Here is a 140,722-nt window from a genome sequence, read left to right as displayed (position 1 = left end):
GCGTCATCATTTTTTTTTTTTTTTTGTGTTTAAGTGGATTTTCTAGCAGATAAGAATGTAATTATTGCTATTTAGTAAATTTTTATGCCTTCAAGTTTGCGCGTTGATTCTTAATTTTAAATTTAAAAAAAATCAAGAATCAAGGCGCAAAATTATTAAAACTTCTATAGGGTAGCAATTAAAAATTGTTCCCTCGAATTTGGAGTTAAATGTTCGTAGTTATAGACTTCGTTGTTTTGGATTAAAAAAATATTTTAGAAACTAAATTGGAGACTAATCTTGGAATAAAACGATTGGTTAAATAGAAGCTCTATCGGATGTATGGTGTAAATCACTTCTCGGTATTGGAATCCATTCATTATATGGATTATGATAAATATATGTTTTCAAAATGAAGTAGTAGTGGCGTAAAGTTTGGTCCAATAGAGTAGCTGGTTGCCTGTTGAATAAGATTGCATTGATTTTTTTAAAATATGGGTCATGGTTTTTTAAGATGTTCAATAGAAGATTCTGATTACCAAATAATACTATAATTAAAGTTCGCACCTATGAAGCGGTGGAAGTTTGTCCTGATATCTTATGCAAGTAATTTTTCATAGATGCTCAAATATGAATGTGACCCGGTTAAATATTTTATATTTGTTCAAGTGGCAAATTAATGATCTATGTTTGAGATAACTAAACTTTTGTTGGAGTGACGGAAAGGTTCGAGACCTTTAAGCAACGGTGAAAGCATGTATTCCCGGAAAACTCTTGGCCATCAAGGTCTCTCTGAGCTGCTTTTCATTTCATGCGATTTTTTCCCCGCCTTACCGCTGCTTTGCGGTAAAATTTGCTTTTTGTGGGGAAGATTTTATATCAGCATCGTACGCATATCTCTGGAGAGGAAATCCCATCGATTGAGGTTCTGCAGATTTTTCCAGTTCCGTATAACAATGTGTTTTTAAGCATTTAAAAATTCGTTGTTACCGAGCCAGGGTTCATAGAATTGATTTTGACAACAACTCTTTGAGTCTTTCGAGGCTACGAGATATTTCAGGAATAAAATACCAAGCCATGGGGAATAGGCAAACACTTTTCAAAGCAGAATTTTACTACCGTATACCTTAGTATTTGATTTTTCGTTACTATTTCATCCTTTGAGTGGAATTTGCAGTCCCCTGTAGAGTGTCTCCGACGCCATTGCTAATTGTCACCGGTGGAGTGTACTTCAGTAATATTCATTCGAAGATAAAGCAATGTGGAAATTCTTATCGGCACATATCCTCTGGGTCAGATAACAGAATTGGTGCATAATGTCGTAATATTTAACAACACAGTCAATCATTTAAAGAAGCACAGCCATGTTTTACGTAACAATCTTTTAACAGCTTCGGTATTTTCCGTTTAAAAAGGAATTTATGGGAACAAAACTTAGAAAAAAGTACATAAAAGCTAACACTAAAGCCGCTCCTCAGACTATTACACTAGGTTTGCGGTTTGATTCCCGTCTGAGAGGATTTTTTTCCTATGGCTATTAATGTGAAGTTATCTCAGGGGATTGAGTATCTCCATTGAAAAAATGAGCTTAGTGTGTTTCATTGTCATCATCATTATAAGTCAACAAACATAAGATTGGTTTGATACTGCTCTCCATTCCGCTCTCATATCCGTCAGTCTTTTCATTGCGACGTATTTCTTCTCTTTTACATCCTTTATAACCTTTCCTATAATAGGGTGGTTTCCTATTATTTTTTTATTGCCTAAATCGAAAGATTATTACTCCTGGAGTACGTATTTCACGCATTTAGATTTTTAAATGACGATATCTATTTTTCGCGGTTAAATGAAAAGTGAAAAATTTCAAGCGCGCGAAAACGCGACGGATAAGTATGAATGCCGGGAAATCTCTCCGTGTGCCGTATTTCTCGTTCCCGCTGCCGCCCTGTGAGGTGACCTTGAGGGAGGCTTGAGCGCTGATACGACGCAGGCTGCTAGCGGGTAGCTGAGTACCCTGCTGGCTGGTAGCGCTTGGCTTAAATAAGGATTATTAATACCTTATCAAACGAAGAAAACTTTCCGACCTTAGCCAGTTTTAATAAGTGATTATTAATACATGTTTCCCTGAGCTCTGCGCCTCATGCATGCATTGGTAATCTCAGACGATGTATAACTCCTATCTTCTCGTATAGAAACTAGGTCCCTGTGACGTCACGTGGAGTGGCATCGCATGGGCGCCAATCTGGCCGTTTTCAAATGAGGATAAAAATGGACCATTGCCATTCGTCTAAACCGGTATTTCTAAAACGAAATAATTTGTATATTATGAATACACTAATGGTGGGTAACGAATCGCAATCAATGCCTTTCGTTTTCTTTGATGAAGGAAACTACCCTATTTCACTCATTCGGGGCCGTCCCTTGCCCTTCTTCCCTTTTACCTGTCCTTCTACGATAGTCTTCATCAGGCCGTCATGCCTCACAATGTGGCCAATTACATTGTGCCATCTTATCATTAACATTTTTAGAAGAGTTCTCTCTTTTCCCATTTTTCTCAGCGCTTCCTCCTTTCCTATAGGCTGGTTCATTTTATCTTCATCATTCTTAGGTAGCATCACATTTGAACGCTTCCACTATTGACTTCTCTGCTGTTTTCAATTTTCAAGCCTCGCTGTCATAGAGAAACTTGCTTCGCATGCAGCATCTGATGAATTGTTTCCTTACTTCTACGCCTGTTTTCTCAGCTGTAAGAATATTCTTCTTCTTGTAGATAGCCTGAGTTACTCTGCTGATTATTTCTTTCCTGTTTCGTCTATTGTTGGTTATTCGACTTCCTAGGGAAAAAAAAACTCTTTCACCTCTTCAAGCTTTTGTTTTTCTTGTTTAATATTTGCCTCAGTTCCCTCTTTTTTGCTGCATACTAGTATCTTAAACTTACCCATAGCCATAGTATCGGTGATTCATTGTGGAAGGGAAAATTCAAACAGTTGGGTTGAAAATATTTGTAGGGTTGATCGTGTCGGTTTAGTGGGAAAAGGCAATGGGTTTCACGGATCTGACCAAAAGGTCACTTGCTCGTCCATATATTTCGGAGGGAGAGGTTTATCACTGTGTATGGACCCATTAAATACTTGATACCGGTTTTTTTTCGCCTCGACCAGCTGGGCGGATATCACAGCGCGGATTGTTCTTAAATGGTCGAAAGATGTTCGCAAACGACGAAAGGTTAATTATTAGTACCAACAATCTCTCGTATCGAAGGATGGAAAAGCAATTTATTTACGCATGAGAGATTTTTTACGGCTTTCATTATCATATTCCAGAGGCGAATGTGATTTATATCTGTTCCGCGAGGGCGTTTCACGCTTGGTTCTTAAGTACTTGGAAGTCTGATATCATGTCAGCTATAACGTGGAGCACTTTCTAACTGAAACCTTTTGGTGACAAAGAAAATGACCCGAAATCGTTCTTCTTTGCTTTTTGAGCACTTTGCTGCTCGTGGACTGAATAGACTCACGACAAGCATTATCTTAACAGGCATTCCTTTTTTATCGACATGATCTCGAGTGATTTAACTAGTTTTGAAGTGCTTCATTCTAACCTCCTAGTGGGAGAAAAATCTCATTCTTTTCATGAAATTTTTTTGAATTGGCTATTTATTCACGAAGGTGAAAATCTATCACAAATTTCAGGTCATGATTTCTCACTAGTAAACTTCCTCTTTCATGCGATTCTGACGACATTTGCACAGTATAATTTCATGAATGAAAAATTCAGCTGCCGTTTCATGACGATTTCAGCGTTTTTACAGAGGTACATTTAAAAGTCTTAAGAGATTATTTGAATTGGTTACGTGCAAAGGATAGCCCAAGAGCATGAATTCAATTACAATCTCAGCTGCTACCACTTGCCTCCCCGGAGGCAGCGGGTTTGAAAAAATGGCCCAGTAGGTACGCTACGAATGCAATTGAGTGGTCAACCGACTGGCGACGGGAGTAGGTACGGTTGTTCATCATGTTAAGGCGGTAAGGATTGTAGTGTTTTGCTGCTTAGCTTGTAGACGCTGTTGTCCTGAGTATTACCAATGAGCGAGGTCATTTTCCGTTTGGGATCGTCGATCCGAGGGACAATTTCTGAGCAATATGCATCCCCAGAGTCCTTTGAAAATGTGCGTCTCAAAAACTATAAATTCGTTCGCCACTGATAAAATTTGCATTAATAATTGAATACAGCGACCCTTACAACATTATTATTGTTATATTATTCTACCGATTAAGGTAGGTTTCCGTGGAGCATCTACTTAAGAAGCAATCTGGGAGCCTCCCTTGCCTTCAAGCACTTCCCTCTTCAATTCACTGTCGGGCCCACTCCCTTCCATTATATCTATTCTCTTCCTTCTCCTACCTCTTTATCCTCTAACACCGTTCTGTACAACTACTTCCCGCAAACTACTCCTTCCATCTACACTTTCTGTCTCCTCCGTGGCTCATCTAAAAGCTGCCTCTCCTCACCCACCATGTCCGCCACTTCGTCGTTTTACTCCTCCTCTCCGTCCACTTCACCTTCTCCATTCTTCACCACACCCCACATCTCGAATGCCTCCAGTCTTCTATCGATTTACCAAAGATACTAGCGTCATGTGATAAATGTGCGATAACCCTTATTATAATAAATTTAAAAAAAACATACACCAGTGGTGAAATCTGTGGTCCTACTCGATTTCACCGGATTTCACACGATTCAGCGGATGCCAAAACCACCGAGAAAGGAATTTTTTTCCATAAACGCAAAACATGCGGCCATAGGAGGTTTTTCTCTTACTTCACGCCATTTTCGATCACTCTGCAGCGCGACGAAAAGAATATGAATTGCAATTAGAACGAAACTACCTTGTTGTGAATCTTAACATGACCTTCAATTATAAGTGGGGATGGGTTCGGAGGAGTCCCCAAAACCTTCCTGTGAACTTGCATAAATTGATGGAATGCTTCAATAACGGTTAAAAACAGTCATTTTAATATCGTGAGATAATGTTAGATGGGCATTTTACTAGTGTATTTTGGCAGTCATTGGAACTTTTATTCATTTACCGGAGATATAACTTAATTTTCTAAGGAGGAAAGCGTACATAACAGCAATTGCTAACTATTACTACTTTTAGAGGTTTTCGCGATAAATGCCGAAAATATCGTATATAATGAAATAGCGGGAAATGTGCCTTCCACGTACCCGCAACTCGCAACATTTCTTCCAAAGGAATTGATCTGGGCGCCGAATCTGTTCTCGAGAAAGCGGCTTCTTCGAGGAACATTTTCCGTGAACAGCCGCCGGGGAGAGGGACAATTGCGTTTAACTAGAACTCATCAGTTGCATGAAAAATCATGAAAATCACTCCATGAATATTTTAAGCCATGCAATTAAGGATACGGTTAGCAAATAGAATTAGATAAGTTCCAAGTATCGGGTAAATCTTGTGATAAATGTATCTCGCTACATATTATCAAGGATGTCGAAATATTTAGTAGTTAGTGCGAGCTAATTCTCAAGGACCAGCATTTTTTAATGGAGCCGTAAATAATATTGCCTCAATATTTCAACCTCTCAAAATGTCTTATCCTCATTCAATCTTAAGACTGAAAATGTTTCTCAAATATATACTTGGAATGCTCGTGGGACTTGTGTATCGTAAAATTTTATTTAATATTCATGCTTTTAGCAACGGAAAATTTCACCTCCTGGGAACCGATATTCCGTTCAAATTCGAAATCGTACTTCAGGGGAGTATTTAATAAATTTATGCGTGAATTACGCTCTATTAGAATCTATGAAATCAAGTACTAATCATTTCCAAGTTTCTTATTATTCAGTATTTCACATTTACTCTTCTGCTGGGTCATAAATTCATTAATCCATCCTCATCTAAGGATTTAAAATGAGTGATAAACTACCATTCCCTCAGCTCAAGTGACTTCATTCCTTCCCGTTAATTTAGTTCCGTTTTATAAATTGAGCATTACTTTCCATAATTTAGCACGTGTCAAATAAAAATCAGAGAAATAACCCTTCCCCAATAAAAAACTTAGAAATATCTTTGGGATCAATTGTGATTATACCGACCAGTTTTTCAGTCGAATCATCGTATTTAAATTTCCTTGAAATTACATATTGCAAGCTCCTACCACTCTACCAACGTTGAGCTTTGATCTTCACTCCAAATTATGAGCGGGAGTAAATTTTCTTAGGAAAACAAACGTTGTTTCAGAAAGATGAGTTGCTTTCGGATTCCATGAGTGAAAATAAACAATGAGATCCATAAATACATCATTGACACAGACTATAGTTTCCTATAGTATAGATCTTGAAGATAAGGATCTGGGGGAGATGGCTATGTTGAGGTATGCTGTCTCCTGTTGGGAACAGTATCAAAAAAGTAATTAGAGGCGGTGAGGTGGATCTTGAATGGAAGCCTGGCTCAGGAGACGACTCTGATTTTGAATTTTCGTATTCTCCTTTCCTCGACGTCAATTACTTAGGTTACTTCCTAGAATTCTTATTTCCATTGTATCATTGTGTCATTGTGATGTCTTTCCTTAGTTCTAATGCTCAGTTGAGAATCAACGGACTCTTTATAGAAACTTTTCATTCAATCTTCATTTCGACCTCTGTTAGTCAGCGTTTATTTACCAGCTGATAAATTCTATTTGTGACTCATAAGGAATCCTGCAGAGTGCGCTATTTTCGTGAAGATATCTACTAAAGACTAAATACTTTTAGATTTACTGGAACAATTTTGCAATTTTGTATTTGTAAAACAAAGTACAATTCTGTTGGTTGATGGAATCGATATCGAGAATCGACTCTTCAGTAATCGGTGTCGTTATTAAAAAATCGACACGTTTTTTTTGTCAATTCATCTCTAAACAATATTTAAAGATTTTTGTTTCCTTCTTTTTGCTTTTGACTGACATCCGCGAAAGCCTTCCTCTATCATGAAGAAATTTGTTTCTAACGAAGTTACTTTCATTAGAAATGTAAATGTCTATCATTTCCATAATGAAAGACCTGCTTTACCGTAATTGCCTTTCTCGCTTTTCCCATCTGAATACCCCCTTCCACCTTCCTCGTTTCTGCCTCCTATTTTCTGTGATTGTTTTCGTTTCCGTATCCCTTTTCTTTTATTTGGATGGAGGAGTACTCGTGTAAACAACTGAACATTATTCAATGCCATTACGCATAATTTAATGCACATTATTGAGTTGGAATATGGCGAAAGTTTTGACTTTTCTTCTATAATGCTGCTTAAGTATCCGCCCATAAAGGGATATTAAAATGCACGGATATCATTCAGCAAAATTATAAGAATTAAGGATTAATTCAGGCAGGTTTAAATTAATCTTCCATTGCTACAAAATATTAGATCAACTGTAAAATTATCAGCAAGGTGTACAAAATGTCAGTTAAGTATTTGAATAGACCAAATATTAAATGTTAATGATTTCACGGAAAATTCAGACTATAAAAATAGTTCTTAAAGCAATATACATGTATTGGTATGAAGAGTACATGATGTAGCGAATCTAATTGTGCAAACAAAATTATCAAAACGAAATCCATGTTCATGATGTTGTACGTGGAATTCTTTTATCCCCCAGTATTCACAAAAAGTCTTTGTCATTAATGCTGCCTCATCTAAGTCGAACATCGATCGCAGAGACTTCAGAACTGCTATAATTGAAATCTAGCTTGTCACCTTGAGAAAGTTCAAACTCATGATTTTGAATAGCTCTCCTAAGGAACCGGGAATCCCCACGCAAATTCGCGGCTGTGACCTCCGCCGAAGGTTGTCGTTGTCCAGGTTGATGTTCGGTAGATTTTGGGATCGTACAAAGAGAGGAAATGCCAAACTCTTTCCTCGTTCAAGAATGGGAAGGGCCGAAAGTATCCTAAACAGATGACATCATCACCTGGAAGAAAATTCGGTTTGTATATACATGTATATTCGTAATTTTTCCCATTTTAAATTAATACATATTTTCCAATATTCAATATCTGTCAATTCCTTCATATGCAATTATGTGTTGTCCCCTTATCTTTGAAAATTTAGGAGAGCTAATTTTAAGAAATTTTGAAATTTGAATTTGAAAACTTCCCTCGACTCGGGAAGAATAAATCCAAGTTTATACGGTTAGAACACATTATCATTACTTCAGATTATTAAATTAGAATTTGTGAACACGATTTGCAATTTTTTCATGTTTTTAATGGCACTAACGTGCCCAGTAAGAATATTTTTCTGCCACACCTACATTATGTTATATTCCTTTCGATATTTGATGACCGTGTAAAGTTCATAGTCTCCAAAATCATTATTAGAAATGAATTATGGTGGTCAATTACACATATATGGCTGGAAATTCACAAGCTCGTCCTTGAAATTAGTCCACAAAATTGAAAAAATGATATTCTTCTGCAACTGGCCCAATTATTGACCACCAATGGTGGTGTTTCATCTGAGGCTCAATAATGCATGTGCGCTTTTATTTATGTTTTTAGCGAATTTGGGGTATCCTTCCCAATTCTTTAGTGGCACGTACTTCTCGTTATTTAAATGCCTGGGCCCACGTGTCCGTGGCCGAAATCTTTAATGAATATTGTAATATTTTTAAATAATCCATTAACTATTTGAAACACCCTCCTTGTTCTCGATAAAGTGTGGACAGCTAATCCGTGCCACACACCCATAACGTACATAATTGTTCCAACTCTAGATTCTGCAACCTTTCACATAATCATCCCGTCAAGGCCTTCGTGTTTTGTACTCTATCCAATTTCCGATAAAGTTTCCGTACAAGTTTTTTTGAAAATATATCAAGGTATTGAATTTTAATATGGAGATAAAGTCTAACGTTATTTATGTTAAGAAATTTTGTTGGCAATATTCTTCATCAAGCTGGCCAATCTCACAATTGTCAGTTTCAACTCAGGTGCCTTCTCAAGGATCATACTGTATTTGCAAAACACTGTGCCCAGGAAAACCACAAAATCCACTGGGAAGAAACTACCCAACTCGGTAGGACTAGAGGTTATTAGGACCGTATCACTAAAGAAGCCGTAGAGATTCGTCTTCACCCAAGCAACATCAATAGAGATCGAGGACTGCAGCTAAGTAGCGCCTGGAACCCGGTAATAAATAGGACTAAAAAGGAGGAAAAGTCACGGACCAATCAGAGACCACCTAGGTGAATGAGGAGGTTATAAGTATCGAAACGCAGCGACATCGGCATCATCAGCCCTGAGGATGTTGAGAAAGTCTCCAAACGCAACATCGGTCTACAACATGCAGACCCTGACCCGGTTGGAAACCCGAGAAGCTCACATCCATACCGTATTCTCTTTTCGCTTGGAAAATCTTTTCCAATAACATCTTATTCTATTGCAAATCACTATTCCTCGAAACCTAATTATAAGCATTTTCACTTAAAATTCCAATAAATAGGTGTCTGGTCTTATGCTGCGTCTGTCACTATTTCTAACCTTCAATAGCTGTCGCCCATTTACAAGGTAAATATGGTCTTGTGGCGATTTCAACGATACCCTGATATCTCCCAACTTCCAATAAGAATAATTAGATTTTCTTGACAAAAATAAGATACATCTACGTATTTATGGGGAAAATAAAAAATTTGATTCAGTAGAAAGAAATATTTTGAAATTAACGCATGCTCGCGCAGTGTTATTACTCTATGTGTTTGCAGTATCTTCTCTTCATCAAGCATGACTGTGGGTTGGTTAAGCCAGAGCGATTCTCCGTCAGAAAATTAGGAGATCGTTGGGCCATTGTTGAGAAAAAACTCATGGCTAATAAGGTTTTAAATAGATACTTTATTTTTCTTATGTTCGTCATTGATTACTAGCTCAACACGCTTAATGGCGGTTACAGCCGGAAAGTATTTTCAGTGATCAGTGGGCTTTCATTTGAAAAAAGTGGCGGATCTAGGATAGGGACAATGTGGGCGTCGGGGGTAATCTCCTAGCAGTAGTGGAGATCCGAAAAAAATACCATTTTACCTAGAGTAAATTGGATACCCGAGCGTGGGGGCTTTATCCCCCCTAAGCCCCTCTGTGGATCCGCCACCAGCATCACTGAATACGATGTACTCAAAATTTTGGATCCAAGCTGTTATAATAATCCAGCTTTGCTCTTTCTGCGGAATATCTCCTCAGATGAATTAGTGATCAATGGATTAATTTCTGGAACTAAGATGCAAAATAATTCTGTTTAGCAGAGCTGGGAACGACGTGCTTCATTTGAATATCATTACCGTGATCATGACTATGAAATTACTGTAGAGATCACTTCTCTGACGACACACAACGAACCTATTTTTTCCTTGATCAACCTTTTCACCGGGGCTTTCAATTTATCGCAACTAAGATTAAATTCTCTTTTCATCTTCATTGGACGAGGCGTGGTTCAGGGAAGTCGAAAACTTCTCCCTCCAGTTATGTGATGCAACGCGCTGCAGAAGTTATGTGATTTTGTTTCGTCACCATTAACGTCTTTGGAAGGATTTCGAGACCTAAAATGTTTTGTCGATTTTTATCACTGCTGTTTTATTTTTTGATTTTCTTTACTTGAGTCACTCGAGTATTATTGCAACAGGCTATGATATTCATTCCAGAAAATTTCCTACCGTCTGGCCGACCTTTCTCAATACTAAAATTCGCACCTGTGAACTATTTTGAGTTTTGGACTAGTTGAACCAAGTTTTTTTGTAATGATGTGTTGTTTATACATCTAATACTATAGTAAATACTCTTGATGATTTTTTCCGTTATGAGGAGAGGAATATCTTTGCGAAATTTCCTCCACCGTTCGTGCCAAGCTGATTGTCGCAGTCAAAAAATCCATACAACAATTAGTCGAGGACTTTCCATTTTCAGATTTGCCATTTTTTAAATTTTTTATGATATTCTAATAATTATTTGTGAGGCATAACCTTTCCATTCTCAAGGAAAACTAGTATTTGCGATCGCAAGGTTTAAATACTTTTCTATCTCATTCGTAGTTCGCATTTGCCGAATTTAATCTAATGTGCCGTCCACACCACTTCATCTGAATGGTTCCGTTTCATGAAGTAGGTAGGCATTTTACTCCATTTTTATCAACCGTGGCGACTAACACTCTCACTCTCTGTTTCAACCCGTGCTGGTTTTGATAAGTAAGGGTGAAGCACATCTCATTGTTAGCCGCTGAACTGGACAACGAGTGACATTCATTGCCGTAGCATCCGGTAATTTGGGCCCGCGTGTAATTAGTGCAGATGCTCATTTTGGACGAATCTCCGGGAGGAGAACCTGTTTGAGGAATTACGCTGACTTTTCTTCCGTTAAATTGAACAGGAATAGGCCTCACGTTAGTGGTGTTTTTCAAGCAATCCCAGAAATATATATATTTTTCAAACACTACAAACCGATTACCATTGCCACTGAACTAATCCGGGGCACCTATTCTTTTTTATCCTCTCTGTTACCGCGACTTACTTCACCCTTGCCGAACTTGATTAATTGGCTTAACGCAGCATCTCCGGTTATACCACTGTTTTCTTTTTTTGTAAAATATATACCCTGATGTCGTTAACATGATTCCAAGGTGCATCGCTATATCCTCGTCGAAGAATCGAAACTTTTTTCTGTACTCTTCCAAGACCATATCGGTTTTCAAAAATGTCCGCGACGCGGTGATGAGTGCATTGCGACCCACTTTTTTCCAATATTTTGCCTTGCAATATTTTTTAATTTCGAGAAATAGCATTGAGATTTTATGAATATGATAGATCACATCACCATGTACATAAATTTTGGTTGAAATCGATAATTATACCCAATTTCCTCGTGAAACTCGGATCAATTTGTCTGTCAGCGACGTGAGTGGCGCCTGTTGTAAACTCATTTTAAATTCGCGCTGGTTGACCCACATTTGGAGATCGACTTGAGGATCCTCTATTCTAATATTCGTGACAAAATCGCTGCGCGGGCGTAAGTAAATTTTCTTTCCGGCCACTGGGCCACGGGAACGTCGACTGTTAGCACACGGTGGCGTTCCCCGTCGCATGTTCTTCTGAATCCCGTCTACCATCTCATGTTAGGTTCAGCCTTTAAGTTATAAAAGTGCCTTGAATTAATATTTCAACGTGAGAGATCTCTTCTTTAATGCCAGTAGATCATCTATAAGACAACTTGAGTTTTGCCGATATGTATTTTCATATAGCGACGCGTTCTGCGGAGAACGCCATAGATTACTTATTATGCTCAATAAATTTGAGAGGACTTTTCATCAGCTCACTTGTGTCGAAAAAGAATTCGGAGGAGCTAGTTGTAAAGATCTGTCGTAATATGTAGGTATATACGTTTTTATGCGCGGATAGAAGAGGTTGCTTCTTTTTTAGGACAAAGAATACACTGTTTCCCAGGTAACAGAAATGCACCTTGCTTCGGATGGAGGAAGGGAGGGACCAATTTCTTCTTCTGCAACTTCCCGCGAAGTTTCCAAATCAGCTGTTTGCACCTTTGGGGTTTCTTTAGGTGACTCATTTCGAGGATGAGCCACCTGGGCAAGTCGAGTTCGAGTCGGCATATATTTATGTAGCGTAGATCATTCTCAACGAGATAGGGAGAGATAAATTGGTTGAGAAGCGAATGACCTTTGGGTATGTCATGGCCATGAATCAAAAGAGGATCCTCAAGTCGGTCTCATGTGTTATCACCCACAGCGTATTTAAATGGGTTTACAAAAGTCGCAACTCGCGTCGCTGACGGACAAATTGATCCGAGTGTCACGGGGAAATAAAGTATTATAGGGATGTCAAACGAAATTTATGTACATGATATGATCTATAAAATTCATAACTTTTCAATTCATAATCAAAAATGTATAACTATTCCTCGCAATTACTAACATTATAAGGCAAAATATTTGTAAAAAGTGGATAGCAATGCCCCAATCAACGCGCCGCGGACATTTTTGAAAGCCGATTAAAATACGACCGAAGAGGAACAGAAATCAGCCCTGTATAGGATGGAATAGGGTATCCCAGTCCCCTTGGCTTTGACAGCCTAAGATGATGACAGTCGAAACTTAGTATTTTTGGTTCAATTGTACTCTTATTTCAGTGATTCTCTTATGAAATCCGTTGCCAATGCCGTCCTCTTTTGACAAATAACAAAGCTAAGGTTTCTCTCCCGTACAACAGGCTCAAAATCATGGGGTTAACATGTATCTGAGGTCATACTTCATTCAGTCCAAATTCTATCAGGTTAGTCAAAAAAATCAGTGAAGGCTTCCTGAGACAATTGCGAACTTAGAAAATGGCTGTAATCTACCCACGGGGCAGTAAAAATCTTCACTTTGAGTGATGAATCGGAATTATGATCTTTCTGTCTCGCGGTATTTTTATCACTGCCTCAAATTGATTCCAAATGTTATCGAACTATTTGTATACGACTGAAGGAACTACAAAATTATTTGTGCATAATAAAACCACAATATTATTGCACCTTACTGGATGCTTTTCCTGAATGTATTAAACTAATTTGGGTATCATGTTGACTAACGATTATAAAGTTTTGTTTATAACTTAATGCCGTTTCCTTTTACTGGGTTTAACCAGTACTTTAATTTTCACAAAAAATCAATGTAAAATGTTTCATTTCTCCGACATCATTCACAAATAAATGACACTATCTTTATAATATTTTATTACAATTACTATAACATTTCTCAGCAATAAAGTCAGTAGTGAACAAATTGTAGCTTTATTGCAATCACATTTACAATGCAGTCGAGAGAAATTACAGGCATACCTTTTAATAGCATTTTCTATGCACCGCAAGGCACGAAATAGAAAAAGAATGCAAATATAATTAAGCAATGGGTAATATGTGGGCAATGTCTTCTGATAAGAAAGTTGGTAAATGCAAATGCATACACAAAATCCGACCTAATCCGAGCTATTCCTAGCGTTCGGTAAGACGCAGTATAAAATCCGTACTGCCTGTCCCAAATCTAAACTACAGCAGGAAAAAATACATGATATTTTTTCAAATTGTTTACATACCACAATCATAATCTATTTTGATTATGAAAGTAGCATGTATACAATAATATGGAATGGAATAAAGATCGCAGCAGCATATCATATATTCAAATGTATATTTATAGGCCACACATATTCATATTCAAACTACAGATACACCAACAGTTTTAGCCAGCGATAAGTCATTTTCGCATATCATCAAATAGCCCTTACAATCTGAAATTCAGAAGAAGAATTATTCCATCACACTCCCAATAAGAGTGTGGTTAAGAATTTCTTTAGTATTTGGTGCAACTACATGACTTATCCCTGTTACACCCCCTCCCCGCGATGAGGGAACAGTTTGGATTTGAGGGGGGCATGCTTTACACCACTTTCTACATTACTTACAAAAGTAATAAATATAAAAAAACTACAAAATACACATAAAATATGCAATGTTACAAGAAAATTATACCATTCAAGCACTACTACTACCAAAACCATTCACTCATTAAATCACATTCATACAGCCGTACCTGACTAAATACGTCAATATTTACGCCTGAATCGGTCTTACAGATGTTCTCACAATCCAACCAAATCTGCTTAAAACAATCTACCAAAAGAGCTACCTCACGGCTCAATGCATATTGCATATACCATTCCGAGGAAGACTCTCAGAAGATATTGATTGATTAAATATCTTGAAATTTAAAACATTTTTAAAATGCAAGAGTGGAGAATTCCAAATTATTCAACGCTGAACTAATCGGAAATCCTTCAATGTATTTCCATTATTTTTTTAAAAGAATATAATTGGGAATTAATGAATTTTGCCAGAAAACCTTAAAGTGGGCTGAGTGACGTTGTCATTTAACATTTTTTATGATTTACTTGGCTTTATAGACGTTACTGAAAATTTAGTCTCCAAATATTTTGTATTCTGAATATTATAAAGATACGATTATATGAATTGGAAAATAATAATGAAAGCAGAAAAACCAACAAGATGACATTATCAAAACAGAAACAAAAACAGAAATATGGAATTCATATTGAGGACATCACACCTAGGATCTATTTTAATAGGGTAGGGTATTTTAATAGGGTAGGGTCTATTTTAATATAATTCCACGGGTGCCAAGCAATTGTGGCGCCAAAGCGCAGAGTCCAATGTTCAGTGCTTATCTAACAAGGAGAGTTGAGGATTAATTTACTCCATAAAATTATTGCAGAAGTAATAATATATCGTAAAGTGGATACCCATAACAGTGGCGATGATACGGGGGGGGGGGGGGTGGGTGGGTTTACGGGTTACAACCCCCAGTAGCGGATACAGAAAAAACTCAAGGGGGGGCGCAAAATGAATCTTGAGCAACTTTTACTTCCGTCGTAATAACAAATACTTAATTCACATGCAAAGTTTAACAAAGTTTTCTTTAAACTGGTAATACGCATATACAAGACAATGCCATAATATAGTATTAAAAAGTTATTAATGTGGTTCTGCAATGTTAGGCAATGTGGACGGGCCCGTAAGGGGGGACGCGCGCCTCCTATGCCCCCCATATGTTTTCGTCACTACAACCCCCCTTGAGACTTTAAAGCTTTTACTCGATCCAATTTATATGCTTTATTTTTATAAATACTCGTACAAAAGTTCTGTTTTTGAGTCCTAAAAATCACGTTTTCAGCATCAAAAATCCTAAACTTTTTGGGGGAGGACCCTCGGTCCCCCAAAGGCCTGGGTCGATTTTCATACACCCCGGAAGGGCCCCGAAATCACTTGTATAACTCCCTCCCCCATTTCAAAACCCTGCCTACGCCACTGACCCATGCCGCAGCTCCTCGGGTTATTCACTAATGGACTCGTCCAGTCGTCCGTCGCTCCGTCACCTACCAACGCATTCGTAACAGTACTCTGAATTTTTATTTACTTATTTTTAATTGGTTTTCAAGCTCTAAAAACATTACATTCAATGTATGAGCCAGTGGCGTAACTATGGGGGGGATGAGGGGGATAGATCCCACCCCAAAGCCTCAGAGAAATAAAAAAACATTTAAAACTATTGTCTAGTTTTGTCATATAATAACTGCATCTGTTCAAAGTTAAATTTTAAATGCCAAAATGATGTAAAATGTACTTCCAGGCATGTAATTTTTCAAAACATTTCCCGGACCCCCCGTTGCTCGGAGGGGAGGCGGGGTCGTCGCCCAGGCCCTCCCATCCCCCTCCCAAAGCATATTCCTATTGATATGGGCAAGAACGCTATTAGTTCACGTTGATATTTAAGTCTCAACCATTATTTTTTAAGTACTTGTTTTTTTTTAAATGCATCCAGAGAGAATCCCTACTACCTCTAAGGATATTTTTAGGGGGAGGGGGCGCAATGTTACTCGCGTACACTAGACACATGTCTAGAACCTGTCGTCGACCCCAACGCGGCGCTCAGCCTCTAAAAAAATATGATCCAATCGATCCTTCCCTGATCATGGTTATAAATAAAATTTCATTTTATCCTGTTTTGCTTTGGTGTATACTCTACATAATTCTTTTATATGCTCTTACATCACAGAGCTAGTGAGTGTATGTTGGCCTCGGTGGTCGCGGGTCCTTTGCCTGCCACTCAAAAGGTCGCGAGTTCGGATCCCGCCAGGCCCGTGTTCGACCCCTTCATAGAGCGGTGGACGGCCATGGCCAGAGGGCGCCAGCACTATGCAGGGATAGACCCACCCCGGTATACCCGGGGGGTATGGAATATAATTTTAAAAATTTGAAATTTTAATCGCTAACTAAGCATTATAAACGATTTTATAGCTACAAATCTACTTTTTCTGCATAGAAATATTGACTTTTTTTTACTCATTTATGCTTTGGAAAACAAAAAAATGTATTTTAATGAAATCATTAAATAAATAAATAAATTACTGTCCTATACTTTGCGGAGGCCAGCCAAGAGCGCTGCTTCACACTACAAGCACCTCCGCTCCTATTCCTAAGCATTGCTTTTTCGAAGCTGTTAATCGCACATGACGCTGGGCTCAATATACTTTTTCCAGAGTTGCTGTAAACGATAGAAACACGACAGAACATTTTTTTTATTTTCTTCGTATGAAATCCATCTTCCCTGAGCGGTTTCTCCCTCATTTCGATTTGCAATGAATAATTTTTTTCATTAAAAACCAACTCTCTTTCATACTGTTGGTTTGGATGATTATCAAAATATGCCGCTAAATCTCTTCCGCATGTTTTTTTAAAGTAATATATTGCAGATTCTTGAGATTCTTCTACTGTAGGGTAACATCCTCGAACAGAAATACCTGTGAGGAATGAAGGACCTAGGTTAAACGGGCCTTCCTCTTGAATTTGTGAATTTTCCACCTCTGTGAATCCTTGAAATTTATCAGAACTGGAATCGGAAACCTGACGTTGACGTTGATTACTATCTATCGTTTTGGAGCAATCAAGATTTGACGATTGTGATAGTGAAGACACGCTAACAAAAATATGAACGACCAGAGACAAAGATGAAATATTACGCTTCCAAAATAATTCCCACCGATTTTTAATATTCAATTTATTTCATAACTAAATCAAAGAAAGTGTCGAAATTAGGCGCCATGTCAAATATAGGTGTACACCATGGGTGCACATATCCTATTGTTTTTTCAAAGGTTAATATGAACAATCACGACACTTATCTTTATCATGGAGGATATGAAACTTGCATGAGAGGAACAGTAACAGCATAGAATGACTCAAAATAAAATACTACACAAGTTACAACTGTTCCGGCGGCCCAGCACGGGCCTGCGGTACCGCCAGTGTAAGTTTCCCCTCTCAAGGCCGTAGATGTTCGTGAACGTTTATTTGAAAACTAAAAAACACTGATGTATAAGGCCAATAATGCTATTTTCGGTAGTAAAGGAATAAATAAAAAACAACATCTAGGAGCAATGTATGTGCAACGGCTTTTTCACCTCTCCTAGTCAGTCAGTAATCCTCCGATGAATTTTTCGGCTGAGTTTGCTTTCCATAAATCGCGAGTCATAGCAATACTTTGAGTGCTAAAATTTTATTTTTCAATTATGGGTCCAATATTTATTTCTTGCATAATGATCCTCTTATAAGCTACTTCCTGTTCATGTAAGCCTCCTTTGCTAACGCAACATTCTTCCTGAAATCCTTACTTCAGCATCCGTTTTCCTCTAATGTGCTGCCCAATTAGTTTGATCAAGCTTTTCCCACCTTATACTTTCAGTGCCGGCTAAAGGTAAATATCTGACTCGGGCAACTTCTATTGTGTCGCCTCCCTACGGTTTCAAAATGGCAATTAATTATCCTTTTAAAAATATTTAATTGAAAAGAATTTCGTCTCACCATATACTTGTTGATGTCTGTTTGTATGAATGATTTTTGTGGATCAGAACGGAACATGTATGTATGCATGAACCAAATTAGAACAGGTTCTATATTCCGTTCATGCGTTCGCACAAGTTGGGTGGTGACAGGGTGCATTTTCGTGTTCATTCTCGCGTTCATTATAGCTTGTAGTACGTGTTGATGTATTAGTGTAACCAGGCGGTGAATTGCTGGAACGCATGAACAAATAGACTCATCTAATTTCGTTCGTGCATTCGCGCAATTGTACGCCATCAAGGGAAAAAATGCTGTTCTATCCTGCGCAATTACGTGTCTCGAACAAACCTGGATTTGAGCCGGGGGTTGGCAAGGCCGGCCGTACGCACTCACAAACAAATTTGAAAGCGATGGTCGTTTTTCCTCAGAGAGTAAAACCGGGTATGAGCGTTTTCCTCTGAAACCGAGTGGATTGAGTATGTACAGAATGATGAATCAATCGAGAAAAAGAGGTGATGATTTGCAGCAAAATGACGACTGAAAAAATGAAACGAAAAATGACATACACCTCATTCAACGCAAGGACGAAACTTGCGCGGGTTGCGCACGCGGATTGCTCAAGTGAGATTTTGTTTTGTTTTGCGAGCGATGTTCAAGTATTGTTACTGGAGTTACTGGGTAAATAATCATGTAGAGACCGATAAATCATTTTTCTTATTAAGTTAAATTCCAAATGAACGCTGTTATCCATTCAAAATCATCATAAGTGAGCACCATTGAGGTGCTATATATTGTCATAGCCGAAGCAATAAATACCGGAAAGTAGTGGTTGTTGACATCATCCTTGTCAGTTAGATTAACGATGGCACTACGCTTGAGATGGTGTTTACAGAAGGTATTAATGCCATTTTTTACAATTGTCTTTATATCTTTATTTTTTCCAATTAATTGGACCGTGCTGTAGTTCTCATGTGGCTGCCGCAAGAAACCCTTAGTTAATGAGTTCCGTGTATTTCAAGCTGGCGGAATTGGGAGAAAATGTACAAATGATGTTTAGTTAATTGGTAATGGACCATAATCAAGCTGAGCTTCATTAATGAACCTTCCAAATTTCATTTTCAATCAGTTCGACAACTGTAGTCATCTTTGACTGCATACTTTTTGTCATTGAACTTATTGTTGACTCTGGCTCCTTTTATTCAGATGAATAACTTTCAACAAATTACTTAACAATCTAACTGAGGCTGGTGTTTAATGAGTATGCTCATGTATATACGAAATATAAAGCTCATTTAACTGATGGCTGACATCAAATCATGAATTAATGCTAAATTTAGCATTTAAATATTATATTTGTCAGTTGTAAGCTGAATGTAAACATTCAATGTTTAAACACTTAGCATGGTACATCGTAGGGATCCAATAAAGAATATGCCATAAAAACTCTTCCAATATACCCTCTTTCACATTGTAAATAGTTGTGAAAATTTCGTATGTTTCAGGGCTTGAATTGGTCCTACGGTTGTAGGTTGTTCCTGTTTTATGTAGTTATATTCACTCAATGAGCGCTTTTGATTGATGCCTATCTGTATAGTATGTTACATATAATCATATGTCAGTATTACTTCGATTATTCGTGTTATTTATATTACTTGTAGTCAGTATTAATTCGATTATTCAATTTTATTTTTTATCTCTGTCTTTAGTGTGAAGTGGTTTTGGTTTTTACTTTTAATGAACTGAATATTTTGGAGTTACTATGGCGCTTAGCCAATCATTTGAGTCAAAATTTTTATATCATTCATTGTGTCATGTTCGGGAACCTTCTAGAGAAAGTGACCATTTCGTTAGAACATGTTAGTTTTGCTGTCCCCCAAGTCCACGAAGTGCCTTTGGCTAATTGTTATGTGCTTTATTTTTTGTAGCCTGCAAGTTTTGTGAAAGTGCAGAAGAGGTACCGAGGAGGAGAGTAAGTTTGCATGTAAATATTTCTTCGCTAATAATTGTTTACTATTTTTTCCCGATCATTATGTTACATTTTTATTTTTAGCACAGCAAAGGTCCTCAAGGACAAGTATCACTATCTACACAAGAGTAAGATTCCCACTTTGCACTTCCAACACGCTTTGGCTCGTCTGCCCATACCTGAGCTGAAAGATACTGCCAAGCGTTATTTGAGGGCTTTGAAACCAATTATGTGCCCAAAAGAATATGAATGCACTGAAGAATGCGTGACACAATTTGTAAGCTCAGCAGGGGATGGGAACCAACTTCAGCGCTTACTAATAGAGCATGATGCTGAGCATCCATATAGCAATTACTATTGCCAATTTTGGATTGATATGTACCTGTCTGCCAGAGATCCATTACCTGTCAACATTAATCCGGCATTACTTATTGAAAGTGATTCTTCTCCTGGTTTGAATTGCCAAGATGTTAGAGCTTGTAATTTACTTATTTCTGCAATCAGGTAATTACGAGTTAATGACTATCAAGGTAGAATGTTGGATTCTGCAGAGAGTTCTCCTCACGGCTAATAGAGTGCTAAAAACTGAGTGTGTCCCCTTAATGCATCTGGCAGCTGGGCAGGTGCAAAGCCTTGGCAGGAAGGACATGATTTTTTTTTAATGTCTCAGCAGTAGCATTCATGTATTAGTTTGGTAATACCCTGTGCCACAGTTGAAATTTAGAGGAAAGCGAGAAATTCCTTGAAATTTCTCACTCTCCCCAAAATTTCGAGGTGGAGTAATCATGCAACTGAGCAAACAACCAATTAGCTTGCTAGCTGTTTGGGCTTCTGGGACTAATGGTTACAAAAGAGGCACTTGAAATAAGGATGGAAGTGATTAATATCATCTGTGACTCAGGCAGTGGGGATGGATATATGGGGGGAGGTAAGGGGGCTATAGCCCTCCCTTAGGGTATCCAATTTACACTGGATAGAATGGTAATTTTTTCCAACCCCCACTACTGCTGGAATTTTTAGTCCCACTTAGCCCCCCCTTGTCCCTATCCTGGATCCGCCACTGGACACAGGGTATCGCTTTAGAAGCATACAGGGGTGATTGCTGAAAAAAATAAAAAAATCAAGGACTTTCTCCCAAAACTTCTCACCAGCCCAGTCACCAGATATATAAAGGGAATCCTCGAAAGGGGAAAGAGGGCCATTAAAGATTTTTCAGCTCTTATACTGCTCTGAGGGCGACTTTCAATTAGGGAGTTGAAGTGTCAGTCACCATTTTCTACCGTGCCCAATACCATTTTCATCATTACCTTCAAGGTTCATGAAAAGTTTTCAAGATCACCATTTGAGGCCTCATGTTCTGCACAGTGATCCAAAAATGATTGACAGTTTTATGTTTAGAACTGTGACTGGTCTTTTTTCTGCAGAGAAGAGCGTCAAGGGAGCCACACTTTTCAAGGTTAGTACATATTTTCTCCACACTTCAGTTGATAGTATGAAAATGATGTGAACTATATTTCACATATCAGAATGATAACCTGAAAATGTTATGGTTTAATTTTAACATAGCTCTAAATATTTTTAGTCACACAATTGTCTCACAGAAATTTGTGCTTATTTAGTTTCCCAAATAACTTTAGATTAGCTTTATTTCTTGCCTATTCTTACTGTATGCTTTTAGTCTTAAAAACTAAGCCCAAGAGGAATACCATCTGCTAGCTTTCATGGAACCCCTGACTAAGTGAAAACAGAGAGATGAAATGAAAATTTTTGTTGGTGTTTATTTACTGCCTCTCCTTCACTGTAATCCCTGTTTTATATTTAGTATGTTTGAAATCTTCTTATCTCCTGCCATTTAATACATAGCATCTATGGTTGTGATTTATGGTTGAAACAATGTGAGGGCAAGGAATAATTTATATTCAATACATATGTATCATATTCCTTGTTCTAACCCGTAAATTTTTTTATCAAACTTGACTTATGTACCCCCCTAAGTAGTCCCTATCTGTTGATCTGAATGTGGGACTATGTGCCTTTGAGATATTTTATTTTATTAGATTCCAGCATGTCTCAAAATAAACTTTAATGATGGAGCAACTACAAATCCATGGGATGTTAATGTGGTGATTTCACCTTGCCTTCCATTTTGAGGCTATGATGCTCATTTTCATACTCTGAAGAAATTCTTGGTTTTAAGGTTTATGGATATTTAGTGATACGTGAAAATCGCATATGCGATAAATGCAATATTGATGCGATGCACATAAATAAATGCGACATAGGTGCGATGACAGGACTTTTTTGATATTTAAACAGCAAATTTGCCTTTTCGATGGCAAAAATTGTAAATTAAGTGCTAAGCAATGTTGAAATTCTTCGCTGAAACTTACCACTTATTGGCTGGTACTTCTTGGGCACGGGAAAGCTACACCACCACCAGCAGCCCATTTTCAATCACTTCTCCCGCAAACTTGTAAAAGTTATGAAATCGGCAAATTCAACAACCTATGCGACACTTGCCGGAAGACGGAAACACTTCCATTTCTTCCTGGGAATGGTATTTTTTTAAACTATGACCTTGACTACGGAAAATAATAGATGCTATGAAATGCTGTAAGCTGTAATTGAAAGTTCTATAAAATTAAAATGAAAGTGCTACTTTCACGGATCTCTAATGATAATGCAAAGACAGTTGCGTATGTATGCTTATGTTGACTTCACCTAGTTGTCTGCTACCCTAAACTCTCTTCTAAAAGTTTCAGCATGTTAATATAAGTATACATAATAATTATAAGGTTTTCCTTACTTTTTTAGGCATTTCCAGTTGATATGACTCAGTATCGTAGTTTATTTAACTTTTCAAGAACTCCACATACTGGCAAAGATCGCTTATATCAAAATGAAAAGGCTAGACATGTTGTGGTTTTGAGAAATGGGATTCCATACATGTTTGATGTTTTGGATAGTTCTGGTAAGTATTCATTATGTAGTAAATTCATTATGTTAGATCAAATGGTTAGTGTGTGTACCTTCCTAATTTGTGATTTGTTACTTTTTAATTTGTAATTACCTGAAATTCATTTTTGAAATCAAAGTGACCACAACTACTGTGTTGCTTACGTATTTATTAGTTTAATATTAGAAAATGACCTTTGCTATTAGGAAACTCTTTTTGGAAGTATTTTCATTCAACATGCATACAATATGTACTGTTATGTCTACGAGGACAAATATTCCAGAATTCCATCTCTTTTTTTTTAATTTCATATTCTCGAGGTTAAAGGTATTCAGGTTGTGCAATGTAAAGCTCTTTGATGGAACCAATTTTTTTAGAAATTGAAGCTGTTTGTTTGTTCCATTGTTTTTCCCTGTTCATGTGAATAACTTCGTGCTTGTGCCTATATTTGTCCCTACTGATGATGTTCCATATGAGAACCACAGTTATCAATTGAATAAATTATGAGGAGTCAAGAAATCCTCGCTTGTCCAATGTTCAAACCTGCAGGTTCCATGATAAAATATGTAGTATCAAAAACGAATCTGATTATAGCATGCAAACAAAACCCCATTCCTATTCTATCTCATGTAACTTGCTTGAATTTGAAGTTGAATTGATCTATTTACTTACACAATTTGTAGTTGAGTATCTGGAACACAATGCAGTCATATTAGAGAGAAATCATCTCAATCCTTCTGGTTTTTTTTTCGTACAAGCTGTCTGATTTTGAGTGAGTTAACCTCTGGATAGGTTATTTGCTGGAAAGTGCTGGTCGACTTTCATCCAATCTAAATTTGTGAGTCTTTCTATTTTAGGATCCTAAAGTCAATTTTTGAAAAGCCAAAGTAACTTTCTTGTGTACTCGTTATCTATTTTTTGGTTAAAGTTTTTAATATAATTCTGTAGTTCTTACAAGGGATAGACGGATCCAGGATTTTGTTTGGATGCGGAATCGGATCGAATCCTTGATTTTCAGAGCTGGATCTTTGGATATTTGTGGATCCAAATGCATTTTCAAATTCATGTTATATAACGAAGTAATTATTCAAGTTTCATCTGTGTACATGTCATTAAAAGTAATGCTTTTTAGATTTACATTCACATTTTTATATTTTTTATGGATAAAAATCATTTTTATAAGCTTTCAAATTATTTTTTTAAAACAATAAAATCTTTACAAGCTTAGGATCTAAACCGTTACGCTTCTTGTGTATGGAAATGAAAATAGGTTTCAATCCTCGGATAAACCATTGACTGAATTTTAATATTTCTCACATAAGTTTTCCCCAAATTTTGTCACATTCTCATTGCATACCGGCTTGTGTTTCACCCGCAAATGCTTCAGTTGCGGTGAGGTGGATTTTACACTTCTTCGCTATAGGTAGTTTCGCATCCCAGTGCACGCACATGGTTCTCTTTGTGTCATTAAAAATGTTTCTACACAATGATAGACATTTTTATTGGTGGATCATTTAATTAAATTGCAACTGTGCAATCTGCAACACAATTAACAATGCTTAGAACAACATTAGGGTCATGTGCGACAAGTTGCGAGAGCAGAACAAGGCGGCCGCTCAGGGAGAGGAAGGGGTGGGTAGCAGAAGTGTGTAAAGGGTAGGTGGAAGGGAAGGAGAGCCATCCCCGAGGAGAGGAAGGAGAGTCTTTCAAGCAATGAGGCTACAGATTAGGGAGTCAACGACAAACATGTCAGATCTTGCTATTTTGTGACGCTGTTGCCTTCTATGCAAAGCCGAGGGACCTATGTGATACATACAGTTGGCATTTCTAGGCCATATCTTCTTGTTTGGTGATGGTACTGATGCCACGCCTGTTTATTTGAAAATTGTGCTGTTTGGACAATGTTGAATATTGGAATAGTCTTGTTTTAACTTAAAAAAATACTTTGTTTTAATCAATTTGAGCTTAAAAAACCTAAATATGTTAGAAATGAGACGCATTTGGTCTCATTCTCGTGCTCGTCATCCAATTTCCAAAAATTATTAAGACATTTTTTGGTCCAGTAAGATCACTCACCAAGACTTTGTTCTCCAGAAAGGTAGAATTGAAGCAGGTAAGAAGAAAAAGGCCAGTGGGTGAGATGTGGTAGGGATGAAACACGCTTCCATTGTTCTTGAGTAAGTTGATATTTTCCTTCAAAGGTAATGATTTATGGATTGGATATGGATATTGATCCGTGAAATTCACGGATCTCTATTTATGGACTGTGTGGTCTCAGAAAGGAAAAAAAATATCAGAGGCATGTGGTGATGGAGGGCTGAGGGTGTTTTTTTTTAAATCTGCGATGTAGTCACTTTTGACGTGGCTGTTAGGTGGTTGTTATCCTTTGGCATTGAGATTCTCCCGATGGTTCAATCTCTTTGTAAGAGTCAAACTATATGCCTGTCGTATTTTGCCGTAAAAATTTCTACGGCTGAAATTCTGTTGCATAACCCCTATGAGAGCTTTAAAACAAAATGGTTCATGAGTAGGATAAGCATGGCAGTGCAAAGGTGGGATCGGAACTCTTTCTACTCCCTCAAATGGGACGCTGCATTTGCTGAAGCATAAATTTAAAATTTTAATCCGATAAAATTGATAAAATCCAATGGCTTCAGCGAATTTGGACTTTAAGTATCTGATGAAGGGCATTATCGGTGGATTATAGGTATCCGATTGGACCATCCCAAGTTCTTACCTTTTACTTCTTTTCCAAAGGCCACATTTCCTGCCGATCCTTAGGTTTTTTTCTTTTTCTCTTTGATCTGCAATTTTAAACGTTTTTATTATCCTTTTCCAATATCTTTGGAACGGGCTCTGTATGTGCCCTTGTTATAGTTTGATCAGCATAGCAGCAGACAGGTAGGTTGACTTTAGGGAGCAGAAGATAATAATAATAATAATAATAATAATAATAATAATAATATCGTTTATTTTCGTAGGCACTGGGGCCCATGAGAAAATATTAGTACAGCTTTCTACATTTCACATTGAGATAGATAAATAAAAGACAAAAAGTAAATAAATAAATATATATATATATACAGTCAAATGTGAACAGTGCTTATCGCCTAGTGCATGAAAAAAAACAATACAATATTTTCGACAAAAAATATCGCACTTAGATATAACACACTACATAATTACAATTTTTAAGGTGACAAACAAAAGATGGTGAGAGAGAGAGAGAAAAAAACTAGAAAACAAGGTAGCAATGTACAACCTTGGTATATCATAGGCCGAGGCTTTCTCTATAAAATTGAGTGAAGGAGAGCCATTAGGCTATATTGGAAATGTGAAAGACTGTATTTAGTAAATATGGTTAATCAAAATTTTTGAAAAATTAGCATTAATCAAGGCACCTTAGACTCTATGTCAGATTACAATTTCTATGGCAGGTATGAAGTTTTAACATTGTACATATGTAGTTGTAGTATAAGCCTTCCCTGAAGAATAAACATTAATATTTTATTGTATTAGTTTTGATCCAGGCCTTCAATTAATGCCTTCCAAGTAATAGTTTTCTGTTGAATTTCTCAGGTAATATACTTCTACCAGGGGATATATTCAACTGCATCAGGTACATTCTTTCTTTGGAAGAAGATCCTTGTATTCCCGAAATAGCAGCCTTAACTACATTAAATCGGAACTGCTGGGCTAGTATTAGAAAAAGGATTCGAGAAATATCAAAGGCAAATGCAGAGTCACTACAAGCAATAGATGCATCACTTTTTGTTTTGTGCTTAGACGATTGCTGTGAACGAGATCCACCAAGTCTTCTTCATTGTATACTTTGTGGAAATGGTGGTAACAGGTAAAGTTTATGAGAGTGAAGTGAAGCATGCACCTCCTGAATATAAAAGCATAACCCTGCTGATTTTTTTCCTTGAATGATAAAGTCCCATAAGGTATTCATGTATATCAGTCAACAGATTTGAAGTATTTTTTGATGAATAGCAGTCAAACATCCACCCTGAATTGCGTGAATTTTTTAAATACTATAAGAAAACCAACAAACTGTAACATATTTTATAGGAAAATATTCAGATAATTGTTTGTTTGTCAATCTTTTGCTTAGACAAGAATGCAGCATAAAATTTCACCTGGTGTCATGAAATATATTTCTTGTCCCATTGATACATTCTTTAAAATATATTTTCTCTCAAAGGGTGCCTTTTGAGTATCCTTACCTCGATTTTGGGAGAGGAAGTATGAGGGAGTACCCAAAATTAAGCGAACACAATTTTTAAAATATTCAAAATTTAATTTTTTATCTTATAGATGTTAGTCACCTTTGAATTACTCTCCATTTACACTGATGCATTGATTAAAACGTTTTTCCCACCACGCGAATACCTTTGGTTTCCGATGCCTTCCAGCAGCGCCTTTGATTTTCTTTTCAACTCCGTAATACGACCAAAACATTTCCCTTCCATCACCATTTTCATCCGATTGAACAAAAGGAACTCAAAAGGTGTGAGATTTGGTGAGTAGGGTGGGTGAGGAAGCAGTATCATGCAATTTTTTACCAAAAACTAATGTCGCAGCAATTTGCGACACATGCCGCTTTTGATCAGGAGGCAACAAGGGTGGGATGAATTTCACCACCATTCGTCTCAATTTCTAATCTTCCGCTGAAATTTGCTGTAATGAACTCCACAAATGATTAGATTGTTCAGCAAGTCCATCAATAATACGCCTCTAATTCTCGTACACAAGGGTAAGAGTTTTTTCCACATTTTGATCAGTTGGTGACCTGGAAGGCCAGTCCAGGCATTGAATGCCTTCGATCGACATGTTGCCACATTTAAATTGCAAATACCACTGGTGCACTGAGTTATTTTTAAAGCGTGTTCTTTATAAGCTGTAGAAAACATAATAACCATATCCAACTCAATTTTACCAAGCAGAGAGCAAAATTTCAATGCTACACGATGTTCTTGAATATCATCCATTTCAAAATTCAAAGAGGTCAAAAAAAACTCTTAGAATGTAAACTGTCACAGGGGCTTGGCAAAACTATCTATATCCACGCTGTTTCACATACTGACTCAGAAATGATGAAATAACTCCCATCTTGTGGGAGAAGCCCAAAATATAAGAGCGACGGGTTTATTTTGGGTTCCCCCCTCGTAGATGTTTGCATATAGATACTTTTTGGCAAGCATTTGAGGAGTGCAATTCAGGCATCTTCCAGTACCCTGGGGAGTGTGATGGACCAGTAGGTATGTAGAGTTTTTGAATGCTGATTAAGAGTCCTGCTTTCAAATCCTAGGTGTAACCTTTGGGCTTAGACAAAGCCAAAATCCTCTATTGGCTTAGGGGAAGGAATTGCTCTTTGCATTGCCTTGAATCTATCACTTGCCAATACCTTAGTTTGGGTTGAGCTTTTGATAATCACCCAATAAGTATGCACCTTTACATACATAGTGAAACCTACTTGTAACTGAGTTATAGGGCTGACCATTAATTTTGTTGCAACTGAGCATTATTAAATATGGGCCAGTTTTACTCTTATGCTAACATAATTGCACCTCTCCTAAAGAAAGATTAGAGCTTTACATCCAAATGCATTCATGCATGTTCGTACTTGACATAAGAAATTTTGCAACTCAACCAACAAATGATACTTAAAACAGTTTTAGATTTGAAAAATTTTCTTCGGATGAATGGATGAAGAAAATTTTTTATGCTATTTTCCCATACAAGAATTGACGATGTTGACTCAACGCTCTCTGACAATCCCCTTTTTTCCCTCAATTGTTGAGTTTCTTTAGGACTCAATCCATCAGCCATCATCTTTCATTTCCTCAGCTTGTATCTCAAAATACTTCTTCATTTGGGAGAACCTTATGCTCCTCCTTGCTCATACACGCAAAAATATCGCATAATTTCAAATGTTTTTAAAAAAGTGTTTGAGTTTTATAGTTCAATAAAACCCTACTTTCGGCCTATTCTCATTTTCCGTAAGTTTTAGTACTTCCTGTGGTACCGCTAAATCTATTTAGTCACACACACAATGGAAGAGAAGCACGTCACCATAGCTCGCACACCTTATAACCACTCGAGAGGCCTCTTCATAGACCATAGGCTCCTTACCTGCGTTCTCGGATCTAAAAATATTTCATCACTTCTCTAAAAGTTGGTAATATCAATTTGTTTGATGCCGACGAGGCACCAAATAAGGGACAAGTCGTCTCACTATGCATCCTTTTTTACCTTCTACAATCTTCCGATTTATATTAACAAAGATGAACGCCCTCTTAGCAGGGCGGGATGAATTTTGCTTTATTCGAGGTGTGGGAGGGGGAGAAGCGAACAGGGAGGGGACGGGATCAGCCTGCTACTTTTGTATCCTCGATGCTGCGTGGGCATTGGAATATTTTCTTTGCGGGTTTGGACTCAAATTAGGTACAGTGGAACCTCGTTAAAGCGAGTACGGGCTATCACGACACCCCCGTTGTTACGAGAGATAGCCGATGCACCGTCAATTGACCCTATAATAAGCGTGTTAAAAAATTCTTTTTACGAGACCCTTTCGGTGTTGGCTCTCGCCATAGCGAGGGTTTCACCGCCGGAAGACTTTCATGAAGACTCCTTTACCTCTGTAATTGCTAGCGATCTGTTAGAAATGAAGTTAATGGTGTGCTCAGTCTCAAATTTATGTGGTAAACTGTCTTTTGATAAATATAATGGTGAAGAAACAATGCTTTGCATAATTTTTATTCAGTGCGCCGTTTATAAATTGTTTGAATAGTTAGTCGTTATTTGAGTTAGGATATTTAGTGATGCAAAAAAACATCGCCTTTTGTCTGAATTTATGCTTACGTTTATCGGATAGATGTTTATCTGTCGCCGCACCACTCCTGTTCCTGTATATCTGTTTGCAACAGGTATATTGGCTATTATTTACTCCACCTCCGGTAAAGCGACAATTCGCTATAGCGAGTGTTTATTAGTGCACCTTGGGGTGTCGTTATATTGAGGTTTCACTGTATTTTGTGGCTAAATGGTGGCAGATACGTCAAAATGCACGAAATGGTTGTCATAATAGGCCAGTAACTTGGCAAAATCTATGAGGAATGACCATAAAATATTATATTTTTCGAATTTTGACCTTCCCCCCCCTAAATTGCATTTGAGCAAGGGTCAGGGGTTCACATAGAGGTCTCAAAATTTTCAGGCCTTATTTTTGATCAGTCCCACAACTGTTTTTCATTGGGCCAGATGGATTTGAAGAAAATCGATTTTTCCGATCGGCCCTAATGAGCAGCCTTACATCTATGGTCGTGAATGCATACACTCCAAGGCAGAAGTCATTCCAAGCTATATGAAACATATAGCTGTGATACTGTTTCCTTGCCTTTTCTTTTTAAGGCATAGGTTTTCTCTAACCTTCCCTCATAGCTTAACCCCTCCTTCAACAACTGGGCAGGGAATTAACTCAAACCAATAATTTGGTACATCCTGATCTGAAGCTGTCGGAAAAATTTGCAAAATAATAATAAAGTGAATGCTAGTCCGTGACTTTTAAAGTGAAAAGATTCTTATTGACCTGTTGGGAATTTAAATGGATAATTTTATGCCTCATAGGACCAGTTGCTAGATGTAAAATTTCATTCTGGATCACATCTCTGCCTACTCGATAATGAGAGCCCATGCCAAAATCCAGGTCAAATCATATAAAATTAGCTTTATTAACCAAGAAGTTTGATTTTTTATTCCTGTAAAAATGGAAAATATCATGTTACTTTGAGACAATTAAAACAATTAGATGAGTAAAAGTTATATTAAGATGATTATAACATTTAAACTCAACTTTTTAGTGATTGCATATGCTTGCATGTTTTTTTTTTTGACTGGGACGTGGGTATTATTTTGCTAAATTCACTGTAAAGTTTCTCTTACTTGTTATTAATGTTTTTCTTTAAAGGTGGTTTGATAAATCATTCAATTTGATTGTCAACAAGAGTGGAGAGGCAGGTATAAATTTTGAACCATCCTGTGGAGATGGGCTTGCTTTAATACGATTTATAAATGAAATTTACCACGACTCCACCAAAAATCCACAATGTTTCCCAGACAGTGAAGCTACTGGAGATGCTGTAGCCAGAGTGAAAAGGCTTGGTATGTCTGATATATTTACACTATGACTTACCTTTTTTTTTAATATTTGTTTGTGTAAAAAGGCAGTTTTATACATATATGTTTCACTCTATCATCCTGGGAATAGTGAGCTAAAGTGTGCATTCAATTATATATGTACTTCCTTATTGCTTGATAATATTGATTTTTGGTGTTTTTTCTTTGACTGAATAAAATCATGATAAGTTTCATGTGTAGGGATAAGAAGCAAAAAAAGCATCCAGTAATCACATGGAATTGGTGTTGTGGGTAAAGGTAACCAAATGTTTTGGTCCCTTGTGTGGTGTCTAACATATTATTTACTTGATTCTAAACAAATTTTTGCCTAAGGGTTTTCATGAAAATTGTTTGTGCTGGTACAATTTCTTTTTATGATAAAATAATATACCCTAGTGTACCACTCACTATAATTGGCAATGTGTTTTACATACTTCTGTTTTGTAAATTTCTATTTCAGAATTATTTTTTATTTTTCCAGTTGCCTACAGTTACTTTCCACTAAAATCTTATTTTACTTCAACCAAATATCTTCAGAAAAAGTAAAGTATAATTCCAAATTTTTATCAATGAAGAAAATAGGATAGAAAATAGTAGATTTATAAACACATCAATGACATAAAAAGTCACAATTAAAGTAGAGGACCTATGGGTCAAATTGAAAATTTCATACTTAATATAATCCATAATAAGATACATAATAAAAAGTTGGCAAACCAGAGAAATATGTGTAAATAGCGAGAGCCTCCTCTTAAAATATTACAAGTGCCTTGACTGTGTTTATTACAAGTTTTGCACGTGAGCTTACATCAAGTGCGTTAGGCCTGCAAGGAGAATAAAGAAATGAATCATAAAATAAAGTAAAGGTGTAAACGCAGTGAAAAAAGAAATGTTGGCTTATACATATAAAGCTTGAATTATTATGCTGGCTGATTGAAAAGTCTTAACTATAAATATAATTGGAAAGCAATACCATGTGGCATAATAACTATTTTGGACAGTTAGACTGCAATGGTGATGACTGCCAGAATTGATAATGCCTTTTATTTATGTGCTGGATCTCTTTATATTGCCTTGTTACTTGGACAAATGGGTTAAGCTTGAAAACTTAGTCTGATTTGCGGGTAACCAGTGCAAATTTGTACATTGCTGCTGACTTAGTGAAACAACCTTTGTAGCACACAGTTGATATCACCTCAAACATACCGTTCTCTGATCGACTTGGGTTACCATTTGATATAATCACGTGATTTGTATTCCTGAGTGTAGGGCAGGTAGAGTGCTTTTGAGCATGAACCCTCTGGTCACCTTTAGTTGCTTCTTCTCTTTCTCTCTCTTGGTCACCAACTAAGATAGGTAGTAATAAATAGTATGACCTCTTTTTTTTAAATTTCTTTGAAAATACTATTCTCAGATATCTTCTCTTTTATGCATTTACCAAATGTAATTTAATTTTCATGCAAATGTTTTCTTTCAATCTTCTAGATTTTTGTTTGTCTACTGATATAATTGAAACGATCAGAGAAACTAAGTGTGAGTATGAACGCTGTATACAAGATGTTCAAGTAAACACGCTATCTCACCAAGAGCTTGGGAAGAAGTATTGTGAGAGCAATAAATTAAGTGCTGATGCTATAGCGCAACTAGCCTTGCAGGTTAGAGGAATCCTTTCTATTATTCGTTGGATTATTGTTTTCATCCACGTTGAGAATGCAAGTACAGTGGAAGCCCGGTATAGCGAGTACAGCATAATGCGAGAATCTCCTTATACATATCAAGTGATAGTCCACATACTGCCAAACGGCCCATGTTTTACTTGTAAAATAAATCGGATATATGTAGTAAGTCCAAAAAGTTCCTTCTACAATATATATGCTCAGTGTTACAATAGATTTCTCTTGAGGACAATGAACCACTGAACAAACATTAACTACAGTTGGAGCTCGTTTTAGTGAGTAGGGCATGTATTGAGGATGAGTGATTGGCAGTCTACTGTCCAAAGTTCAGTGGCTAACTTATAATTTTTAATTTAATTTATAATTTGACAACTATATCCGATTGAGTCCCCTTCAATTGCATACTCGTCTTGCAAAAGTTGAATCTGCATTAAGTGTCCAAAATAAATCTGCATTACATTTTGAAGACTTAAATGAAGTCGTAAACACCGGTTCCAATTTCTCCATGTTTCCGGTGCAACCGCGTCGGTTTGTTGGTGATGACCAACAAACCGACGCGGTTGCACCGGAAACATGGAGAAATTGGAACCTGAACACCGCAGAAATCTACGTAGTAACATCGTAAACACCGGTGTTTTGAACGGTCCTCATTCCGTTCCTCCAGATAAGACCGGCAGCCATAGTCCATCACAATTTCCGATCATTCCAAATTCTGCTACCGCGGAGTGTGGTGCTGAATTTAAGGCACCTACTCTCTCTTCTAAATTGAAGTCTGACGCCTCCACTACCAAAACTTCGACTGGGAACTCAAATCCACCGATTTCCGAGGATGATGGGTTCACCGAGGTCGTGAACAAAAAGAAGAAAAGGCGTTATATTGCTGTATTGGCTGATATGTCTACCTGCCCAATTAAAGCGATGAAGATTTATTCGTACCTGCATCTCTGGTGTTTGGACCCGGAGACAACTAAGGAGCAAGTTCTCAACTATCTTGAGAAGAAAGTGAAAGACTTAAGTGTTTTTACTTTGAAGGCGAGAGGTAACTATGCGTCCTTTAAAATAAAGGTATTATCTGACTTTGTGAATGTGGTGACTGATCCTAATATTTGGCCCATGAAAGCAAAAAAGGTATTTGAGGTTCATTTTGTCAGCCAAACATCTATGCATCACGGACACAATACTCATTACCTTTCCTATTGCTGTGTACAACTCAACTGAATGACTTCCCAGCGTGTGGGCACAGAGTCTATGAAAGATCCATAACATTAAAGCAAATGTAGCTTTTTGCTGGGAAAAGACTTCAGTCTGCGCACTGAGCTGCCTGTCATCGATCGGGAGCAGTGTCAATAGCTCGCTGAAGCCATACTTGGAACTATAAATAAATTGCTTCTGAATTTCGTGGATGGCAAGATTGTACTGTGTGCTTACGGAACTATATCTGGCTACGACTGCCTCTCCTGCAACTTAGTGCAGTATGATAGTTTGGCACAGAATCTGAGATATGTTTTCTGCCGTCACACAGTGATTTGATGCTCTCACCAATCCCGGATGATCCCAAATCCATGATCGTGTGGCTACACATAGAAAGACAAGCAGCCACGGATGTCTGGTTTTGTGAAAATAAGGCCAATAATTGTTTTATTATATTTTATTAGCAAAATTATGTACAAATATGCAAGTTAAGGCAAATGTATACCTTATCTCACTGTGAAATAGCACCGACATGCCATAAAATCTGTAAGGAAAGGTGAGTATGGGAATTGAGGGTCTTCATCTTCACCTTGGCATATAGTGAGTGCACTATATAGTGAGCAATTTTCCAGGTATTTTGGGCACTCGTAAACCAAGCTTCCACTGTATAGCCTTCAATCATCATTTCTCTATTTACTTAGTAGTATGAAATGTTGGAGCATGGAGAAATGAAAAGTATTTAGTTAATGTTTTTATTAGGTAAAAAGAGTGCAATTTATCAACATAATGTAAAAATTTGCCATAATGAGATATAATCCTTCTCACTTGGAAATACATAATAGTATTGTTGGTGCCATTATGAGAAATTAGCTTTTATATTTGTTTATATTTTTTGTATTCATAACCACCTAATGATCTTTATGTAATATTATTTACTGCTGGAAAGTATTCCTCAAGTTTGCTGTAGTTCATTTTTTTTAAATATTCTGATGGGAGCTAAAGCTCAAATATATGTACTTACAGCTGGCGTACTACAAAATGAGTGGAGTTTGTGTTGCATCATATGAGTCATGCAGTACTGCATTATTCAAGCATGGAAGAGTTGAAGGTATCCGACCAGCAACAATGGAAACTCAGGTTAGATGAAACTTATCTTGGAGAAAAGTACATTTTAGATATTTGAAAAGAGTAATATGTTGGTATCTTGTCAGTTGAAGCGTATTTTTCAATGAAATGTTATGATCTGTTGAATCACTTGCATCACTAAAGGTTACAATCAATGATTACAACCACAAGTCCACACATTGGTTGGTGTTGCTCTTCTTTCTAACTACCGTATAAGCGTGTGTAAGAGCCGCACACGTGAAAGAAACACCCCCAAATTTTGAGCATCAAAGCTAAAGAAAAAAAATTTTGAGACATTTTTTTTATTCTATTGCACGGTGTTGCAGACGTAGTATGCCTGGACTTTTGACAGTTATCAATATTTCCTCTTTCAATTCTAAAAATTTATGCGGCATTTCTTCAGCTAAATTTAAAAGTAGGAGAAAATGAAGATGAATTTGATGAACAAGTGGCCGCAGTTTCTCAACAATCAAGGCTGACTAGAGTGATTCTGTCACCAGATCGTCGCGGAATTTGAAAAGGAACCGAGGTCAAGATCTTTTAAAAAACATAGTACATAATACATTGCTAATTTTTAAAATAAATATCAGTTTGTACTTTACAATTTAAAAAAACGTTACCTTGTAATTATTAAACTAATAATTATGAATAGATACCAAAAGCACTTCCCTCTACAAAGTAACCATAACTAATGAGTCCAGAAAAAAAACCTTTTGCTCTGAAACAGATAGGACGATCCGATGAGGTGAAAAACACAATTCAAATTGACTGATTAAAAGAAAAAAATCATCTACTAAGCACGAACAACAAAGCGTACTCAAAGGAGCACACATTATATACATTGCAGGAGTTGAGTCTCGGCGCTGCTCTGCGGTGCCATATGGCACCAGTGGGCATTGACAGATTAAATTAGCACTATGCATAGTAGGGAAGAAACAACTGAGACATTTTTTCTATCTATGCTTTAGAAACTAATATATTAATACTGCCACAGGAAAAATTTTTATGGGTGCAGTCATAAGTATCTGTAAAAATTCTTGCTATGGCCTTGAGGCTGTGAGAATAAATTTGGCTGCACTGAAAATTGCAATATGCATAAGAAGCTAATGAAGTTTTTATAGTAGCTGTCAATGAAAACTTCATGATTAATAGTTAAATATTTACCTCTCTAATAATCACTTTTCAATTTTAGAGTTTGCTATATTTTTAGAGATTTAAAAAAATACCTAATACATATTTAATATCATTAATCTGAAGTGTAGTAAGGGCAAGCAAAACATAGGGAGCACTTTCTGTTCAAACATCAGCTTCAAAGGACTAGAAATGTTTTAATCTGAGAGTTTTGTCTTCTGGAGCCTCATTAATACTTTACTTTTATTCATTAAAACATTCTATATTCTAAATTTGTAGATTGATCTTGCTGGCAGGATTTGCTTTGTTCATATCGTAGTGTAGAATGATGTCTCTCCCATGACAAAAAAGAAAGCTTCTGGGGATCAGTTTGACTGGGACGAATTCAGTTGCTTAGTCTGGTGTACACAGACTGATAGTTTTTTATGGATTCTGAAGCAGCGTTTTGGAGGAAGAGATTTTGATTTTTATTTGGGTGATGTTTTTTGCAAATGTTGTTGATCTTTGGCATGCTCTAGTACCATGTGAAGTGAGCTTGAGTTATTGTTGAATATGAAATACATATTGTTGAAATGAATTTTTGCAAAAAATCTTTTCAAGTGTGTTACTGTTACTATATTAATTGACTTCATTATTCTTGCAGGAGTTTTGTATAAATATGACATCAGCATGCCGTCCAAGTGCCAAGACAATGAGAGAATTGTTGAACAGGATTTCTGAAACTCATGTTAAGCGTATGAAGGAAGCAGCTGTTGGTGAGACTTAGCTAGTAAAAATTCTCAATTAGAAATTTTTTCTTGTGATGCTTTGGTTGATTACCTATCTCTCTGTGGTGCGTGTTATGAGAGCCACTCTCTAAGGCCACATATTTCTTAGTCCTTATTTGTGCTTGTTTTATAATAATTTTTCACTTATGATCAGTTAGATCACTTATGATTAGGTAAATAGCTGGCAAAAGAGTTGCATGCTCTGGTTGATGCATTGGGTGAAAGGTTTAAGGAAGGTAATGATCAATCTGAAAAAGACCTACATTATGTAATTTTGTCAAGCCTTGCTTATGAGGAATGTGAGGCTCAAGATAAAAGTAAAAAGTGAACCATGGAGGGACAATGATATGTTTTATTTCAGTAAACGTAAAAATATTTTGTCATTATTAACCAGTTTAACCTCAATGATATAAAGAAAACTGCTTATAAAATAGGTTTGTATTGTTTGTTTTTTCTTAGTTGCTACATTTTATGAAAATACTCTCAGCATTTCTCATCAGTACCCCAGGAAGAAGGATAGCACAGAGAGGGTAAAAACCACGAGTGTCGCTCAGGCATCGCAAATCCATATTAGGGTTAAAGACCATATTGAAAGGAAGAATGTTAGGTTAGTTTGGAAGGGGGAGGGAGGGAATTGGGTTTTTAGATAGAGTGATGGGTAATTGGCCTTCATGTGAATTGGAAAGGGAAGTCAAATTTGGGAGGGGAGATCAGCAGGGATACTTACGAAAAATATTGAGGGACCCAAACTGGGAATCTTGTCCTGGAAATTTTATAAGTAGTGAGTTTTAAGTTTTATAAGAATTTTAGAAGAGTCATGTGATCAAAATTAGAATGCTGATAACTCGAATCTCAATATCTGGACATTCTGGGGAAAATCGACAAGCCTGACTCATTTTTTTCTCACACCCATAATGAATTTTTGAGGGGGCCTGGTCCCCCTCAGTCCCCATGGTGTCGGCGCCACTGGAGATCAGACAAGGTTGTTCTCAAAATGCTCCATGTAAACCTACCTTAACCAATAGAATATGTGCTTATATTACAATATTAAATTTTTGTGCTTGTATGTGTGCTTCGCTACTATTGACTTGAGCTAAAAAAAGATTGATGAAGATCAAACCAAATCTATGATAGCTTACTTGATTGGCTGATTGCTTTTTTATCTTTATATTAGTGCTTGAAAATGTTATTTATTATTTATCTATAATTTGTATTAGCAACTTTTCTTGCAAATTCATCCATTACAAGTTTTTAATGGATTTTTCTCTCTAGTCAAGGACAAGATATCTTAGCTGCATTAAATCACTTTTTTTCTTCTTGAAAAGGATTGACAGTTTTATTTTTGTCTAAAATTTTACATTAGATGTTGACTTTTAGTTGGGTTCTTTATCTTGGCTAGCTGCCTTTTTAGTCATGATTTTATTTTCATTTCATTTCTAAGATGTTATATATCTCTTCCTTATTTTAGGGCAAGGATTTGATCAACACCTTTTTGCACTGCGTGCTATTGCTGAAAAGAGATTAAACACTTGTCCCTTGCCAGAAATATTTCTTGATCGTGGATATGAAATCATTAACCGTAATATTATTTCTGCTTCTCGATTGGCCTCACCTTGCATACAAGCTGGAACTTATGGTCCTCGCGAGAAAGAAGGAGTAGGAGTTGGGTTAGTACTCACTTCCTATTGAATGTTATGATTTTGTTGTTGATTTTCTTATCTATATACCTGACAAATTCTTGAATGTTATTTCATGTACTTGAATTGCAGTTACAAGTTACTCAAAGATTCTATGAATATGTTTATCACCAACCATGAAGATTGTACTTGTGGATCAGACATCCTTGAATGTATTAATTCAGCTCTGAATGATATTTATTTAATTATATATGAATCATGATGCCACTTTGAAGAAGCCTACTACTCACTGTGCCCGTTAGTCCTCTGATCTGTGATTTTTTCCAATTAAATCCATTTATAAGTGTTTAAATATGGAAATTTTATGCTTTTCGGTGTTTTAATGATTAAGTTGAAAAGCTTTATAATTGCCAATGTTAAATAATTCTTGTCTATGTGAATAGTATTTCTGTGATGAATGATAAAATTTTGATCATGAGTTGATATTTAAAATGGAAAGTGTAATGTTCGATAAATACAGGAAAATATAGTCAAGGTTTATTGCTGGTAAAAATAAAATCGATCTCTACTTAATAATGAATTATCTTTTATGAATGGTACACTATTCTATACTCAATCCAAGAGTGTTTGTGGCTTTATGGACAATATTCGTACAACGATTTTATTCTTATTTAATTATCTAACATTGTAAATGAATTTGATAAAATTCATAGTATATCGTTGAAGCTTACAGATTGAATGTGAACAAGAGTTGGGAACTCTACAACTTATGAAAGTGAGAGTCAATGTTTACATCTTCTTTGATACGGAAGCCTAAAATTTTTATTTTTTATGATTTGTATAATTTTTCACAGTTGACATGCATTTCTAAATCAGACATTGTTGGATATAGTTTCAGCTTATGCTACCTTTTCTAATCCATAGCCCCAATAGAAGTGTTGCAAACTCCGAATTATCTGGGCTAATGGTGGGGAGGGGAGGCACGAATAATCAGAAAACAGGAATAATCAAACTTTCACTGAGTGATCAGAAGTTGAAAAAAAAAAAACAGTCCTCATAGAATAGCCAACTGTGTAGTGGTGCCAGGTTGATATTTTGCAGGAATAAAAAAGAGGGAGTAGCATAACTTCTTTTATTTTTCCATCTTAACTTGACATTACAGTTATACTAAACCAAAATTAACGTGATACTTTCAGGAGCCATAGATAATGCAAGTGGTGTGTAAGAAATGATTTTTGCCTATATTTGGTCAAAAATTCATCAGTATTCTCCCAATGACCTAGAATGCATGTAAAAGTGCTTATAAAAAATAATATTTGATTCATTGAATGTAAATGGCCAGAAGTGAAATTATACTTTCATTTATTTTTGTTCATAGCATTTAAACATGTGAAGTAGAGAAGAGATCATATCTTCATCGATTTCATTATCCTTTGGTGGAAAATATTTTCCATCAACGTAATATGTGAGAAGATACTCTGCCTGAAAGCATAGAAATTGATTTTTTCAATTGACTGACTCCTTGAAAACATGTAAAAACACACTTTATTTGGGCTAAATTAGTACATATGTATGTACCAACTATTATTTTTCCTCATTATTTTCAGTAGCAATCCATGTAATCCATGGCTTTCAATTGTTGACAACAAGGACTGTGTATTATTAGTTTATTTTTAAAAAAATCAAGAGTGTAACTTTTGAATAAAAAAGTGCCATCCTCTTTAAAAGTTGCCTGTTATACTGGGCAATTTTAAACAGGGTGGTACTCTAGTCAAATTAATGATAAATTATAAAATTAGCTTTTGAATGTCATTGCAGAATTTGAGCTTAAACATTTGTTTATTAATTAATTCATTGAATTACTTACTCAATATGCTGATATACATTGTGTAAATATTCTTACCAAATAGTCAACCGGGTCATTTGGTTTCACTCTGTAAATTTCTTGAAGACCTTCCTTCAAAAATGGAAATATTTCCTTATTTAAATATTCTCGAATTGGAATGGTTTTAGCCTCCAATAATCGCTCTTCCTCTAATTTCAATGATAATCTTGTTTTTGCCTGCAGGTTACATGAAATAGTTGTTAAAATTTCACTCAGTTAAGCTGTAGGTTTACTATTTTTACAATTTGAGCAATAAGTTGTGTAACTTCAGTTGGCTGACATCAATGGTGGATTAAGAGGAAGGGGGGGAAGCCCACAGACATTTTTAACCCCCTCTCTAATTTCTGAAAAAATTGATGAGATTGTAATTTTGAAGATGGCTCTCATATGTCCCCCTCCCCCTAGATCTCATCCTAGATCTGCTACTGGCTTACATACTTATGAACTAAAATTTTTTGTGATATTTTTAAATTAAATGCTGGGCGCTAGTTTTATAAAAAATGTTTAATTAGCCCAGTATTAGCAATAGCTATTGATTGTTTCTCTAGATGCTCCATAAAATGTTGCTAGCTGAGCTCTGCTGGAGATAAAGGGTGCCTGATGAATGTATCTACTGTTGCTAATCATTTGATTCTGAAACCTATTTAATCTAATTTTGATTATGTCCTTGAGGACGGTCAGGAAAAGCCAATGCAATTGAATTCTGCAATCATCTCCATGAGATCATTTTATTCCAAGTACTTACCCATTCCTCCATCTTTTTTCTACGCTCAACCTTTTCTAATCTTTCTTTTTCCAAAAGGTCTTTCAACTCCTCCTCTTCTTGTTGCTGAATCAATGCCTTCTCTTCTGGTGACATATGGGCTTCCTCATCTTCTAATGGTCCTTCAATTTGAGAGAAGTATATATCAATCTATTCCTTCTTTGCAATTTAATAGCCTGTACTATATTCATGGTTAACGCTACATGCTCTATTTAAATGATGATATGTGTTTTTGCTATATTGTTAAAGCATTTGTGGACATCATCATTATCATATGATCAAATAGGCAAGGAGGATAAAACTGTATTTGGTATTGTAACCCCTTGTGCCGGGGCACATTCGGGGAAAGGGGAATTGGAGGGCAAAAGGGGAGGGCAGAGGTGTAGCGGGGATATCCCATGCACCTCGGGCGAGGGAATGGGGTTTGGGAAAGGGAAGGAGGGGAAAATTTAGGGGTGACGAGACCTGAGATAGGAGCGTTCGGATAAAGAAAGCCGTTCGACTGCGTAGTTCACTCAACATAAATTTAATAAGTTTTTAAATATGATCGTTTACAAATACAATCAAGTCGATAACAAAAGGAACAATTAACTTCCTTTCCTTGGATTTCAATGAAATATAAAGCATAATTCACTTGGCTGCAGCCTCTCAAATGTCCACAACAGAAAAATTTAAGTACTTAACCTAGACCAAAAAAAAAAAATCACGTTACACGTTTTTCACATTCATAACCCATACGAAAACCACAAGAAAAGGGACCAAAAAAAGAAACAAAAAAGAAAAGGGGGGGGGGGAATGGAAATATAAAACAACAAAATAAATGTTGCGCTGAAGTTCACACTGTAATAGGGGGTAGTACTGTCATCTTCTCTACTTGTGCGAGGGAACTTTATAAACCTTTTTAGTGAATTCTCTTCTTGACTTGGTGGGGTGGGACTTTTCTTCTGTTCTTTGGGGGAGGGGGGGGGGGCGGGGCGGGATGTCGTGGGTTTTTCTCCTACAATTTGTTGAATTTTCGGGGCTCTCGATCTGTTGATGGTGGCGATTCTGTTCCGCGGCGTAGGCTGCCCTGCGCCCTCTCTGGCAGGTTCACGGGTGGGAGATGACCTCTTGGCAACAGTTGGGCGATCCTTTCCTTGGTACCAACGAGTCTACCGTAGAAACTCCTACTCGTATCTAGCACCCTCTTTCTCTCTCTCAGGATCTGTCCACCAACATCGTCTCTCATGCCGTCTCCCACACTCCGCCTACTCTTAGGAGCGTTTTGCTTACGTGGAAAAGCAAAAAAAAAAGAAGTCCTTTTTCTTAGGTACACCACGTTATATAGTCTTTGAGGGGAGGGATCACCAGGGGGGGGGAAAAAGAAAAAGGAATGATGCACATGGGGATGTACGGTCACTTCACCAAGGACACTTCACCACGATCTTCTTCTTCTTGACCGTCTGTTTGGCACACTTTAGGAGGGAAGGGGAGAGAATTTCACATTTTTGTGGGGAAAAAAAATGGGGAAACATCAAATGGGGACCCAATGACTCATATCACACACTCAAAACCCTCTTACACTCACTCACACATACAGACGCACATATATCTAACAAAAAAAATGGCCTTCCTTTACCGTCGCACTCCCATCTCCCACGTCCAAATGTAATCGGGCAAAAGGCACCGGTTACAGTACGAATATAGGTACACCAATTTTGGCCAAGTATTTTATATCACTCAGCAGTCAGCATTTCAGCAGCCTTCAGTGTGATTACTCTTTAATAGAATCAACTTTTGTTCTAATCTAAGTATCTGCTCCCCATTTTCATCAAATACCATTCCAAGAAAGTAGATGGGGCTGAGATTTACTTAAACAGGGCTAATTTTTTTCTTTGGGGGTGACAGGTAAGGAAATATAAATCAGGACTAGAAGTCATGGGAATGTTACAGAAATTTGGCTACAGTATGAGAAGAACTCGAAAGGCGTAGCTAAAAGGTAAAAATTGTGCTTGAATATACACATAGTTGCTGTGTTTGTGTGGTGAGGTTGAGTGTTATATTGCCATCTTGGCTTGATGTTGCTGAGTAGCGCTGACTTGCACTCCTTGACTTATTTCTATTACTACTTCTACCGCTTGAATTTATTTCACAGTGTACTTAGCTGCATCTTTGCATGCATTCCCTGTATTAGGCTGCTATGCCATTGACATTAAGTCAGGAAAATTTTTAAATTGGGCCTGGAAACCAGGAAAATTGAAGGGGAAGTAATAATGAACCTCATCATACTTTAAGAGTACTGTATGCAACCCCCAAAAAATGTTGCCTTTATTTTTCATACATTGTAAGTATGAATTGTGAATTAGCTGTGAAGAACCATAACTTATATGAGGTTAGTACCCAATTACTATGAGAATTATTGGAGTGGAGTGGCAAGTAGTGATTAAAAATTCAGATATTTTATGTATGCATGTGTTTGGTTAAGGCACCCTCAAGGTCACATTTCCTGTTATATCATTGCCTAGTGTTTGCTTGAGGGCTATGGTCATGATGCTGACTACATTTTGGGAACTTAGAGAAAAATTGATCATGAAATATTTTATTGCTGCTACCATTTTTTAGAGGCAATTTTTTGACACGGCAAAAATTTTCCTATGTTGCTGTGAGCAAAGTTGGCACTAATAGTGTTCATTGATGGAAATCAATGTCTCAAGTTATAGATAATTTTAAATCATGGGATTTATAAATACCTAAATTTGTAGGGCTTCCAATAATTCCTATCATTTTCTTGAAAGCTTTTTCAAGTAGAGGTCGCTCGTCGTCCATTACTGATGTGTTTTCAGGATAATACTCAACTTCATCAAAAAAATTCATGACTGTGCTGGAATCTTCATTTAAAATTCTTAAAAGACGGAAGTTTACAGTTCATTTGTGAGCTCACTTGGTGCCATGTAAGTTACAGCAGTTAATTTAGGGATTGGAATTTTCAAATTTCAGTTGTGTATTCAAGTGTGGAAATTACTATTTTTATTTTATCATGGAACCAGATACATTCTTTGTTAATTTTCAGCCATAAAGGTAATGATCATTCATGCAAAGATGATCTAACTTTTTAGTTGTAAATAAACAGAATTGTCAGAATTTGTTATTAATTCTTTACGGTGTTTATGTCTATCAAAAATTCTTATAGCTGAAATTTTTTTTTGTTGGAGAAACAGCACTGTGGAAATTTATCTCTCCATTGAGCACTTACACCTTGAAAATAACTCTTTGATTTTCATTTTAAGAAATGCAAACTTTGTCTACTGATTTGAATTAGCTTTTAATGAATTTTTCATGTATGCTATCTAATAAACAATAGCTTTCAAGAAAAAGAAACATTTATTGGTACCTATACTCTTTAAGTATTTGTTTCATATTTTCTTCATCATAACGTCCATTAATATTCCTTTCGGGAGACACCTTAGCTGCTCTTTTGAAGAGAAGAAGGTTATCTGCTTCTAGATTGAAAATATAACCTGAAAAAGGTTGCTTGATTTGGTTAACAATATATGCATGCATGATATTTCTTACCCTATAGCCTCAGGAAATGGTGTGAAGTAATGAGTCAATATTAACTGGTTAAAATTTCATGCATTATGCTTGTTAATATATGAAGGTGAGATGAATGGATTGGACTTGTGATTGTATAAACTCTAACTTGGCATTATTCTTTTGTTAATATCCACTGGAATTGGCACTTCATCATCTTCTTCATCGCCTTCCCCTTCTTCCTCCTCTTCATCATCATCAGAAAGGGAAAATAGTTTTTTAGCTTGTTCATATGTCTCAGGAAAACCATCCAGCACGTATCCTTGTTTTTGGCATGGCTTAGAAAGAAGCTTCCTATGGAAAATCCTGCAAGTATTTGGATGATTGAAGTTATAAGGAAAGTTAGGTATGCTTTGGACAGCCTCTTAGCCTGGGCTGGAGCTATTAAGGTGGCCCATAATATCTATTTTTTTAAAGTAATGAGGGTGATTTATTTTTGGTGTAGTTTCATTGTCATACAAACCATAGACAAAATTGGCTTGACAGCATGATATTTAACTCTGTTGAATGATATTAATAAATTTCAGCCTCATTGTATCAAAAAATGCCTACATCTGCATACTACCACGCAAGCTTGCCTCAATTGACATGTGGTAGGGTATGTTCGAGCAGCAGCGGGTTCCATGTAAAAAGGAAATGTTCTAGCGAAATAATGCCAAGCATTTATTTATGTTTTTCATTATGCGTGGGAAAAAATAAATTCCCATTCCTATCCATTTGGCAAAATTTCTCTCTTAATTTATTATTTCTGTCAGACCTGGAAATATTGTGGGGTTGTAGTATGATGCTCATCATGTTGCTCTTAAAATCATCATTCTCAATTGCTCAAGCAACCTAAGCCTTGCTTGCAGCCTCTTGAGTCTCTAGTGGCTCCATATGTAACTCTTTTAATATCCGTGTAAAGCTTTCAGTTCACCTGTAGCAGTTTCAGATGAATCGTGCTGATTACCTTTGTATTTTATTGAGATCACGGATTAAGTCTTTCTGCACCAAATCCCAAATGGTTGCTGCATATTCAAGGTGTGGTAGTGTGAGTGCTAATAAAGATATTGTGGTAATAAGAAAGTAAAACTTTTGGTGATAATAGTAATCTTTCCCTAGAGGTACTTTGATTTTGTTGGTAGAAAATAGTAAATTTTACCCCTCTTGAACCCTAATATTCCCATAGTAATGAAAAATTGGCATTAGGCTATTGCAATTAGTCACCACTGTCTCCCAAATATGTACAGGTTGTTGTTACCTTTCAGTGATTTCTTTTTGGTATCCTTGTGCTAAAATCATTTTTAATGTCTGCAGTGGTTATAGATGATTGATGAAACTGTCACAAAATCCCTTGGGGAGGAAAATGATGTTTCAGAGGAAATGTAAAGATACCCTAAAACAATGGACTAGCCATTGCCCTTGTATCTACTAATCTATCATTAAGGTCCAGCAATAATAAAAATGCTATTTTTTCTATACTGTAATTACCAAATATGTATTAAAATCCATGAATGCTGTACATGACTTTAGATACAAAATTGTATTTATCAAAAACAGATTGATGGAGATTCTTCTTTGTTGATTATAACTCATTTGGTTTTTTGAAGTAATAAGATCACACCTTGACACGTGAGAGGATAGTAAATACAAGTACATATGTGTTTTAATACGACTTAACGAACCTACATTGAAACTGCAATTGTAATAATAAAATTATGTTGCCAGTGAATTGCTCCCTGACTGGCCAGTTTGCCATCAGTTCTTCCTTTGTGAACTAGGGAAGATGTTGCTTCTTTATGGGGTTAATGTAATTGGATCACCTAAGAAATCAATAAGCTACTCGAGTATATTTTGACATTCATTTGACTAAAAAATATTTTATTTAACCAGCTGATACCTAGCTGCTATGTATTACATTTGTTGATAACTATTGTCTTATTTTGATGAATGCTAATTTTTTGGCAATTAAATTAATCATAAAATATGAGTCTCAGTTATAATATTCTATTAGTCCCTGCCCCACTTATTTTATCGGTCTCTTTCGGTCTCCTAAAAAAGAAAATAAGACTTAAAGTGTGGGGAGGAACTGAATTCAGACTAAGTCTGGTCTGTAGCATCCTGATTTTATACCTTGAATATTATCAAACTGTGTTATAACTCTGGCATCAAATGACCATGGGAGGTCGGTGTTTAGCAAAATATTGGAATTCTAATGATATTAAAATTTATTTTCCCACAACTTTATGACCAAATTGAATTAGAATCAGAGAATGCCTCAGGGAAAATATGAGATTCAAAATACCTTAATTATATTTAGATATGCTCCCAGGACTTCAATTTGGGGTGTTGCCATGAATGGATATTGGAGTTAAACTTAGCCGCAAAAAATAGCCTGTCTATCACTTTTTGTTTTAGTATTTCCAACATTCTTACCTTGAAAGTCTCTATGGCCACTCTAAAAGTAATTAAATAGCTTTTTTGAGGTCTTATTTTAAATACAACTTGAATTTTGAAAATACTCCGGAAAGTTACTTAGACTTTCGAGAGAATTTTTCCCAAAATATTTGCAAAAATTTTTCTGCTAAAATCGAAGATTGTTTTTGGGTGCTTTCCTTGTGAATCTAGCAAAAGTGTTCTAAATTTTGGTTCTCAGCACAGGTATTGGTTTCTAAATATTTGTTAGTGAGTACAACTTTCCATGTGTTGAAAGTGTGATATTGCAGAAAGATTGGTTGCCTGTATCAAAGGATATACATGATTTGCTTCAGTGGCATAACTAGAACTATGCTTTGGGGGAGGATGGAATAGCCTGTCATGGCGATCCCCTACTCCCGTTGAGGAAAATTTAAAAAAATAACATGCCTGAAAATACATTTCTCATCATTTACACACTAAAAAATTAACTTTAAGCAGAAGCACTTATTAAATGTCAAAACTAGACAATAGTTTTAAATATTTTTTTATTTGGGGGGAACTATCCCCCTCAATTCCCTCCCATAGTTAGGCCCTTGATTTGCTTCAGTAACCAATATGAGTAACTCTTGAGCAATGCTTTCGGTGAGTTTCTTTTTTGTCTAGTCTGTCTAAGAAGTTATTATTACATGCCTTATTAAATCATCTTCATCTAGCATTGAATTTGCATCTTCGGATTCTTGTAAAGACTGGTATATTTCCATTATTTCTTCTTCATCTTCAGACTCCTCATCATCATCATCTTCACTCTCACGCTCGGTTGTACTTCCTGATTTTTGACTTTCTTGTTCTTTCTTAGTCTTTGCTTGGATTTTTTCTTCCTGGAGGAACGGATTTCAAAATACCTACAGATGCAGCATTGTGTGAAATTTGGTATTACAAGAATTTATTGTTATTGACTTACCATTTCCTTTTTGAAATCTTGGAGTACATTTTCACGTGTGAGGTAATGTAATTGGTAATATCTGCGTAACTTGTTTGCTAAAAATGTCTTACCAGACAATGGTGGCCCGTGGATGAAAATTTTTTGAGGCTAAAATGAAGTAAAATTCAAAATGAATGCACATTTTGTACAAAAAGTATCATTCCTTGCAGAAATCCTGACAATTTATATTCATAGATCCTTGAAGAATATTCCATAGTAGTAAATAATCAGGAAAGACGTTATTTGAATTGGAGTACATTCTTGGTTTCAGCTTGTGTCTGCTGCAGCTCGCTCTCTGGAAAACTACATGTCTTTAGTGGCAGAAAACGAAGGGCTAGGACAATAAACTATTACTTCCTAGAAAAAGAGACACTTGTCTATAAAAAGTAGAAGGAAAAGTGTGACTCTCAAATGGTCTGGGGATAAGATGATTCTTCCTGGAAAGAATGAGGGCACAGAAAAGGGAAAGTTCTTCCACATACGCTAAAGGGAGAACGAAAATGTATGTTCACAGCAGCCTACCATGATATTGTAGCAGGTACGTTTACAGCCACTAAAGGGTTAAAGTTTTGAGTATATTCATGGAATTTTTACTAATCAATCGTGTTTAGAAATACCTAATTTTCCAGGCTTGTACCAGCCATTAAATGGTGAGCTTTGCCTGGTGCATGTCTTGTTTAAATCGCTTTTGTTTTGAAATTTTTTGGCATTCCTGAATTATGGTCAGATAATGTAGAAAGATATGGTTTCTAAAGTTGTTCATCAAATCATGTAAGAATGCAGGAAATAATAATAAAAATATTGGTGTTATAATAATTTTTGTTGTTAGTAAAAAGAGTTTATGGAGTTCACCTTGAGCTTTAATTCCATCAAATTGTGCTTACCTTCAAACCATGAATGTGGACAAATTCAGCTACTATGTTTTCAATGTTTTCTAAAAAATTCATCTCATTTTCATCTGGAGCATACTCCAAGGACATATTTTCCAAGATATAATCTGGCTGCATGTTCAGATTCATTGTCATATGATCATAAATAGTATCCTGTATTAATATGCAATATTTATGAGTGTTCGTCATGCACTACTAGGTAATTAGAATTTTGGAATGTCTTGATAGCGTAAAATCAAGTTCTCTTGCTTACTGTCATATCCTTTAGAGCAAAAGCTTCATCTTTCCTTATGTTATTAATTTTTCCTGTGCCCAATTGTGTACTGATGGCCTTGGAAGAAATTTTCTCTTTGAAATATCTTTTTTACTTTAGGAACTTTTATGTAAATCATACCTTGTTATGAGTACCTTGGTTATTTCCTTCATAGTGGTTATTGTTTCCTCTACGGCAAATATATACCATCTTTTCCTTGGCATTGACTCCATTAAGCTGTATATAATGCTGTTTGCAAAATATTAACATGGGTCAATTGTGATTACATACTTTTTTTGCAGAAATAATGAAATGCTCCTCTAATTTATGATGTAAGCACGAATTGCATTTAATTCAGTTTGAAAAAAGAATGATAGGGAATAGAAATTCAGAAATTGTATTTCCCTCCATTTATAGTCTAATTGCAATTAAAAGCCATATAATAATCTATGAATTAAAAAAGTATCTTTTAAATAAGGGAGATAAGTAGTCAGTGTACTTAGAAAGGTCAGCAATGTGAAGTAATGGCACGTTATTATCCGCGGAGGACAAGCAGGGCAGAAATGGCTCATGCAACCACGCCAATTTGAACAAAATCCCCAGCATATTTTCTTCTAATCCATAAGTTATTCCACAGGCTACTACTATTGTTTTTAAATCCTTTTTATGCTGTTAACAAATGAATTTTTAATTCAGATTGATTCTTTCTAAAATCCAATTGTTCTCCTATTGATGAAATGGAATCCTATTTTTATCATAATTGCATACCTTTTTTCCTATTTTAATAACCTCTTTTTCTAGAGCTAGGTGATTCTTATAGTTTTGATGGGCCCGTCTAAGTCGGTAGTCATCTTCCGTAAATGGTTCATCTGGTTCATCCTGTGAATTTGCCAGAAATACAATCGCCACTCTTTTAATGTCTAAAATCCTTTATTCATTATATCTTGGGATGATATCTTACCAAATCTATTGGCTTAGTTTGTGCCCATGTTAAAATTGTGGAGATCAGTATAAAATTTATGGCATCAATATTTTCTCCGTTTTCTTTTTTTATATTTATTTCTCCATCCAGAGCTAATTATGAACAAATAAGATTATTACTAGTCATGCTCACTATTATTTGGCTATCATACAAATAATATTTGTAGGTATGGTTTTCTGATCTCATAGCACAAAGAGAGGATAGGGAAAACCAAATGTGGGACAATTATAACAAAAAGCTATGACATCAGCTAATTTTATTTTTATTGACCTTTTTGGTAAAAATAACGGGTCTTGTCATAAATTATGACGCATTTTAGATATGAAGAAAAGTTATAATTACTTCAGATTTCTCTCATACCTTGGAAAAGGGGGCTGAATATTGGGTATTCTTGGTGCCATCTTAAGGAGATTTTGAATCCTTTTAAACTTTAGATAAATTTTTGAGTCTTTGGTTTTAAGTAGTGGATTCATAGGAAAAGGGAAAGGTCCCATTTGGCCTCCATCCCAACCCTGTTCCTATTTAAAACAGCGGAATATGCCAAAAGATGAAGTTCTCCATGAAAAAATATTTGACTTAGCCAGGATTCAAACCTGGATCTCCGAATAGAGTGGTTTCCTTCATCAAAGAAAACGAAAGGCATTGATTGTGATTCATTACCCACCATTAGTGTATTCATAATATACAAATTATTTGGTTTTAGAAATCCCAGTGTAGATGAATGTTAATGGTCAATTTTATCTCAATGTGAAAAAGGCCAGATTGGCACCCATGCAATGCCACTCCACGTGACGTCACAGGGACCTAGTTTCTATACGAGCAGATAGGAGTTTTACATTGTCTGAGATTACTAATCATGCATGAGGCACAGAGATCAGGGAAACATCTCTTAATAATCACACATTAAAAATACCTAAGTTCGGAAAGTTTCCTTCGTTTGATAGAGGAATAATAATCCTTATTTAAGCCAAGCGCTACCTGCTAGCAGGGTACTCAGCTACCTGCTAGCAGCCTGCGTCGTATCAGCACTCAAGCCTCGCCCCAAGGTCACCTCACACACCGACAACTGGAACCAGAAATACGTCACACAGACTTTTCCCATCATTCCTACTTAGCTGTCGCATTTTCGCGCGTTTGAAATTTTTCACTTTTCGTTTAATCGCAAAAAATAGATATCGTCATTTAAAAATCTGAAAGCGTGAAATACGTACTCCAGGAGTAATAATCTTTCGATTTAGGTAATAAAAAAATAATAGGAAACCACCCTATTGCCCTTTAGGTGCTTGTGAGGTCAACACCTTGTTCGGTAAAACCTATCCTGAAGTTTGCGCTGAGAAAATGGCTTGGTGGTGTAACTGACTAACACACCTGACCGGCAATTGGGAGATCCAGGTTTGAGTCCTGGCTAAGTGAAATATTTTTTCATGGCAACTTCTTTCTTAGGTGTATTTAACTTTGCACCCATGCATCTGACTGTGTACAAAGTCACTTTTTTCGTGGCGTGCCTAAAAACAGCAAGGTACTCTATTACCTGAAATACCCTTAGTAATTTGATGTGTCAGAAATCCAATGCCATCTCTTAGATGTGAAAGTAACTAAGGCATGGGAAATGTAGTTGATTGACATACTGATTTTATGAAAAAGGGAGATGGCAATTTTCCACAAATTTATTCAATATTGTACAATGCATATTGACCGTCAGGCCATTTCAAGTACAGGGTACACTGCACACATGCACATTGTATTTGAAAATGACCTGACAATCGAAACGCATCGTACATACAGCCATTCAGTGAAGTGAAGACTGAGGGAAAATGTGTACATATCCCTTGTGAACTCAAAGCATGTATCGTCTAAACTGCTAGCAATATTCAACATTCATGTGGTAAGGAGCAGAGAATAAACTTCTGTACGTTGATTAATTTCATGAAAATCGTATTTCCTCTGCACTTTGGGAGAGTATTTTTTGTTCATTCCTGGTTTTCGATTTTCGTGACTGAGCAACAGGATGTGTCGGACTCATTCAGCCTAGGATTTTTTTTACATCGTCTTTCTTTAATTTTGCCCATAGGTACATAATATATCATAGGACCCCACAGTTATTTTGAGTTGATTCATCCATGCAGTTTAAATTTCATGAAAGAAGTGGACCCTGGAAACAGGCCACCCACAATGCATGTGTTGCCTAAGCTCGAACGTCATGTTTCACCACTGATATTAATCACAAATTTGTAATGTTAGAACTGTGTGTGTAGCCCTATCATATTAGATCATGGTTTAGGTGAGCAGTTTTTGAAACAACTATGCAAGGGGTGCATACTTGTGTGCCTTTCTTTTTGTGATGTATTAGGGTATCTTAAAAGAACTATGTAAATATGAAGGGTAAAAAAATTGATGAAAAATTTTGATTTCTCATCAATCAATAATCAATCTGCTCTATTTTTTTAAGCTTTCTATTTTATAATGAATAATTTGGATACATGTGATTTTGATTGAGCTTCAGAGCAATGGATTTGGCTGTTTGGAATTTCTATTTTTAATTTATCCTTCATGTGGGTCGTATCACAATCCTTCTTTCCTCTCCTGAAAACATGGGCTTTCAGATTTGCTGCTTAAATTTGAATAATCAGTATTTTCCTAGGAAAATATCCCTTGGGCTAAGTAAATCATAACTCTGCATCAGTTACCTCTTTGAGTTAGAACATTATGTGGTTTAACACATTCAATGCGGGCCCGATATTTATGAACGTCGTCAGAATTGGTTGATAAAATAAGAAAGAAAAATAGAGATTGGTTTTTGTGCCATAACTTCCATTTAAATACAGCAACATATTTTCAAAGGGCACACATGGGTCAAAAGAGGGAAGCTTGCTGAAGGCCATCCATATGATTGGAAGACTCAGAAGTGGATGTTAGCCACGTACGGAGATGGAGAAAGGCAGAGCACGTCAATTGACATGCTCCGTATCAATATCAATTGATGTGCTCCGCGCTGAATGTGTTAATACATAGCTATTTTTATGAAGCCATTGTTATTTTTTCGTCATATTGAATTTTTGGCTGCAACCAAACAGCCTTAATTTCAATGCATATATGGATACCTAACATCATTTCCTTGGAGTTCTGTATTGACTTCATGCTAAATATGATACATCTGTTGCAGGTTTCCATGAGTAAACGTCTGAGCTCACCCAGTGTCATTTGGAGGACGTCATATTATCCTTGTACCTGTCTGTCCTACTGCAAAGATACACTTCATTATGTCTTGGTGAGTGGAAAATTACATGTTATCTTAATCATGTTGTTTACATATATATTTGAAAGTTAATTATCCTCTTAGTGAATGTAAGGATTAGAGATGTACGGCCTTTAATAGGAATTACAAGATGAAGTGCTCCAACAGCCGTAAAGTATTCTGCTTGTCCGTTTTACACCGACCTGAAAATTACTGTACATATTGGTTTGCGGGAATGGACTAAAGACTGCAGGGATCAAATGCAGCCTCTCAACTGACAAGACTTGGCAATCACTCACTCATACACACGTACACACAAAGACACTCATGCCAAAAGTGCCAGGAGAATAAGCTCAAGAAGAACAGGTCAAGGTGTGTAATGATGCAGGGATGAATAGCGTTATTTCGGCCTCCAAGAGACACTTATCAGTGCGAAGTAGTATCTTTACAACAAGGAAAGGTTGAAGTCTTCTTGAGCTTATTCTCCTGGAATTTTTTTCCTGGGTGTTGCTGTGTGTATGAGTGAGTGATTGTCAAGGCTTGCCTATTGAGAGGCTGTGTTTGGCCCCAGATGTCCTTAGCCCATCCTTGAAAAAAAATACAGTAATACTCATGTCGGTGTGAGACAGACAAGTGGAATACGTTACGGCTATTGGAACATTTCATCTTACAATTTCTATCCCCTTAGTGTGCTTATATTGTTAATTAGAGACTTTTGGCCTGGCCTTAGTGAATAGTGTGGGGGGTTTTGGGGTTCAAAACCCCCCTGAAATGCATGGGAGATACAGTTTTAATTACCAATATGCCTTCTAAATGAACCCTACCTTCACATGTTCCTCCTCCACAGGTTAACTGCCCCTAAAAAAGTTTTTATGGTTATGCTAACAGCTAGGTATCTAATGTCCACTGGTGCCAACCATTATGATCATAAGATACATTTGAGGGTGATTCCTCTCATTTATTATTAAATATCAGCTATAAATGAACTTATTTCATCTTAGTCTTATTTCTTAAGTTACCTGTAGCTATCAATCCATGCAATCATGAAAGGAGTATTTGATCAAGATGGTATGAGTAAATCTTTTTCTAATTTCATTGGTGTCAGTGAATGTAAAAAGTAAAGGAATTAATCAAATCATGGTATTTTATACTTTGTAATCATGTACTTTCCTTTTTCCTGGTCATTTATGTATTACTCTGCTTACCATTTATCGCCCATTCAGCTTCAGGTATTTGACTTGGATTTTCACTCACATCATAAATTATGTATTTACAACTTAGAAGAATTTTGAGTAGGTGGCTTTTGTCTTGATCATCCACAATTATGGTAGTTTCTTCCGAGATTTCCAACTAAAAAAAATACTCATTTTTAACGACAATAGTGGTAGTTACCTAAGTGTTTCTTATCAATTATGGGAAGTACATATGTTCATATTATTAACTTTAGTTGCTTCGATAAAATGTTGTTTCTATATGGGTAGGGCTGGTAAAATTAAGGCACAATTATAGAAAGTTTTTAATTTAGTAAGCTTTGTTTCATGGATACATATATGTTGTTGTAACTCTAGGGCACCTAAGCATTGATGCCCTCTAGTTAAAAGTGTCCATTAGTCAAAACCTGATTTGCAACAGTATGACATGATATGGTGACTTTCATTACATAATGCTAAAAACAGCTACACACACATGCTTAGTGCAGAGCTGATGTGGACCATTGTTTGAGTGACGAATTGGAGCCTGATGAGGTGATGCAATGACAGAAGGTATGCTATAAGATAGCCACTGCTTTATTACAAGGCTGCATCTAATACATTTTGGGATGATTTAGACACTTTCAACGCCCTTCTAGAAAAACTCGCCCTTTCCGACACCATTAAATTAGATTAAATTTCAAAAGAAGTGGGGGAGCTAAGCTTTCAGGGCACTTAGACCTAGTATCTTTCATGCCAACCACTGATGTCTGATCACCCATAGAGGCCTATGTCCTTAGTGAAGACCAAGAGGTCCCCGATGGGAAGATCTCTTGACTCCCTGGGCTCTATAAAAGGTGAGCCCAAGTGTCTATATCGAAACCTCATGATTGCAGGGCACTCACATTAGATGGGTTTCTTCTCCCATGTTGCACCACCTGTTGGTGAGGATGGCAAAGATTTCCACCTGGATTCTGACACCATAACAATTGTTATTCTGTGCTGAATTGGGATTGTGATAGAGGGCTTAGAGATGAGGATGGTCTAGAGATAGATTGGGATGATTGTAGATGCATAAATAATATAAATAATGTTGCATGAAATCTAATACCATCCCCACAAATCAAAATGACAATACAGTTCGCTCATATGAAATGAGAGTGGAGAAACAGAGTTGTTAAACTCAATTTGCATAAGCCGTCTTAACCCTCCCCATTTTCGCTCTTGCTTTTACGTTCCTATGTGCGTGAATGCATAAACTGACTAACGTATGCTTGGCATGTGGCTGGAAATTTGCTTTGGGTGAGCTGGGTTAGACTTGGGCAAAATTTCAATGTATTAAGTATAGCTCAATATTTGTTTAATATGGAGTCTCAATAAATATGATATTAATGTGGTTTAATAGTCTGTTCCTCAATATCTCAATACATGATATTGAAGTTGTGTAACTCAGTATGCCTTATTGAGGTTTGAGCTCAGTATTTTTGTGTGGAGGTTTGTGCTGAACGTTCTTTATTAGAGTTCAAGATCAATACTTTTTATTGGGATTTGAGCTCATTATATAATATGTATTATATTGAATTTTAAACTCATCTTTATATTAAAAATTGGCCATTTTTCTGTGGGTGCCAACCAAGCAGCCTACGAGCAAGGCATACCCTCCCTTCTCTCATTCAAGCCAAACCTCTGCCCCCTCCTAAATACCCAAATATACCTGAACACTGCCAAGTGTAAAGTTAGGAATTGTTTGGGTGGTATTGCCGGTCTTGGCTGTGGCTTCACTCCCCAACAGTGCTTGCTTGCGGAGCACGTAGTTTATCCAGACTCCACGTTCAATTTAGTTTCAAAGCATATTTTAACCCAACACCATGCTTGTCGCCAAGCGTACATCACTAATATGGTGATATTTTAAAGATACTGACCCTGCTGATCGCAAAAATACAAAATGCACTTTGTGCCAGAAGATGCTGCCATGCATATTGAATACTGTGAGTCACTTTAAGTGGAAGCACCCTCTGGCCCATTCCACATGGCTAAATTCCTAGCTGCAAAAACAGAGAAGCGTAAATCAGTAATCTGAAAATGAAGACAATCCTGATCATTGAAGTGGGCCACCATTACTGCGAGCACCAGTGTCTCCTCCTGCAGAATACAGGTCATAGACAATGTCAGAGCAGCCTTTGTCGCCAGTGTGACCACCAGCACCATCATCAGCACTATTCAGGGAAATGGGTGATCATTTGAGAAGAGGATAACAAAAAAGTGGGGTCTACTGTCCTCACAAAAAGTTGGTATACCCGGGTTTGAAATCTTGTATCTTGGTATGTAAATCATCCTTCACTATGAAACTAACTGGTAATAAAGTTAAATTCATTTCTATGTTTCATTGTAGTTAACAAGTTTATCAACTTGTTGGAAATTTTTTTATCTGGCTTGGAATGAAAAAAGTTTCCATTTTTGCTGCTTGGAAAACATTACCTCCGAAGGTATGAATTAATTACCAAGATCCAAGCCTTCAGTTACAGGTATTTTGACTTTTTGTGAAGACAAGTGGTGCAATAGTGGTTGTAGTGCAAGAAAAAGTAGAGTTAGAGGGTTAAACATTCTAGGAAGATGGAAGGCGAAGGGCTGTGGGACTGCTTTTAGCACCGACTAATAAATATAGTGTGTTTTCAGTGAACGTCTTTCATATTTTTCACATTAATATGGGTGGGTGGTTTTTATTTGTGTTTACAAAATTGGAGAGGAAATTTTTGCTCAACTTTAAAAACGATAGGTAGATAAATTGGTAATGATATATAAGTACTGAACGCTATAATGATCCTCACAGCAATAGGCAGTGGTCAATAAAGATAAATAAATCCCTACTGCTGGCCTTTAGTCTCTTCCTTCACGTATTTTTGTCCCTTGGAACACAAAACAACCTTTTCTGGCGTTGACATTAAGATAATTGAGCAACGAGACGGTATACATGATTGAAATGGTTTTCACTCGTTTTTTCTCCTGAAAATCCATGCTATTTTGATGATTGAAAGAATTGGAAAAGTGTATCACACCAAATGAATGATATAAATATGGTACGTAGGTCACAGGAAACGTTTTAAACTAATTTGTGTTGGTCAATACCTACAATCAATTTATTTTCGAATTAGTCCTTCAAAAATTTCATTTCTTTCTTTCAAATACCACTTGGCAATCCAACACATGCAAAATTTTCAGTCAGATATTGCAACTGCAATTGTTTTCTCCGATAGTGGTTTTAAAAATTAACTTTGCTCCACTTTCAATCCACTTCCTCGTTCTTTCCGCAGCGATACCCAGCCGTGACGTCGCGCGCGGGCGCTCCGACGATGTTTTTCCAAGCAACCGATTATAAGGGTTATTTTTAAAAACTGATGTCTCACTGTCAGTTAAAAACATTATTCATCTGCGAAATTGTTCATGAGTATATATTAGCTGGGGAACTTCTCATTTTAGTATTTAAAAAGATGTGCGCGGGCCCCATTAAGGGAATGAGACATCTTGGTGCGGCCATTTCGACGCCGCCGCGGCGCGCCGTTTTGCCCTTGCGGTCTTGGCGCGGACCACCTTAGCGAGAGGCCACCCGATTGAATGGGTCTCTTCATTTTAGTCTTCCTAATATTGGCCGCACGAACTTCGGAATATAATGTTTTACCTTTCTTTCGATAGTACCAACCATAAAAGTATATTTTACTCATAGGTAGCTTACATTTTCGGATTTTGAAGTTCCAATTATGATGTATTTATTGTCAACGTCCTTTGTTTTAGGGTCATTTTGAGAGGTTTCCGAGGCACTACCATCCGACGGCGGATCCTTTTCCTCTTCGTCAGTACTTTCTGTCTCTTCATCTCCTCCTATTGATTGGCTCGCCAAAAACTAAGATAATGGAACTCGTGAAGAACACTTATTCATCAATTCACTCCTGGCAAAAGTATTATTTCAGGTATAATTCAGGTCGCTTACCTACCTTTGATAAGTGACGGCCATGATAGTCATCCACGCGGTTGATGAATATTTTTCGGGGTGAATATTCCTCCAGCGTAGCTTCATCAGCCATTTCAACGGTGAAGTAAAATTCCTGAATCCCGATCAAACATTCTTGGAATAATTTGTGATTAGATACTAAATGAATGTGTACTTCATGAAGCATTCACTGTATCACTTGAAGTCATAGCAACGACTCTATGTTTATAGCTCTACTGTTTTCATTTGGCATCAGAAAGGTTTTTTTCCATTATGTTATCACACCAGGGATTATGCTTCCGTGGAAATCACATATCCGGATGTCAGAAGTTATGAAGGAAAATAGCTATATATATATTTACCGACCAGTGGTCATCTCTGGTGCGTTCACTCCAATTTCTCGTGAACTGTGCAACATCGTGTGCCCCAGGGCCCCATAGAAGGTTCTAGCGGGCTGAATGTATCGCAAAGCTATTTGGTGGCCAAACTCCCAGCAAGTTGTTATTTTTCTCTAGTTTGAAATAATCAGTAATTTGTTGTTAGTTACAGGTAAATTTGCATATATTTTCTAAAAACGGCGCATCATTACTCAGGTTACCACTGATTTTTTTTTTTTTAAATTGCGAGAATGCGAGCTCGGAATTTGCCATCTCGCATCCATGTATTCTCACTTGCGTTCCAGCAATTCACCGCTTTAGACGACGCAATTTTGTCTGCGCCTGCGTAAGTACGTCGGATTGCGCAATGACGTTCCCCGTGTAAAACGGCCTTACGGCATGTTTCTGGCTATGTGCCTGAATTGATCCCATCGGCTGGTAAGTTAATTATCTCTTAAGTTTATGCCGAGGGGATCATCGCCCCTAAGAAACTCCTCAGGCTTATTCATGGGCCGCGCGCGTTTCTTTGTTGAATGAATTCTTCTCGGGTTACTAATGCATGTTGTAGACATTTCGCGACATTTCTTCAGGACAATTTTCCATCATCGTCAGGACTGATGATGCTTTTGTCCATAGGCGGATCGAGGGGGGGGCACGGGGGCACGTGCCCCCCCCAGACCCTCAAAAATATGCAAGATTTTTAATACGGTCCCATTATGATTGCGTTCGTTTTGTATTACGAGGTATCGTTGTGCCCCACCCAGAACAAAATCCTGGATACGGCCTTGCTTGTGCCCCTCCCAGAAAAAAATCCTGGATCCGCCCCTGCTTTTGTCAGTAGTGTTATTTTTTTGTTGGTTACAGTCGTATGATCGATTCCTTTCTCAGTGAAAGGTTCTCCTTGAACGAGTTAATGAATCAGAAATCTAATGGGGTCACCCAGGGGCGGATCCAGGATTTCCTTCTGGAGAGGGCACAAGCAAGGCCGTATCCAGGATTTTGTTCTGGGGGGGGGGGGGGGTTCTGGGGTACAAGGATACGTCGTAATGCAAAACGGACGCAATGGTAATGGGACCGTATTGAAAATCTCGCATATTTTTAAGGGTTTTGGGGGGGGGGCACGTGCCCCCGTCCCCCCCCCCCTTGATCCGCCTATGGCGTCACCAAATCATGAAAAGTGGGCGCCAACTTTCTCATTTTTTTATTTTAAAGTTACGGTAGAGTGGCAAATTTTGAAAGCTTTTAGTTTCGTTGCAACTTATCTTTTCCCTCCCTCCGGCGAATTGTTTTAATGAATTGTGATTTGGTGGGAGACTGGCTCCATTCATTTGAAGAATGCGATATATTAGAAGAGAAAGGTAAGTTACGACAAAAAGTCTCATCATTCAGAACTTTTCTCCAAATCTTTGAACAAAATAAAAACGTAGAAGCTCCCGCCCACTGTCCATGAAATGGTGACCCCATTAGAGTTCCTCATCTAAAAAAATAGCTTACGATGTATTATACACATACTTTATACCATAGAATTTTAGTGAAGGGGGAGGAAGAGAGGGGGATGAGGGAAGGAGGAGCGGCAAACTTATATCTTTGCCCCCCCTGGCAAAACTCGTGGTTCCAGCCCATGACCAAGGAATAGGACAGAAGTGGTGTACTGCTCGACAGGAGAGCGCGACTATGTCAACTTATCAGCGAAAGTATTTGGAGGACGTCGAGTTTTCTCCGCGAATAACTCGGGCAGTGGTCAGCATTTGGCTGCTGATCGAGGGGTCTCCGGTTCAAATCCCGGGAGCTTTCGGACACCTCCAAATTAAATCCTCGATGTGCGAGGTGGCCCAGGGAAAGAGACTTGCCCCCATACCCCGAATGCTTGATATTCACATACCTGTGGCTAATTGTAAGTGTGGGGTGAGCTCTACCCTCACATATCCAAACGAACCTACGCACAGTGGTCCGAAATCGGAAAAAGCCGGACAAAATTCCAAAATAGCGTTTTTTGAGGTAGAGACTTGAAATTTGACGTATATGCTCACAAATGATTGGTGATCATGAAACAATAAGTCGTTTTTCATAGATCTCATCCGTTGCTAAGATACAGAGGACCAAACACGACCAAATTTCCAAAAACACGCCCGATCTCATTTTTCATCGAAAAACTTAGAAGTTAAGCTGCTCGTAGAGTTTTTGAAGGATTTTAATGCAGTAAAAAACATTATATTCCAGTAATATGATACTTTATCTACATTTTACATTATTTTTAAATATTTTGGTTGATATCGAGGTGGTATAATGTCGCAAAATGGCGGCTCCGTTTTTATGGCAAAACCTGACATAAAGTAGACATTATCTTTAGTCTGAGAAATAATGGTTCTCCAATTTTTACTGAGAGTATATAGTAGAGATAGCTTAAGAGTATAAAGCAAACATCTTGGAAAAAAGTTTGCAGCTGCGGAAATGAGCGCAACTTTTTTATCGCACTTCACGTCCCGGCTCCGCGACGCGGGGGCTTAGAGACTCTGAGACACTGTTGGATATTTCACTTTCTCTGGAACTTAATTATTTAAAGTCGTCGTTTTATGCACAGTAAATAGTCTCTACTGGCCCTAAATACTTAATTGAAGATACTGCTAAGATATTTGATCGATATACTATGCTACTGAACGCGTAAATCTGGTAAACATGCTTTGGTTTCCAAACTCAACGGAATCAGGTCGCAAATTACGAACATCCTTTGAGTAGGATTGAAGTTTTCTCGCGTCGACTGACATGTACAATTACCAGGAAAGGCAACAAATGGCATTCTATCACTAATTAATTCCCTTTTCAACCTTGCCGTGGAGGTGCGTGCCAAAAAGGGACATTTTATCATGCCGCGCAGCCTTTGTTGTTATACAATGCACATGTTATACAATTTAAGAAGACGATTTTTCCGCTTCCTATCCTGTTTAGCATGCCATATAACCTACCACGAGGAAATTATAGTTATTAAGGGATAATAACATGAATTAATAGCTTTTTTAAAGAAATTTTTGTTATATAATAATAAAATGTGAATCCATGCAGTTAGTATAATTTTACAATTCAAAGTTTTACCTTTTTAAAATCCCGTCAGAATAGAAAATATATACAGTATATGCCTTATTCAATGCTAAAAAAATACAGAATGATAAAAATAGTGAAAGCCTCAGAGAAATAAAAATAATATTCAAAACTATTGTCTAGTTTTGACTCATAGTAAATTTTAACGTAACCTTTTAAGGAAAACAAAATTTTAAGCGCTAAAATGATGTAAAATGTATTTGCAGGCATGTCATGTTTCCAAAATTTTCCTAAAAGAGGTGGATGGGAGGTCGCCCTTCGCCCACCCCACCTCATCCCCCCCAGAGCATATTCCTAGTTACACCACTGCAGTTCCTGACCCGTTGGCGATCCCGAGAGCATTTCACGAAGCACACCATGGATGTCGCAGTGGTGGAGCGGGAGTTCAACATGGAGGAAGGTGTTTGCAGCCGCATGCCTGACATTATCTAAGTTAATGCAGCCAAAGTCAAATATTTTGTTAAACCTTCGCTAAATTGGAATGGCTTTGCCCACCAATTTTGGTTCACTATTGACTGTGATAGAGTTTTAAATAACGAGACTCGACAAATTCGGGCAGTGAGTGACGAAACGAAAATTGGAAAAAATATTGGTATTTTTATTTTCATACGTGATCAAAATCGGCAGTAATTAAAAAGTCGTGAACGATACCATAGTTAACTGCGAAAACTTGTGACACATGCGTATATTACAAGTGAAACTACCATAAGCATATTTTAAAGCTTCTTTCTTTTGGCGCGAAAAGTGTGCCACATCTCTTTTATTCAAAATGTAGCGCGGCGATCTAGACTGGGTTGCGATGCTTATTCTACCGACCGCTTGGGGTTAAGCAATGACCCTCATAGTAACACGAGGAGCTCAGGGTCCCTCCCCTGAATTTCTTAAAAGATACCCTCCTAATACCAAATAGATAGCAATTTTTGAAAAAAAAATGAAAGGAAAAAAGGTATGAATGCTGCTTTTAAATTTTGGGATGATTTGCCTCTCTTTTGATTTGATTTGTCTCCGTATCGAAATATTCTCTGTAAACGAAATTATCACCACCTGTTTCTTCTCTAACCATGCATTCGTTGGATCGACAACTATTCCTATGAAATACAGGGTTATCATGAAAGAATGGTACGGTTTCAATAATTCATAGGAAGATAGTAGAGATACTTACGGTGTCAAAGATTTTTCAGAGGCTACCCCGATAGGCTGTCCCAAAAAAAACATTTTTTTTTTGAAATTTCAAAATCGTCAATCGGATTTCGATGACCCTCGGGTATACAAGGATAGGCATAAAAATATTTTCGAAACATTTTAAATAATTAGTTAGCGAGAGGCGCCTGAATACCAACACCCTTTATTTGCCATACGATTTCGCAAAAAATGCTAAATTTAGGGTAATAAGGGTAAGTTATGGCCCTTTGGGCTAAAATTTCGTCGGTTTTTGCGTATATTTCACCGTTTAGGCTTTGCGGCCCGCGCAGCCCAGCGCCAAGAGTGGCGCTAAGCGATGCGGCTCGCGCGACCCGGCGCAACAGACGGCTGAGGCCGTCCCCCTCTCCTCCTCACCCACGGTCGCCCGCCATGGTCACATGCTTCAGTGACTCTCACTCCTGTCGTAGACCAAATCATGTCGGCACGTATGGTAATAATCAATCTTAACTTTATTTTGGAAAATCTGTATAAATTTGTTAGCCCACTGAGAAAATTATTCAACAAAGCCACGTTTCAGTTGAACAAGCTCTTTTCTCGTACCCTCATTTATCATTTTCCGTAATTGGGAAACAATCTGCAGCAAATATTGCTTTTGTTCTTCATCGTTAGTAATACTGCTATTGAATTCTGTTATCAGGACCACCTCGGCTGAGGCCTTCTCCCTCCCCTCCCTATCCTCCTCACTTATGGTCGTTCCTGCAAGAGAAGCTCTTTTTCCGTTACCTGGCCTACCATTTTCCGACAATGAGATACAATCTGCAACAGATAAAGGGTTCTCTCACTGACCCTCCACAGTTTAAAACCTTCCTACCCCGCCAGGCAGGGTGTCCCAAAAACAAATTAAAAAAAAAAAATTTTGGGACAGCCTACTACCCCATCCCCGCTTGAGTGACTTACGGAGTGCACTTCAAAAGCAGCACTCCGTCTGTCGTTAAGACGTTAAGCCGTGGTCCCCTTGGCGCCTTTCCTTAGAATTAGGCTAATGTCGACCCAAGGTTTCCCTCTTGTCGAGTGACTAAGAGTGCACCTATTTAAATTTATTAATTATGTAAAAAAGCTGTTTAAGGCGAAAAATTTGAAAAATAAAACGATATATCAACTTAGAGTAATTATTTTTTTCCTTTAAACCGTGCTCGACATATTCGACTTCCATTTATTTAATATATGAAACTGTTTCCTATTGACTGCAGCTATATTCTCTCGCCCTATGGAAAACCTTGTGGTCGGATTACCTTTCATCGAAATTAAAAAGTCGAGTGGTGCTCATATTTCGTATGACAGGGATAAAAGCATGAGTCGGGATGATACGCAACTTCAGTTTTATCGAAATATGACGGACCTCGAGGAAATATTTGCATTGCTGTCATTTCAGCAGTGACATGCTTAAAGAAGTCTCGACTGAGAGGCGGCGCGGTGTGGCCTGGGTGCTGGATCGCATACACTTCGAGACAGGGATCGTTCGCGGGAGAGAAGGGGGGATAGTTTCTGGGCGATTGCGGTGCCTGGTAGAGAGATCTCGGAAAGCCGCGGCCTGTGTTCGCTAGTTCGATATATATATGTGCCAGGGTTTTGTGACTGGAAGGGGACGAATAGCTTTGCGTTGAAGGTGTGGGACGGGTAGTCGGGGTGGTTGGGGTCAGCTCACTCCCCTCTCTCGCCCTTCGCGTAGCCCTCGAAATTGGGAAATTCCTATAGGCTGAAAGATTTCGTCTCGTTCTTTAGTGAAAGCCTAAGGTTGAATGGGTGGGTGCCGAAAGGATTGATAACTTTTTTGTTTCAATCTCCATTCATTGATATTTTCTAAATATATTTTCGAGATCGATCTTAATGCGGAAAGATTTGAGCACAGTTTAAAGACCGTTTTACGCGGAGCACGTGATTGCACAGGTTCGAACTGCATTCATTTATCATCGTGACGTGCAATTGCGCGAATGCATGTAAGAAATTAGAACAAGGGCTATTTTGCCATCTCACGGCCATGCATTCTCGTATGCGTTCTAGCAATTCATCGCTTTACACGGCGCAATTTTGACTGCGCCTTCGTACACTCGTCAGAATGTGCAATCAAGTGCCCTGTGTAAAACAGCCTAGAGTGTATTTTCTCGCGAATGTTGGCCGAACGGAAACAGCAAACGCGGATACGGTGTTGTGCGCTCGTCATCTTTTAGAAATGTTCCGGGCTTAGTGGAAAAGTAGTTATATCGTGTGAATATCTTTCTTGATAGGGCTAAATCGTCTCAGCTTATGCATTTCCAGCTGACCGTTGCAGTGCATCCTACAACACCTTAAAATTATGTCATTGCTGTGCGACGATGTTTTTTGATGGAATTAAATAATCACATAAATCTTATATTCAAATACATATTGTAACAAGCGTATCTCATTGTGAAAAACATCCCTATTTCATCGTTAAGTTTTAAAGACAATGAGATAGACTCATTGTGATGAATATACTCGTTGGAGATATATTGTGCGTGCATCTTTGTGAGAGTTCATGTTACTTAATGATATTGTCGTGGATTTCTCTGCCATCAGTTAGAGCATGGGAGGAGTGTGCTGTGGCGGCGGAGGAACGGGTGGAGGAGGGTCATCCGGTGATGGCTCGGCGGGCGGCGGCGGATCTGCCCTCGACAGGGTGATAGCCCAGGCGTCCGGCCAGGATAATTGCCTTCTTTACCGCCTCGCCGATTACAAAAACGGAGGGGAGCTTCTTGAGGCCTTTGCTACCGGCGGTCAGCATGAGGTACTTATTTATCGTAACCATTTTCGACGCTAGTAATGTTTCTTGCGTTGCCGGTAGTTGGATCCCGGAGAATATATTTTGCGAAGTCAGTGCGAAGACATTTTAGGGTAGTTTAAGTTCAGTGGTCAAATTTTCCTTATGCAGATGAAAAAATCAGAATGCATCTTTAATAATTAGAAAGATCTTAATAATTTTAACGAATACTTTAATGATACTCGTCCGAAAATGTTTACCGGTTTAATTTTTATGGATATGAACGTTGAATTATTAACATATAGCTCTAACCGTGTGTATATTTCACATTTAAGGTTTAAAACAATTACATAAGTTCAAATCGATACATTCGATATTTGCTATAAGATTGCTATGCAAGAATGGGACTCAACTATTCTCTAAAAAGTAATCTTGTCGAAGTGCCCACTTAATGAATTCCATACCCCTTGGCTCCTCCCCGTTCCGACTCTTGAACTCTATAGAGTGCGTCGTTTTACCACCCTTTTCTCGGAACGATTATTATACCCATCAAAAGTTGATATTCTAAAAGAAAAGTTATTATTGGTGTAACACGTGATTTTCTTTCAAAGTATATCTATCATTATTATTTTTTTTCTTTTCTTGACCTTATTTAATATATAATATGGTATTTCCTATACCTATACTCCAGGAAATACCGTATAGTATATCTATCTCCATGTCATCTGTCCTTTCCCAGTTTCATAATTTTACTAAGAACAACAACGTTGTCATTTACTTCTTCGGTATTAGTGACCAATATTTTAGGTAAAGAGACGCCATTCATGGTATCTACTTCTTGACATTCAAATCATCATATGCCAGATAAGTGCGCATTTGCTACATGTAGTGCCCCTCGTCCATATCCTTTGGTGTTAGGCAACCCACAAAACGTGGTTGTATTTTTTTTCTCTTTCAGCTGTCATTCACCCAATGAAGACATTTTTTCCTAGAACATGTGACAAAAAATTGTCGTATGCGATTATTCTCAGCGATAATGCGTCCGAGATTTGTTATGCGTTGATAATTGGCCTTTAGATACTCATCAATTACTTTTTAAAGTTTTTTTTCTGAGTGGGTGCACTGAAAACTTTGGTTGTAGATCCACCTCAGAGATTATCTTCTTTTCAATTGTTCCATTAATTGCCGAGTCGGGGGCGGCCTCATACTAATAATCTACCGCTGCATAGCTAGTCTTGAAATTTATAGAATATGAAAATCAATGACATCATGAATCACTGTCACCATATCACTTGGCTTAATCATAAATCCTTCCCATCTCTGCGGCTTTCCTCCACAGTTTTTGACGTCTGTGCTGTGGACGTGATGGGGAAAAATACTGTCATATGGTCAATTATGGCCGAAATATTTAGCGGAGAAGGCGGTGCGTGTTGCGTGTTGCCTACATTTTACTCAGATGACCCTGTGGAACACCATTAATAGTCGCCTTTTAAATTTACATCCAAGTACGAATGTAACTCACTTATTTAAGCTTTTATTGACAATTTTTACTGTCTCTGATGTCTCTTTACATAAAAATGTAATCACTCTGGGGAAAATATGAAAATTTTATTGCTCTAGTTCAACTTTAAAATTTTGCTGTATAATATTATGACAGGAAATACTGGATAATTTGTAAAATATGTCACACATATATTGTCAGTATGTTTTGCCAGCTTTTACAATTTTCTCTGAGAAAGAAGAGATATTGCAACTAATTTATAGTGCTCCCGTTAAGAAATTCTTGGGACTTCACTTGACCCTAACCATGTAACAATGTCTGTTTTTTTTTAATGAAGCTGTTTTTATCCTTGATATTCCAAAATTCATTAAGTATTTCTTTTATTCCATTGACAGGTTGAGAAGCTTATCAGGGAACAATTTGGAGTGTTTATGTATGCAGATGGAAAGGGCCAAGTAATCAATCGGGCTGAGTATTTGCGATGGAAATTCCGTTCTCAAACTGAGGTAATGATAAACATTCATGATTGTATATTTAAGGGGAAAATTATGAAAATAAATATGGCTTTCTGCATAGACACATTACGCATCCTCCATTGTTACTATTACTAAATTTTTTGAAGAACAAATCTTAATTTTTATGAGCACATGAAAGTAACACATTATATGTACTTTTACGGGAGTAATGAGTGGCCAAGAAAATATTTTGCTGTTAATATATCCTCTAACATTAATCAATTTTTTGCAGTAAAATTGGCAGCTAGCATATTCAGTGTCTTTCAAGGTAATGCAAATCACTAGTACTTATTTTTGACTATTGTGGAAGGCCTTCCCTGTTTCGTAGGATTTCTTTGTTTCCTCATCATCATGTTTTGGATGCTAATTGTGCAATGATGTTTTTTCACATTCAAAATTTTAGGTTTCTCTAAAAATATACAAACGGAGTCCACTGTAATTTGATTTTTCATGAATTCCAGGTTCCTTCTTCTACTTTCAATTGTATTTCTTTATGTTTTAAGAAGCGGTGTGCAAAGTCAAACTTATAATCAATCATGAGCATTAATTGTGATTTTTCCTGTTGTCTTTTTGTGAATATTTGTGACATACAATGTAGAATCCCTGGAATTTTTCTTTATGGATGCATTGGTTAAAAATTTTACTTAGTGGGCAACAATTCCATTCTAGGTCTTCAAAATTCTTCCTTTGAAAATGACGCATAAATTTTTGTATAGTGATATCATTTTGAAACCCGTTTAGGTGGTTGTACCAATTGAGACATCCTTGAGTGCAATGGATCCTCTGTCCCGTTGGCATGATCATGAAGCTTGTTGGCAGATGCAGTATCGTGGATCATTAGGAGAAGCTCTTCTCCATGTCTTAATTATTTGTGACACCAGGACACACACCCGGCTTGCAAGAACACTTTTGAAATGCTTCCCAAAGTTAGCACTGGATGTTGTTGAAGGAGAGGAGTATTTAGGTGAATATTGGAGCTTTGAATTGAAGACTAGATTATTTTTCATTCATCTGCATGACACTCCAATGTGCCTTTCTGAACGTTTACGAATGCATACATATATTTCTTAGATTGATTCATATTTGACGTTTCATATTTCCAAATATTTGTTTCCTTGAATTACTTTGCTAAATTTTGTATTATCATTTGCTTTCTGAAATTGAACCTCAATTATCATTCCAGGTGCCAGTGCTCTTCATTTGGCTATTGCTTACTCTAATAATGAGTTAGTTCGTGATCTAGTAGATGCTGGTGCTGACATATCTCAGCGTGCTATTGGTAAGTTGCAGAATATAATCTTGTTTTATTCTTGTATCTATAGGTAATATTTTTGCTCTTTAATATATAATGTAAGTGGTCCAGTGCATTATTTTTGCAATGCATAAATGCAGTCAAGGTCATAGGAGTTGCAAAAAGAATAGCATACCTACATATGGGCCTATATAACATACACAGGTGTCTATTCATAGGCTTTAAAGGGTGCCCAAGTCAGAAGTGTAGCCTCCACTGTTTAAGTATTTGGAATCATTTGTTGAGAGTGTTTTAATGCACTTTTTCCATCATTATTCATTCATTCGTCACATCCCGTTGAGCTACATATATTAATGAAAATTGGCTTCCTCATCAGAAAAGATTTTAAGTTTTGTTGAGTGCAAGTAAAATTGTACAACTTTGACCTTATTACCTCACAATTTGGGTCCAAACCAAAATCTAAAATTTGCCTTTGGGCGTTTCAATCTTGAAAAATTTGGTATAGAAAAAAGTACGTATTTCATTGACATGGATGTCAATTCTTAGGGGGCATCCATTAATTATGTGAGGTCGTATTGGCGATTTTTGGACCCCTACCTCCCCCCTAGGTGAGATATCGTGAGATTTGGCTCTGCCCCCTCCCTCTCCCTCTAATCTCATGTGAGATTGTTCAAAATGCATACTTTTAGTTTAAATTGGTTGATCTATGCTTCATTGCATTGAATTGATAAAAAAACGATTTGTTTAATTATTTAATTTAAAATTATTTAAGACTAGTATTTAAAATTACTTAGATCGTAGTCTAGATTCACATTTTACACTGTTTCTTGCGTAAAAATAATTATGTGATACTTGCTTGAGTCCTTCTCCTTCTCTATGTGAGATTTGGTCACCCCACCCCTAAACACCTCACGCAATTAATGGTTACCCCCTTAGGTTTTCGGACCCAAGAAAATGAAAAAAAAACTTGCATTTATGAAAATTCAACAGTTGACCCAGTAAGGCCTCATTCAAGGTCATAGGGGTAGAAAAAGGAATAGCATACCAACGAAGGAGTCGATCCATAGATTTTAACCCTTTTACGCTGGACGTCAGGTAGAGCTGATGGGAATTTTCAAATGCATAACACCTGACATTGGGTATAGCTGTCGCGGATTTTTCAATGCAAACGAGCAGACGTCGGCTCAGGCCAACGTGAGGGAAGAGAAGTGACCGCTGAGGTAACAATTGTCTGATGCATTCAGGCCCGGCCTAGGACCCAGCTAAGCGAGTCCTTAGGGTCACTCCCCATGCAATAAAGCCCAACCCTCCCACTCATTCATGATCACCCTCACCACAGGAATCCGTTATGAAGTGGTTATATTGTCAATAGTTTTTTCAGTGATATATTTTGTTGCATACTACAATTTTGTTATACTTTGTAATGAATTCTTCACTTTGTTCAGTGTGTAATCAATTTTCAAACGAAATTTTAGTGTTAAAAATAACAAACTGCTGGACTTAAAGCCTAATTACCTTTTATTGACTAACTTTGTTGTTATTAATGTTAGATATCTGTTTAAAATTCCACAATGCTTAAGAAAATATTAGTAATTCTTTTAGAAGAGAAAATTAATGAAAATCAAATACAATGTTTGGTTGAAAAAAACACTGGTAACGCAATAAGTTGAGTGTGAGTTCGTGCTATGATAGGGATAGAGGGTGTAGTCGAGTGGCCAGGGTAAGGGATGTGCGCCCCAGTTGAGCTGGGTCCCAAGTCCTAGGATAAAAATACCAAGATAACTCTAACCCAAAAAAGAGCTCCATACAGAGAGGTTTAAAATAATCTCATGCTACTCGTAGAATGTAAAACGTTTTCCAATTGTAGGCACCGGCAGGAAAGGTTTAAAGGGTGCCCAAGTCAGAAATATAGTACATATATATAATTAATTGGGCACAAATACCTGTCTTATCGACTAATTGACCTCCGAGGCTCATATGGAGGTCAAAGTTCGTAAAGGCACATGTCTGACTATTATGATAATCATACGTCAAACCATAGGTTTTAAAGGGTGCTCAAGTCTGTTGAGTAGTTCACAGATCCGTATCCTATCCTGTCCCACCTAGAGGACTCCAATAACGATAAAAGGTGAGAACAGGAATTTTGATTCTCCTTTGATGCCTTAGACCAAATGACATGGCGATCTGGAAAATAATTTCATTTTGTTTTGTGAAAAATATTTTATTACTTGTGGAGTAATTAAAAGTCCACAAATTGACATCTCCTACATTCCCTCTCTCATCATTCTAAAATTTCTTTCATTGCAGGCACATTTTTTCTTCCACGTGATCAGCAACGGGCTAGGCCAGCACGTCACACAGATTATGAGGGCTTGGCTTATTTGGGTGAATTTCCACTTGCATGGGCTGCTTGCTGTGCAAATGAAAGTGTCTACAACCTTCTTATTGATGCAGGGGCTGATCCAGATGCCCAGGATTCATTTGGAAATGTAATATTGCACATGGTTGTAGTCTGCGATAAATTGGTGAGTTTAAAATTGAATACTTTTTAATGAAGATGTTTACAAAAAAATTATTGTCTGCATACTATGGGACACTTTAGAGCTCATCTGTTTGAAAACAAAACAGCTGCCATTAGTTAACTTGGATTACTCATCAGTTCACTTGAACTAAAATAGCTTTGTTATGCCTCTCATACATTGAAAAAATCTACATTTGATGTATTACCTGAGTACGGGAGCAATGCATAAAAAAAGAACTGCCAAACATTTGCTAGCCCATACATGTTATTGCCATTATTTTTTATCTCGTATGTATAACTTTTTTTTATGCATACATGGTTTTAGCTTTGAGTGAAAAAAGAGTACATGTATACATGATGGTCATGGTATGTCCTATCACATGTACCTATGTAATGTTATGTTGTATTATATGTAGGTATGGTTATGTTGTAGTGAATGAATTTTTTGAATTTATTGGTCCATGAGGAAAAGTATAGAGAAATATATACCTACGATGAGTGCTTGTATTTACGCTAGTGTTTAAATGAGTCCATTCTGTCATGTATATCATGTGGTATGCATAGCTGTCAGGATAACATGTGTGCTAAACTTTGACCGAGGAATGTTGTGAGCTCATTCCAGATCCAATTACTTGTAATGTATTACACAGTTATTACCCTTTGTCAATGTCTGTTCAAAATGAATGTTAAAGTCATTCTGTCAAAATATGATTTTTCTGCCATATCAATTCCTTAATATTGCCTTGATCTGGTTAAAAGTGACTGTTTTTCTATGTGTGGGGTCTTAACCATACTTTTTTCTTTTCTTGGCTTGTGTAGAAGAATAATATTAACAAAGGGTGATGTTACTTTTACAGGATATGTTTGGATATGCCTTACGTCATCCTAAACTTCCAGCAAGCAATGGTATTACAAACCATGCAGGACTTACTCCTCTCACATTAGCATGCAAATTAGGACGAGCTGAAGTTTTCAGGTATGTAAGCAGCTTGAATCCATAATATATGGAAAAGACTATTCTCTATCTTAAAACGTTAGGCGTAGCTAGTTAAAAATCATCTTCTATTGCATTTATGATTGATTTAAAATGTAGTATGGCCACAAAAAATATGTGTGTGTAAGTTTGATGTGCATCAAAGCTCTCTGCGCAAAAATACATCAACATGTAGAATAGGACACATACCTCCTGCCAAATATGACTGCTAAAAGAAAAAGAACAGTTCAAACAAATATTCAAAATTTAATAAACTCTAAATACCACCATTTAAACCACATAAAACATATTTTAATGTTTCACTTTTTTTCATTGATTTTTTTCAATAATCTGTATATTGCTTCTTGTGAATGAAACCTATCTTTACTTATATTATTTTGTTGGTGTTTGTGTGTAGTATTTTCAAAGAATTCATTCTTTGTGAGATACTTTTAAAATCTTTTATTGCCTTACTAGTTGATATCTGAACTTAAAGTATTTTGTCTTTCATAATTCCTCTGTAACATTGTTATTTTTGCAGGGAAATGTTGGAATTATCAGCCAGAGAATTCTGGAGATATTCAAACATTACATGCTCAGCATACCCCCTTAATGCCCTAGATACTCTTCTCCCTGATGGAAGAACAAGTGAGTACGTATCCCTGATCTATGAAGTGAAATAGCATGACAGAAGTTTACTTGATGAAAAAGACAAAGGTATAAAGGAAGGGTGGATATAAAAAGACCATATCAAGGTTCATAATGTGGATTGGATAGAATTCTTAAGAACTACGTAAATCAAGACAGTGATTGAAACAGAGGTCATTGGAATTACAAACTCTGTTGAAAGAAAAAATAGTCTGAAATGGGTTCATATTTTGATAAATATAAAAAAATGAGAGGTATCCTTAAGCTAATATGAGGCACGTTCTTTTTCTATGAAGGTGTGATTTGAATGTTTTTGTTATATAAGAACATTGGTTAGCAATCAAGCACACCACAAGAAGTCATTTATTTTGATATATTTTACGTTTGCCTTTTGTGGGGATGAATATGGCACTGTTGAAACAGGCCTTTTCTGATTGAATGAGTTTTTCAACAACATCAGTGATGGGAAATAAAAACTAGGTATCAAAGGGTGTATTTTCTGTGATGTTGTATCAATAAGTGTCTATGCTATGATGTCATGCATCCACAGTATGAATGATGATTCTTTGGAATATAAGCGTAGCCTGTTTTTGTGTGGATTTATCACTCCTTTCCTTACAGCAAGTTTAAGCGTTAAATTTTCTATCTCTAGTCTTGCAAATACATGTTCTAAATCCTTGAAAAAAAAAAATCATTTAGCTCCGTAAACTATTTTTTTTCCATTCATGAACTTTTTCTCAAGAAGAATAAATGAATTGGTGTTGTTATGTATGGTATGGAGCTATGAAAGCTAAGATTTGAGTTTGTTGAGTTGAAGTTTTTAAGAGCCGACAGCACTATTTTGTATTATGTACCTCATAGTATGGGCTAATACTCATGGCTCTAACTCTCAAGTTTGTATAATCAGTGGGTTACAGGGTGATTGTTTCATTGATATGATTCTGAGTTTTTATTTTCAAACATGGTGGTTTTGTTCCATAACTTTCAGACTGGAACTCTGCCCTTTTCATAATTTTAAATGGAACGAAAGAAGAGCATTTGGATATGCTGGATGGAGGTATTATTCAGAGGCTATTAGAAGAAAAATGGAAGACTTTCGCCAGGGTAAGGATGTTTTTCCTTTGTTGCTTAAGTGTTGAGGCTGAAGTTGTTCCTTTCCATTTGTGAGTTCATTATTAAAAATTATTAGGTCAGTTAAGAGGATGCATCAATCCTGATGTGCTGACTCCACCTGTGAATCCATGTGAATTTATTTTTTTTTAAATTTTGATGTAGGTTGCAGATGATCCCTTTCGGGAAAACTTGGCGAAGAGATTATTAATGCATTCTATGATAAGGTTTACACTTAGGTGAAAAGCTCCATATAATGATACATTCTTGACCATTTTCTCTGAGTAAGCAAATACGTAACTGGCTAACTACCCTTCATATCATACTTGGATTGGATCCTTGTACATCGATTTTTTGCCCTTAATCATAGAAGAGATATGCCTGCTAACACTCTTTGTATTTTTGCCAACATCTTACATTGTTCTTACGCACAGTTTGTGAATCCTTAGCTGTGGTAGGGAGTGCTCTTGAAGGGTGGATGTATGGGACTGCATCAATATTTCCTCCTGGGTCTTCCTGAGTTCAGGGGGTGGGGTCCCCTCCTTGACTTTCTGTCTACAGCTGCTATGTATCTACCTTCCTCTCCACTCAAGAGGGGAGAACAAGTGATGAATCTCAGAAGTGCACTTTTTTGGGTTTTTGAGACCCTGTGCATGGCCCATGGAGCCTCAATGGGGTCTCACACCATTGGTTAGGACATGTAAATTTTGCCACAGGGTCAATGCACAGTGCTCCCTTTGCCAAAGATGTGCATTTTGAATCATGGAAATATGTATATATGTGGAGGCAAAATATTGCGTCTTCTGACTTTTGAGTAATTATCTCATCAAGTATCCTCAAGGACACTTTATCCACAATTCATTTTATGCAAAGAAAGTAATTGGACAGGTGCAAGGGCGGATCCAGGATTTCTTTCTGGGGGAGGGGCACAAGCAAGGCCATATCCAGGATTTTGTTCTGGGGGGGGGGTTATATATATTTTTTCTCCATTTTGACTCCTGAGCACAAAGATACCTCGTAATACAAAATGAACACAATGATAATGGGACCATATTAAAATCTTCCATATTTTTAAGGGTCTGGGAGGGACACGTGCCCCCATGTCCCACTTTAGATCCGCCTATTTGTAGGTGAAAAATTCAATGAGGCAGGAAAGTATCATAAAGAAATTCGTGGCTGGAGGATATTTGTGCATTCTGACCAAATTGGATTAGGATTATTGTAGATGGGTTGATCACAGTATCAAGACTCATGACTGAAGATTGCTTTTTTTAATCTTCACACACCATGCACTCAAGACTGAATATTCATAGAAACATAAGCCGGGTAACCTACAAGAGTTTCATTTTGACTCCAGTGCCGCAGAATTCCCACATCTAATCCATATCACTTGTAGTGGTTGTTTCTTTTTAATCGAAGTACATACATACATATACATATTATAGTGATATCAAGGAAAATTTCTCTTACAGAGGCAATTCTTGAAGAGGCTGGCTATTCTCTTTCTTCACCTTCTTACTCTGAGTACAGCTGTTTACCTTAGGCCTACTGATCGTAATGCTCCCCTTTTGGGTAATGTATATTTTTATGAATCGAAATACAGGTTTTTATAAAAACTGAAGAGAAATGGATTTATGTCTCGTTCATATATTACCAATATACTTTTAGCATGCTATTTGATTTCTTTCTGATAGCTGCTGTCACGTTATGATTGAAAAAATTCTACTTATTTAAGGTGGAACAGATTGGCAGGATATTCTGCGTTATGGTTTTGAAATAGGAACTGTTGCTGGTGTGTTATCCTATGTTCTATTTCAACAAGGGGGTGAAATAAAAAATCAAGGCCTTGTATCCTTCTTAAAACAACAGGTAAATCATAGAATTAGCTATAGTAAATCAGAATTGGCATTTAATATGAATTTCAGTTATCCCTTTTATTATATATTTTTTGGCGGCATAGCTTTTTTCGATGTCTCTGAAATTGAACTTATTTGATATGTTAACTTTCACTAATTACCATGTTATTTCTAATTTTATGTAGAGCCATGCTCCTGCAAAGGCTATTTTTCTCTTATCAAACATACTCATATTGGCATGCATACCATTTCGTTTGGCTAATGATAAGCGCACTGAAGAAGCCATCCTCCTATTTGCCGTCCCTGGGTCCTGGTTCCTCCTGATGTTCTTTGCTGGGTGGGTAAGAACCACTTTTTCGCAAGTAGCTACTCTCCAGTTTATTTTTAGTATTATTTTTAGGTGTTTAGTGAGAGATAATATCAGTTTTATCAAATTAGGGAAGAACTCCAAAGTTTTTCTAGAATAAAAAGAATGGAAAAATTGTAAGAATGTTGAACGTGAGAGGCTGGAAATGGAGAGCAGAGCATAGATAACTCAAATATTTGTGCCTTCACGTAAATATTTTCATGAGAAAATGATGGTGGCAGCAGTATATGAGTATGTTAATGAATATGTTGTCGAAAATACTTGTTATAGCAGGCCAATTGCTCTTTAATATTTTGCATTGCCATCAATAATTTATCAATCTTGCCTGTAAATTTTCATTTCATAAGAGCCTCTACCAACATTTCACTTTTGGAATTCTGTCAGTTTATTTATAGTTGATATCTATGAAATTTATTTGCATTTTAGTATTTGTCAGTTTAGTAAATAATGAAGTTCATATGTGGGTTACTCTAAATCTCTCAATCGACTACCTTTTACGTTCTCCAGCCTTAACTAATCTTTTTTTTTTGCTTTGATTTCAGAGCCGTGAGGCTAACTGGCCCCTTTGTGACAATGATTTATAGCATGATCACTGGTGACATGCTTACCTTTGGCATCATTTATTCTGTGATGCTTTTTGGCTTTTCTCAGTCATTCTTCTTCTTGTACAAGGGCTCTCCAGCAGCAAAAACTTCCCTCTATGGTTCATATCCATCAACTTGGATGGCACTATTTCAAATAACTCTTGGAGATTACAATGTAAGCCTATAAGTTATGCTGATTACTTAAAGATAATGAAGTCTGGGGTGCAGCTAGTAATTAAGGCTGGGGGGAGGGGTTAGGTGCAACTAATACTGGGGTGCGTGGGGGTATGGAATACCCACCAGGATAAACAGTAGGTGCAAGCTTAATAAATTGCGGAATTTTAAGATAAATGGTTCAAAATGGTGAGCTTCACGACTTTCTGAGGGATATTTTATTAATACTTACTCTGTTATATTAGTAATATCAGTCCAATTAAGTAAAATGGATTAAACTTAAAAATTTCTCTCAGCTCTGGGAGGGGGTTTCATCCCCCAAAACCCCCCCCTTGCTGCGCCACTGAATGAAGTAAAGTGTTTATCACCTAGGGTGTGGTTATCATGATGTATTTTAATTTCCTCTCAAACTCGGATCTTGGCATCTTACTAATAATTTAGTGAAAACCCTTCACGACAACTTCCATGTAGTGAAATTTTATGAAAACAGCTTGGAAATTATTTTGTGGGGGACGAGGAGGAATGTAGGAGTATTCATTATTTTCCATGAAGAAAATTGGATTTATAGTTTAAGAGCAAAATTCCTAACCTGTGGCATTGTTGAAAAATGAGTGTGTATTTCCTTAATTTGTCACTCAGGTTGCATACACTCGTAGTGTGTGTGTGTGGTGACCCATAGAAATTTAGGTTTGAAGACTTCTCTAGATTCCAGGGATTAATTGAAATAAAAAAAAACACATAAAATAAAATGCCAATCCTCCCCCTATCTAAATAATCAACAGAGGTTGAGATCCTCTGAGTACTCATGGTGTCGGATAAATTAACTAATTTTAAAATGCATGAAGAGCAGTGGTACGAACTACATTTTCAATTGAAAAAAGCCTCTAGAATACAATTACGGCCAACTCCATATCTTTCTGCAATATCTTCTAGAGAAATTAAAGTGCAGATTAAAAACCTGAATGAAGACATAACGGGCCCTGCCTCAAGCACCAAGAGAACTACTTCAAAAGTTCCTTCTTGTCCTATTTTCTGCAAATTCATTATTTATGGCATCGCAGTTCAAGTTTTGCTATAATCCTAACTTAGCACATTTAAAGCCCTATCAAAGAGGGCACCTGCGGGCAGACAGAACCCACATAATAAGTCTGCTGATGGCAGTGCCCTTCGAGGCAGCTCCAGTACAGATCATTGCTGATTGCCTAACAGAAAGTGCCCCTTGGACTTCGACACCCCTAGGCATGTTCCTAATTTGCCTTACGGTAAAGCCGGCCCCGAAAACACGCTCACGTAATGTCAATGCAACTTCAGGCGACAAAGCAGAAATGTTTGAAAATGTTCCACAAGAAATTCCAAGTTTTTTCAACCAAAATTGGCCATTAAAATAAATGTGTTGCATTACTTATTGAACTAACCTCATACATAGTTAGGAAAATGTATCCATCAGTGAGTGAGTGAATCAGTCACACTTGGGGCTTTATATGTTATGAGGATAATTTCTTGTCCCTTCAAAATACCTCCCTGCAGGACTATACTGCATATGCCATATTTTTGACTCACTTCTTCAATCTAAAGCCATCCTGTGACAACGCAACTTGAACAGCATCTCTGTTGGCTAAAACTCTTACCACAAAGTTGCCATCTTCACCGTCCCATCAAATTTTTTACGTTGAGGTTTTACTGTACATGCATGTAAGGTCTACCTGTTGTCATTTGATAACCCAATATACACCTTCAATGCTGTGTGATTGCATTTCAGTTCTTGGGAAAGTAAATACAGCATACTCCCGATCAGGGGCGCAGCTAAGAATTAAGGCTCGGGGGGGGGGGGGGGGGTTTAGGTGCATCGAATAACTCCATCAAGTTCACGATGGAAACAGAAGAAAATAGATGTCTTCCCTTTTTAGATGCCCTGGTTGAAAGGAGGAATAACGGCACACTGGGTCACGCTGTGTTCCGGAAGAAGACTCACACGGATCGCTACCTAAACGCTTTGTCGCATCATCACAACCAACAGAAGATGTCAGTAGTAAGAATCCTGCTAAGAAGAGCCATAACATTATCGGATGCCTCCTCCCTGGAGAATGAGAAGAAACACGTACGCAAGGCACTACAGGGCAACGGATACAACAAAAACGTCATCCTCAAAGAGGAAAAGAAGATTGACGAGGCCCTAAAAAGGACCGTAGAACCTGCTCTTGGAGATACGGAAAAACCTACAGCTTTTGCCTTCCTACCGTACATTGGAGGGACGAGTGAAAAGATAGCCCATGTGCTCTCGAAGCATGGCATAGTGACAAGATTCACCTGTCCTGCAAAAACATCCAGCTTCCTAAGCAAAGCCAAGGATAAAGTCCCTGCAGAAAACCATTGTGGTGTGTACCAAGTCAATTGCACCTGTGGCAGAGCATACATCAGACAAACTTGCAGACCCCTCAAGGTCAAGGACTCCAAGAACACCAAAGAGCCAACCAACGGAACCAACAACTACGCCTCTCGGCCATAGCTGAGCACTCTTGGAGTGGGCCGAATCACAATCCCGACCATGACAATGCAAAAGTCATTGCCAATGAAAAGAGATACTTCCCTCCGATCCGCCTCCTCCGATTAGGGAAGCTATAGAGATTATGAAGACACCGAACAACCTCAATAGTGAGGACGGATACCAGCTCCCTAACACATGGAGAAGAGTCCTCAAGAGTGAACACGGAGAGACAGGACAGAGCTGGGAGATTAAAGCCACAGCTGGGAGCTTATTATCTAACCAATGAGAAGCCACCCGGCCTCCTTAACCAGCCAATGAGAAGACACCAGCCTCCTACGGGGTGTATAAGAGACGGGCGATACCACGGATCTCCACTTCATTGACCTGAAGAAGCCTGCTGCAATGCCGGCAAAACTGTCGTCTGCAGAGATGAATCTACGCGGTAGTAACCCCGAAAACCAGTCTGCTGAATCCATATGATGAAAGCAGAGGAGGCTTGAAAAATTTTTTAGAGCCATTCCATTCAAATTCATGTAGGCCCATATGAAAAATATTGGGTCCTCATTGGGGATATTTCTCAAAATAATATTTGTTGTATACACACATGTATAATTTACTAATTGACCTATTTTAACTTTGTGAGCTAATATTTCATTAAGTTAGAATCAATAAAAAATGGCAATTCTTGAGAGCTGGGGGAATGTTGTTCGAATTTAAATGTTTATCGAATGGGCTATAAGAAGACTCAAATGTTGAAATTTTGTTTATTTTGGTGTGATTTATTATTTCCTGCTCTGATAAGTAAGAAAACAGTTTAAAGTTTAATTGGGACTATAATATAGATAACAAAAAATTTTCTTTAAAAATCACAAAATTCTGTCAACTTAGACAATTTTTAATATATGTACATACTAACATTAGCTTGATGTGTAGTACCTACATATGTTGGTGGTGGTGTGTTTTTGAATGCCTACAATATTGTTGCTTTATTATGACACATGACTTTGAAGTTTGGAAAAATGAAATTTTTTCATTAAAGAGGCAACATGTATCTCAAAAAAATCCTTAAAATAAAATGACTCGTAATTTAATTGTAAGACACTTAATTTTAATCATTAATTATGAACAGCAAAAATACTGCCCATGTCTGTTTGCATTGCATGTCCTTAGTGTTGAAGTTGTTTTGTATTTTAGCCAACTTTGACAAGATACAGCTAATACTTGCTTTACTTTTAGTACTCTGAGCTGAGTTACACATTATATCCTACATTGTCCAAAACTGTGTTTACGGTTTTTATGGTTCTGGTGCCTATACTACTTCTCAACATGTTGATTGCTATGATGGGGAATACATATGCACATGTGATTGAGCAGAGTGAAAAAGAATGGATGAAACAGGTATGTACTGTATGAATGTTGAAGCTTGTTTTTTATCAGTTTATGACAGTGTTTAAGCATGGTCTGAGTTTGCAGTTACCCAATCCATATTGTTGCAATAATCTCAACTTGTATAAGAGAGTGTATATATAAGTATGGATTACAAAATTAAATTAAATGATGGAGGGGGACTTGTCAGAGGGGAGCCCTGGTAATTGAACACCTCTCTTGGTCAAATGTGCTGGCCTCATAATAACCCACCTACAGTTTGCGGACAACCATTGTGCAAAAATGCAGCTGTAAGCTTCTTTTTTTTAACATTCCCTTTTTATGAAGCAATTGAAAATGGTTACAAGACTGCCCAATCGATATACATAATTTTTTCCATTCAATTACCCTCGCTTGTTACTTTGTAAAATAGCAAAATAAGTTGCACTTGAATATCTGATTTTTTAATGTGTTATCACAGAAATTGTGTAGTTTTGAATCCGGATACCAGTGTGTCATGAAAAAAAATGATTCATTTTAGTGGGCCAAAATTGTGGTAACCCTGGAGAGGGCAGTGAGTCAAGCTGATGCTCACCATTACTTGCAAGAGTATAGCATTCAGCTGGGCCCAGGTAGTGGAGATGACCCTAACACTACTGAGCAACGAGGGGTAATGGTAATTAAAAGCAAAAGCAAAACGCGAGCTAAGCAGCGAAAAGGGGCTGTGTGCAATTGGAAGGTAATTATTGTATTAATCTGTGCTTATTTTATGTTAAAATGGAATTCATTGTGTTATTATCACTTATCTCATCATCAATTTGCTGGTTTTTAAGGCGGTGAATTATCTAAGTATGCAGATTTTTTGTTAGTGTCTTACAAATAATGGAAAATATCATTTGGTATTAGTTATTTTGTTCCAAATGCAATTTGCATCACATCATTGACAATGAAAGTAATTCAGTACATCAAAGTAGTGCTCGGCTGCTTAGGGAATGTTAAGACCATATTCATAGCCATGGTATGCAGTCAGCATGTTTGTGACCCAATGAAATATGTATTTTTTTAAATTGAGGGCTTAAAAATTTTGTTTCTATAGGATTAATTATTTCATGAAAAAAGCATGAAAAAGGATACCTTGTCTTGGGAAGAAAGTGTGTTCGTGCACTGTATCAGTTAATCAATTGTTTGTATAATGCCTATGAAGCATTAATTGATGTTGTTGGATGGAAACCTTCAACTGAGTTGATTATCTCATGCAAGTGATGTAAATTGCAAGATAAAGGCAATGTGACATCTGTTACAAGCAATGAACCTGTTTAAGCTAGCATGCTATTGGTTGTAGGTTTAAATACCCTAGTGCCAATTAGTGATGTTTAAAGTATTATACTGCCAAATTTTGAAATATTCATCCCATCTGGTGCAACTTTTGGATATGCCAATACAATATGCTTTTCCTTCTCTCTCTCTCTCTCTCTCCATAATGTCAATTGATTTGTAAGGAATATAGTGCATTCCTCTGCCTATAATATATTCATTTTTTCAGAGAGTTGGGAAGGTAACAATCAATGAACTCCGTAAGAGAGGAATGACAGGAGAACAGCTTAGAAGAATTATGTGGGGTAGAGCATCAATTTCAACTCCGACTCATGCCAACCTCATATCTGCTGCTCTGGGGTGAGTGCTGCTCTTGTTCTCTGCTGTACCTAAAATATTAATACTAATTCATGACTCTTTGGAAGTATGAGAAAATATTGGAAATCTCTTATTGGGAATTGATTTTATATCTTTCTTTTCACTTTTATCTCTTTTATAAAGAGGTGACAGGAGAGGTTTGACTCTTTCTTTGGTTGAAGTTTGAGCAATCTTTCTCCTTAACCCAGTCAAGGGATACCTTGACTTTAGTGCATATCATAAATTTATCCAGATGATGAGATTACTTTGGTACTCCTATGGTTTATAAGAAATTATATGTAAATAGTAATTCATTTCTCTGGACATCTGCTAGTCAGCATCATTTATCAGTTTGTGAAAATTTTTTTAAAGGTAACCCACTGACAATGGTGTTCTTTATTAAGTTCCATTCTGGTCCTTCCCCTTTTAATCCAATTCTCCATCTTTTGTCGGGTGTATAAGTATGTAGCGATTACTATGCTCGAATGAAATCCTTTTGAAGTTGCTTTAGAGGAGCGTTTAATACCACTTCATAATACAGACGTACTGATTTGGTAGCCGAGATGGCTTGCTTATATATTGGTGGCAAACTCTCTTGAATGCCATGCCAGAACTTCCTCAAATATTCTAGAATTTGTCTGGAAAGAGACAGAAAAAAAAATACAGGCCGGTACCGAGATTTGAACGCAGGCCGTCTGGCTGAAAGTCAAACGTGAACGGTCCAACATCTTGGTGTGGCAAATGGTGCGCCACAAGCATATATTGCTAAGGAATTCCTGGGAAATGCCAATTTTTATTGCTTGTGAAACTACTAAACTATGTTATGTTCGAGAACATACATAAATGCCTTTGTGAATATTTAATAAGATTGAATTGATAACAATTCAATCGTCACGTCAAATTTTTCAATGATGTTGGTATCCATGCATTGTGCAAACATTATACAGAAGTTATCCATAATATCAATGCAGAATGACTGCAGTTGATGGAGATACAGATGGCAATGGTGAAGGGCCTCCAAGTGGACCAACAGCTACAGATGCATTGACTGCAGCACTTGACCAAATTGCATTTGCTCATGATATTGACCTTAAGGGAGCTGCAGCTGGCCTACCAGATCCACCCCCTGATTATGCAGCTACTAGTCCTGCTCCCTCAAATGCTCCATGTACAGATCAGAGCAAACCAGGTTGGTTTAACATTTCTATATTGTTGCGTTATGGATTATCTATGCTAGTACATATACAGTGATGGAGGTAGTTGAATAACATGCAGGCTGAAATAGGTGAAGTATGGGAAATTCTATTAATTCATTATCCTGTCTTCTTTGATTTCTTTTTTCTTTTGCTATGAATTGTTTATCTAATAAAATTTCAACCTTTATAAATAATTAATAAAAATAGCTTTTGTCTAATTTTGCTTTCCTCCAAAGATAGGCAGTTCCATTTGTTCATCAGTCACTTCCTTATAGTGGAATGTTCTTACCCAGATAGCACAAAGTAAGAGAGTTATCCGTTTCTTATGGTTTTCTTACGGAAAAAAATGATAAGCAGCTTGTCTTAAGCTAAGGGGATTATGTAAGGCAAGGGTAAGATTTTATGGAAGAATAGGTAAGGAATGCCGTCAAATATCCTCAGACAATGTAAGTTGCTTCTGTTGGAGTGCCAGAGGTGGCTGAACAGCATACTACATATGCTTAAATGCTCATCCCGACATGAATTTAAAGCCTACCAGTGAAATTCAGCGAGTCTTTATAATAAGAGCTTAACAACTGATAACAGATTTTCACGTAAATAGAAAAAAATTAACCACAGCAAGCGAGTGGCTGTTGAAGATATAAAGCATAATACAAGTACTTTATCCTTGTGGTGGAAAGTAAAAATTAACACCAGGGAGAACCGAATGTATGACCAAGTGATCCACAGCTCAACACACTAACTATTACACCACGGCAGCTGATGAATGTGAAAGGCAAAGGCAAATAGTTACCATTTTAAAATCCAATTATTCAGGAAAACTTAGCTGGTGCGTGAATGAAAAAACTGAAATTATTGAAGGTCCACACAATCTATCCTTTATGAATTTAATTTTATGGTCTGATAACCCGATGAATACAATATATATATATTAGAGATTCCTTCCGGCGTTTTTATATTATTCTACGTTGCTATTCTTGTGAAATTATGTGTTTTTCTTACAACCATCATTTTGCCATCATTTCATAAATGTGAATGATTTTCAAAGTATGGCCGTATGATGTTATTTCTACTCATACTATAGACATGCCAAGAATGGAAAAATTTTTTTAATGAATACTCTAAAACGATGGAATAAAAACAACATCTATGGAAGTGATGATAGTTTGGCATCCATTTTGTCATTATGCTGGATGTTTGTCGGCCTGGCCATAAGAAACCCATTACAAGCTTACTTGATAAGTGCCTTCCTTAATTCTTCCTTTCAACTTTTCTCAATGACTTATAATTTATAATGTGCTAGATGCGTAGGTGATGTTATGAATATATTCATTATTAATTAAATGACTACATCATGCAAGCATAAAAAATTATTACTGTATATGCCTGCATAGCCTTGCTGGCAATCAATTTCAAATTGTGAAGTGAAAATTAATTTTTGCTTAAATTGAATGTACCAAACATGGTTGACCATATTATCAACGGTTTCTGACCAATGATATCTACTCTTATCTACTAAGATCACCATTTTATGACTAAGGATATTGGGAACTAAGGGTATTGACAATTTATTAATTTGATTGTAGAGCTAAGTAAGTCTACTTATGGTTAAATAATGAAGCATGAGTATTGATTATGCTTGCTACAATCACGAGCAATTGGATCAGAGTGTCATTGGTGGCATGTTGGGACATTATTCATGAACTCATTTTATACCAATTGGCAGAGATTTGTCATTTAAAAAATTCATAAAAACTAGGGATGGGTCGAATAGTAGATTTCTCGAATTCGAATATCGAATTCGAATATCAAATCATTGCTCGAATATTCGAATACCTCGAATTTCGAATACCTCGAATACTAAACTATGAATGTGAGAATGTTTGACTAGGTCGCCTATGCAGCAGGAAACCCAAGATTTTGGTGAGTAATTGTGATTGCCTTTAAGGGATTCAAACAGGAATTTAGCTGATTAATGGAATATTTTACTTTTATGTAAACAATAGGGTAGTTTCCTTCATCATAGAAAATGAAAGGCATAGATTGTGATTCGTTACCTACCATTGGTGTATTCATTATATACAAATTATTTGGTTCTAGAAATACCGGTCTAGACCAATGGCAATGGTCAATTTTATCCTCATTTGAAAAAGGCCAGATTGGCACCCATGTGATGCCACTCCATGTGACATCACAGGTACCTAGTTTCTACACGAAAGGATAGGAGTTTTACATCGTCTGACGTTACTAATGCATGCATGAGGCACACAGCTCAGGGAAACATGTCTTAGTAATCACTTATTAAAACTGGCTAAGGTCGGAAAGTTTTCTTCGTTTGATAAGGTAAGGTTTGGTAAGGTATCAGCGCTAAGAGCCTCGCCCAAGGTCACCTCACAAGGTGGGAGGGGGAACCAGAAATGCGTCACACGGACCTTTCCCCATCATTCCCACTAACGCGTCGCGTTTTCGCACGATGGAAAATTTTCACTTTTAATTTAATCGCGAAAAATAGATATCGTCCTATAAAAATCTAAAAGCGTTAAATACGTACTTCAGGAGTATTAATATTTCGATTTAGGCAATAAAAAAATAAAAGGAAAGCACCCTATATGAGCATTACGCCAAAATGCTAAGCCCCCGTCGTATTTCTTCGTCTTTCCGGCATTTATTTTCCTGCGTAAAATGCTTAAATAAAGTCATAAATATGTCGTGTTTGGTCTTATTCTTTCTTAAATTACGCGCATATTACTAATATTTCAATCCAATAAAAGTGTAATATCAATTGCCGAAAGTCATTGATAGACACCTTTCGGGCTAGTAGATGACTCATGCAGCAGTTGACCTCCAGTAAGGGGGAAATTCGAAGCAGGTAGGTAGAAAAAGGTCAGCGGGTGAGAAAAGGGGGTGGGTGCGAGACACGTTATTATTTTTCTCGCGCAACTTGATATTTTTTTCGAAGCTAAGGTCTTCGTAATACGATCCCTGCGCGAGGTCTGATCTTTTGTTTGATATCGGAGAAGAGAAAATCGTCAGAGTGGGTGAGGCTGGGTGTGTGCTGAAGGGAGGGGGATAGTGGAGATCGTGGGAAATGCGCCAATGTCACCATCCCACGGCACTGAGTTCCTCCTTGTGGTAGTTTCATCTCCTGGGGAAGATTCAAAATAATTGCCTGTCGTTATTAGCCGCAAAGGAGACATGGTAAACACCTCGTCTTATTTTTATCAAAAGACGAATGCGGGAAAATGGTCAGTGGGGGAGAAAGAGTGAAGGGTGAAACGCGATTCTATTATTTTCCGGTAACTTGATATTTTTTTCGAAGCTGAGGTCTTCGTAATACGATCCCTGCTCGAGTCGGGACCTTTTGTTTGATTTCGGAGAAGAGGAAATCGTCGGAGGGGGTGGGGCGAACGCTGAATGGACGGGGATAGCGGATCGTGGGAAATGCGCCAATGTCACTGTCCCACGGCACTGAGGTTCTCGTGATGGGGGACACCTGGGATTTTCGGATTTTTTTCACCCGATCAATTTCGGTTCCCCACGTCGAACTCTTTTCACCGCTCTAACGGCTCTAACCCGCGAATTTGATATAGTTCGTAAGGTTGCCTAAAACGGCGCTGCATGCACTAAACTACTAAAGTTCTCCTTTTCCGAGCCAACTACCAACGACGAGCGAGCGACAGTGTATGACGCGAAATTCAAAGTATTCGAGGTATTCGAGACGGCACCTTTGGCATAACTATTCGAGATCTCGAATATCGAATACTTTCTGGTATTCGAGTATTCGCGGATACTATTCGCACATCTCTAATAAAAACATAACATTCAGACTATGTACAGGAGAAATGAAAGGCGATTTCGGAGAGCCTGAGGAGATTAAAATTCAAAATATGCTTCAGATGAGGTTGGACATTTTTTTATTCTTATTTCAATACAGCATGCAGTCACAGTTAATAATGGTTAAAGAAAAATGTGTGTACTGCCTTTTGTTGACTAATTTTAAAACTTGTTACAGGAAAGTCACAACCATTAAAAATCAATGAGAGAAGTGCTACCTTCCCCTGGAGTATGGATGGTCAAAAGAATTCCAAAGATGTAAGCAAGTGATGAAGTTAATGCTAAATTTTCAGACTGAAAGTTATCATGGTATGAGTTTGGCTATAATAATTCAAAGTTACTGCATGGTAATTATAATTCATATATGAAGTTAATACTTGCAAAAAGTTGCCAATCTGCATTGATGCTGTATGGACCTGATTTTTTTCTCAGTCATATAATATTTTCTGTAAGAATTTTTGCTCAAAGTGAAACATTTCAGCATGTGATTTACAAATTTATAAAAATTTTCATTTTCCTTGTGCATATTTTTAAGGAAAAATATGTATTTGAAACTTAGCTAAAATACCTCAATACATATGCTCGTTGATACCCTTTTCCATTGATAAGTTGACCTTCCAATTTGACCTCTAAAGCCATTATGTTTTCATGTTGGTTGGTGTTTGTCAACGTAGAGCACACGTCCACGTTTTTCTTTGCATCTAGTGCCCCAATGAGGCATTTTGACAGATATAGTCCAGGCAAGCTGAATAGATCGGCAAGTTTCCTATTATGCAATAACTTGTACGGGAATATAAAGATATATGTGAAAATTAGCCAGCTGGCTATATAATTAAAAGAAAAATCCTATTTCATGTTTGTGATGTTTTATATCATTATTCTCTAAGAAAAACTTGTTTTTTTTTCGCACTTATTCATAGATTTTTGAAAGATTTTCAATACAATTGCGGTTGAGGCCAAGCATATTTGAATTAATTGTTTTAATCTATCTAAAAAACTGAGAGAATATGATTTAATCTCATGACAGCCGTGGATTCATGCAGAGGATCCTCTCCACCTCCTTGTGATTGGTGATGGAAGCCTGGAGGCAGATGCCGCAGCAGCATTGGCAGCTGCAGCTGCTGCAAGATGCCATCACAATGGTACGTCATGTTATCAATAAAGTAAATTATTAGTTGAAAATCTTGCTGAATCACAGGAGAAGTGGTAAAATTAAGTTTTGTTATTGTTGCTGTAATATCTAAGCAGAGAATTATAAGAATTACCATTTATAGTTATAACTTATGATTTAAAAAGTATTTCCAGTTCTAGCAACTTTCCTTAAAATTTTCTTTATAATCTTTCAATAAATATTTAAAATTTTCAGATCTCTATTGAGTTATTCTTTCTTAAAAATTTAGCTGTTGTTTGTCATTTCAAAATAAAATTTTTGAGATAGTCTGTGTCAGAGTTTGGGTGGACACATCATTTCCCAAATGATGCTGGTCGCTTATTGTGATTCTAAGGGGATCTAGTGAGGCATGGCTTCTTTCTTTAAAGTTGTTAAAAAGAGGCACACCAGTCTCAATAAGCTGCATGTGACTACAAGTAAGCCCACAAAGCAACATCCAACATCAGGGGTGCAGCTAGGAATTGAGGCTGGGGGGGTTAGGTGCAACTAATACTGGGGTGTGTGGGGGTATGGAATACCCACCAGGATAAATAGTAGGTGCGAGATTTATGAATTGCGGAATTTTAAGATAAACTGTTCAAAATGGTGAGTTTTACGGCTTTCTGAGGGATATTTTATCAATCCTTACACTATTCTATTAGTAATATCAATCCAATTAAGTAAAATGTAGAGATGTGCGAATACTATCCGCGAATACTCGAATACCTCGAATACTAGAAAGTATTCGATATTCGAGGTCTCGAATAGTTATGCTAAAGATACAGTCTCGAATACCTCGAATACTTTGAATTTATCGTCATACACTGTCGTACGCACGTCGTTGATAGTTGACGAATTACATCAAATTCGAGGATTTGAGCGGTGAAAAGAGTTCGGCGAGGGGAACCGAAAATGGTCGGGTGAAAAAATCCGAAAATCCCCGATTCCCCCTACCAGGAGAACCTCAGTGCCGTGGGATAGCAACCTTAGGGCATTTCCCACGATCCGCCATCCCCCTCCATTCAGCACTCGCCTCACCCACTCTGACGCTTTCCTCTTATCCGAAATCAAACAAAAGGTCCCAGCTCGTGCAGGGATCGTATTATGAAGAGCTTAGCTTCGAAAAAATACCAAGTTACACAAGAACAATAGAAATGTGTTTCGGGCCCTCCCTTTTCTTCCCCACTGACCTTTTTTTTCCTACCATCTTCGAAGTTCCCCATTTCTGCGGAGGTCAACCGCTGCATGAGTAATCTATTAGCACAAAAGGTGTCTAACAATGACTTTCGTCAGTTGATACTACACCTTTATTGGATTGAAATATTAGTAATGTTCGCGTAATTTCAAATAGAATAAGACCAAACACGATGTATTTCTGAGTTTATTTAAGCATTTTACGCAAATAAATCAATGTCAAAATACGACGGAGACTTATCATTCTGGCGAAACTCGATATCCTCGCAGCTGAGCTTCTCAGAAGTTGATGCGGTATTTTTTTTCGAAAACATATATCAAGTTACAATTTATGAGTTATGCTATGAATCTCTATTGCCACAGTCGAAGGGATATTTTCTCAGGATATTTGGTTTCTCCCCGCTAGCAATTCGAATTCATCTGCTTATCTCGTGAGAACTTCCAAAGATGGACGGAAAATAATTGAAGAAAATCTGGTGGAGAAGCACCTGTATTTTGCAAAATGCCTCGGATTGTCCGCTAGCACTTGACAGTAGGAGTGAGGGTAAAGCGAGCTACCTGTTGAAAATAAGAAGTTGGATGAAGCCGAGAATCAGATCGGCGTGCCGCAGAAATGGAGTTTGGTTGATAAGAATATATACATTAGACAGAAATCCATCGTAGCAGTGTAAAAGCCGAGATGGCATGCAATCATTTTTTCGCGAGGTGGTGTGTCCCCTTAGGATATTTGAAAGAGATGTTAGTTGAATCAACTATAAGCCCAAATTGTTTCCATAAAATTAAAATATTCCATTAATCAGCTAAATTCCGGTTTGAATCCTTTAAAGGAAATCTTAATTACGCGCCAAAATCCTGGGTTTCCTGCTGCATAGGCAACCTAGTCAAACATTCCCGCAATTATTGTTTTTTTGTCGTCCCCCCTGAAAAACGATAGATCGAGGTTCCACTGTATACCTTTTTATTCATACATTCATCAAGGGAAATAGAATCTTAGTAAGAAATAGGGAGCTTAAAGAAATAATATGCTTTGTGCAATTCTAGTATTCGAGGTATTCGAATATTCGAGCAATGATTTAATATTCGAATTCGATATTCGAGTTTGAGAAATCTGCTATTCGACCCATCTCTAGTAAAATGGATTACACTTGAAAATTTCTCTGAGCTCTGGTGGGGGGGGGGTTTTAACCCCCAAAACCCCCCCCTCGCTGCGCCACTGTCCAACATCACCAACTGAACCCTCCTCCCCCCTTCCTCTCCTTGTTCTTCTACCAACTGATGCAAATAACATATAAATATGAATATAAAATCCCTCCTTTACCTGATTCCCTTGAAGAAGTGACCAGCATTGGTAAATCTTGGGGCCAACCAAACTCTGCCTATAGAACTATCCCATAATTTTTTATTTGTAATACGCATATTAATTTCCTTACCTAATCCTCAGCCTTGATCTTTATCTGGAACAATTACAGAAAGCTGGGATACACTGACCATTACCTTGTCACAGTATCTTACTTTCTTGTTGGTCAGATCTCACTTGTGGTATATCTAATTAATAGAGTATGCTTTAACCAATGAAGAATCCATATCATAGGGCCATAGCCAGGATTTTTGGCCAGTGGCAGTGGGGTAGCCTGGAATTTCGTCTGGAGGGGCCCATTATCAGGGGGAAAATTTTTGAAAAACAAGATACCTACTAAGTAGAGGGTTTTAACTAATTTTAAAACTTTTCATAATAAAATAAACTTCATTTGCCAAAGAAATCCTTTGTAAATCCATGATTTTTCAATATTTTGTTTTCTTTTTATGAAGCAAAGTAACTGTGTTTTTATATTCTGGGGGGTTCCGGACCCCCCTAAAGGCCCATGAGTACCATTGTGAAATGCTTGCAGTTCAACTTGTACAGGTGGAGCAAGAATTCTCCCAGGTTGGGTGGTGCCCAACCTGTCCCCCTCCTCTCCTCTACCCCCGGCTACAGCCCTGCCCTGCCAACTGAGTTGAAAAATCTAACAATGAAATTTTTGTTGTTCTGGGTAGAAAAATCTTACAATGAAAATTTTTTAATGCTTTGTTCTGCCTTAGGTGAAATGCATGGTGGCTTGGCTCCCAAGAGTTCAGAGGAGCTGAGGTCTGCTATTCCTACCAGGCCAACTATCATTGACATTGAGCCCAGTGATAGTGATGGCTTAGAACAATCCGGTGGTAAGTTAATATAATTTTTATAGAGTATTTAAATCCAAATGAGGGCCAAAATTCCTAGAATTATTTTTCAATTTTCAGACTTCTTTATTACAACCTGATGATTTAACACGTTGCGTACGGATGGCGAGAATTCTCATCATTTTTTTCCCGAAAGTTCCGGACGGTTGATGAAGATTGTCGTCATTTAGGCGCATCAACCTAAACAATTTTAAAGCGTACAATACGTATTTGTTTGTACGTTTTCAGTTGTTGTTCGTTATTCATAATGAATTGATGCATCATAACGTTTGATGGGGTAAAGTTATATACTAAACATTAGCTTACCCCGGTACGTAATGTGTTAAGGTAGAATTTTGGATTTACCTAATTTTGACGCTTGATGGTGCCTTCATCTACATCTACACAATACCCTACTAGCCACCTCTAGGGTGTTTGGCAGGGGGTGATCATACACCAGCATGCAGCATGCAATTGGACTCCCACATGTTGCAGATATGTGGAGGAGGGTCGAATTTTTATCCAAACTAGCATCATGCTCTCTTAGGGAAATAAGCGATTTATGGCAAAAATTCAAGAATACACATGTATGTATTGAGGATCACTGCCTTGTTTTTGTCTGCGTTAAATTATCTTTCAAGGTTTCAAGGAGTTAAGGGGAGGCTAGGGCCTATATACAAATCTCTCAGAAAACCTTTTCAAAGCATTAACAAATCCAAACCAACACCTTTTGAGGAGGCAAAACAGAAAATGTCCAGAAAGTCTCTTAGAAACCTTTAGAAATCCCCTTTATGCTGCAACTTGTTCTCTGAAGAGGTTTTTCATATTAGATCTTGATTTCTAAATAGAAAGTTTTGGAAACCTCTTCAAATCCACTAATTTTTGAGAGGGATTTACAGCAGATCTGGAGTAATTTATCCTCACCGTAGGTAATCATTGTGAGGAGGCAGCTGCCCTCCTCCCTCCCTACCTCCATGGGCCTCACCCATGTATGAAAATAAAATGCACTTTATTGAATAAAAAAGAGTTAGAGTGATACATGTCTCTATTGAAGAAAACCTGTGAGCATTGACCTAGCAAGGGTATATGTACTACATACAAATATGTATTAGGCCGCTTGTAGGGTGGCTGCCCATGGCTAAATCCATACCTTTAGACATTCTTCTGGATTAAAATAATAGAGTTGTAGCAGAAATTCTTAGATATAATAAAAATCTATTGAATTGATGGATCAGTAATTGGATTTTATTGAATATTAAGAGAGTCAAGCCATCACTATTCTGAGTGGAAGTGAAGGAATTGAAGAATCTAGCCAAAAAAGTCTGAAATACACATATGAATTTCCAGAGTTGACCAATCACTACTGAAATCCATGAAGTTGTTGCTCACACCTATCACTCATACTTCTGAAAGGAGACTTTGAAGTAATTCTAAAATAATTTCTCTCATCTTGTTTTTTCACAGTTGATGGGCCGTTATTGGGCCGTAGTTCTAGAATGTATCGAGCTCGTTCCAGTAAATGGAGGTATCCCTCTGCTACTAATAAAAATATCAGCACCATATCAGGTCAAAATGTTAATAAATATCAAATGGGATGGCACTGGCCCCGTGGAGGAACATCATATGAAAAGGTATGTTTAAGTATGGAGTTTATGCGTGAAGAATGAAAGAATGAATGAAAATGAATGAAAGAACAGGAAGTGCATATGTTCACTCCGAACTTTGAAATTCTTCGGTAGATACTGCTTGAAAATATGGCTCGTATGTGAGTGAACAAACGTTTGTTTCTTCTCTCCATCCAGTCTCTGTCCAAATTTTTTTGTATTTTATGTATGTATCTGATACCATTATTTTTGCTTAGTTCAGGCGGTGAAAATTTAGATATCAATTGCTTAGTCTAGCTATTATTTATTTAATTTAGTGGGGATGGCAGAAGGCAGATTCTTCATCATCTTCTAACAACTCTGAATGCTATATCAACTATGGACTGACTGTGGATCTAGAAGCTTCTGTTGACTGTAGCAACAGTGGTAATTTACCATGTACATCAGAGGCTGGTTCAGGAATTGAAAAGGTGAGAAATTTTCTTTGTTTTATATTGAATTTGAATTAAATATTGCATAATTAATGGCTCTCAGTTAAAGATGCTTGGCAAATATGTGAATTAATTTGCCAAATATAAGTTTAATCTTTTCTATTTCATTTCCAAGTCGATGTGCATCTCCTAAAGTTTCTATTTAAATTATTTTTTCTTTATGTCCTGAAATTTTTGATAAGCATAATGTAAAATTCATGGCGCTGAATTTTTTTTTCGAAATTAATGGATAAACTTTCCCTTGGGCTACAGCCTTGTTGTGGTGGAAAGGCTTGCGTGCTCTTATGACTCCTAGAGCTGCTCTGGCAGGATTAATCTTAAATTACTCCTTGTAGGGCCACATATGCCAGATAGGTCGAAGGGTAGGAGCCAGACAAAAGGTAGCTCATGTTATGGTGTCACGTAAAATACACCGTTGGAATGGAAGTGGGAAACTGTACCAACTATATCTTCCCTGAAAACATGGAGTACAACCAAATGAGCCTAAGAAACTCATCGAACGAGACCCCCCTGCAAAGGGCAGGTGTCGTTCAAGGCAGCGAGGGTGGCAAGGTCTTCGGGGTCATCAACAAGCAAAATCCTGGCAGAAACTTATCATCATCAGCAGCATCAATCAAAAAAGAAGAAAAGAAGACCAAGAAGGTGGAGAAGAAGAAGTTAGCAATAAATGTAGGGACGTGGAATGTGAGAAAAATGATGAGGGCGGGGAAGTTAGAAAATATCAAAAGGGAAATGAATAAAGGAAAGAATGCATGTAGGATCTGTATGAAGGAAGGAACAGACTGGAGAGATTGATTTTAGAGGAGGAAAGTACAGTGGAGGAACATATTCTTGGGCCAGGGATCCTAAATTTGGAAATCGAGGAAGCCCTTCGGGAGATGAAGGCTAGGAAATCAGTGGGCGTGGACAATATCCTGTGTGAGCTTCTGAAGAATCTAGAGAGGTATAGTAAGAAATGGTTTTTAGTACAAGTATGTACGATCTATGAGGAGGGATGTTGGGGTGAGGATTTTGTGAAGACGGTTCTAATTCTGCTCCTGAAAAAGAAGAATACTGTGGAATGTGAAGATTATAGGACCATGTATTAGCCTAATGTCGGCTAAAGTGGTACTATTGTGGTGATATTGAACAAATGAATGGAGGCGAAGGTAAACGAGTATTTGGGCAAAGATCAGTTTGGTTTTAGGAAAGGAAAGTCTACTAGTGATGCGATATGATACCTCCACTGCACGAACGCTCAACAATCAGCCACTGAAACAAATCCACTCTTGTAGTACTACTAAGGCTTCTAAATGAGCGGATTTGGTTCAGTGGGCGATTGTTGAGTGTTTTTGCAGGGGAAGTATTGAATAGCAACAATGAGGTTCCTGGTGGAGAGGAACCTAGAATATGACCAGGACGTGTATGCCTGCTTTGTGGATTTTGAACAAACATTTGATAGAGTTAACTGGGTAAAGCTAATGGATATTCTCAAGAAAATTGGTGTAGATCGGAGGGATAGGTGATTTTTTTCGTAACTGTATGTGACCCAGACTACGCAATTGAGGGTAGAGGACGGAGAATCTGGGTGGGCAAGCATTGGCCATGAAGTGAGACAAGGTTGTCCTTTATCGCCGCTGCTCTTCAACATATTCGCTGAGGAGATGGTATGAGAAGTGTGGGACGAGTTGGAAGCCGGAGTGGCTTCTGAGAGGATCATTGCAAGAGTTTAAAGAAAAGGTTAGTGGAGAGTATGATCTGGAGTGTAGTGTTTGACAGTGCTGAAAGGTGAACACTAAATAAAGAGGACGAGAGAAGACTAGAGGCATTCGAGATTTGGGTTTGGCGAAGAATGGAGAAGGTGAAGAGACCGGAGAGGAGGAGGAACGATGAAGAGGAAGAAGGTATGGATGGAGTACTTAGCAAGGGAGGGGATTTTGAAAACAGTGTTAGAGGGTAGAATGTTAGGTAAACAGGGGAGAGGAAGGAAGAGAGTAGGATTTTTAGGTAGGATGAAAAGGAGTAGGCCTTATTCTGAATTGAAGAGGGAAGTGCTTGAAGGAAGAGGTTTCCAGAATGCTTCTTAAGCACTCCATGGAAACCTACCTTAACCCCCTTAGTGCTCTACTTCTTACTGGGATACTGGCCCGCCGCACTTTTCGCCCGAGCGGCAAAAGCCGTTATATCGGCCTGCCACACTAAAAGGGTTAATCGGTTGAATACTATAGTAATAATAATGGATGAACATGGTAGTGTTTGTAAAACATAAATCATGCTGTTTGTTCAACTTGTGGTGTTCAAATTGAGCTTAGATGTATGATACGAGGTAGGTATGGCCACTGTACATTTTTATCATGTGTTAAAATATGTTGATTATATTTGTAAAAGTGTGGATTAACTGCATGGTGTCAATATTACCCTGTGGAATAACTATCTATGGTGTCAATATTATAAAAATTATATTATCTTGGGGAATAATGCCAGCACTCACAGACAGTGGTGGATCTATTGTGGGGAGGGCTTATAACCCCTCCCCCATTGGGTTAAAACACACACTAGATAAAATCAATTTTTTTTTTAAGGTTGCCACTTAGCATAAATCTATTTAGTTATATTTTCTGATATATTTGCCGACTTTAATGAATTGAAATACAAATTAGCTCTAAACATAGGGCCTATTTTATACAGTTATGGTATGTTACAATCCAATGGCACATCCAGAGAGGGCAATAGTCCCCCGTAGGGTATCCAATTTAGCCCCCCCCCACCCCCCTGGTCCCTGTCCTTGATCTGCTACTGCTCACAGACAACTAGGTTTGAGAGCTCAATTTCATAATGATGATGGTTTGTTCTTCAAAATTCATAGTTTGATGCAATATTTTTTGTCTTTCAATTTAAAAAGATAAATCCTATTAAATATTGTGTATCATTAATACTTAACAGAAGAAAATGCTCTTTTCAGTCCAAGGACGCCTCCCGACAAGGCAAAAAAGACCTTTCCCATGTGAATCGAAGAAAATACCGCCCAAAAACGGCTAAATCAAGACCAAATAACAGAATAGCCCCCAATAAAGGCTCTGGACATCAACTTCGGATGCGACCTGCCACAGCTGGGCAAATTGATGAGATGGGAAATGACTCAGAAGATGGGGATCAAACTGAAAATTCAAGTGATCAGTCTACTGTTGGATGGCGAAGGGACTTGGTACAACCTGTGCCATGGAGCACGCAAAATATAGCCAACATGAACACTCTTCTAGCATGGGACAAAAGTGATGGTGCAGAAGATGACCTTTAAATTTTGCTTCTCTTCACTAACTTTGTACTACTTCTGTTATTCTAACTAACAATCATGCATTTTCCTGTTTTTTGTACCTGCAAAACAGGCCTTATCATATAACAATCATTTTTCTGTCATGTTTTTCCTTTATGGAACCCACCTATGAGAAATTCAAGCTTTTTTCAGTTTTTATAGCATACTTGTTCAGAGACATTTAAAACTAAATTGTAAGATGGCTATGCAGTGTTGAAGCAGAATACATTTGCAAGTTTTAGCTTAGCTTCAATGTGTGCACATGTGGTAATTTTTATAAATTGGTTTGCCATGGTTCTAACTGGTTTTATTGTTTAATTAATCAAAGATTAGCCTATGTATTAAACATCTTTTTTGAAATATATGTAAACTAAAGGAGGAACTTTGTTGTAAAAAATCATTTAACTTGACCACATATAGTTGCCTGAGTTTAGATGGATATAAGTGTAGTTGGTAAACATTTTGAAAGTTAGCATCAGTCGAATACTGAACCCAGCACTGAAATAATGCTGTGTGTGTACTATCATGCATAGTATACCCATGGACATATTTATCATATTGTGGGTTACTTATAAAGTATTCCCTTAAGTTTTCTCCCATTATTATAGGGGTAGAAAGCCCTCTAAACATGCCACGCATCAGCTGTATTTTCTCAACACATTCAGCCATTTGCTTTATCCATGAAACAATTTTGCACAACCTCCATCAGAATTTTATCGAACCCTCATCTTGAACACATGGGATTTGTGTTCACTTTTATCCTTCCTTAAGTCAAATACAATGTCAATGAAATGTCCATCGTATGCCACTTCACTATTGTGATTGGTAGTCTAGTGAGTTTTAAGGCAAAGATTGTCTTGCGTAATGTGTTATTTTCATTAGTGATGAGCTTTGTGGAGGTGGAGGTTGGACTGTACCTACCAGTATAAAATTCAATAATTTAGCACTATAGTTACTGATCAGTCATAAATGTTTTTTAAATAGGTCTCAAGGGTAAATGAAGCAGCCCATTAATTTGGGCAATGTGTCCAAATTAACTGGAATATCTGAGCAAGCATTATTTTGAAAATTTTGCTCTATCAGAATTCAAGAGTCGGATCTTTCAGGGAAAATGAAGTAGATGGGCTCTATTAAGTAGGATCTATGTGGTGTATGGTGTTTTTTTGTCCAAATCCTGACATAGTATTTTCAACATTAAATAATGATCATGCCACTGTCCACTGTATTTTATCACTGAATGAAAATATCCGTACCATAGACGTCACCATTACACCTCGCATCATTGAATTAACATGATTCATATCAGATGGTGTGTGAAAATGTTTACCTCTGAAAAGACATGTCACTATAAAATACTTCTCTCATGACCTTTATATTCAAATTTACGCGGTTCATGGACGGAAGTGCCCCCAACTTTTTTTTCGGGTGTGGCGCTGGTGGCGAGAATCGAAAACGAAATGACGGAAATGACGAAAGCAATGCAAGGGGCAAGGCGGCTTCGCTTCCTCTTCCCGCGCCGGCAATCGGTCATTTCCTCTTCATCGTACGGTGATGGCGGAAGCAATGGATTGTGAGAGAAAAGCAGTTGCTGAATCTGATCGAGTATTATTTTATCGGACCCGCTGTCCTTTTAGATCTAAGGATTGGGAAGATAATTTTCTCTTCAGTTGCCTGATAATTGTTGAAAGGTATGCTAGAATTATTTGGTTTTAATTCCCCTTCCTACACGTGAGTCGTTCATGTGTGTGTCAAGTCGCTGGTATACTGCTGTGTTGAATCATTGTGTGTTAGGATTGTTTTTCGGATTTGAATGTAATAGCAGTTTTATTATTAATTAATTTTATTGAATTACTGTGAAAATTCTTCATAGCTGAATTGCTGGCCGTGTGATGCTTGGGCTACGTAGATGCCACGTGGTGACTTTTTGTTAGAGTTGTACTAGCTTGTATCATGTCTTTATATTAATGAGTTACTGGTTCAAGTTGGGCGGTTAGTAGTTAAGAAAATCTTGAGCGAGTTTCGGGATGTTAAATAAGTCATAAATCCTAAATTTGGTGAAGATCGGTGGAAAAATGAGGAATCTATAAAACCGTACCATAGCCGGGATGTTAACATTAGTCGTTATAAGGTTAGGCCTTCTCCTGCAAGTTACGACAAGTCGTGCCACTACGGTTGGGCGGTAAGTTGAACTTGATTTTCATTTGTAATAATTTCTTGTTTATTCTTGATTAGTTGCACGTGGTGCATTTTGTCTGGGATATTGAAGGCCGAGGGTCAACGGAGTTGAATTTATTTAAGTGGCAAGGGAGGCTATAGTCGGTTCTACGTTCGTGTAAGCTGCGGATATTTGAAATTATTTTTCTTAGTTGATAATTAAATGGAAAAAGACTTAAGCTGTTTCTCCAGTTTTTTTTTTCATAATTTAGCGTCCATCTTTACTGGACCATTTCCGTAGTTATAGTGTGGATGCATTTCAAAATAGGAAACCTAGATTACGATAATACTAAAAAATGTCGAATTTCTAAACTAGGGAAGTAAGTCACTGCGCTTAGTCCAACCCATCATTTTTTTGAACGGGTTAAATTTCCTCAATTTTCTGACACATCAGCCACTGAAATACTAATTTTAACACCGGGACACGACAATGAAATTAATGTTTTTTTTATGCGATTGCGTACCATTGGCATTTATTTGACACCAGTTACCTCAAAAGTTGCCAATTAAGTTTCTCTTTATTATTCAGTAGTGAGTGTTTGATGGGGAATTATGGTCCCATGGCTTGTGAATGCTTGCAAACATAATTGTTCTCTCAAACCTTTCTGAACCTTAAATGACCTAATGTGGTTCCCCTGCCTGTCATCAAGTATAAGCGTGGATACAGTAATTGCTTCAGATTGATATGGAAATTTATATAATTGATGTTCTCCTTAAGTCTTTTTTTTTAATTCTATCAAAGAAATAAGTTAATGTTGCTATTTTTGATTCAGGTAAAGTGTTTTTATGATAAATGATCATATTTCATGATACTATTTTGGTGTCGCTCTTCCTGCCTGAGTTGGTTAGCTTAAAATTGAAACTTAATTTCTAGCAGCAATTGATGGTTAGCGGTGTTGACACGGTCTATTAAGGTGGAATCGCATGCCAATTTCTGATGAAAGCCTCATGAGCAAGTGTCTAATGATGCAATTTTAATTTGGGGCTTTTGGGTATGTGAAGTGATTGTGAACTTGCAATATTTAACATTCTTCTCATTGTTCTTATTTATGGTTAGTGCACTCTAATGCAATGGATTTAAGTCAATACGGCTATGGTACTTATAAGTTTGCCCTATGCCACGCTTGCTGTTCTGATTTTGTGAGCAGTAAAGTGCCAGTTAATTTATTGGGGCTACAGAAAAATTCCAACTAGGAAGCAGTATGACCATGTGGATCATTCTGTGCCGTAAAGTCTGGAGACAATTTTTTACTGCTGTTGCCAGGTGTTATAGGGCATATAGTTAGGAGCTTACTACTGAACCCCTCAGATTAGATTTTGAAATGTATTATTTGTTCTGAACTTTGATTGAAAGTTACGAGCTGGTAATATGAAGCACAAAGTTGTGGAAACTATGGTATTACATCATTACTAACGGCTTCCGGGTGCAGCTGCGTGTTGCGCTTAGTCGCGAAAGCTTGCACGACAAAGCGCAACACGCAGCTGCACCCGGAAGCTGTTAGTAACGATGCCTCTCGCTGCGAAAACCTACGTTCAAAGGTATTACATCATTTTTAGTTTTGAGAGTTGATTAATTTAGGTTGTAGTTGACAAATGACATAAAAGAATTTGAGTGTCACTGTGTGAAGCACTTAAAAATATCCAGAAGTAAATTTTAACATGTTCATTTGGCTTAAGTAGCTCATTTTTATAAGGCTTACATCAAAGAATATTTGCAGTTATACTGATGGCATGATATCACATATTAGTTGATTGGTGGCAAAAGTATTTTTATGCTAATGTGTTATATTTTGTAATACTAGTGTGTTGTTTCACCTTACCGAATTTTCATTAGCATGTTGAACAGATCATTTCATATAATATATCTTGAATGTGCTTCAAAATAATTTACCCTGTAGTGTATCCATTTTAACCATGGAAGTGAGTCCTTCTCACGTTTTATAAATACAATTTATTCCTAAAGGTTATAGATCCTTGTTAGATTGGGAGGGGTGAGTTACCAAGTGAATGGTGCTACATAGCTGTGGTGCAGCGAGGGGGGGGGGGGGGCAATATAGGGGATAAAAACCCCCAGAGCTTGGAGAAATTTTCAAGTTTAATCCATTTTCCTTAATTGGATTGATATTACTAATAGAGTAGTGTAAGGATTAATAGAATATCCCCCGGAAAGCTGTAAAACCCACCATTTATCTTATCATTCCGCAATTTATTAATCTTGCACCTACTGCTTATCCTGGTGGGTACTCCATACTTTCACACACCACAATATTAGTTGCACCCAAACCCCCCCTCCCAGCCTAAATTCCTAGCTGTGCCCCTGCTACATAGTATCCCAAACTATTAAGGTTCCAACCAATATTTTATTACCTTAAATTTTATTTGGTTTGCCTTCAAACGCATCAAGGCACTCTGGATAAAATTATTGGCCTTATAAGCTCTATTATTTATTTCAGGTGAATGATTTATCCTGGTCCAAGAATGACTAAGAATTATCTACCCTTGCACTTTTAAATGGCTGATAATATATGCTGTGTCATCACTCGGCCAATTAGGTGAGTGAGTAGCTTGTGTGCTTTAAGATGTGAAAATGATGATTTCTTCATTTAAAACTGATCTAGTTCTGATGAACTTATAGAGGCTCTTTCTGATTATTTCCCTCAAACTTAACTGAAAGGACATAACTTGGTCTATTGGTAATCGGCTATTTCATTCCAGGTGTCTGCTGTCCTGCAAGCCTGTAAGAATGCATCCATTTTGATCGATTGAAAATGTAAGTACCTAGTGTAGTTATTGATTCTTTTTGTTCAATATGATGATTTCTTTTAACTTCAAGCTTACTTTATATGTGGTGAACTTATAGAGGCTCTTTCTGACTTTCTGTCTATGTGTTTGCACTCACATTGTTACGCATTGCGATTGACTGCTGTCCTTATGCATTTCAGGTGCACTGTGTGTTTAGTACATTTTGTGGCAGCCTTTACTGAAATTTACTATATATTTGGGAAATGTAAGTTGAACTATGATTGCATAAAATACATTGGCACTTTTTCTATGTGATGATTTCTTTTACTTGGCTCTTATTTTTGCTAGTAACTGAAGCTTTTCCTTAAATATGTTGTGAGATAAAAACTTATTTTTTTATTGGTTATATTAAGTTCTGGAGTTCTTAAAGGGAAACAATGCTGTGAGGTCCATCATGGATGCATTAAGTCAGTTCTGCAACATGATGTATTGTACTTGTTTAGTGATGCTGTGTTGTAATTTCCCATTTACTCATCACTGTATTTTTCTGTAACCTAACACTTAGGGTTTATATTTCAGAAAATAGTTATAACATTTCTATAATATCTTATGGGTTTAGGTGCTGAAGTTATTGTGGTTATTCATTGTTTGGGTGTGTTATCAGTGGGCTCCACTGTAGTCTAATTATTTTTCATAATTTAATTTTTTCCCAAAATAGAGTTGCAAGAAAAGGGGTTTTCATAGAATAATGTTAACTTTAAGATTTGTGCAAATACAGTAATTGTTGCAAAGAGGCATTAATTCACACACCTACTGTAAGATTTTTGACTAATCCTTCACTCTTCAACTATAAATAAGATTCTACCCAACGCCACGCTCGCTGCACCTACAGTGTTCAGCTGAGTGCCAGTGTATTTGTTTGGGTTACATTAACTTTCCCATTAGGAAGCAGGAGGCCCTATAAATGAGCTTTACTGTGCCGATAAAATGGGATACATGTTTTTGAAAAGTTACATGGGAAATAAATGTGGTAATTGAAGATGAGTGCTGTATTCAGCTGTCTGTTTTTTTTAATTATCATATTTTTGGCAACACTGATACTTGATTCAAAGTTAAAATAGTTGATTTAAGTATACTGGGACTAGCCACTGTGCTAACTTTTATTTAGTCACCTGCAAGTCAAAGGCAATTTTTTTTCTCTGTAGAATTTTGCAGTTAAAATAGTTCGTCATAACAGGAAGTTTTTTGTCACTTAGAATTTTGTTAGGTTACCTCTGTTTTGCAGTGGACTGGCTCACTCTCCTTATGTGCATTTGCTTGGTATTTAATTTTTATTCTCCTGTGGATTGTCCAATTATAACCATGTTGGTTCATGCTAATGCTAATGGTGGGTGAGTTGAGATCAAGTATCATCTGCTAGCTTAATGATAAGTTTGTTTGATAAATGATTATGAAAATGAAATTATAGCATTTTCTAATTTTGCTTGAATGATTAATTTTGTCTAGAGGGTATTGTGTCCTCTTCCCAGCAAAATTACTGCTGAGAGCTGTCAGTATGATGCAATCAATAGCTATTGTCTTAAATTATTGCACTCTTAAGTATAAATTATACTAGATTTTTAGTTAATTTACATGGAGGGCTTCAAACGTATGTAAGCCTCTGGAATTAATTTTGGTGGTCATTTAATCTCTTACTTTATTTAGTGCTGAATCAATGAGGAAAGCAGTCTTGGTATTTGATGGTAGATAACTTTATCGAGAAGATTTTCTAAAAATGTGAATGGAACAAAATTGAGAAACATCCTTGAATTACATTGTATTACAGTCTTAAGTGCTTGCATGCCTCTGCAAAGATGCTATCAGCATTTTGTGTCCATGATACGAAACTTCCTGCAGCAAAGTTTTGATTTTTCCCATTACAACAAATTAATTTAATGGAGGTTTTGCTGTAACTGATAATGCTAACCTCTGGGATTCTAGCTGGAAATGTTGGGGACAAATGATAATATTGGCTTTAATGTAATTCTCTGAAGCTATTTTTTTTGTTAGTAAATGGTTTTTTTACATCATCTAAGAGTGACCGTTAAACAATTGAAAACATGTTAACATTGTCTGAAAGATAAGTCAATAATTGAGGCGTAAAGTTGAATGCTATATTTAGGTGGAGCCAATAGTATCCTGAGGGTTAAGGAAAGGTGTGGCCAAGTATGTAGTTGGCCCTATTTACATTACTACATACATTTTTTGGTCTCTTTTGGGTTGGCGGTGGTGGCTGCATTAATTTAATTACATAGGTTAATTTTAGAGCATTTGCTTGTGTGCTAGTGTAATCATGAAATTAAAAATAATTTCCAGATCCCTGTCCTGAACCAAGATAGTCATCCAACTACACCAGGATTGTAGTCAAGCGTGTGACAGGCTACATGTAAGTCATTTTAATGATTTTGTTTTGTCATGCTGCATGTAAAACGAGATTAAGAGAATTGCCATTCTAATTTATTTATCCTAAAGCTTTTAGGTATTTTTTCTTCCATGAAAATAATCTATGGTAGGCCTTGATGTGGTATGATGCATTCTCAAAAGCACATGTGTAAGTTGAAATTTTGGGAAGCATGAGACTCTTTTCACATAGTAATGCACTTCACCTAGTTTATTTGTTTGGTCATGAGGTGGTTTAGCTATCACTTGAAACTATGGGTGTATCACTTTATCTGATGGGTGTGTGTGCTTATGTGTGTGTTCACCAGTTTCAAATAAAGGATTTTTCTAGGAATTGTGGTGTAGGGTCATGGATGCATAATGTAAATCCTAAATTACATAAAGTGGTCTTCAATAGCTTTATGCTAGGTGGAGAGGGTTAAGAAGGCTGAGAACTTAATTCTTTTCCTAAATTATTAGATTTTTATGATGATAATCTAATATGTACATGCCTGTATTGAAATCTGAACTTGGATTTACAGTCTTGAACAGGCTTTTTTGTTGATCTTTCACCATGGAGCTAATTTTTCTTACAAAAATATTTTACATATTAAGATTAAGCCGCATTTGTATTATTATTACCCAACGCCACGCTCGCTGCACCCATATTGTTCAGCTGAGTGCCAGAAAATTGCTTGGGTGACATTAAATTTCCCATTAGGAAGCAGTTAACCCTTGTTATGAGTTAAACTGTGCCGATAAAATGGGATACATTTTCATATGATCTATCTTCTTCGGATCAAAGGTCTGACCTGTTGAATTGCTATGCAAATGTTTCTGATGCACTAGTTTACAAACCATGACACACTTGTGTTTGTTGCATGCTCGGATAAAAACATAGTACAGTAGACTCTCCTTAATACGAACAATGTTAAACGAAGTTCTCGTTATTACGAAGCAAATAATTGGTCCCGACGAAAAGGCATATGCTAGCTATAGTAAAAGAAACGTTATTGCGAAATTTTCGTTTTTACGAAATTACGAACCTCAGTCCCGGTCCTGGCGGCTATAAAATGAACTTTATTACGAAGTTCCCCGCATAAGCAACGGTATTTTGGTGCATATTCACTAAGCTGAGTTGTAATAATCGCGCCGCGTTTAAGTTCTTCTCGTGAACTATGCCCAAGAGCGTCAATTATGGCTTTCTTCAGTGTACACGCAACATCATGTAATAAGTTTCATTCCTGTGGAGCCATGGTGACCCACTCGTAACCGCTCGCAAATTGGACGTACAGTAAGTCCTCTTCCTACTCGCATTCGATTTACGAATTTTCAGAGATATGAGCATTCAAAATTTTCAAATTTCAAATTTGGCGCCTTTCGATTTGGCCGATGCTTCACGGTTTGGCTTGGCGTAGACGAACTCTCACTTTGGGCACAATCTGAACAAAGTATCATTGAATCCGGAGTGAATTTAGGAACTGTTAAGCGTTTCGCCCGTTCATCTTTACCGCGAGTAGTGATTTCGGCTTCGGCTGCGTTGCACGCCCAGCTAGATCAGTTCGTAATATCGTGAGCTAGAGCACGATTGTGATTCAGTGTTGCATTTTGTAGAATGACCGTATTTCTCATGATGCAATTTTATACAGTCCGGCCGGCGACAGTAGCGAATGACGGCACAATAGGAGGGGCGGATAACCCTACGCCAGCACGGTTTACAGTCAATCGCTGTCCTCCAAACACACCCTCGCCTTGTCTCTCAACGTCGTCAACTGCATAAGGCGCACCGAAATATGGCTGATCATCAAAAAAATCCTTTCTTCGAATCACCAAAACAAGTGATTCTTCCTCTGGGTCCATCACGCGCGGCGTCCCTTCCGCATCCTTTCTTCGTGGAACCCTTTGTAGGCGTTTCCCCTTCTTAGCTGGCAACCCTGTCCCTACCCCGACCTAGACCATTCTGTGTGTCATCGGACAACTCTCAGTGGCCGTGCTGTAGGTTTATCAACTTAGGAACAAGGTCTAGGAACGCAACCAGTGCGTATATCGGACTTACTGTATTCGGGAAGATATCAACCCTCGATTGCGTCGTGCCGCATTCTTCTGCTGGGAAACTGGAATGAAATTTCCTGTTTAAACAAATTTCCGCGAAATTAAATCGTGTTTATTAAATACGGTTTTTTTCAGATGATTCCTTAAAGAAACGTTGATACGAACTTCGTTTTTTTTTCGGTCCCGCGAACTTCGTAATAACGAGAGTCTACTGTATATTATTAGAATATTGTAAATGCTTAAATGTGACTTATGAACATATAGTGAAGAATCCTGTATCTGTAATTACTCAATCCAGGAAATCTCATGATCCGTCAGTATATCCATGGTGTGCATTTTGGGAAACAATTTTTTGCTGAATAATTGCATTTGTCTCTACCTGCTGAAGTTTCTCATTCGTAGCAAAAATTCTCCATGTTGTAGCTATCAACTATGAGTCACACTTGCTAAACTTTATTGCCATTTTGAAACTGCTACAGTATGGGTTCTACTGATTTGATGGCTAGACTTGGCCCTGCCTTGACTGAAGGTAGATTTGTGTATCTAGAGATTTTTAAATTATAAGGTTTTTCTCTTTATTACTTATTGGAAACTTTTGTTTCTTCTTCTTGATCAAATATCCGATGAAATGTCTAATTACATATCCATTTATTCTAACAGGGTAACTGCCGGAAACTTTGCCATGAAGAGCAAGAGGAGTTCACCATCTTCCGTAATGAGGTATTGGAAGTGTGTAATACGAGGGTGGAGCAGGTGAAGATCACCGGCCCTGATTCATCACAAGACACATTTATAAAATTAAAAACAAATTTGTAAAATTATTATAAAATTATATATTTGTTTAAGAAAAATTTGTTTCATATTTTCACAATCAACCTGATCCATAAGTCCAAGTAGTCTGTTTGATAATTGGTAGATTGCAATGAACTTTTAATTAAAGTGAAAAAGTCAACACTAATTTGGGATTAATTTTTTAGGGAAATAATTTCAAATAACTATAGATACCTAAACGACAGGTTTGTATATAATATTAAAGAAAGGACAATTCAATAATCATTAAATAAGGTTATGTCAATGACCTTACCTGAACCACTCTGAGGAAATTTGATTCCTGCATTCCAATAAAAATTAGATATTCGTCAAAACAGTGGCGCAGCAAGAGGGGTTTTGGGGGATAACCCCCCCCCCCCCCCCCCCCAGAGCTCTGAGAAATTAAGTTTCATCCATTTAACTCGATTGTATTGATATCACTGATATAATAGTGGAAGGATTAACGAAATATCTCTCAAAAGCAGTAAAACTCACCATTTTGAACACTTCATGTTGAAATTCTGCAATTTATCTCCTACTGTTTAACCTGCTGGGTATTCCATACCTATACACACCCTGGTACTATAGTTGAACCTGAACCCCACCAGCCTAAATTCTTAGCTGTGCCCGTGTCAGTTTCACTATATATTTATCCCTTCCAAATTGAAAACTGCAGATGTAATTTGGATTCCTTGTCAAGAATATTTTGATGTGCCACGGCTGATGACAATGCGGTGGAAAAATTATACCTCTTTTCAGTCATTGCATTACTAGATGTGAATTTCTCATCCGACCATATTTGATGGGGAAATAAGCTTACTGGTGTTATGGAGAATCTAGTGCAGTCAGGATATTCATCACTTATGCTTCAACCTTCCCACTAGCAGTTATTAGGTAAAATGTTCTTGGTATATTCTAAGCCTCTCTATTGTCAATTTTGTTATTCTTGTGAAGCAGTAGGAGCCACACGCATTGTCTTTGAACTCATGTTATATCGTGCAGTAGCAGCTGGCAACATCCTTATTAAAGAAAATGGCCAGGAGTTTAAAATTATCAAACTTGTCCTCTGCAGGAAAGTTATCTACTAATATCAGGGTCTCCTGTCCGAAGTTTTTAAAATGTCGTATAATATTAAAAATTTTTGCTTGCCCCAAATTAAAATAAATTGAACATTCACGCTGATATTGGAGGCAAAAACCTTTGGATAAGAAATAAATGTACTTCAACTAAACCCATTCGGGAATGACTTATGGTGAGTATAAATATCAGAATAATATTTACGAAGTTAATCTCAAGAATTTTATGGGTTTGTGACTGGTGGGAATTGCTAACAAATTTCGATTGTAGACCTGCATGGTAACTCAAATGTCTGGATGAATGTGACATCACATCGCTTTCTGACTTTTAAATGCTGAATCAATGAGAAATTATCTATTTTTCCAAATATTATCCCATTTATTATTTCTAAATGATCCTTCAAAGGGAAATAACTCCATTAATGAAACCTGAAAAATGGCGAAGTCTAAATAAATATTTTGTTCAAGAAATGCATAGAAATGCGCGTTCAAGAAATTCAGAGTTAAATATTTTGTTTAATATGATATGATGAAATGAAAAAGCTCATGTGTGTTAGTATTAGTTATGTGATGTTTCCCAGAAATCGGTACATAGGAAGTCATAGGTGGATCTAGGGGGGGGCACGTGCCCCCCCAGACTCTTAAATATAAGCAAAATTTTTAATACGGTCCCATTATCATTGTATTCGTTTTGTATTACGAGGTATCCTTGTGCCCCCCCAGAACAAAATCCTGGATACGGCCTTGCTTGTGCCCCCCCCCAGAAAGAAATCCTTGATCCGCCCCTGTAGGAAGTAACAGTTAATTCTTCATAATGGTTCAACTCATCTCCTGTCCTCTATTCTTTCCAATTCTTTGAATTAACCTTAAATGATGGATGAGCACCGAGGATAGGCGTTACTAATTTCTATATCTGCAGGAAATATATCTTTGATCAGGCATTGTAAAAAGGTGTGCTATTAATTAATAAAAATATCCCTCCGAAAGCCGTAAAACTTGCTGTTTTGAATAATTTATCTCAAAAATTTTCTGAGGGAGGGCCCCCCGGTTACCCTGGCGTGTATGCAAAACCCCCACACCCCAAGTAATAGTTTCGCCTAAACCCCCCTAGGCATAATTCTTAGCTGTGTCCTTGATACACTGCACTGGAACCCTCACTACTTTTGAAGAAACTAAAAATTGGAACCATTGGTAATACTTGGAAGGAGAACTGACAAATTTATTTGAAGAAGAGGATTTTATGGTGTTTGCAACTTTGCTGGCTGCTTACCTTCATTAAACACGTTCATTTAGTAAGTAAAATAGCATTTAGGATACAGGTATGCTGTTTGGTTAAATTAATATGGCAGAAATGATTTTTGATAAAAATTGCCGAGGGATAGTTTATATCCACCTTTTGCTGAGAAATTGTGCTCGAACTTAGTCCTTTTTTTTCTCTTACCAGCGAAAAATCTTAGTTTCTCCCCTTGAGTTACCATGGAGAATATATTACATGTGTTACCTTTCTCCATATAGTAATGTAGTAATCATGAAACTAACTTTTGCCCCTGCTATGCTATCTTTAGGAGAAATCCCTTGATAATGAATACCAAAATGACTTATTTTATGGATAAATATTTCATGAAAGATTTTTTAGTGGATATAGTCTAATTAATATCCATTTATATTTTATTTAACTATCTTGTAAATTACATGTTGAATGCCTCTGAATCGAAGCTTTGAAATTTGATCGCATATTACCAAAAATGCGGAGACAATAAGTAATTTTGGTTTTATTTCGAAGTCATGCGAGAGTGGTTCTGTCGTTAGATATTATTAAAACTGACATTGTGAACATTTTTAGGGAAGAAGTCAAATTTAATGAATTTACATCCAGTCTCTGAATTCCCACTATTTTTGAAAATAGTTCTCAGAAGAACATCGACTCAATGATTTTTTTCTCAAAACACCCTTGTAGTGTTTAGTTTTAGGTGACGAAATATCTATTCACGGCGTTTGGTTTAGCACGAAGAATACTTAGGTGTAGGTGTCTAGAAGTCAATATTTTATTTTACTGTGAAGAATTACTGAGGAGGCAGGCAATGTTAGGTACGCGAAAGAGCCAAAAAATAGCATGGGAGCAACATATTCCAAATCCTTTCGGGCCCAAAAGTGGATCTTTTTCATCAATTGAATTCACATCAAATACACCAAACAGTATTGGGTTATAGCATGAGAGATTGCTAAAGGTCTTTCATTGCCCAACGCGAGAGCTAAAATGGTGCAAGCATAATTGATGATTTGAGGCGTGACTTGGTGAAATTGCTTCTGTAAAGTAAAAAACTGTAAATTTCCCATTTGATTTTAGTATTAACCAGTTTCGTCGTTGTGCGACATCGTCAGGATCAAGTACAGGGAGCAGGGGTGCAGATAGGAATTAAGACTGGGGGGGATTTAGGTGCAACTAATACTGGGGGTATGGAATACCCGTTAGGGTAAGCTGGAGGTGCGAGATAAATAAATTGCAGAATTTTAAGATAAATGGTTCAAAATGGTGTGTCACGGCTTTATGAGCGATATTCATTAATCCTTGCATTATTCTGTAAGTAATATCAATTCAATTTAGTAAAATGGATTCAACTTCTGGGGGGGGGGTTTATCCCCCAAAAACCCCCCTCACTGCGTCACGGATAGGGTGAGTATACTCGTACCTATGTGAAATTTACAAAGTTTTTATTTAACGTGATACACAAGCAGTGTGTATTACAATTAGTAACACATTTTTACAATGCCTCATCAATGATATATTTCTTGCGGGTAAAGAAATTAGTAACAATCAAAAAGGTTATAAGAACAAAATGAATCGAGTTCACGGGTTTTGTCGCTCTAAATACATGCTGTAAGTCGTGAATTTGTTCACTTTACTCTTTGTCGACCGCAACGGCAATTGCTATAAACATTGGGAATATATCTGAAAATCTGAGTAAAATCAATAAGCCAGCAGAGGAAAATTACTGGCAGTGAATTTCAGAGAGCTACAAAAAGCGCGTATTACAATGAGTATCACGCATTTTTTCAGTGCCTCATCAAAGATATATTTCCTGCTCGTACAAAAAAGTAAGTGACAAACAAAAAGGTTTTAAGAAAAAATGAAGGAGGTTCACAGGTTTTATCGCTAAAATTATATGGTATGTTGTCACTTCACTCTTAAGTCGACCGCGACGGTAATTAATAAAAAATAGGAAATACATCCGAAAACCCGGATGAACTCGGCAAACCAATAGAGGCAAATTACTGGCAGTGAATAGCAGATTCGATTGTGAAGTCGAGGCAAGCACAAAGGCGTGGCATGAAAGTGAAAGCTTGTTTTGACGCACTTCCAGACCTCCGGGGAACTCAAATTTCGAGCCGACGAGTATTATTTCTGTGATGGCAGCCGCGATGCGAGAGTGAGAGACGGGGGCGCTGGAGTCGGGGTGGTGTGATGAATGAGGACAGGTGAGAAAACTTCATTAGGAACACACACCACCCTTTAAGGGGCTAAACACACACATAAGGAGCGAAAATTCATCGGTTTCCAAAGCGTCAGCCCCCTGAAACATCTGGAATATATGACAACGTTCCCACGGTGGCGCCTTCCCAAGGATCCGAGCGCGGAAAGGGAAGGATCAAACGAGGCATTCACACGAAATATTATGACGGTGAAACAAGCTGCTCCAATCGCTTTCGAGAAATTCGCGCGTCGCCCGAAAAGCGCTCGCGATCATCTCATTCCGTGAATAACTCTTCCCCGCGACTACCTCCGGGATCTTTTAGCTTTCCCATTTGTAAAGATAAGCCGAATCAATTGAAATATTTCTATCCATATATTTCCCGGCTATGTTATCACTCATTCAGTTATTCAATCCACAGTAAATTTTACAATTGATGTCCTTATTTTTCCAGGCTTAGGCTTAACTCATTAACTGATTCAACCCGTTAAGGACAGACAAGGGTAAAACTCACCTGGACTAAGCCAAGGCGTGTGAATGCCATCCATTCGTGGTATGGGTTACCAGCACCTTTCCCTAGGCTACATCTCAATTTTATTTCATAAGGAGTTTTTAAAGGCTCTACTCGGAAATTGAACCTGAGACCCTTTAATCAGCAGACAAGAGGTTTACCCACTAGGATACAATTCCCTCTGGATATATCTTACGACGCGAGAAAAATGTTCAAATGGAGAAAATCTTCGAGAGGCCAGTGCAGGTCGAAATGGTGGATATGGACCTGGGTCCCTCAACCTATGACGTCACTGTGCCAAATATCGTGGTTCCTTGGTGTTCTCCCGTTTTCCCGCTCTGACTTGATCTCCGCGAGAGCACATGGGCATATAAATAAGGTATGAAACGATAGTATTTCCTGAAAAATTTTGTCTTCTGGAAAACCTAAAAGAATTAACTCACTAAAATATTGAATTTTCAGAAAGGTTAGAAGCAAAAATCACAAATTTCTGTAACCCTCATATGGATTTTACGAATTTAGTTGGATTTGCAGCAGCGCTGCGTCATTTTTTGTTATTATTTTTCAAAGTTAGCCAATATTTACAAGTTTTCGGACTGATAATGGTAAATGCATCTATTATCTTTATTTCTCACCGTGTTTTGCTAGATTTAACACATTATTGTGGAAGTTATCATAATAAATCTTGAACGCTGCATTCTTTTCCATTTGTTGCCTTAATGCTCTCTATTTCTTATATTTTGTTCCCTTTGCCTGTTATTTTCAAAGGAAAGTTTTAATTTCTTGTGTAATGGTTGTTTTAGAGATTTTTTCTGATATGCAGTGCTTTACTAAATCCGCTCTTTAATATTTACATTGTCTATATACTTATGTATCTGAATACTAAAAATGAGAATCAAATAAAATTCGTTTATGCCCATGTGATAAAATTTTGCTTCACTGCGTCCACCCATATGTTATATCTTAGGAAAATAATATTTTTCAAGCAAATAATTTGAAAAACTAATAAAAAACTGTTACAGTTTCCTGAAAATGTTGGTTTCACTCACCTTTTCCACACTTAAATAATAATTGTAACACTAGTAATTGGCTTCCAAAATGCCTTTTTTTAAGGCAAAAATGACATCCCAGAGCCTAAATTTTCGAGATTTGAGACTTATCCCCACGGCGAGAATAAGGTGTAAGAAGGTATACCTGTAAGTTGCCCAACTTGACTTTAGTTTCAGCCGTTGGCGGACGACTACTCGCCATCCTTCTCGATGTTTTGTGTGCCATTGTGAGGAGTGGTAATCAGCGAGATTGCATCGTCATGTAGGCATTTTTACATGTGAATAGTTGGCGAGACAAATTACTTAGTTAAACAGCTCAAGGATAGAGGATGAGGGTTTAATCATCCCCAAATAGTACCTATAATTCTTTGGGGAGAGAAGGGTGGACAGAAAAATAGGGAAGTTGGCGGTGTGGATTGAAGGAAGGTGAGAACTGTAAAATGGACTGTAAAACAGTCTCAAGGATTATGGAGGTAGAAGGCATTAATCGCGAGTTGCTGAGGCATAAGCCGGGTCTGCGTGTATCTCTTAAAAATATCCGATTGCTTTGAGCTACGAAATCAGCATTGGGCGCGTTTAATGGAACGTATAATATAATCAATGAATGCCCTAGGATATGGATTTCAAATATGATCTGCAAAAGACTTCTATCATTATAGTGATAAATACGAAATAACTCAAACTTATTTAGTCATCGTTTCCAATAAAGTTAAGCATTGCAGGTTTTCAAATTGTGTACCTCATCTTTACCGATTATTATACCTCATATCGGTAGGTATTTTGAGGATGCGATAGATTGCTGAAGTCATTCGCGCCATAAGGGAAGGGTATGGAAGGAAGGGTGGAGAGAAACCCGGCGTAGGTATTAGCCTGCTAATAACGAAAGGCACCAAGGGGATCACGGCTTAACGTCCAATCCGACGGACGGAGTGTTGCGCTTGAAATGTCTCCCACACGATATTGAAGCTGGGAACAATTGAATGAGTTACTCTTTTATTTTGATGGAACTTGCCATTTTTTATAGTACGAAACTGACCTCAATAAATACCAGGAACATTGGTGGACTAAAGCGAGGCCTCTGTTTAAAAAATGCTGTGGAAACGAAATTTGAATGCCAATCCTGAAAGAAACGGAGAGAGCTTCGAATTTTCTCCCTTCAGAGGTCCAGAAACTGCTAGTAGGAGAAAGATATTGATTATGATGATTTGTTCATTTATTTTATAATTTACATCCGGTAGCTAAAAAACAGTATCAAGGAATGGATTTTACGATGGTATGCTCACAATTTAAAGCATCTAGGATAATTGCCGTTATTACAGTTTCAATCAAAACTAAACATTTCATCTTGTAAAACTTTCATTTCAATGAAATGATTCATTTTGAGACAAAAAATTGTCCATAGTCTCTGTTAATAGTGTCAGTACATTTCTGGAATCAGTCAGAACAAAATTAACATTGTGTTTCGCCATTACGACAAACTTTTGTCCGCTATTTCCACGAACGCACTGTGTTTACGGCTTCTTCACGCATTGCTCACGCGACATTCATGAGGTTCACACGTCACGCGGCGTCAGCCAATAGAAATACGTTTCGCGTCGTGGGCGTGGCCGAAGCTCCTCGCGGACTTTTAAAGCTACTTAGCTCGGGTTAAAATCGGAAATAAGCTCTGAAAATTGGCATGTGCGTTTTTAATTCATATCTTTTTGGTTTTAATTACCTAAAACCAATTTTTATTTTCGAATGTTCCCTCTTGCCTGTTCTCTTGCGACTTTACGGTAAACATCACACTTATTTTTGGAACCTATGTTGCACACTGAAAACGATTGGCATATTCATATTCATCCAAATCTGCGTAAGCTAGTGGACCACTGCTTGGACAATTTCCATAAAAGTGTGTATTGTGGAGGTTGAACATTCGTCGAAGGAATTCAATAAAGTTGTACAATAGTGCGGAGACTAAAAAAACTGATATTATTGCAAGGGTATACCTCAAAATGAACTTTGAAATGAATAAACTTGCTTGCTTTCACTAAGACACTGGTCATGAAAACTTTAATGACGTTAAGTTGAAGTGTTATAGCTAAACGATGAGTACAAAATAAAAATAGGCGATCGTTGATAGTCAGTGATTCTGGAAGGTCAAAAAGTTCGTGACACATCATTTACATGTACAACTGCTGAAGTCTTCTCGCGAAATCATCCGGGTCAAGATGGCCATTGCTGCCACCGTTTCGATTTCGATTATGACCCGGCTGATTTCCCTAGAAGATTTCATCCGCAATATTCTCTGGGAAAGCACCAAACCTTCATGACATGTACAAAATAGGTTTTAAGTACAAAATGGGAGGCATAAGGCATCCTGTCTTCATTTTTTAGTTCACGATGTTCATCCATATTAGAAATATGAATCAGAAAAATGGATGAAAAATCCCCTTCGTCTTATCATGACGGCGAGAGAGTAAGTATCAAAGAAAATTCTCCGATGGATTGAGACTGGATGAGGGTTATTTAGAGCGATCGAGTAATGGTGATCGATGAAGACAATGTGACAAGCATAAAAAAATTGAGGAAGTAGCAGTAAGATATATCGAGTTGAACTCTTTTCCGCCGGACTCAAATTTATAAAGGCGCATTTTCTAAAAAAAGGAGCAACTTATAGACCACGAAGAAAGCCTATCCTCCCTCTTTAGAGAGCATCAGTGGGGAAAAAATTTGATTCATCGCAAGGTCTTGGCGAGCTGAAGCGAGGTCAAGGGGTCTAAACTCCCCCGAAATGTTTGGAAGATACAGTCTCAGGTGTCCCACCTCCATATCAACCATCCCAAAATGCATTCTCCCTCACATCCATGAATTTTTTCTCAGGCTATGGCCTTGATCAATCGCCGCTAATAACTCGAAGGCCGGTAGAATTTCCGGGGACGCAAAAAAGCATTTTGTTGAGGCAAAATTTCTCTGGGAGTCAGATGAAAATTGCGAGGCGACGTGAACGAATGCCTCGGCCCGGCCTCGAATGACCCCATCAATACAACCGCGAATGACATCTTTTGCAGGCTGGAGGGAGGCAGCCTTGGAAGCTACCGGCATACAGCATGCTCTTCACCAGCGTGCACCTGCTCGTGACCTTCGCCTCGAGCACGTGGGTGGGTCGGCTCAACTTCGCCCGAATCCAGAGAGAATGGCGCCAAGGGTCGCCTCTAGTTCCGAGGTTCGCGATGACGGGCGCCACCTCCATCCACGCGGCCCTGGCTGTTTCGGCGGGCATCTTTGCCCTCTGGCGGCGAAGGGCGACACTGACGCTGCTCTGCGATGCCCGCCGATTGATGAATCGCGCCAAGGAGACCCTTGGGCCAAAGGTCTAAGCAATGATAAATCGCTTTTATAAATTACTGTGAGCACGTCATTGGGTGTGGAATGTTTTGTTTGTGTGATTTAGAGACTGCGCCGTGTTAAGCTTTTTTTTCCAAAATCTTTCAAACGTATCCCATTGGAAATTTACACGTTTACCTTCTCTACCACATCATGATATATCAGTTTGTTAGGTTAAACCAACTGTCTCTTCTAGCCATCACAATATTTTGGGATGTAAATTTGAATGCTTAGAAATATAAACGAGTTGTGACTAAAGTAATTAGTACGGATAATAGCAATGAAAATTGGAGATAATCAAAGAATAATATTAATTTTTCTGGCCTTCAAAAATCACATAAAGAATGTGCTAGTATAGGCAGCTATCAAACCGAATATGTACCTAAAATATTTCAATTACAAATGTGTTGAAACTATTTATAATTGCGCGTATTACGAGGGTTATTCATTTCAAATTTTGCTTATCTGTTTTCGTGAATAATTAAGTCATTAGCAAAAATTACACTATGTTACAGAAGCTTTTAATCAAATCATCTATTGTCAGGCTGTGAAGGTACTCTACTTTATACTCTCTTTAAATGGTTGAGAAGGAACTTAATATTTGTCTAGACTGTGCTCTTTACAAGGCCGTGGTCAAAGTTTTCTGGAGTGACGGGAGCAATTCAGGAGGGAGGTTTCCTTGACTCAATCCTTCCCGCTCGTGTCCATTGACGTCCCTCAAGAATGGAGGATCGATGGAAAATATGAATTCATGAAAGCCCGAGCCCTAGAATTACAGAAATTACGCTACCCTTATCAGATCAGGTGGTAGCGTCACTTCGGTTGAAAATTCTGCTGTGACACATTAATTTACGACGAATAGAAAAAATTCTTCATTGCGGATGTATCGCTAAGCATATTTATTTTGCCACTTTCATTTTTTTGGATATTCTTTTCCACTCGTTAATTTTTCGTTAATTAAAAAAAGATGGTTTTAGGGATTTATTCACTATATCTTCATTAAATGACGAACGAAAGTAAAAATTGATCGATTCTCCGATTTTGTAATCCACCCTGAATGTTAGCGAATGCATGCTAATGCCGGAAATTTTCCTGTTCTCAATAACTCAATTATTTCACGCTTCGTGCCGTGACATTCGGCCTTTTTTGGGGTAGCAGAAGGACTCATTTCTTACTTTTGTAATTGAAATTAATGTACAACTTTGAAAAAAAGTGAGCGAGTCTGGGATCTCAAAGATAAGGGCTTTTAAATGTTTCTTATAAATTTTCATATGTTCATTCGAGCTAGTATTACATTGATTTACCAAATTCCAAAAAAATGTATCATTAATAATGGAGATCGGTTCATCCGAATGACTAGTACTCGAAAGCGTTAAACGAGTTGCAACGACACAATTGTAAGTTAGAAACTTTCGGAAAATTTTGTTCATTTCTCTCAACGTGATAAAATACCTACCAGTACCAATTTCACAAATATTGACATGAATAAAAATGGGGATTCAGGGAGCACACGACTGACTTTAAGACTTTGTTCCAAATGAGAAACTTCTACTGCAACGCTCTATGAATAAGTATTCGGTAAAATTTCAACCATTTTTATTTTGTGTCGATGAAAAAAAAAGAATAAATTTAGGAAAAAAATCATTAAGTATCTATTATTTGAAACTAAGTGCCAATTCATTCCTCCCATAGGTTGACTTATCGCTAACTTTTCAGGGTTTGGTCAACGATATTTACTCAAACTAACCAGGATAACGAGGCCAATAACGTCCAAGGAATTATTATGGGGTATTAGGGATATGAGAGGGGTTATAAGTGATGGTTCGCTGACTAATTACCAGTCAAGACAAGGTAATTGAAGTAAATTGAATTCATAAATTGACATTTTGAAATGAATTGCATTACAAATGAATGGAACAATCACGTCTATCCTAATGAGGAAAATACGCCATGCAGGCGAAACCTAAACGAAACGAAACCGGCAATTCCACAAGTATCACTTGGCTCAGAGGAAATGACTTGCACATTGCGTACGACGTGTATGTTGGCTAATAATGGAGATCGCCAATGGAGTGTAACTTTCCACGTCAAAGTATTTAAAGGAAAGAAAAATTTCAATTATCACTAATTGCCCGATAATTTGATCTCGGCATGGCGAAGATAGCAATCCTAAAGGTTGGACTCCTGGGTAGACTGATTATTGCGTGGCTCCATAATCAATGTCAAACTAATTAGGTAGCTGATTTCATGAGACTCCACGGAGGGGACTTGTCATTTATAGACAATTGCTTTCCAAAGATATTGGTCCTGTTTCATTACAAATATGACAATTCTGCGCCCATTTCTAAAAGCCCTCCCAGGCGCGGTGATGCTTTGACGCCTCCTGTAATGTCCGGACAATCGAGTGTTCAGGGAATAGATTAGCTACGTCTAGTCTTACGGATCTAATTATCTTGGGACCTTCGGGAACGACGGAGAAGCGAAAAAAGCGAGCAAACGAGCATAATAGATATCCAAATATTACCGATAAATCAGATTAACGAAAAATACATTTATTTTACTGAAAACTATATTTATCTTAGGCTTCCTATGCATGAATCTTTCTTAGGGAGTGTGATAGTTTTACATAGAGCGATTTAACCTAGATGGGACTTATGCCAACGGCGCAAATGTGAAAGTTTTACATTTAGAATTGTATATTTATGTAGTTATGACGTATGGCGTGTTGCATGCAACATGCCGGGGCTTGGACATCCACAGGCAAACACCCTAGGGGCGGCCCGAAGGGCATTGTTTTGATGTTGACGCGAAAGGAAGATACGTGAATCGAAACGTCGACAGAATATATTAATGTGACTCAGTAGAAAACTCGATTGCAATCCCTTTACGTTTCACTCACTGATAGCTTGAGTAATAATCCCAAGTATAGTTAATACCTATATATATTTCATTTCATATATTCATTACATATTCGCCGAGAGGTCGAAATTGATGGATGTGTATGTTGGCTAATCAAGGAGATAAGTATGTGTGTAAATCGATGTCAACTGTTTGCCGTAACCTTTGTCGTGTGATAAATCAACCTATGGAAGTGAACAAAGTTTTTTCTTGTTGGTTCAACATAAATTACCGATTTCGTAAGGTTAGGCCACTCACCATCTTAATTTTTTATATGAATTATGAGGTCAAGTTTTGGGCATAGTTTTAAAATGTGGAAATAACGCGAAACGAGTCTCCTTGTACCGTTTTTCTGAATAGGTGGAGTCAGGCGTCGGACTCATGGGACGCTATTCCTATGTCCTCTTCATCGGCCTCTGTGTGGCCAAGGCTGAGACGGCCTTGCACATGCTGGCGCTATCGGACACCACCAAACGTAATACCACCTCTCCATCGAACAACACAATGAACTCCACTCCTCTTTGGTACGACGAGATCACTACCGCCACGCAGTCGTGGTGGTCAACCACGCCTCCTGCCGACGTGGAAGGTGCCCTACCCGGTAGGTTTTGGCGAAATATTAGAAATATTTCGCCCTACCCGATAGGTTTGGGCGAAATATTGGAAATATCATTACGTTTGTTTGGAATTCGATATTAAGTTTTGGTCATTTGCATTATATGGTTATGATTTGCCGGGTGTTTCAAAATGAATAGATATTTATGAATCATGTATCATAAAGCGCAAAATTAATAATTTTTTCAAAATATTATGAAGCGTTAAACATACACAGTTCATTTTGATACACCCGATAAATGATAAGAATCGATGTATCTCGCACAATAAAGGATAAAAATATCGTTCTGGTTAAATAGAGATGGAGATAAAATGCCTCTCTATCCATAGTTCTCATAAAAATATGTAGTGCAACTCATAATTTTAATCACGTCATTAGATTTGTTATCTTTGGTCAACTGTTATAAGAGGAGACCCTGACAATTATACCTACCCTCGTATATTAAGAGACCTTTTCAATTATATTCCAGCTAACCTGTTAGTAATTCCAGTACATATTCAACCTGAGTGGAATTTTTTATTTGCCTATGCCAGTCTACTAATAAATTAGGGGTAGTAAATGCACTATTTGTATCTATTGCCACTTTATATATTATACCAAAGTAAATTGCGAGGATTTCAATATAAAATAAATATATTTAAATTTAATCATAAAATATCGTGGTTAATTATCGGATCAAATATCACTATTTACTTTTTTCTCCTCAAAATACACTACATTTTCATTTCCATCTGTGCATGGGAGTCGGTCGTGTTTGGAGTGTGGTATTGGGCTTCAGCCTGGCTCCAACTGTTTCCGTGCGCGTTAGATGGCGACCAGCATTCCATTATTCTCAGTTCCGTGAAAATTTTCGTATTCCGGTTGAATTAATGAGCTCCGCTAACGTTGCACTCTGGTTTAATTAACATCAGCACAATTCGTCGAAACCTTGGTCGTGTAATAAATCATCCAGTAGAAGTCATCAAAGTTTTTTCTTGTTAGTTCAACATGAATCACAGATTCCGGCAATTTAGGCATTTTTATTTTCATACAACTTATGAAACCATATTTTATGTATAGTTTTAACATGTAGAAATAATGCGAAAAAATTTATGGCTACTGTGGATCAGTGGCGCAGCGAGGCGGGGTTTTGGGGGTTAAAACTCCCCCCCCCCCCAAGAGCTCAGAGAAATATTTAAGTTTAATCCATTTTACCTGATCGGATTGATATTACTAATAGCATAGTGTAAGGATACATAAAATATCCCTCAGAAAGCCGTAAAACTCACTATTTTGAACCGTTAATCTTAAAATTCCGCAATCTATTAATCTCGCACCTACCGCTTATCCTGGTGGGTATTCCATACCCCCACACACCCCGGTATTAGTTGCACCTAAACCCCCCCAGCCTTAATTCCTAGCTGCGCCCCCGCTGCGGATAGTGCATATGATGGAATTTAGAAATTTCAAAATTTCCCAGGCCTTGTCACGGGGTCGGAAGACACCAACGCGACGGACGCTACGGGTGAACTGGCCTTCCTCGCGGACACGGACGTCTTCTTCTCGAGTTTCCTGCGGTCGGGGTGGGCGATCCCCTCATGGCTTCAGCAGGCGCCCTTCATGTGGATCCAGCTGGCGTCGATCGCGTCCGAGGGACAGATGACCTGCCTGTGCGCCATCCTCAAGAGTGCCGCCGCGGCGATGAACTCCCGGCTGGAGGAAGTGCTGCGGAGGAGGCTGGGGAGCGGGGCCTCTTCGCCGTGGGGCAGCGCCCGGGCGGTGGGCAAGTGGCGCCGGGGACTCGCGACCCGGGAAGCCGCGGGAGGGGAATGTGTTGGTTGTTGGCCAAACACGCGCGTGCCGCCTCTGATGGCAGGGAAGAAGGGAAGGTGAGGCGGACCTCGGGAAACGGGTGTGGTAGAATGAACCGGGTGATTACAGGTTTATTGGTATTGACTAGGTAGAGGAAACCATGGAGCTACAGTAGATAGATAAATTCAACTTTTGAACATGTCCGTTATTATTGGATTTCAGAAGTGCATGCTATAAATTTGATTTCATTTCTAAAAGAGTCGTACAATTTTAGTTCATGACTTTTCAATACATCAGTAAAACAAATTATTAGGCGATGAAAAAAGTTCTGAGTCCGTCTTCGTGGGCGTGCGTGGACAGAAACTGTATCATGTATCCGCCACAATTCCTGAATTTTTGTAAACTTAATTTGGCAATGCCAATACCATTCGTTATCCACCTCAAGAGCAATTTGTTTCTCCAGAATACGGGAAATACGTTTTCATGCAGCAATTAACAATTCAAATAGTTGGTTGAGGGTACTACAGAGCCCCAGACCAAAATACATTTACATACAGCGTTCACTTGAGGCGGATGGATCAAATCTGAATGTGTCACTCCATCAATTTGAGAATGAATACCAAAGGAAGACACGTTATCTCGGATTACGACCTGCAAACGAACTCAACAATTTTCCGGGACAATACGCACCACGTAGCAGGGAAACTAATGGACAGTGAATAATCCGTTTCAACGATTTTCTCGAGTCCAGTTTCAATACAGCTCCATGCAGCGGGTGACTAAAATCGATATGAAGCCTTAACACACAGTTAAATCGAAGATAGGCGGTGGTGGAAAATTCGCTCCGAAAACCATTAAGCAACGTAGGAAAACAAACTGGCCATTCGACTCTAAATTATGTGATTTCACACGCCGTTAGACTCAGATATGCGAGAGCTCGAGAGGACCTTCTGCACTCCCTGATCAAACCAACTGCGTGTTGTTGACTGCTGCGCTTTGATAACTTCCTGATGACTTTTAGAGATATGTTAACTGTTCAATACTTTGTCTCCGTTTGAATTCAAGCTATACTCAACATGCAAACCAATCATTCGCTCGATGAACGTGAGTGGTTCGAAAGAGTTTTGAGTACGATGTTACGCATCCACAGTGTGGAGGGTATTAAGTAGGACGAGTTTTCATATATTGCAGTGGTGGTTAAAGAAACGGGAAAATCACTTGTTTAAAAAAACCCATTTGTATCAAAATAGTTGGATACGCTCTCCGTAAAAATAAATTTAATTCATTTTGCATGCGTTCTCGAAGGCTTGAAATATTCAGTGGGGTGGGTAAACATGAAATTGATAGAACTAACAGATGCTATCAAAATCTACCGCGGGAAATACTACGAGACTAACTCAACTGCAAACACCGTAGTTGAACACACACTCGCTAGTGAATAAATAGTACATAATTAATCTCTGCATCAGGCCAAAGAAACTATTAAATGACTATCAGAAGACCAGAATTTTTACCCACAATAATTAACACTTAGTGTAATTAATATATAAAATTCCTAATTAACTTTTGGAGGAACTATCTTCAAAGCTCTAGTTGTACCTTTGCAAAGGAAAAGGAATATAATTAGCCGGATAAATTACCCGGGCTAGACGTTTACTGAAAAGCAGTAAAAACAAAATTTTCCTCTTCAATTGTGGTAGTATGAAAAATGAAATTTAAAAATGTATTAATTAAAAGATATTCTTGGATTACTTACGCCTACTAAAATTTTAAAAGGTGAGCTAAAAAGGTAACTTACAAGGACAGCAAAACAATTTTGACAAAGGATTGCCAGGAAAGTGAAATTTAAAATTTAGAATGTAGCAGAAGAATAAATTTGCATCTATGGGCATCCTTTTGCATTTACTCCATGAGCACAACGCAAAAGGAATAGGCATACCGGGCAAGTGAAATTTCCGACGGAAGCTGAAAAACGCCCAAGAGGTGAGGCGAAACTGAATTGAGCTTTAAAGAATTTTATTTCGAGATCCAAGGTTCTGACTGAATGCTATGAAAGTACATGCAAGCAGATAAAAATGAATGAAAGATATTGACCGGAATAGTGTAAGAGCAAATGGGAGGAAAAATGTGACCATTAGAATCTCTTATTTCAACTCAATCGATTATGAATACGGCGCGTGCTTTTGGGACGCGTTTGGAGCAAAGCACAACAAATTGTAAACAGAGAAGAACGTGCTAATTAAGGGATAAAAATTGATAAGATCAAAAAGTGACTGCCTGAAATTAATACCCCTTATATTTCATAAATATCATTATTTATTATAGCTTGACGATTCTGTCCGTGGCCCGTTTTCCTCCTTGAACCCTAAACGGCATAGCCTGAGTTTGGGTTTAGTTTAGGAAGTTTAATTTATCATCATTCGGAGAATACAGTTATTATTTGTTATTTAATTATTAAAAAAACGAATTTTTTGTAAATTTGGGGAATTAAGTTTTTGAATTAAGCAATAAAATCTTCTTTACGCCTGCATGTGTAAAATATTGTGCATTTCACTTTTATGAAATATTGTTTCAAAACGCTAAAAAAGGTTGGATAAAAATTTTCAATAAGTGGTAGGTATGAAGCCAAAATTCATTGACATGAATTATTCCTTAACGTGTATAATATGCCTTTTATTGGCGGTTGGTATTTGTCTGAAATCAATTTACGCAATTAAAAATCTGAAGCTTTTTCAGACAGGTGGCAAAAAGTAATAGTAATAAATGCGTATTTATCTTTAGAAAGCATAAAGCAACGATTTACTCACCATGGAGCCAATGGGTTAAAAAGTGGCGAGTCAACAAAGTCACCAACAAACCGGGTCGGTACTTGACTCCTGCACGTGGTAATACCTTCAAAACTGCGGAGTGGCAGCTGCAAATAACTGCTAGAAATACACCCACGGTAGTAAAGCCGCTGGATCAAGAAATCCGGGACCTGAGGCAAATTTATGGATCCATGATGGATTTACACGACGGAATCAATTACAGGTTTGTTATTTGGAACATTTTCGTTGACGTGTCAACAACACCTGGTTAATTGAATTTATCATGCCTAAAAGATTGCTACATTTTTTTTCATATTATGAGATTAGGCAAAAACAGCAAATTCTGATTTCCTTAATGTGATTTAAATCCCTACAGAATTTATATCAATAAACACGCCTGAATTCACACTTTTCCTGAACAAAATCCTAGTTTCAATTACTTCAAGCCAGGAAAAGCACATTACAAACTTGCATAACGGACTCGATTAAAACATTCAATTTCTAAACATTAATATAAAAACACTGAATTGTCCATTATTTCAGACCCAAAAAATTTTGCCACTTAACCAACTAATGATGACTATCTAAGCTGCTGTATTATGGAAATTATAAATAAATTGCTTTGAAATATTTGTTTATTGTGCATAAGAGGAATTATAATGGAAGAATTTGAGTCGAAAAAATTAATTAAGTTCATATGCGCAGGAACTTTTTATATTATTTACCTAAATATCATTAAAAAAACAGGTTTGGCCATGAGCTTCTAGTGAACACGATAGGAGGAAGGTTGGCAGCCGTGTTAACCTTGTACGCTGCCCTGTTCATGATCTTCGACCACCGAAACAGGAAGAGCGACCGACTTCCGAGCACTTCAGAGAATAAACCCCACTACCTAACCTTCTACCTCCTCATCTTGTCCTTTCAGCTCCTTGTGTACCTCAGTCGGATTGTGAACGTCTGCTACTCATGTCACCGCGTTTGCAGTACGGTAAGTGCGGTTGAAGACAAGTGATTGCATACGTGATTTGGTGCTTGAAAAAGTCGGAGCGTTTCCAAAGTATTTTCGTCATAAAATCCGCAAACATAGTTTATCATACATAAATTGATTATTAAAATATGGCAAATAATTTTCAATAACTGGGGAAGAATAGATAGAATAGAGTTATTGGAAAATATATCTATACTATTAGCACATTGTGGCCCGTCCACATAAAATTACGTGTTTCCTCATCCAGCGGTAGTGGTCCGGTCACGTATTTTTGCGTGTTTTTGCATTATGATTTGTCACTCCCCTCTACGGAATTATTTTGGACTGCTTGACCAAGTTATTGTTCTTGCAAAGAATAAATAAAAACATATGCATTAAAAATATACGTTCATTATTAAAAACGCGTATATGCTCATGCAACAAACATGCATTAGTTCTCGAGATGTGTGAGCTTAATGGTATACTTGTAGCTTTTCTGCATAAAAATTTAAAAAATGGCCGGCCTCCAGGGCTATTCAAAAGCAAAGGGCATCGGACCAAGAAGTATTAAGTATTTTGGTTAAGTTGAGCAATGGTCATTTGCACAGTTTATGAGGAAATGCTGTGAAGCGATTGGAACGTGGGTTGGGAACAAAAATTACTTTACGGCCATGAACAATGACACACCAATGGAACCATGGTTTAAAATCCAATCAATTAAACGAATCTATATCGATTTAGCGTGTATAGTGCATAATCGGAAAATATAAAGGTAAGAAATAGGTCATATTATAATTCAAAATGGAGACCATTTTAGATCCTCAGGATATGATTAGGCATTTTTCATGGACAAGGACCCGATTCTAACGTAGTTTTGATGTTCTAGTACATATATTGAGGAAAAATGGCATATTTTCCAGAGATACGTAATTGTAGAGGGACCATTCGGATTTATGAAGAACTTTTCATCGAGAAAATGTGAGTAAAAATGAAGCGAGAAGCGATAGTTTTAACTAAGTATTTTGTTTTTAAAGGATGAGTACCTGAATTTGCATTGAATGAAATAAATAAATGTTGCCGCCTAGTATATCGAAAACACCCGCTCGAGGCCTAAGTCACTGTAGTTTTATGGAACGCAATTTATTGCTCTGTCCATCATGCCATGGCACTGTTTGCGTAGCAAAAACGTAAAACTACTTCTCCTTAAAGTTGAATACCACGAACTTATTCTGCGATTGAGGTCTTTCAAAGGGATAATTATACATTAATTGACTGCCAATATATCAGCATATAAGAAGCATGAATTGCACTGGAAATGTGATGTATTGAGAATATTCTATATATAATGTAGACGCATAATAATCGATGGAAAATATGAATATGAAATATAATTATACAGGCAAGAAAATATGGAAATAATAATATAGAAGTGCACTGCACCTTTAAGCGAATAATGGCATCTATAATTGGGTAGGTAATTATATTTCATAAATGATCAAAGATTCTTGATTAAACATTTAAACTCAGAAATTCATATTGCGAATGGAAGGTATAAACATTAAAGTCAGTGAATCGCTAAGTAAATATTAATTTAGAAAAAAATTAAACTCAACGTTTGTTCAACTAGGTACACGATATGAAAACCTTTTTGCGAAACCTTCATCAAAGGGAAACCATTTAAGTCAATATATTTAGGTTATTTTCAGAATTATGAACCTGCAAATCAATCGGAATCATTCATCAATGAGTTTTTTTTTGACTCAGAAAGCTATATCACGTTTTTTTTACTTGCTGTTTAAGCAAAGTGAATCCATGAAAACGTTTTGAAATACCTATAAAGAAATTCTTAAGGCAAAGAAAATGTACCATCAAAGGCATATAAAAATCTTTCGTTATTTCATTGCCAGTTTTAATAAGATAACCTAAATTGAAAAAGTACTTAAATTAGCCACTTACATGCCATTATCTAGTGCTCGAAGTTTGCTGACTGAAATATGTGGTATATTGATGACTTAACATAGACCGGATATATATAAGTCTTTATTATATCGATACCTGCCAATCAGTTAGCAATCAGTTAGTCAGCAATCACTGGTGATAGCAATATAGAAACTTATTATAAGCATGTCTTAAAAGCAATTTTCCAAAGATTTTATACATACTTTTGTCTAAGCTATTTTATAAATTTAAAAGCCTCAAGTATGCGCTCCACCTTTTTGCTATCCAAGGAGTAATACAAAATCGAGTGTGTATATTTTTGATGTATACACTCGATAGTACGATCGATTGAGTCATTAATTTACTGATGCGTATTAGGCTATTCAAATAGATTTCAAAAAATGTTTTTCCTAAAATATATGATACATTTTTAAAGATGCAGATATTCTACAGCAGATAACGTGGAGAGCGCGTTAATTCCTCTTAAAATCTAGATTTAATTATAAACGCCAATGCATTTTCTTTTGATATTGAATCAATTTCTTTTTTATTTTTATTTTTAGTATGGAAATAATCAATCATCAAGTTTGGTTGACTGCAAAAGTCACTTAAATACAGTTATACTCTTCATCATTGCAGGCAGCCAGGACTCACGTTCTTCTTCAGGAATTCCAAAGCCAAGAAATGGAAGATAGTGCTTCTAAAGAGGTAAGCAGAAACGTGTGACATATTTCTGACCGATTTAAAGATTGAATAATAGGAAATACGAAATGATAAATCGTAGCTCGGCATTTTTATTCGTGATCCAATGGTCTTAAATTGCGACTTATACAAGGAAAATGTGACTGAATTTACAAATAACAAGCTGAAACAAAAGACATAATAGGTCTAGGGGCTCATTCTCACCGGAATGTAACCTTTTCATGAACATTTTAAACAAACGTCATGACGGAAGTGAATATCGGTGATGACGCATCGGCGATATCGGCGATATTGAGGTTTGGATATAAAGTTAGAAATTAGCATTTAGATCACGAAACTTCAGATTTGTACAAAAGGCTCCCGAAATAAATTGCTGAACACAAAATTTTTTCGTTCAACCTTGCTGAGAATAAAAACATACATTAGAAAAGTCTCAAAATTAAATAACAAGGGTGCCCCATTGGACAAATAATATACTTGGATTGGCTTAAAAGATTTATAAGAGCCGTCTCTAATGCTCAGATTGCTTTTGAAAATTATAACTTGAACAAATGTTTTTTTTAATTATTACTTCGATTACGAAGTCATTTATCTGCTATTAATATTTCCCATAGCATAAGAAATGAAGTGATACGAATCGATTTTAATGTTAATAACATTTTATGAAGTTCGAATGGATTTTTTAACGCTTCAATCACTTATCAAGTTATCATCTTATACATTTTAAATACAGTTTATCAATTCTATTCGACTACTTTTTGTCTGGCAGTGTTCCTAGCTCCCGCATCGATGAATAGGATGTGAAAATGATGGAAGTGTAGTCTAAAAACAAAGGACTCTATTTTAAATTGAATTTATCATTTAAGACACATCTTGAATATATGAACCACCTTTATTCATATTTCCAATAAAATAATAGCCTCTTTTCAGTTGAACATATTCTGCACTCAGATGGAATCCAGAAGCTTTGAATTCAGCGCCGCAGGATTTTTTGTGGTGGACCTTAAACTACTTCATTCGGTAAGTACATTATTATTACGGTTAATAAACGTAACAATTTACTAAGAATTCAGAGCGAAACCGGTTGATACATCGGAGAGAATTATAAAATAATGAATTAAAAAATGGTGATTACAATAACACGCCTTTTCAGTTTTTATTCAAAATTGCCTAACGCTCTTAATAAAAATGATGGAAATAGATATTATGTAGATATGTATGGCAATGAGGTGATAAATTAAAAATTTCAATTATTATTATGTGCATAGATGAAATAAATAATATTTAACTCTAGGTTTTAAACATTCGATCACACCTAAACATATGCATTATAAAATCAAGACTCAAATTTCAAAAACTCTAAATGGTTACCGGATTTACTATTGTGACTTCTGTTATGAAGCTAAAGAAAGGTTATTCGGTTGCGATTCTAATTAATGCCTGAGTGTAATAGTTGTTGATAGAAATGACTAAACAAGCTTCTGATTAACTAAATACCGGTGCAGTTCGTTTATAATAATAATTTTGTTAATATAATGAAGCTTTATGTTTCATTTAGTTATGCCCATGTTTTTGCTACCGTTTCGATCTAAATAGGGTGAAGTAAGTGGGGAGAGATCATATTGCCAACAATTTCCAAATGTCTGGTGATAAATAGTGAAATTGATACAGTTAACTCATTTTATCACCAATAAACTTGTAATCATACTATCGTATGATGACCGAAAGATAATCGTAAGCTGAATTCTATATTTAAAAAAGGGATAGGCATGACAAATTTGAGGTAAAAATTCATAGGAAATGAAATGTATTGAAATAGTGATTATTCAATTCACTAATATTCTAGTAATCAGTCTAAATGACTGCGAGAAAAGAAGAATTCCGTTCTATGTTTGTTTCATCATCATTTTTGGGTATACGAATTTAAATCCTCCTTATAGCATGCAATCATCGGTTATAATAATATAATAGGAATAAGTATGAGGACTTAATATATTTATATAAGTATGAATAGTTTTATGGAATGAACTGCTATTCACTTTAAGTAATACTTTTCCTACTTATATGCTTATTAAATAAATCGGTCTTCATCTATTTAATTCATAATTTATCGGTGATAGATAAATTACTCCCAGCGACCAGTATTTTATATCAATATACAGAGAGAAAAAAATTTTACGTAGCAACCGAATTCATTTTTGAACAGACGCTAAAAGCCGAGTTAAAAAAAGCTAAAATTGTTTCCTTAAAAAGTCATTGTTTACATCTTAGTCTAATTTTAACGTCTAAATTAATTTAATAAATTACTGAAACTACGTCCTCTACCATCAAATAGGTAAACTCTGATTATAGTAATTGTGATCGAATAAAGCGATAGTGATAAAAATACATTGGGTAGTGCAGGGTGGTGTACCTAGAGCATAGTATACTTAGGAACACTTGAAACTATCGGAAAGTGCTGCGAACTAGGGGCTTTAAAGTAAGCTATTACGTGAAAGGAGCACTAGAATATAGCATAGGTGAATTTGAGTTCATTTGGATTATGTTTACAAAGAAGACGCTGGTATGCAGTTTTTGACGATGAAAATTAAAAATATTTGGCTGCATATCGAGGTCTTTTACAAAAAATTGACCTCTCCAACAGTGGCTATCCTAGCATAGGTGAGATCGAAATATAACGGTGATCAGTATTAGGTACTTATTTGGTATTTTAGACGTAATATTAAACAGTAAATTCAGCCGACATTAAAAACGACTACCTCATGTACCAAGGAACACAAGCCCATGATGCACCTGAGAACATGTTACTGTGTTTGTGTTTTTTGTAATCAGCCGTAATTTATGATCTAATATTCTATAACTTGGTTTTTTTGTGTCAAATTCACTATATAATTAGGCTTTAAAGAATGCTCTTAATTTAGGAGGGTTTAACCTAAGTTTATTTTTCTTGAAAGGAGTTAGATTTTAAAATTGAGTTTTTACCTAAGCCACGTTAATTTTCTTTGTAAGGCCTGTTAATGTATTTTCAAATTTAATGAACAAATCATATTTTTTCCGTTTTCACTTTTTAATTACTGTTCCCACTAATCTAACTTGTGTTCCATGGTACAATAGGTAGTGTTCCAAGGAACATGAACCTGATGTACGGAGGAACAATTTTAAACACTTTTAGAAGTTTTACCTGGATCCATTAGTAGTAAAGGTTAAAGCTTAAAAGTCTAAAGCTTAAAACTCGTGTTAAGTAACCCTGATGGATTGAATTTTTACCATTAGACTGAATCTTCATTAAATATATTTTGCTTTATATAAAAAATTTGAAAAAGTGTTCCGTGGTACACTATGGTCTACACAACACTCTCCCCTACTACATGAATACTGACATATTTATTTGTTAATTGCAATGTGTTTGTCTGCCTTCATTTATCACCTTTTACAGGATCATTAGTTTGAAATTTTCGATTCTGTTGAGGTGAATTGACTATTACTAAAAATAAAAAGAAGTGGCTCGAGGGACACTGAATGGGTCTCGTCCACGCCCCTGATGATGATTATTTGTTTTTTTTTTTAAATAAGTGTGCTCTTGCTCGTTGTTAAATATTGCACACTACAATTAATACCAGGATTATTTTTGAAATGATGAAACCCGTGAAATGACCATAATCTGATACAATTTTAAATTTTCTATTGCAGATTCTGGGATCTCTGTTCACCTACCTAGTCATTTTAATCCAGTTCCAGACTCCGTAAGACATGATTAAAGGGTGAATATTCAAGTCAGCGGCGAATCAGAATTCCCTTTGATAACGGCTTAATGATACCTAAAATGTATAAATGTAAGATTCATTAAATTATTACGATTTTCAAATTTGGAAAAAAATTGTTTTAACGTCAAACTTCAAGAGAAACACAACAAAAATGACGTGATCACGATTTTTATGGAACGTAGGCAGCTGAAAGGTGAATCACATATTAAACTCACTCTGGCGAATAATTTTTTACTTGGTGTAAAGCGAACATGGATTACAAGGTGGATAAGTGAATGGAGGGATTTGCGACCGAACGAATGGATCTGTGTTTAATTTCGGGTGAGGCATTTGGAAAATCTTTAAGCTACTGTGCGATGAGGTTCAAGCTTCTGGTTTACAACAGGGAGGGTTAATCTTACACCTTCAAAGCTGCCTTACCACTGTAATATCGAGTCAGTGAGCTTTCATCGATGTGGTAAATTTGAACGGTTAGAATTTCTAGTGACGTGAAAACCGTAATGTCTTTTACTGAGTAGACAAAAGAAAAAAAAATTCATCTCATAACTTGATGGAAATAATGATACATTATCGAATATGCACATGCAATTCACGCAATCATTTGAAAAACAATTTTTTGGTCATGGAAAAGTTCAGCGGTAACGAAAACCATTTTCAATGGGGTCGAAGCCTCTATTGTGATGAAAGAGGCCGACTCACGGTAAAAATGTACTCCTAAGAAAATAAAAATGATACCTGCAGTATCAGTTTTTCAATTTTAATACGCCATCCGGGAGTGCGTCTCAGTGTAATATGGTATTGCAAGATGATTTTACGGTGCTGAACATATTTTAGAGCGTGCTCCTCTGCCTTTACTCAATTGCAGCTGATGAGCTTTGGGAGCGAATAATTACAATATTCTTTCCATGTGCCACTATGGTTACATCGAGAAATTTTAATTTTCTTGTTTAAAAAAATTACACCTTATAAGTATTTACCCGGCAATAACTGAAATTAGAATGTGAACTTCGTGCAATGAGGGATAATATTTGAAATATTTAGAGGTTTATTTGAATGTACCCTCCCTGTTTCCTCCTTGATAAGATGGTTCATTGCATTCAATTTGAATATTCAATCATTTTTTTCATAAATTTTACGAAAATATACGTTTTTTGTGCTCCTCCTTGGATTGATTGGATGATTAGCCACTATATTTTGCCTCGGCGTCATTCCATTTTACACCTGTACCTCGAAGTTGAGATAAAAAATTTGAAACAAAAATGATATTCTCGGAGATAAATTGAATTAGAGTGAAATGGCCCTCTTCATGACAGGCAAATTTATTCAAAACATGTGTATAGCGTATTGTTATGGGATGTAGATTAGTACCAGATATACTGATAAATTAAAATAGAGACTCAACATCTGGATGGCATTGATAGAAAATAATTTTTGAAAATTCCAATAATACCAGACAGCTCTCTATTATTTCATGCTTTGTCTCCTATTGCCAGCGCTCTATCGCTCAGCAGTCAATTTCATACAAGTCTCATCAAGTGTGTCTATTGTAATCCGTTCATGGGCAGTGAGCTCGACTAGTTTGATTTAATCATGAGACTATGCCCTGAAAAATAGCAATAAATCTTATTTATTCTTTTTGATTCAATGCATATTCTGCTACGAGAAGGGAGGTAAAAAAATGAATTATGGCCACGATCGACGCCAAGCAGTGAGACAAGGTAAATCGGAAGGCCCATTTTTTCTTCTTTCGTTAACCGCCATAAAATTTATGTAGAATCAGATAGGCATATCCACCGACACCCGACCAATCTACACTGTCAAGCCTCGCAAAAAAAAACCCCGGGCGCTTGAATTTCTCAGAACTTTCTCCTACTACACCCATCCATGACGGCAAAAAGCGATGAAATATTTCCGAAACTAATTTTTGCGGAAAACACACACTTGAAAAGCGGGAAAAAAAAAGAAGTGAAAAAAAAGAGAGAGGGAAAAAAGCGCCGTAAGGGAGAAGTGCAGGGCTTCGAGAGAGGAATGGACTCGGTACGCGCGCGCGTGGAACTCATTTAATTAATGTTCTCGCGATGTAAAAGGAAGAAGAAGAAGAGGAGGGAGCAGAGGTCAAGGGAGAGGGAGGGAGATAGTGGCGCCAAATGGTGGGAAGTGAATAGAGTGTTACTGAGTGCGGGGAGACGGAGGAATGAAAAAAAAGAAGATGGAGGAGTATCCTTTTGATAAAAAAAAACAACACGGACGGTTTATGACAGAATGGTGTTCCCTTGATAGCTTGTGACTCAGGTGTCTGATGTGTTTCCTACGGCAGGGGCGAAGCTAGGAATTAAGACTTTAAGGTTATTCCCCGCCTTAACGAGACTTAAGGGCTTAGGTGCAACTAATACCGGGGTGTGTGGGGGTATGGAATACCCACCAGGATAAGCGGTAGGGGCGAGATTAATAAATTGCGGAATTTTAAGATAAATAGTGCGTATGGGTTTCCGGGCGCTCCAGCCGCGTTCGTCGGTTTTGGGTGACGACGGACCGACGAACCGGCGAACGCGGCTGGAGCGCCCGGAAACCCATACGCACCATGATCATCGCCGCGGAAACCTACGCAGGAATTTAAGATAAATAGTTCAAAATGGTGAGTTTTACGGCTTTCTAAGGGATATTTTATTAATCCTAACACTATTCTAGTAGTAATATCAATTGAGTAAAATGAATTAAACTAAATAATTTCTCTGAGCTCTGGGGGGGGGGGGGGAGTTTATCCCCCAAAATCCCCCCTATCGTTTCGCCGCTGCCCTACGGAACTAAGCATTAGGCACGAGAGGTTTCGTGAACAATATTCCCCACATTAGATACCGAGGATAATTTTTTGTGATTAGCTGTTGTTTGTTCACTTCGATGAAAATTATTAGACCTAAAAATAAAAAAATGGAAAAGAGGAGTTTCATCGGAGAATGGGAGAAAAAGGACACCGTCGAGAACCGAACACTAGAGGACTCGGTGGATTGGTTACGACGTAATACAGTAATGGCGTGAAAAATATAATGAAGGAAAATTTTGAAGGAAAAGTTCCCCGAGAAATCCAAGAGATAAGTGCTCAGTAGTAGATAAAGAATATCTACACAAGGTAGAAAAATACCTGGGAACTTAAAGCATTGCTTTTTAAATAGGAAAATTTGAGGGCTGTAGTATACCGATATGAGGACTGGACTCCGAATGCGTCCACCGGGTTTCGGATGGTGGCTAGTCCCCTAACTGCGATATAAGCGAGTTGACTCGTCAAATAAGCAGAATGCCAGAATGTCATTGCCTAGATAGGTTGGGACACAGGTGCTTTAAGCGTCATAAGATTCCGATGTTGTATTAGACTTAATAAGGCTCGTGAAAAATATACGCGGTATACGATCTCATGAGTAAGTTTGTTATTTAGGTAGTTTATTCTCTTATGTTAGATAAAATGTTAAGTGCGATTCTTTTGCGTAGCGAGCACTGATTCTTAAATATAGCCTGTTGTGGTCTGGAAAATTTTGGATTAGGTATTCGATATTTACCTATTGCTGCGTTTTTTTGAGATACTCAAAAGAATTTTGTGGTCTTATGCTCTTCAGAGCTTAGAAAAATATTGCATTAGGCAACAAGGAGTAAATGCGCTACTTGGGGATCATCAAGAACATAAATTTTACTTCCCAATAATTTTTTTTAGAAAACTACACTTTTTTTGTTCTCAAGTCGTGGAATGTGGCTTCAAAGAAAGATCGTAAAAATCTGAGAGTATGAGATCACAGGTTTAAAAAAGCACAGAAAACTGAGGATACTATATGCGAGTGCTAAGGATGGGATACATCAACAGCCATCAGCAAATGCCCCCCCAAAAAAAAACGATCCCCTTCATTGGGATCACGAGATTGGTTGGTAATATTTCACCGAAAAAGAATAGGAATTAACATAATAACTATCTGAATGTAACGTATCCTCAATACATGGTGACGAAGAAACTGTGATTAGATAAAATAAAATGTTCATAATACTATTGCCAGGATGCATTTCAAATGAATAAAAAATACTGCAGGATAATGTGAAAGGGCTGGTATTTATCTACTGCCAAAACGCTCGTAGAATATAGAGCTGTAGAGTGTAGATCTGTGACAGCTTCATAGAAGCTGTGCGAAGGTGACATGGTTCTAGCCGTATATTAAAGAACTGAAAGAAACGGATTGCACATAAGTTGACAGGCACACCATCACTCTTGCACGACGTCGATGCCGACGGTTGATAGATAATATATAACCATCACATCTTGATTGAGAAAGAAACACAGTAACTAAGTACGAATAGGTAATGGTATGAACGAGAGGGAGAAATGAGGATGGCTTAAAGGAGTTTGCTTTGATTCAAAATATAACATGGGTGGTTAATGGCAGAGTGGCATACTCTCGATGGGAAAGAGTGAAAAAAAAACTGAATAGCGAAAAGCAAAGAGTGGGACGAGGGAGGGAAATAGGGAGGGAGGGAGGGTGAAGGGGGACATCCAAATTACTCCGCTACCTCTCGTAATCGAGTTTGCTCCTCTTTCCGTGGGCAAGTGGGCCCTCATTGGCCGAGGGACACGTGCCTAGCCCACTTCCCTCGTCCACTCTTCACTTCCTGAGGTGGCTCCCGAGAAACGTGGGTCTCTGTGGAATTTTAAGGGGGCCCCATTCAGCGTACTCAAGGATTCAATTGCCCGCATGTTGTGCAGTGACTTGTCGAAGAAAATATCAGGAACAAGGGGACTGTATAGAGGGAGCCCAATTCAACCCCATAAAAGGCTGATTTCTGTTGGCACTTCAGTCACTTTTTAATAGGTTTTCAAAAATGCCCGTGGCACGATGATCAGTGCAATGTAATCCACTTTTTTCCAATATTTTGCAGTATAATGTTTGTAATTGTGAGGAATACCATTGAAAAAATTATGAATCGGAGAGATTACATCATCATGTATATAAATTTTAGTTACCCCCCCCCCCCTAATTATACAATATTTCCTCATGAAATTCGGATCACCTTTTTCGCCAGCGACGGGAGTGGCGACTATTGTAACATGGGTGTGCCCAGCGAGCGGCAGGAAGAGACAGCTGCCCCAACCTAGAAGCAAAAATCGCAAATGTATTTAAGGAAAATAATATTTTTTTCAAGCAAATAATTCCATTCATGAAATTATAACATACAAAGACACCTTGCGGGATAGATACAGAAGACCCGAGCAAATATTAAACATTAATTAATAATTAAAACAAATGACGAAAGCAAGGGCGTCAAACTTATAAGACAGGGATTAAAAGAAGTAAGAAGACTTCATTATCCATTAAAACCAAGACCACGTGTCAAGCAAATAATTTTAAGATTTAATTAAGAGCTGTTAAAATTTCCTTCAAATGTTGATTTCATTCGCCTTTTCCATGCTTAAATCTTACCTACAACTTGAACAACCATGGCTTGCTTCCCCCTTGTTTTGATCCTGGGTACGCCCTTGTGTTGTTAACCCAATAAAATGTGTGTTGGTTAACAAAACATTTAGAGGCCGATATTGGGATCCTTTCTTGTAATATTCGTGATCAGGAAACTTCTCGGGTACCAAAAAAGTGGATATTTTCTAATAATTCGTGATATTTTCAGGAAGGAAGGAGGAAATTATCACAGGAACATCTCCCTGACCGACAAATGAGGCTTATATTCATTAATTTGACAAAAATAATACGGACATATTAAATTCATAATTCATAAAGGTTTATATTAAGGCACTTTTCTTTGACAGTAGCCTAATTCTGGAAACCAATTATTGTATAGAGCATTCAGCATGGAAATTTAAGGAATTCTAACCGAGACTAGCCAGTGGTTCACCTTCACGAAGTCACTCAAAATTACGCAAGTAGGACATTTCTTCAGGGGAAATGTCATATGCCATTAGAACTCAGATCTCCAGGATAATAACCGAGCCTCACATCTAATTAGAGCCATCAATAGTGCTTAAGCTGATGAGCGTCTACTCCTACAGGAGTTAATAGCCTCGCTCGACGGCATGGGTTAGGAAACTCTAAGCTATTTTCCGAGAACTACTGTACTCCCAGCTAGGAATTGAGTTTCTAATTTGAAAATATCGGGCGCTTCAAGGACTTAGACCTAGGTCTATGAGTTGGGAGGCTTTGGAACCTCAACAACGTTACGGATAAAATGGAGGTACTATGAGCAGAGCGCGGAGGTAGAATTGTGAAAATCGTCGCTTATTTAGCTGGTTACTCAGCAGTGCAGCAGAGCGCTTACATTTTTATCTATTTCGATAATTAGGGCTGCCCTAATTCTGAATTGAACTATTTGACTATTTGATAGCTACGATGTCTCTTCCCGAGCCACTTCTGTAATTCGTCTCCCCAACGTTGACCAAAACTTTTATTTTCTACCGTCATTTCTTTTCATTGATTTTCCTCTTTTCATCCAACGAGAGAACACTGGCCGCCTAAAATCCTCATTTATTCCCTCGTTAATTCGTTCAAATTCCGGCTGGCTACGCATTTCCCCATTCATGTATATTTGGTTTGCGAACTAAGAGAATCTGGATTTTCCATCGCATGCATCAGATGCATTTGAAAGGCCATAAAAAAATAATGTTTTCCTAATGGTTTTTGCCAATGCTTTTAAAAGTGTCATTTGGCTCCAAAAAACTGAAATGCATGAATGAATTTATCTAATTAATTTTTTTCTAGTACCTAATTGATCAAAGAAGCCTGAGAAAATTCCTTTCAAGGGCTTCTATGTGAGTAACTTTGTAGAGGAAAAGGCCAAGGTCACACCAGGGTTGATGTAGAACACAAAGAAAAAAACTGTCAATAAACACCATGTTAGTTTGGATGCTGTGGCTCCCCATTAAAAAAGACTTCAAGTATTGTGAACATTTCCCTCTTTATTTTCCTCGATTTCCCCTCCTCGACTAATTCAACTAGACGG

At 37.3% G+C, this 140,722-nt stretch overlaps 4 protein-coding genes and 1 long non-coding RNA gene across 7 annotated transcripts; 4 read left to right on the top strand and 1 right to left on the bottom strand.

Annotated features, from left to right (window-relative positions):
• The first annotated feature begins 19,069 nt into the window (after positions 1 to 19,069).
• LOC124166463 (carnitine O-palmitoyltransferase 2, mitochondrial-like) lies at positions 19,070 to 39,620 on the top strand. Its single transcript, XM_046543997.1, has 12 exons — positions 19,070 to 19,312; positions 20,343 to 20,386; positions 20,468 to 20,887; positions 21,698 to 21,839; positions 23,198 to 23,354; positions 26,919 to 27,192; positions 31,312 to 31,505; positions 33,006 to 33,175; positions 35,411 to 35,524; positions 37,287 to 37,398; positions 38,879 to 39,077; positions 39,180 to 39,620. Exons 1-12 carry the CDS (start codon positions 19,280 to 19,282, stop codon positions 39,307 to 39,309), a joined length of 1,989 nt encoding a protein of 662 aa, XP_046399953.1. The 5' UTR covers positions 19,070 to 19,279; the 3' UTR covers positions 39,310 to 39,620.
• On the bottom strand, positions 39,378 to 59,658 carry LOC124166454 (adenylate kinase 7-like). The gene is made up of 17 exons (XM_046543988.1): positions 59,184 to 59,658; positions 58,925 to 59,092; positions 55,210 to 55,354; positions 50,749 to 50,861; positions 50,556 to 50,666; positions 50,287 to 50,456; positions 49,943 to 50,036; positions 49,788 to 49,865; positions 49,529 to 49,687; positions 48,624 to 48,752; positions 48,353 to 48,540; positions 45,375 to 45,571; positions 45,066 to 45,192; positions 44,425 to 44,576; positions 41,678 to 41,817; positions 40,951 to 41,109; positions 39,378 to 40,529 (listed from the first exon to the last, which is right to left on the bottom strand). Exons 1-17 carry the CDS (start codon positions 59,364 to 59,366, stop codon positions 40,410 to 40,412), a joined length of 2,433 nt encoding a protein of 810 aa, XP_046399944.1. The 5' UTR covers positions 59,367 to 59,658; the 3' UTR covers positions 39,378 to 40,409.
• Positions 59,659 to 64,330: 4,672 nt separating this feature from the next.
• On the top strand, positions 64,331 to 98,932 carry LOC124166445. Its single transcript, XM_046543979.1, has 22 exons — positions 64,331 to 66,598; positions 68,468 to 68,578; positions 69,329 to 69,551; positions 69,771 to 69,866; positions 72,147 to 72,364; positions 73,218 to 73,336; positions 73,875 to 73,981; positions 74,970 to 75,085; positions 76,564 to 76,663; positions 76,827 to 76,960; positions 77,133 to 77,284; positions 77,857 to 78,073; positions 81,794 to 81,955; positions 82,464 to 82,661; positions 83,466 to 83,596; positions 84,565 to 84,782; positions 88,802 to 88,881; positions 89,651 to 89,765; positions 93,047 to 93,166; positions 94,628 to 94,794; positions 95,085 to 95,237; positions 98,200 to 98,932. Exons 1-22 carry the CDS (start codon positions 66,398 to 66,400, stop codon positions 98,533 to 98,535), a joined length of 3,474 nt encoding a protein of 1,157 aa, XP_046399935.1. The 5' UTR covers positions 64,331 to 66,397; the 3' UTR covers positions 98,536 to 98,932.
• Positions 98,933 to 100,063: 1,131 nt separating this feature from the next.
• On the top strand, positions 100,064 to 108,821 carry LOC124166433. 3 transcript variants are annotated; one of them, XR_006866437.1, is made up of 6 exons: positions 100,064 to 100,238; positions 103,218 to 103,316; positions 103,480 to 103,534; positions 103,707 to 103,771; positions 105,862 to 105,931; positions 108,637 to 108,821. It is a non-coding gene; the product is annotated as an uncharacterized LOC124166433 (long non-coding RNA). The 3 variants fall into 3 exon arrangements; XR_006866438.1 differs by lacking the exon at positions 100,064 to 100,238 and adding an exon at positions 100,308 to 100,729; XR_006866439.1 differs by lacking the exon at positions 100,064 to 100,238 and adding an exon at positions 100,858 to 100,882.
• Positions 108,822 to 127,123: 18,302 nt separating this feature from the next.
• Positions 127,124 to 133,778, top strand: LOC124153333 (putative gustatory receptor 28b). Its single transcript, XM_046526438.1, has 4 exons — positions 127,124 to 127,358; positions 129,915 to 129,983; positions 130,908 to 130,997; positions 133,668 to 133,778. The coding sequence occupies exons 1-4, from the start codon at positions 127,194 to 127,196 to the stop codon at positions 133,722 to 133,724; spliced, it is 381 nt and encodes a 126-aa protein (XP_046382394.1). The 5' UTR covers positions 127,124 to 127,193; the 3' UTR covers positions 133,725 to 133,778.
• Positions 133,779 to 140,722: the final 6,944 nt, after the last annotated feature.

Source organism: Ischnura elegans, chromosome 1, assembly GCF_921293095.1.
Source record: "Ischnura elegans chromosome 1, ioIscEleg1.1, whole genome shotgun sequence".
NCBI classification, from domain to species: Eukaryota; Metazoa; Arthropoda; class Insecta; order Odonata; family Coenagrionidae; genus Ischnura; species Ischnura elegans.
The sequence above is the reverse complement of the archived record's forward strand: the minus strand, read 5'-3'. Positions and strand labels throughout refer to the sequence as shown.

Excerpts from the sequence above, each read along its gene's own strand:
- LOC124166463 (XM_046543997.1), top strand. The coding sequence starts at position 19,280 with ATGGCACTACGCTTGAGATGGTGTTTACAGAAG. Across the intron at positions 19,313-20,342 it reads TGAGATGGTGTTTACAGAAG|CCTGCAAGTTTTGTGAAAGT; the intron begins GTATTAATGCCA and ends TATTTTTTGTAG. Across the intron at positions 39,078-39,179 it reads AAAGAAGGAGTAGGAGTTGG|TTACAAGTTACTCAAAGATT; the intron begins GTTAGTACTCAC and ends CTTGAATTGCAG.
- LOC124166454 (XM_046543988.1), bottom strand. The coding sequence starts at position 59,366 with ATGCTTCATGAAGTACACATTCATTTAGTATCTAATCACAAATTATTC. Across the intron at positions 44,577-45,065 it reads CAAATACTTAAAGAGTATAG|AATTTTAAATGAAGATTCCA; the intron begins GTACCAATAAAT and ends CCGTCTTTTAAG. Across the intron at positions 40,530-40,950 it reads ATGACCCGGTTGACTATTTG|GCAGAGTATCTTCTCACATA; the intron begins GTAAGAATATTT and ends CTATGCTTTCAG.
- LOC124166445 (XM_046543979.1), top strand. The coding sequence starts at position 66,398 with ATGGGAGGAGTGTGCTGTGGCGGCGGAGGAACGGGTGGAGGAGGGTCA. Across the intron at positions 82,662-83,465 it reads GGGCTGTGTGCAATTGGAAG|AGAGTTGGGAAGGTAACAAT; the intron begins GTAATTATTGTA and ends TCATTTTTTCAG. Across the intron at positions 83,597-84,564 it reads CTCATATCTGCTGCTCTGGG|AATGACTGCAGTTGATGGAG; the intron begins GTGAGTGCTGCT and ends ATATCAATGCAG.
- LOC124153333 (XM_046526438.1), top strand. The coding sequence starts at position 127,194 with ATGATCTTCGACCACCGAAACAGGAAGAGCGACCGACTTCCGAGCACT. Across the intron at positions 129,984-130,907 it reads AAGATAGTGCTTCTAAAGAG|TTGAACATATTCTGCACTCA; the intron begins GTAAGCAGAAAC and ends GCCTCTTTTCAG. Across the intron at positions 130,998-133,667 it reads ACCTTAAACTACTTCATTCG|ATTCTGGGATCTCTGTTCAC; the intron begins GTAAGTACATTA and ends TTTCTATTGCAG.